Source organism: Pelophylax lessonae (assembly GCF_965119305.1).
Source record: "Pelophylax lessonae genome assembly, chromosome: 9".
Taxonomy (NCBI): Eukaryota; Metazoa; Chordata; class Amphibia; order Anura; family Ranidae; genus Pelophylax; species Pelophylax lessonae.
Window position 1 is genome coordinate 194,975,882 of NC_138776.1, and position 144,179 is coordinate 195,120,060.

Sequence of the window (144,179 nt, forward strand, 5' to 3'; positions counted from 1 at the left end):
GGAATACAGAACAAAAACAAACACATAGCGTAATACTGTATACTAATGATAATGAGATTTCCCGTGTGTATCAGAAGAGGAGAGTGTCAATGAAAGCCACCACCATCACAGACTGCTTACCAGATGGGAAAACAAATTATAGTAGAACAATCCAAGAGATGTATATTAAAAAAGAATAGCGCGCAAATGCAAAAGAAATTACTACCAAATCTGAAGAGAGTCCATAAATAAAAATGGGGGTTTGGTCCCACCATATGGCCATATCGTGCTCAAGCCCACTACTGCGTCAAAGTACCCCATTATCAGTGGGTCCTACACTATCCATGAAAAAGAGATGAATCCAGCCTTTCTAACCCTTGGAGATAATACTCCTTGCTGGGAAAAATGTGCAAATGCACTACAGGGGACTCCTCCTATATCCACTTGATGGTGGACACTGATTGAGTACAGGTGTATGTGGGGGGTGGGGAGGGCTGCTCAACCTCGATAGTCTGGTCAGACCGAATACATAATAAACAGGCAAAAAATTTGGGGGAGCATACCCATGTATTTCCAAAGCTGCTGCAGCTATGAACCAAAAGACATGTATATTAAAAAAGAATAGCGCGCAAATGCAAAAGAAATTACTACCAAATCTGAGGAGAGTCCATAAATAAAAATGGGGGTTTGGTCCCACCATATGGCCATATCGTGCTCAAGCCCACTACTGCGTCAAAGTACCCCATTATCAGTGGGTCCTACACTATCCATGAAAAAGAGATGAATCCAGCCTTTCTAACCCTTGGAGATAATACTCCTTGCTGGGAAAAATGTGCAAATGCACTACAGGGGACTCCTCCTATATCCACTTGATGGTGGACACTGATTGAGTACAGGTGTATGTGGGGGGTGGGGAGGGCTGCTCAACCTCGATAGTCTGGTCAGACCGAATACATAATAAACAGGCAAAAAATTTGGGGGAGCATACAAATGTATTTCCAAAGCTGCTGCAGCTATGAACCAAAAGACATGTATATTAAAAAAGAATAGTTCCAAAGCTGCTGCAGCTATGAACCAAAAGACATGTATATTAAAAGAATAGCTTGTCTCACAAATCAGGATGTCGCTGGATGCGGTCACTTGTCCCCTGTGAATCGGTCCTGTCCCAGTGGTATCCGTCCCAGGATCACCGTTAGAGAATTGTTGGAATACAGAACAAAAACAAACACATAGCGTAATACTGTATACTAATGATAATGAGATTTCCCGTGTGTATCAGAAGAGGAGAGTGTCAATGAAAGCCACCACCATCACAGACTGCTTACCAGATGGGAAAACAAATTATAGTAGAACAATCCAAGAGATGTATATTAAAAAAGAATAGCGCGCAAATGCAAAAGAAATTACTACCAAATCTGAAGAGAGTCCATAAATAAAAATGGGGGTTTGGTCCCACCATATGGCCATATCGTGCTCAAGCCCACTACTGCGTCAAAGTACCCCATTATCAGTGGGTCCTACACTATCCATGAAAAAGAGATGAATCCAGCCTTTCTAACCCTTGGAGATAATACTCCTTGCTGGGAAAAATGTGCAAATGCACTACAGGGGACTCCTCCTATATCCACTTGATGGTGGACACTGATTGAGTACAGGTGTATGTGGGGGGTGGGGAGGGCTGCTCAACCTCGATAGTCTGGTCAGACCGAATACATAATAAACAGGCAAAAAATTTGGGGGAGCATACCCATGTATTTCCAAAGCTGCTGCAGCTATGAACCAAAAGACATGTATATTAAAAAAGAATAGCGCGCAAATGCAAAAGAAATTACTACCAAATCTGAGGAGAGTCCATAAATAAAAATGGGGGTTTGGTCCCACCATATGGCCATATCGTGCTCAAGCCCACTACTGCGTCAAAGTACCCCATTATCAGTGGGTCCTACACTATCCATGAAAAAGAGATGAATCCAGCCTTTCTAACCCTTGGAGATAATACTCCTTGCTGGGAAAAATGTGCAAATGCACTACAGGGGACTCCTCCTATATCCACTTGATGGTGGACACTGATTGAGTACAGGTGTATGTGGGGGGTGGGGAGGGCTGCTCAACCTCGATAGTCTGGTCAGACCGAATACATAATAAACAGGCAAAAAATTTGGGGGAGCATACAAATGTATTTCCAAAGCTGCTGCAGCTATGAACCAAAAGACATGTATATTAAAAAAGAATAGTTCCAAAGCTGCTGCAGCTATGAACCAAAAGACATGTATATTAAAAGAATAGCTTGTCTCACAAATCAGGATGTCGCTGGATGCGGTCACTTGTCCCCTGTGAATCGGTCCTGTCCCAGTGGTATCCGTCCCAGGATCACCGTTAGAGAATTGTTGGAATACAGAACAAAAACAAACACATAGCGTAATACTGTATACTAATGATAATGAGATTTCCCGTGTGTATCAGAAGAGGAGAGTGTCAATGAAAGCCACCACCATCACAGACTGCTTACCAGATGGGAAAACAAATTATAGTAGAACAATCCAAGAGATGTCTCTGAGGCCAGAAACAAGCAAAGATATAGGCTGAGCCACAACCTAGATCATAATCCAATTACCAGATAATGGAGAAAAAACAGGCATATAGGAACAGTCAGATGACCCGTGACCCCTTTAGGACCGTCACTAGTAATCCCAGCTTACCAGATGTAAGCAGATGTATGCAGAAATCACAGAAACCAATATCCTCAAGTAAGATGGTCAATCCTCTGTGGATACGTTCCGTCCCTGGTGGTATATATGGCTGACCCACAAACAAGACTCCCGGATTCACATATAAACAATAGAGATGCCCATAGTGTAAAACCGTTTTATTTGAGCAAAAAAAATAAAAGTATTGCACTTACAAATAAGCATATAAAAGCGCTGAATCCAGAACTGCCGGCCGGACAGCTAGGAACAACCGCCTGAGCGTCTCAACGAGGTTACGTCAGCACGCCGCGACCGACGTACGTTTCATCAAAGAATGCGTTCTCAAGGTACGGGCGGCGCGCTGACGCCACCTCTTATATAGTAACAAGAACAAGAAGAGGAACCTCCCCGCGGGACCAGGAAGTAGAGACCCAAATCGCCATCTTGACTCTGGTAAAACCTTAATGGTAGACCACACTAGCCTGGCAAGCCGTCAAGATATAGAGATAAAGGTCTATAATTGGGGTAACTCTTGTCCATTGGACAATCAGATACAGAAAATCTGAAAAAGAGTTATAAATATTAAAATTAAATAAAACAAAATCGAATATAATTGGACATTAAGTGATGTATAAGCCAATTAGGATGCCACTAAAATTATTAGGAGCTCGTAACACTCTCAGGTCTCGCAGAGGATCACCCCCCCTACAAGAATCAAACAATGCCCAATAATAAGTCAAATTTAAAAATGCAAAACATATATGACAATAAAGTAATCTGGTTAGCATCATGCTCTAAATCTCACAGGAAGACAATATCCAATTGAATCATGTCCCTAATATCCAGATAAGCATTGCATATAGTGAACTAGTATAAGCAGGTGGAGACTAACCAATCTCCCTAAGATTATCACTTGTCGGAGGGTTAATATTAGAGCCCACCTCAAACATGGAGCCGGTGTGATTCCTAACATCAAACAAATAAATGAAGATAGTAAAAATAATAAAAATAAATATATAAAAATAAAATAAGAAATATTGAATAATAAATAATGTAATATCACGTATCCCCCACTGATATCATAAGTAAATGAACTACCCCCCTATTGTCCAGATATAATGTAAACAAGCATCCACAGACTATGAATTATTTATAAATGCGTTTACATCGGTATCGACATTCATTCCGAAAGGCGTATAGGTCTTTGCTTTGTATATCCAGGCCATTTCTAGCCTGGAGAGGCCCCTCACAAAAGGTTCACCCCGCCATTTCGGGCTGAATTTGTCAATACCCAAAAATGTAACGTTTGCAGGATTTTTGTTGTGATGGATCAAAAAATGTTTGGACACCGAATGTTTATCGTATCCATTACGTATGTTCGTTATGTGTTCATTTAAGCGTACTGACAATGGACGTTTAGTTCTTCCTATATATTGAAAACCACACGAGCACTGGAGGAGATAGACTACCCCAGTGCTCGTGCAGGAAACAAAAGGTTTTATTTTAAAGGTTTTCCCAGTACTGGTGGACGTAAAAGACTTGGTATTTTTCCGTTTGATATAATTCAATCTACATACTTGGCACCTATTGCATTTGTAGAAACCATTTAGATGGTCCAAAAAAGAGGGGCGCGCCTCAGGAGCCTCTATAACATTTGGGGCCAATACATCTCGCAAATTGGGAGTGCCCCTAAAAATGACTCTAGGCTTATCCGGCAACAGCTGATGCAAAACAGGGTCGTTACCCAGAATATGCCAATGGCGTGTGATCAACCTTTTAATATCCATGGCTTGTTTAGAATAGGTAGTTATGAAGGAGGGACTAGATGTATAGTCAGTTTGTGTAGTGACTGGACGTGTGACCAACAATTGAGATCTGTCCATCAAACTAACTTGCTCCAGGGACCCACGGAGAAAGTCAGGATCATATCCCTTAGCAACGAATCTCTCCGTGAGTACCTGGGCCTGGTTTTCAAAATCAGTCATATTTGTACAATTACGCCGGATCCGCATATACTGACCCTTCGGTATTGCTCTTAGCCACGAACTGTGGTGGCAGCTGTCCACTGGTATATATGCGTTACGGTCTGTAGTTTTAAAAAACGTAGAGGTAACGAAGGAACCCTCTATAATAGAGATAGACAGATCCAAAAAGCTGATGACCGTCTGGTTCAGCTCGTAGTTCAAAACAATTCCCCTGGAATTGTTATTTAGAGAGTCTAAAACGGAAATCAAGTCCTCCCTATTGCCATCCCATAGGAGAAGGATGTCATCGATGTATCTTGCCCACAGCAAGACTTGTGGCCTGGAGTGGGCATAGATGACATCCTCCTCCCATTAGGCCATAAAAAGATTGGCCAATGATGGGGCATACTTGGCGCCCGTAGCAACGCCAGTATCTTGCCTGTAAAATTGGCCTCCGAACCAAAAATAATTGTGTTTGGTCGCATAATTCAAAAGCTCCATTATAAATTCTATCTGTACTAGAGGTAACATTGAGTCTCGCCTCAGGAACATATGGACCGCATCTAACCCCAGATCATGTGGGATAATAGTATAAAGCGACGATATGTCGGCAGTAACCATCCACATGTTCTCAGTAGGGGTCAAGTCTGACCGTAAATTTATGATATGTCTGCTGTCTCGAACATAAGAAGGCATTTGTTGAACTAATGGTTGTAAATAATAATCAATATATTTACCCACCCGGGACGTCACAGAGTCAATACCACTGACTATGGGACATCCCGGGGGGAAGGTCTGGCTCTTATGGATCTTGGGTAAGTAATAAATTATAGGGGTACGAGGACATTTAGGTACCAAAAAGGATCTCTCCTTCTTGTTTAAAATATCCAACTGTTGACCCCTATCCAATATATTTTCAAGTTCCCGTTTGTACTTAAACTTAGGGTCCTGGGGAAGTGGAGTGTATGTTAAACGATCGTTCAATACACGATACATTTCAGTCTCGTAATCTGATCTATCCAAAATCACAATCGCTCCTCCTTTATCAGCGGGTCTAATAATCAGTTGTTTGTTATTACATAAAGAGTCCAGACCAGCTTGCAGATCTTTTCGCATATTACATTTCCGAATATTCAATTTCTCCAGGTCCCTAAGTACAACATCCCTAAACACTTTAACTGAAGGGGCCATAGAACCTGGAGGATTAAATGTAGAGGCATTGGAGAGGCCAGAGTGTTGAAAGTTGGTCGAAACTATACGGTTATCCTTAATGGGGTTGCTGGTAACGTATCTCTTGATATTAATTTTCCTTATAAATTTATGGATATCCATATAAGTTTCAAATTTATTGATGGTTTTGGGGGGGGGCATATTTCAAACCTTTGTCAAGAATTAGTTTTTCTGATTCAGTTAAGATAGTTTTGCTTAGGTTGAATATGCCCGCCCCTGTTACATTTTGGCTTTTTTTAGATTGGACTCTCCTTCCTCCTCTTGAACCTCGTTTGGTTCTGCCAGTCTCTTTTTTCCTTGATTTACCTTGGGAAAACCCCACCCAGGGTAGCTTTGATTGGAAGTCAATGTTTGACTGGTCGCTCCCAATTCTAGCTCCTTTTGTTGTTGATGGAGCCAGAAGCGGGTTGGGCCAATCTATCTGGACCCACATTGTCCCTCAATGGGAAAAATTGGTTCTTTATGGGGACATTATATTGATAACCCAATTTCCGTTGACTTGGATATGAATAGTTATCCTCCTAGTCTAAATAAGGATCAGAGCCAAAATCTTGCTCTTCCCAACCCCAATTTGGTCTGGGGAATGGTGGTCCCTGTCTTTGCCATGGAGTTTGGTTATAGTTAGAACCTGTGTGTTGATTGGGATGGGGTCTCCATTGAGGTCCCTGATTACGTGATGACTCGTAATTATTGGGGCCCGATCCCCACCTAGGTCCATTCCAGTATGGATCTCTGGGTCCCCTTACATTCCCATTCCAAGGTTGGTTATAAGGGGGGTATTGATTACCTCCTCTATCTTGGCCTTGTTGGGGTTTGCCCCGGGATGGGGCCTGTACCCTGGCTGGTGACCTATAAGAAGGGCGCCTTTGAATATTAGGGAAGGGGGCCTTGAAGTTATTGATATTTTTAGGTTTTTTATTTTTAGCCTTTTTCGACACATTAGGCATAATGGTTGGTGGGGCAGGATTAGAAACTTCCATCGCTTCTCCCCCCTCTTCCATCATTTGTTCGAACAGCTTTTTTTGCCATTCAAACACCGCACTGTTTTGGTAGTCAGATAGATCCCTATTGAATTTTTTCCTCTTTTTTTAACTTCTGCTCTTTTTCCTCCTTTTCCAAAACTCTAAGTAAGTCAGCAGAAGCAATCTTATAGTCTCCACTTTGCATAAAGGGGGAAAGCTTTGATTTAACTAGTTTAATTTCCTCATCTAATCGAGACAGCTTTGCTTTTTTTCGAGCTGTGAGGAATTTTAGGAAGGAAACACCCGCCTCGTTAAAATAACGATGCCATTCCTCCAGTTCCACCTCTCCTGTTTGAGGACAAACCTCCCACCGGAGACTCCTAGGAACCATAGAGTTTTTTATATATGTCTCAAGAAACGCAACATCCCACTGGGTGTGGATTTCCGAGACCATGAGATTTTTCAGGCGGACAAATACACCATTTAGGTCGTCATTGTCAGCCGAAAAAACCTCAAAGACCCCTTCAGTGTTTACTACCTTGGCGGCTCTATATTCAAAAATGTCCATATTAGTGGACATATTTGTAAAAGATACAGCAGCAGTTCACAAGTCAAATACAGATATAGAAAAAAGGGGGGAGAAACTGCGCTAAATATCAAAAGAAACAAGTAGCGGCAACTTAGTATGTGACAAACATCAAAAAATAGTGGATAAAGAAAGCTGCGCTTAGTGACACAAGTATAAAAATTGAGTCCAAATAAGTCCCAAATTTCAGTAATGGTAAGTAAAACAATCAAATAAGGGTCCAAACGATCAAGCGCGGATCCACAGGAGTAGAATACATGTGAAGTTACTGCTTACCAGATGCAGCAGCAAATTAAGCTTTATGTATAGATATCCAGGCCCGATGGAAGTTTATGAAGGATTCCTCCTCAGAAATTTCCGTCCCAGGATCACAAGTTGATGGATATATCAAAATAAAAAATGAAAATGCATAGCGTGATACTGTATATATGATGTATATCTCCCGTGTGTATCAGACAAGGAAAGTGCTCATAGGAACCACCACCATCACAGGCTGCTTACCAGATAAATTAATAGAGACAGCAAAGAACAATTAAAGCAATCCTGAATGAACCACCACTTATTTAATAGTGTAATTACCAGATTGGGAAGAGCAAGATTTTGGCTCTGATCCTTATTTAGACTATGAGGATAACTATTCATATCCAAGTCAACGGCAATTGGGTTATCAATATAATGTCCCCATAAAGAACCAATTTTTCCCATTGAGGGACAATGTGGGTCCAGATAGATTGGCCCAACCCGCTTCTGGCTCCGATCAACAACAAAAGGAGCTAGAATTGGGAGCGACCAGTCAAACATTGACTTCCAATCAAAGCTACCCTGGGTGGGGTGGTAAATCAAGGAAAAAAGAGACTGGCAGAACCAAACGAGGTTCAAGAGGAGGAAGGAGAGTCCAATCTAAAAAAAGCCAAAATGTAACAGGGGCGGGCATATTCAACCTAAGCAAAACTATCTTAACTGAATCAGAAAAACTAATTCTTGACAAAGGTTTGAAATATGCCCCCCCCCCCAAAACCATCAATAAATTCGAAACTTATATGGATATCCATAAATTTATAAGGAAAATTAATATCAAGAGATACGTTACCAGCAACCCCATTAAGGATAACCGTATAGTTTCGACCAACTTTCAACACTCTGGCCTCTCCAATGCCTCTACATTTAATCCTCCAGGTTCTATGGCCCCTTCAGTTAAAGTGTTTAGGGATGTTGTACTTAGGGACCTGGAGAAATTGAATATTCGGAAATGTAATATGCGAAAAGATCTGCAAGCTGGTCTGGACTCTTTATGTAATAACAAACAACTGATTATTAGACCCGCTGATAAAGGAGGAGCGATTGTGATTTTGGATAGATCAGATTACGAGACTGAAATGTATCGTATATTGAACGATCGTTTAACATACACTCCACTTCCCCAGGACCCTAAGTTTAAGTACAAACGGGAACTTGAAAATATATTGGATAGGGGTCAACAGTTGGATATTTTAAACAAGAAGGAGAGATCCTTTTTGGTACCTAAATGTCCTCGTACCCCTATAATTTATTACTTACCCAAGATCCATAAGAGCCAGACCTCCCCCCGGGACGTCCCATAGTCAGTGGTATTGACTCTGTGATGTCCCGGGTGGGTAAATATATTGATTATTATTTACAACCATTAGTTCAACAAATGCCTTCTTATGTTCGAGACAGCAGACATATCATAAATTTACTGTCAGACTTGACCCCTACTGAGAACATGTGGATGGTTACTGCCGACGTATCGTCGCTTTATACTATTATCCCACATGATCTGGGGCTAGATGCGGTCCATATGCTCCTGAGGCGAGACTCAATGTTACCTCTAGTACAGATAGAATTTATAATGGAGCTTTTGAATTATGCGACCAAACACAATTATTTTTGGTTCGGAGGCCAATTTTACAGGCAAGATACTGGCGTTGCTATGGGCGCCAAGTATGCCCCATCATTGGCCAATCTTTTTATGGCCCAATGGGAGGAGGATGTCATCTATGCCCACTCCAGGCCACAAGTCTTGCTGTGGGCAAGATACATCGATGACATCCTCCTCCTATGGGATGGCAATAGGGAGGACTTGATTTCCTTTTTAGACTCTCTAAATAACAATTCCAGGGGAATTGTTTTGAACTACGAGCTGAACCAGACGGTCATCAGCTTTTTGGATCTGTCTATCTCTATTATAGAGGGTTCCTTCGTTTTTTAAAACTACAGACCGTAACGCATATATACCAGTGGACAGCTGCCACCACAGTTCGTGGCTAAGAGCAATACCGAAGGGTCAGTATATGCGGATCCAGCGTAATTGTACAAATATGACTGATTTTGAAAACCAGGCCCAGGTACTCACGGAGAGATTCGTTGCTAAGGGATATGATCCTGACTTTCTCCGTGGGTCCCTGGAGCAAGTTAGTTTGATGGACAGATCTCAATTGTTGGTCACACGTCCAGTCACTACACAAACTGACTATACATCTAGTCCCTCCTTCATAACTACCTATTCTAAACAAGCCATGGATATTAAAAGGTTGATCACACGCCATTGGCATATTCTGGGTAACGACCCTGTTTTGCATCAGCTGTTGCCGGATAAACCTAGAGTCATTTTTAGGGGCACTCCCAATTTGCGAGATGTATTGGCCCCAAATGTTATAGAGGCTCCTGAGGCGCGCCCCTCTTTTTTGGACCATCTAAATGGTTTCTACAAATGCAATAGGTGCCAAGTATGTAGATTGAATTATATCAAACGGAAAAATACCAAGTCTTTTACGTCCACCAGTACTGGGAAAACCTTTAAAATAAAACCTTTTGTTTCCTGCACGAGCACTGGGGTAGTCTATCTCCTCCAGTGCTCGTGTGGTTTTCAATATATAGGAAGAACAAAACGTCCATTGTCAGTACGCTTAAATGAATACATAACGAACATACGTAATGGATACGATAAACATTCGGTGTCCAAACATTTTTTGATCCATCACAACAAAAATCCTGCAAACTTTACATTTTTGGGTATGGCCAAATTCAGCCCGAAATGGCGGGGTGAACCTTTTGTGAGGGGCCTCTCCAGGCTAGAAATGGCCTGGATATACAAAGCAAAGACCTATACGCCTTTCGGAATGAATGTCGATACCGATGTAAACGCATTTATAAATAATTCATAGTCTGTGGATACTTGTTTACATTATATCTGGACAATAGTGGGGTAGTTCATTTACTTATGATATCAGTGGGGGATACGTGATATTACATTATTTATTATTCAATATTTCTTATTTTATTTTTATATATTTATTTTTATTATTTTTACTATCTTCATTTATTTGTTTGATGTTAGGAATCACACCGGCTCCATGTTTGAGGTGGGCTCTAATATTAACCCTCCGACAAGTGATAATCTTAGGGAGACTGGTTAGTCTCCACCTGCTTATACTAGTTCACTATATGCAATGCTTATCTGGATATTAGGGACATGATTCAATTGGATATTGTCTTCCTGTGAGATTTAGAGCATGATGCTAACCAGATTACTTTATTGTCATATATGTTTTGCATTTTTAAATTTGACTTATTATTGGGCATTGTTTGATTCTTGTAGGGGGGGTGATCCTCTGCGAGACCTGAGAGTGTTACGAGCTCCTAATAATTTTAGTGACATCCAAATTGGCTTATACATCACTTAATGTCCAATTATATTCGATTTTGTTTTATTTAATTTTAATATTTATAACTCTTTTTCAGATTTTCTGTATCTGATTGTCCAATGGACAAGAGTTACCCCAATTATAGAGCTTTATCTCTATATCTTGACGGCTTGCCAGGCTAGTGTGGTCTACCATTAAGGTTTTACCAGAGTCAAGATGGCGATTTGGGTCTCTACTTCCTGGTCCCGCGGGGAGGTTCCTCTTCTTGTTCTTGTTACTATATAAGAGGTGGCGTCAGCGCGCCGCCCGTACCTTGAGAATGTCATTCTTTGACGAAACGTACGTCGGTCGCGGCGTGCTGACGTCACCTCGTTGAGACGCTCAGGCGGGTGTTCCTAGCTGTCCGGCCGGCAGCTCTGGATTCAGCGCTTTTATATGCTTATTTGTAAGTGCAATACTTTTATTTTTTTTGCTCAAATAAAACGGTTTTACACTATGGGCATCTCTATTGTTTATATGTGAATCCGGGAGTCTAGTTTGTGGGTCAGCCATATATACCACCAGGGACGGAACGTATCCACAGAGGATTGACCATCTTACTTGAGGATATTGGTTTCTGTGATTTCTGCATACATCTGCTTACATCTTTTAAGCTGGGATTACTAGTGACGGTCCTAAAGGGGTCACGGGTCATCTGACTGTTCCTATATGCCTGTTTTTTCTCCATTATCTGGTAATTGGATTATGATCTAGGTGGTGGCTCAGCCTATATCTTTGCTTGTTTCTGGCCTCAGAGACATCTCTTGGATTGTTCTACTATAATTTGTTTTCCCATCTGGTAAGCAGTCTGTGATGGTGGTGGCTTTCATTGACACTCTCCTCTTCTAAATACACACGGGAGATCTCATTATCATTAGTATACAGTATTACGCTATGTGCTTGTTTTTGTTCTGTATTCCAACAATTCTCTAACGGTGATCCTGGGACGGATACCACTGGGACAGGACCAATTCACAGGGGACAAGTGACCGCATCCAGCGACATCCTGATTTGTGAGACAAGCACCTGTATATACTTAATCTGGTAAGCAGGGACTTCTGTCAACGGCCCTGAGGGGTTCCTTTTACTATCTGAGTGATCTCATATGCTCTCTATACCCGTACCATCTGGTAAATACACTATTAAATAAGTGGTGGTTCATTCAGGATTGCTTTAATTGTTCTTTGCTGTCTCTATTAATTTATCTGGTAAGCAGCCTGTGATGGTGGTGGTTCCTATGAGCACTTTCCTTGTCTGATACACACGGGAGATATACATCATATATACAGTATCACGCTATGCATTTTCATTTTTTATTTTGATATATCCATCAACTTGTGATCCTGGGACGGAAATTTCTGAGGAGGAATCCTTCATAAACTTCCATCGGGCCTGGATATCTATACATAAAGCTTAATTTGCTGCTGCATCTGGTAAGCAGTAACTTCACATGTATTCTACTCCTGTGGATCCGCGCTTGATCGTTTGGACCCTTATTTGATTGTTTTACTTACCATTACTGAAATTTGGGACTTATTTGGACTCAATTTTTATACTTGTGTCACTAAGCGCAGCTTTCTTTATCCACTATTTTTTGATGTTTGTCACATACTAAGTTGCCGCTACTTGTTTCTTTTGATATTTAGCGCAGTTTCTCCCCCCTTTTTTCTATATCTGTATTTGACTTGTGAACTGCTGCTGTATCTTTTACAAATATGTCCACTAATATGGACATTTTTGAATATAGAGCCGCCAAGGTAGTAAACACTGAAGGGGTCTTTGAGGTTTTTTCGGCTGACAATGACGACCTAAATGGTGTATTTGTCCGCCTGAAAAATCTCATGGTCTCGGAAATCCACACCCAGTGGGATGTTGCGTTTCTTGAGACATATATAAAAAACTCTATGGTTCCTAGGAGTCTCCGGTGGGAGGTTTGTCCTCAAACAGGAGAGGTGGAACTGGAGGAATGGCATCGTTATTTTAACGAGGCGGGTGTTTCCTTCCTAAATTTCCTCACAGCTCGAAAAAAAGCAAAGCTGTCTCGATTAGATGAGGAAATTAAACTAGTTAAATCAAAGCTTTCCCCCTTTATGCAAAGTGGAGACTATAAGATTGCTTCTGCTGACTTACTTAGAGTTTTGGAAAAGGAGGAAAAAGAGCAGAAGTTAAAAAAAGAGGAAAAAATTCAATAGGGATCTATCTGACTACCAAAACAGTGCGGTGTTTGAATGGCAAAAAAAGCTGTTCGAACAAATGATGGAAGAGGGGGGAGAAGCGATGGAAGTTTCTAATCCTGCCCCACCAACCATTATGCCTAATGTGTCGAAAAAGGCTAAAAATAAAAAACCTAAAAATATCAATAACTTCATTCAAGGCCCCCTTCCCTAATATTCAAAGGCGCCCTTCTTATAGGTCACCAGCCAGGGTACAGGCCCCATCCCGGGGCAAACCCCAACAAGGCCAAGATAGAGGAGGTAATCAATACCCCCCTTATAACCAACCTTGGAATGGGAATGTAAGGGGACCCAGAGATCCATACTGGAATGGACCTAGGTGGAGATCGGGCGGGAGATATACATCATATATACAGTATCACACTATGTATTTTCATTTTTTATTTTGATATATCCATCAACTTGTGATCCTGGGATGGAAATTTCTGAGGAGGAATCCTTCATAAACTTCCATCGGGCCTGGATATCTATACATAAAGCTTAATTTGCTGCTGCATCTGGTAAGCAGTAACTTCACATGTATTCTACTCCTGTGGATCCGCGCTTGATAGTTTGGACCCTTATTTGATTGTTTTACTTACCATTACTGAAATTTGGGACTTATTTGGACTCAATTTTTATACTTGTGTCACTAAGCGCAGCTTTCTTTATCCACTATTTTTTGATGTTTGTCACATACTAAGTTGCCGCTACTTGTTTCTTTTGATATTTAGCGCAGTTTCTCCCCCCTTTTTTCTATACTAAATGCAATTATCTTGTCTAAAACCGTTTTTTTTAAGACATTAAAAGACAAAATAAAGTAATTTTGACTATAAAAATTGTCAGACCTTTGGTGACCAAATGCAGTTATGATGACTAAAAAAGGCTTTTTAGACTCTTGGAGACCAAAATAGAGTCATTTTGACCAAAAAATGTTTTTCAGGCCATTGGTTACGAAATGCAATTATCTTGTCTAAAACCGACGTTTTAAGACTATAAAAGACAAAAATACAGTCATTTTGCCTAAAAAAATTTCAGACCTTTGGTGACCAAATGCAGTTGTTTTGACTAAAAAAAAGGCTTTTTAGACACTTGGAGACCGAAATTTTGACCAAAATTTTTTTTCAGGCCACTGGTTTACCAAATGCAGTTATCTTGTCTAAAAATGACGTTTTAAGACTACCTACTCTAAAAGACGAAAATACAGTAATTTTGCCTAAAAAAAATTCAGACATTTGGTGACCAAATGCAGTTATTATAACTAAAAAGGCCTTTTAGACACTTGAAAAACAAAATAGAGTCATTTTGACCAAAAATTTTTTTCAGGCCATTGGAGACCTAATGCAGTTATCTTGTCTAAAACAAGCATTTTAAGACTCTAAAAGACGAAAATACAGTCATTTTGATAAAAAAATTCAGACCTTTGGTGACCAAATGCAGTTGTTTTGAGTAAAAAACTTGGAGACCAAAATAGAGTTATTTTGACCAAAAACATTTTTTCAGACCATTGGTTACCAAATGCAGTTATCTTGTCTAAATCCGACGTTTTAAGACTCCAAAAGACAAAACTACTGTCATTTTGCCTAAAAAATGTTTTCAGAAATTTGCTGACCAAATGCAGTTATTTTGACTAAAAAAAGGCATTTTAGACACTTGGAGGCAAAAATGGAGTCATTTTGACCAAAAAATTTTTTCAGGCCATTGGAGACCAAATGCAGTTATCTTGTCTAAAACAAACGTTTTAAGACTGCAAAAGACGAAAATACAGTCTTTTTGATAAAATAATTTCAGACCTTTGGTGACCAAATGCAGTTGTTTTGAGTAAAAAAAAGGCTTTTTAGGAACTTGGAGACCAAAATAGAGTGATTTTGACCAAAAACATTTTTTCAGGCCATTGGTTACGAAATGCAGTTATCTTGTCTAAATCCGATGTTTTAAGACTCCAAAAGACAAAATACAGTAATTTTGCCTAAAAAAATTTTTCAGACATTTGGTGACCAAATGCAGTTATTTTGACTAAAAAAGGCCTTTTAGACACTTGTAGACAAAAATGGAGTCATTTTGACCAAAAAAAACATTCAGACCTTTGGTGACCAAATACAGTTATCTTGACTAAAAAAGGATTTTTAGACACTTGGAGACGAAAATCGAGTCATTCTGACCCCAAAAAAATGTTTTAAGCCATTGGTTACCAAATGTAATTATCTTGTCAAAAACCGGCTTTTTAAGACTCTAAAAGACGGAAATGCAGTCATTTTGACAAAAAAAATTCAGACCATTGGTGACCAAATGCAGTTATCTTGACTAAAAAAGGCTTTTTAGACACTTGGAGACCAAAATAGAGTCATTTTGACCAAAAAATGTTTTTCAGGCCATTGGTTACAAAATGCAATTATCTTGTCTAAAACCGACATTTTAAGACTATAAAAGACAAAAATACAGTCATTTTGCCTAAAAAAATTCAGACCTTTGGTGACCAAATGCAGTTGTTTTGACTAAAAAAAGGCTTTTTAGACACTTGGAGACCAAAATAGAGTCATTTTGACCAAAAATTTTTTTCAGGCCACTGGTTTACCAAATGCAGTTATCTTGTCTAAAACCGACGTTTTAAGAATACCTTGTCTAAAAGCGGCGTTTTAAGACTCTAAAAGACGAAAATACAGTCATTTTGCCTAAAAAATATTTTCAGACATTTGGTGACCAAATGCAGTTATTTTGACTAAAAAAAAGGCCTTTTAGACACTTGAAAACCAAAATAGAGTCATTTTGATTAAAATTATTTTTCAGGCCATTGGAGACCAAATGCAGTTCTCTTGTCTAAAACAAGCGTTTTAAGACTCTAAAAGACGAAAATGCAGTCATTTTGATAAAAAAAATTCAGACCTTTGGTGACAAAATGCAGTTGTTTTGAGTGAAAAAGGCTTTTTAGAAACTTGGAGACCAAAAAAGAGTCATTTTGACCAAAAACATTTTTTCAGGCCATTGGTTACCAAATGCAGTTATCTTGTCTAAAACCGACGTTTTAAGACTCCAAAAGACAAAAATACAGTCATTTTGGCTAAAGAAGTTTTTCAGACCTTTGGTGACAAAATGCAGTTATTTTGACTAAAAAAGGCTTTTTAGACACTTGAAGACCAAAATGAAGTCATTTTGACCTAAAAAAAAACATGTTTCATTCATTGGTTACAAAATGCAATTATGTTTGTCTAAACCCGGCTTTTTTAGACTCCAAAAGACAAAAATACAGTCATTTTGCCTAAAAAAATTCAGACATTTGGTGACCAAATGCAGTTATTATAACTAAAAAAGGCCTTTTAGACACTTGAAAAACAAAATAGAGTCATTTTGACCAAAAATTTTTTTCAGGCCATTGGAGACCTAATGCAGTTATCTTGTCTAAAACAAGCGTTTTAAGACTCCAAAAGACAAAAATACTGTCATTTTGCCTAAAAAATGTTTTCAGACATTTGCTGACCAAATGCAGTTATTTTGACTAAAAAAAGGCCTTTTAGACACTTGGAGACAAAAATGGAGTCATTTTGACCAAAAAAATTTTTCAGGCCATTGGAGACCAAATGCAGTTATCTTGTCTAAAACAAACGTTTTAAGACTGCAAAAGACGAAAATACAGTCTTTTTGATAAAATAATTTCAGACCTTTGGTGACCAAATGCAGTTGTTTTGAGTAAAAAAAAAGGCTTTTTAGGAACTTGGAGACCAAAATAGAGTGATTTTGACCAAAAACATTTTTTCAGGCCATTGGTTACGAAATGCAGTTATCTTGTCTAAATCCGACGTTTTAAGACTCCAAAAGACAAAAATACAGTCATTTTGGCTAAAGAAGTTTTTCAGACCTTTGGTGACAAAATGCAGTTATTTTGACTAAAAAAGGCTTTTTAGACACTTGGAGACCAAAATAGAGTCATTTTGACCAAAAAATTTTTTCAGGCCACTGGTTTACCAAATGCAGTTATCTTGTCTAAAACCGACGTTTTAAGACTACCTTGTCTAAAAGCGGCGTTTTAAGACTCTAAAAGACGAAAATACAGTCATTTTGCCTAAAAAATATTTCAGACATTTGGTGACCAAATGCAGTTATTTTGACTAAAAAAAAGGCCTTTTAGACACTTGAAAACCAAAATAGAGTCATTTTGACCAAAATTATTTTTCAAGCCATTGGCGACCAAATGCAGTTCTCTTGCCTAAAACAAGCGTTTTAAGACTCTAAAAGACGAAAATACAGTCATTTTGATAAAAAAAATTTCAGACCTTTGGTGACAAAATGCAGTTGTTTTGAGTGAAAAAGGCTTTTTAGAAACTTGGAGACCAAAAAAGAGTCATTTTGACCAAAAACATTTTTTCAGGCCATTGGTTACCAAATGCAGTTATCTTGTCTAAAACCGACATTTTAAGACTCCAAAAGACAAAAATACAGTCATTTTGGCTAAAGAAGTTTTTCAGACCTTTGGTGACAAAATGCAGTTATTTTGACTGAAAAAGGCTTTTTAGACACTTGAAGACCAAAATGAAGTCATTTTGACCTAAAAAAAAAACATGTTTCATTCATTGGTTACAAAATGCAATTATGTTTGTCTAAACCCGGCTTTTTTAGACTCCAAAAGACAAAAATACAGTCATTTTGCCTAAAAAAATTCAGACATTTGGTGACCAAATGCAGTTATTATAACTAAAAAAGGCCTTTTAGACACTTGAAAAACAAAATAGAGTCATTTTGACCAAAAAATTTTTTCAGGCCATTGGAGACCTAATGCAGTTATCTTGTCTAAAACAAGCGTTTTAAGACTCCAAAAGACAAAAATACTGTCATTTTGCCTAAAAAATGTTTTCAGACATTTGCTGACCAAATGCAGTTATTTTGACTAAAAACAGGCCTTTTAGACACTTGGAGACAAAAATGGAGTCATTTTGACCAAAAAAATTTTTCAGGCCATTGGAGACCAAATGCAGTTATCTTGTCTAAAACAAACGTTTTAAGACTGCAAAAGACGAAAATACAGTCTTTTTGATAAAATAATTTCAGACCTTTGGTGACCAAATGCAGTTGTTTTGAGTAAAAAAAAGGCTTTTTAGGAACTTGGAGACCAAAATAGAGTGATTTTGACCAAAAACATTTTTTCAGGCCATTGGTTACGAAATGCAGTTATCTTGTCTAAATCCGACGTTTTAAGACTCCAAAAGACAAAAATACAGTCATTTTGGCTAAAGAAGTTTTTCAGACCTTTGGTGACAAAATGCAGTTATTTTGACTAAAAAAGGCTTTTTAGACACTTGGAGACCAAAATAGAGTCATTTTGACCAAAAAATTTTTTCAGGCCACTGGTTTACCAAATGCAGTTATCTTGTCTAAAACCGACGTTTTAAGACTACCTTGTCTAAAAGCGGCGTTTTAAGACTCTAAAAGACGAAAATACAGTCATTTTGCCTAAAAAATATTTTCAGACATTTGGTGACCAAATGCAGTTATTTTGACTAAAAAAAAAGGCCTTTTAGACACTTGAAAACCAAAATAGAGTCATTTTGACCAAAATTATTTTTCAGGCCATTGGCGACCAAATGCAGTTCTCTTGCCTAAAACAAGCGTTTTAGGACTCTAAAAGACGAAAATACAGTCATTTTGATAAAAAGAATTTCAGACCTTTGGTGACAAAATGCAGTTGTTTTGAGTGAAAAAGGCTTTTTAGAAACTTGGAGACCAAAAAAAGAGTCATTTTGACCAAAAACATTTTTTCAGGCCATTGGTTACCAAATGCAGTTATCTTGTCTAAAACCGACGTTTTAAGACTCCAAAAGACAAAAATACAGTCATTTTGGCTAAAGAAGTTTTTCAGACCTTTGGTGACAAAATGCAGTTATTTTGACTGAAAAAGGCTTTTTAGACACTTGAAGACCAAAATGAAGTCATTTTGACCTAAAAAAAAACATGTTTCATTCATTGGTTACAAAATGCAATTATGTTTGTCTAAACCCGGCTTTTTTAGACTCCAAAAGACAAAAATACAGTCATTTTGCCTAAAAAAATTCAGACATTTGGTGACCAAATGCAGTTATTATAACTAAAAAAGGCCTTTTAGACACTTGAAAAACAAAATAGAGTCATTTTGACCAAAAAAATTTTTCAGGCCATTGGAGACCTAATGCAGTTATCTTGTCTAAAACAAGCGTTTTAAGACTCCAAAAGACAAAAATACTGTCATTTTGCCTAAAAAATGTTTTCAGACATTTGCTGACCAAATGCAGTTATTTTGACTAAAAAAAGGCCTTTTAGACACTTGGAGACAAAAATGGAGTCATTTTGACCAAAAAAATTTTTCAGGCCATTGGAGACCAAATGCAGTTATCTTCTCTAAAACAAACGTTTTAAGACTGCAAAAGACGAAAATACAGTCTTTTTGATAAAATAATTTCAGACCTTTGGTGACCAAATGCAGTTGTTTTGAGTAAAAAAAAAGGCTTTTTAGGAACTTGGATACCAAAATAGAGTGATTTTGACCAAAAACATTTTTTCAGGCCATTGGTTACGAAATGCAGTTATCTTGTCTAAATCCGACGTTTTAAGACTCCAAAAGACAAAAATACAGTCATTTTGGCTAAAGAGGTTTTTCAGACCTTTGGTGACAAAATGCAGTTATTTTGACTAAAAAAGGCTTTTTAGACACTTGGAGACCAAAATAGAGTCATTTTGACCAAAAAATATTTTCAGGCCACTGGTTTACCAAATGCAGTTATCTTGTCTAAAACCGACGTTTTAAGACTACCTTGTCTAAAAGCGGCGTTTTAAGACTCTAAAAGACGAAAATACAGTCATTTTGCCTAAAAAATATTTTCAGACATTTGGTGACCAAATGCAGTTATTTTGACTAAAAAAAAAGGCCTTTTAGACACTTGAAAACCAAAATAGAGTCATTTTGACCAAAATTATTTTTCAGGCCATTGGCGACCAAATGCAGTTCTCTTGCCTAAAACAAGCGTTTTAAGACTCTAAAAGACGAAAATACAGTCATTTTGATAAAAAAAAATTCAGACCTTTGGTGACAAAATGCAGTTGTTTTGAGTGAAAAAGGCTTTTTAGAAACTTGGAGACCAAAAAAGAGTCATTTTGACCAAAAACATTTTTTCAGGCCATTGGTTACCAAATGCAGTTATCTTGTCTAAAACCGACGTTTTAAGACTCCAAAAGACAAAAATACAGTCATTTTGGCTAAAGAAGTTTTTCAGACCTTTGGTGACAAAATGCAGTTATTTTGACTAAAAAAGGCTTTTTAGACACTTGAAGACCAAAATGAAGTAATTTTGACCTAAAAAAAAACATGTTTCATTCATTGGTTACAAAATGCAATTATGTTTGTCTAAACCCGGCTTTTTTAGACTCCAAAAGACAAAAATACAGTCATTTTGCCTAAAAAAATTCAGACATTTGGTGACCAAATGCAGTTATTATAACTAAAAAAGGCCTTTTAGACACTTGAAAAACAAAATAGAGTCATTTTGACCAAAAATTTTTTTCAGGCCATTGGAGACCTAATGCAGTTATCTTGTCTAAAACAAGCGTTTTAAGACTCCAAAAGACAAAAATACTGTCATTTTGCCTAAAAAATGTTTTCAGACATTTGCTGACCAAATGCAGTTATTTTGACTAAAAAAAGGCCTTTTAGACACTTGGAGACAAAAATGGAGTCATTTTGACCAAAAAAATTTTTCAGGCCATTGGAGACCAAATGCAGTTATCTTCTCTAAAACAAACGTTTTAAGACTGCAAAAGACGAAAATACAGTCTTTTTGATAAAATAATTTCAGACCTTTGGTGACCAAATGCAGTTGTTTTGAGTAAAAAAAAAGGCTTTTTAGGAACTTGGAGACCAAAATAGAGTGATTTTGACCAAAAACATTTTTTCAGGCCATTGGTTACGAAATGCAGTTATCTTGTCTAAATCCGACGTTTTAAGACTCCAAAAGACAAAAATACAGTCATTTTGGCTAAAGAAGTTTTTCAGACCTTTGGTGACAAAATGCAGTTATTTTGACTAAAAAAGGCTTTTTAGACACTTGGAGACCAAAATAGAGTCATTTTGACCAAAAAATTTTTTCAGGCCACTGGTTTACCAAATGCAGTTATCTTGTCTAAAACCGACGTTTTAAGACTACCTTGTCTAAAAGCGGCGTTTTAAGACTCTAAAAGACGAAAATACAGTCATTTTGCCTAAAAAATATTTCAGACATTTGGTGACCAAATGCAGTTATTTTGACTAAAAAAAAAGGCCTTTTAGACACTTGAAAACCAAAATAGAGTCATTTTGACCAAAATTATTTTTCAAGCCATTGGCGACCAAATGCAGTTCTCTTGCCTAAAACAAGCGTTTTAAGACTCTAAAAGACGAAAATACAGTCATTTTGATAAAAAAAATTTCAGACCTTTGGTGACAAAATGCAGTTGTTTTGAGTGAAAAAGGCTTTTTAGAAACTTGGAGACCAAAAAAGAGTCATTTTGACCAAAAACATTTTTTCAGGCCATTGGTTACCAAATGCAGTTATCTTGTCTAAAACCGACATTTTAAGACTCCAAAAGACAAAAATACAGTCATTTTGGCTAAAGAAGTTTTTCAGACCTTTGGTGACAAAATGCAGTTATTTTGACTGAAAAAGGCTTTTTAGACACTTGAAGACCAAAATGAAGTCATTTTGACCTAAAAAAAAACATGTTTCATTCATTGGTTACAAAATGCAATTATGTTTGTCTAAACCCGGCTTTTTTAGACTCCAAAAGACAAAAATACAGTCATTTTGCCTAAAAAAATTCAGACATTTGGTGACCAAATGCAGTTATTATAACTAAAAAAGGCCTTTTAGACACTTGAAAAACAAAATAGAGTCATTTTGACCAAAAAATTTTTTCAGGCCATTGGAGACCTAATGCAGTTATCTTGTCTAAAACAAGCGTTTTAAGACTCCAAAAGACAAAAATACTGTCATTTTGCCTAAAAAATGTTTTCAGACATTTGCTGACCAAATGCAGTTATTTTGACTAAAAAAAGGCCTTTTAGACACTTGGAGACAAAAATGGAGTCATTTTGACCAAAAAAAATTTTCAGGCCATTGGAGACCAAATGCAGTTATCTTCTCTAAAACAAACGTTTTAAGACTGCAAAAGACGAAAATACAGTCTTTTTGATAAAATAATTTCAGACCTTTGGTGACCAAATGCAGTTGTTTTGAGTAAAAAAAAGGCTTTTTAGGAACTTGGAGACCAAAATAGAGTGATTTTGACCAAAAACATTTTTTCAGGCCATTGGTTACGAAATGCAGTTATCTTGTCTAAATCCGACGTTTTAAGACTCCAAAAGACAAAAATACAGTCATTTTGGCTAAAGAAGTTTTTCAGACCTTTGGTGACAAAATGCAGTTATTTTGACTAAAAAAGGCTTTTTAGACACTTGGAGACCAAAATAGAGTCATTTTGACCAAAAAATTTTTTCAGGCCACTGGTTTACCAAATGCAGTTATCTTGTCTAAAACCGACGTTTTAAGACTACCTTGTCTAAAAGCGGCGTTTTAAGACTCTAAAAGACGAAAATACAGTCATTTTGCCTAAAAAATATTTTCAGACATTTGGTGACCAAATGCAGTTATTTTGACTAAAAAAAAAGGCCTTTTAGACACTTGAAAACCAAAATAGAGTCATTTTGACCAAAATTATTTTTCAGGCCATTGGCGACCAAATGCAGTTCTCTTGCCTAAAACAAGCGTTTTAGGACTCTAAAAGACGAAAATACAGTCATTTTGATAAAAAGAATTTCAGACCTTTGGTGACAAAATGCAGTTGTTTTGAGTGAAAAAGGCTTTTTAGAAACTTGGAGACCAAAAAAAGAGTCATTTTGACCAAAAACATTTTTTCAGGCCATTGGTTACCAAATGCAGTTATCTTGTCTAAAACCGACGTTTTAAGACTCCAAAAGACAAAAATACAGTCATTTTGGCTAAAGAAGTTTTTCAGACCTTTGGTGACAAAATGCAGTTATTTTGACTGAAAAAGGCTTTTTAGACACTTGAAGACCAAAATGAAGTCATTTTGACCTAAAAAAAAACATGTTTCATTCATTGGTTACAAAATGCAATTATGTTTGTCTAAACCCGGCTTTTTTAGACTCCAAAAGACAAAAATACAGTCATTTTGCCTAAAAAAATTCAGACATTTGGTGACCAAATGCAGTTATTATAACTAAAAAAGGCCTTTTAGACACTTGAAAAACAAAATAGAGTCATTTTGACCAAAAAAATTTTTCAGGCCATTGGAGACCTAATGCAGTTATCTTGTCTAAAACAAGCGTTTTAAGACTCCAAAAGACAAAAATACTGTCATTTTGCCTAAAAAATGTTTTCAGACATTTGCTGACCAAATGCAGTTATTTTGACTAAAAAAAGGCCTTTTAGACACTTGGAGACAAAAATGGAGTCATTTTGACCAAAAAAATTTTTCAGGCCATTGGAGACCAAATGCAGTTATCTTCTCTAAAACAAACGTTTTAAGACTGCAAAAGACGAAAATACAGTCTTTTTGATAAAATAATTTCAGACCTTTGGTGACCAAATGCAGTTGTTTTGAGTAAAAAAAAAGGCTTTTTAGGAACTTGGATACCAAAATAGAGTGATTTTGACCAAAAACATTTTTTCAGGCCATTGGTTACGAAATGCAGTTATCTTGTCTAAATCCGACGTTTTAAGACTCCAAAAGACAAAAATACAGTCATTTTGGCTAAAGAGGTTTTTCAGACCTTTGGTGACAAAATGCAGTTATTTTGACTAAAAAAGGCTTTTTAGACACTTGGAGACCAAAATAGAGTCATTTTGACCAAAAAATATTTTCAGGCCACTGGTTTACCAAATGCAGTTATCTTGTCTAAAACCGACGTTTTAAGACTACCTTGTCTAAAAGCGGCGTTTTAAGACTCTAAAAGACGAAAATACAGTCATTTTGCCTAAAAAATATTTTCAGACATTTGGTGACCAAATGCAGTTATTTTGACTAAAAAAAAAGGCCTTTTAGACACTTGAAAACCAAAATAGAGTCATTTTGACCAAAATTATTTTTCAGGCCATTGGCGACCAAATGCAGTTCTCTTGCCTAAAACAAGCGTTTTAAGACTCTAAAAGACGAAAATACAGTCATTTTGATAAAAAAAAATTCAGACCTTTGGTGACAAAATGCAGTTGTTTTGAGTGAAAAAGGCTTTTTAGAAACTTGGAGACCAAAAAAGAGTCATTTTGACCAAAAACATTTTTTCAGGCCATTGGTTACCAAATGCAGTTATCTTGTCTAAAACCGACGTTTTAAGACTCCAAAAGACAAAAATACAGTCATTTTGGCTAAAGAAGTTTTTCAGACCTTTGGTGACAAAATGCAGTTATTTTGACTAAAAAAGGCTTTTTAGACACTTGAAGACCAAAATGAAGTAATTTTGACCTAAAAAAAAACATGTTTCATTCATTGGTTACAAAATGCAATTATGTTTGTCTAAACCCGGCTTTTTTAGACTCCAAAAGACAAAAATACAGTCATTTTGCCTAAAAAAATTCAGACATTTGGTGACCAAATGCAGTTATTATAACTAAAAAAGGCCTTTTAGACACTTGAAAAACAAAATAGAGTCATTTTGACCAAAAATTTTTTTCAGGCCATTGGAGACCTAATGCAGTTATCTTGTCTAAAACAAGCGTTTTAAGACTCCAAAAGACAAAAATACTGTCATTTTGCCTAAAAAATGTTTTCAGACATTTGCTGACCAAATGCAGTTATTTTGACTAAAAAAAGGCCTTTTAGACACTTGGAGACAAAAATGGAGTCATTTTGACCAAAAAAATTTTTCAGGCCATTGGAGACCAAATGCAGTTATCTTCTCTAAAACAAACGTTTTAAGACTGCAAAAGACGAAAATACAGTCTTTTTGATAAAATAATTTCAGACCTTTGGTGACCAAATGCAGTTGTTTTGAGTAAAAAAAAAGGCTTTTTAGGAACTTGGAGACCAAAATAGAGTGATTTTGACCAAAAACATTTTTTCAGGCCATTGGTTACGAAATGCAGTTATCTTGTCTAAATCCGACGTTTTAAGACTCCAAAAGACAAAAATACAGTCATTTTGGCTAAAGAAGTTTTTCAGACCTTTGGTGACAAAATGCAGTTATTTTGACTAAAAAAGGCTTTTTAGACACTTGGAGACCAAAATAGAGTCATTTTGACCAAAAAATTTTTTCAGGCCACTGGTTTACCAAATGCAGTTATCTTGTCTAAAACCGACGTTTTAAGACTACCTTGTCTAAAAGCGGCGTTTTAAGACTCTAAAAGACGAAAATACAGTCATTTTGCCTAAAAAATATTTCAGACATTTGGTGACCAAATGCAGTTATTTTGACTAAAAAAAAAGGCCTTTTAGACACTTGAAAACCAAAATAGAGTCATTTTGACCAAAATTATTTTTCAAGCCATTGGCGACCAAATGCAGTTCTCTTGCCTAAAACAAGCGTTTTAAGACTCTAAAAGACGAAAATACAGTCATTTTGATAAAAAAAATTTCAGACCTTTGGTGACAAAATGCAGTTGTTTTGAGTGAAAAAGGCTTTTTAGAAACTTGGAGACCAAAAAAGAGTCATTTTGACCAAAAACATTTTTTCAGGCCATTGGTTACCAAATGCAGTTATCTTGTCTAAAACCGACATTTTAAGACTCCAAAAGACAAAAATACAGTCATTTTGGCTAAAGAAGTTTTTCAGACCTTTGGTGACAAAATGCAGTTATTTTGACTGAAAAAGGCTTTTTAGACACTTGAAGACCAAAATGAAGTCATTTTGACCTAAAAAAAAACATGTTTCATTCATTGGTTACAAAATGCAATTATGTTTGTCTAAACCCGGCTTTTTTAGACTCCAAAAGACAAAAATACAGTCATTTTGCCTAAAAAAATTCAGACATTTGGTGACCAAATGCAGTTATTATAACTAAAAAAGGCCTTTTAGACACTTGAAAAACAAAATAGAGTCATTTTGACCAAAAAATTTTTTCAGGCCATTGGAGACCTAATGCAGTTATCTTGTCTAAAACAAGCGTTTTAAGACTCCAAAAGACAAAAATACTGTCATTTTGCCTAAAAAATGTTTTCAGACATTTGCTGACCAAATGCAGTTATTTTGACTAAAAAAAGGCCTTTTAGACACTTGGAGACAAAAATGGAGTCATTTTGACCAAAAAAAATTTTCAGGCCATTGGAGACCAAATGCAGTTATCTTCTCTAAAACAAACGTTTTAAGACTGCAAAAGACGAAAATACAGTCTTTTTGATAAAATAATTTCAGACCTTTGGTGACCAAATGCAGTTGTTTTGAGTAAAAAAAAAGGCTTTTTAGGAACTTGGAGACCAAAATAGAGTGATTTTGACCAAAAACATTTTTTCAGGCCATTGGTTACGAAATGCAGTTATCTTGTCTAAATCCGACGTTTTAAGACTCCAAAAGACAAAAATACAGTCATTTTGGCTAAAGAAGTTTTTCAGACCTTTGGTGACAAAATGCAGTTATTTTGACTAAAAAAGGCTTTTTAGACACTTGGAGACCAAAATAGAGTCATTTTGACCAAAAAATTTTTTCAGGCCACTGGTTTACCAAATGCAGTTATCTTGTCTAAAACCGACGTTTTAAGACTACCTTGTCTAAAAGCGGCGTTTTAAGACTCTAAAAGACGAAAATACAGTCATTTTGCCTAAAAAATATTTTCAGACATTTGGTGACCAAATGCAGTTATTTTGACTAAAAAAAAAGGCCTTTTAGACACTTGAAAACCAAAATAGAGTCATTTTGACCAAAATTATTTTTCAGGCCATTGGCGACCAAATGCAGTTCTCTTGCCTAAAACAAGCGTTTTAAGACTCTAAAAGACGAAAATACAGTCATTTTGATAAAAAAAAATTCAGACCTTTGGTGACAAAATGCAGTTGTTTTGAGTGAAAAAGGCTTTTTAGAAACTTGGAGACCAAAAAAGAGTCATTTTGACCAAAAACATTTTTTCAGGCCATTGGTTACCAAATGCAGTTATCTTGTCTAAAACTGACGTTTTAAGACTCCAAAAGACAAAAATACAGTCATTTTGGCTAAAGAAGTTTTTCAGACCTTTGGTGACAAAATGCAGTTATTTTGACTAAAAAAGGCTTTTTAGACACTTGAAGACCAAAATGAAGTAATTTTGACCTAAAAAAAAACATGTTTCATTCATTGGTTACAAAATGCAATTATGTTTGTCTAAACCCGGCTTTTTTAGACTCCAAAAGACGAAAATACAGTCATTTTGCCTAAAAAAATTCAGACATTTGGTGACCAAATGCAGTTATTATAACTAAAAAAGGCCTTTTAGACACTTGAAAAACAAAATAGAGTCATTTTGACCAAAAAAATTTTTCAGGCCATTGGAGACCTAATGCAGTTATCTTGTCTAAAACAAGCGTTTTAAGACTCCAAAAGACAAAAATACTGTCATTTTGCCTAAAAAATGTTTTCAGACATTTGCTGACCAAATGCAGTTATTTTGACTAAAAAAAAGGCCTTTTAGACACTTGGAGACAAAAATGGAGTCATTTTGACCAAAAATTTTTTTCAGGCCATTGGAGACCAAATGCAGTTATCTTGTCTAAAACAAACGTTTTAAGACTGCAAAATACGAAAATACAGTCTTTTTGATAAAATAATTTAAGACCTTTGGTGACCAAATGCAGTTGTTTTGAGTAAAAAAAAGGCTTTTTAGGAACTTGGAGACCAAAATGAAGTCATTTTGACCTAAAAACCATGTTTCATTCATTGGTTACAAAATGCAATTATGTTTGTCTAAACCCGGCTTTTTTAGACTCCAAAAGACGAAAATACAGTCATTTTGACTAAAAATATTTTTTCAGGCCATTGGACCTCGCCGCTTTTAGACAAGGTAGTTACATGTGGTAACCAATATCCTGAAATGTTTTTTTTTTTTTCAAAATGACTCTATTTTGGTTTTCAAGTGTCTAAAAGGCCTTTTTTTTTAGTCAAAATGACTGTATTTTTGTCTTTTAGAGTCTTTAAAACACTGGTTTTAGACAAGATAACTGCATTTGTTAACCAATGGCCTGAAAAAAATGTTTTTGGTCAAAATGACTCTATTTTGGTCTCCAAGTGTCTAAACAGCCTTTTCTCAGCCTTTTTCAAAATGACTCTATTTTGGTTTTCAAGTGTCTAAAAGGCCTTTTTTTTTAGTCAAAATGACTGTATTTTTGTCTTTTAGAGTCTTTTTTTTCAAAATGACTCTATTTTGGTTTTCAAGTGTCTAAAAGGCCTTTTTTTTTAGTCAAAATGACTGTATTTTTGTCTTTTAGAGTCTTTAAAACACTGGTTTTAGACAAGATAACTGCATTTGTTAAACAATGGCCTGAAAAAAATGTTTTTGGTCAAAATGACTCTATTTTGGTCTCCAAGTGTCTAAACAGCCTTTTCTTAGTCAAAATAACTGCATTTGGTCACCAAAGGTCTGAAACATTTTTTTAGTTAAAATGACTTTATTTTCGTCTTTTAGAGTCTTAAAAAGCCGCTTTTAGACAAGGTAACTGCATGTGGTAACCAATAGCCTGAAATCTATTTTGTCAAAATGACTCTATTTTTGTTTTCAAGTGTCTAAAAAGCCTTTTTTAGTCAAAATAACTGCATTTGATAACCAAAGATCTGACATTTTTTTGTCAAAATGACTGTATTTATGTCTTTTAGAGTCTTTTGACCACCTCCAGCCTGATGCTCAGTCCTTTATGGAGTCTGATGTTGGGTCTGAGGTTGAAGAGGAAGCAGAGCAAGCAAGAGGGGAGAGCAGACAGCCCACACCTGTTGTCTCCCAGGCCACTATACACACCTCTTCTTGCTGGGCCTTTTTTGAGACATCCCATGCAGACCGAACAGTTGCGATCTACAAGATTTGTCAGAAGGGTATAAAACGTGACAAAAATGTCAACCACCTGGGTACAAGCTGCCTAAACAGGCATTTGACAACCCACCACTTGGCCCATTGGCAGGAGCATTTGAAGAACCCACAAAAGGGCCAAAGATCGGTCAGTCGGCCTCCTAGTCCTCCTCGCGCTCTTCCTCATGCTCCACCTGCACATCAGTCTGTTCCTGGCCACTCGTCACCTGTTGGCAGCCTCCACTGACAGGGATGATGATATAGCAGGCAGTGTCACATCTACCTCCAGCACACCACCAGCTGTAACATCTAGACACCAAATTTCGATTCCACACATGCTGGAACGAAAAAAATGTATACTCTCCGCCACCCACATGCCCAGTGTCTAAACAGTAGTTTGGCAAAACTATTGGCTCTGCAACTGTTACCATTTAACCTGGTAGAGTCTGCTCCCTTCCGTGACTTTGCAAAAATGTGCAGTTCCACAGTGGCAGGTGCCAAGTCGCATTACTTTGCCCTTAAGGCCCTGCCATCCCTATACATGTGGAACCAACATGTGGAAGGCAATGTAGTGTCGTCCCTGGCCAAGTCAGTCAGCCGTAAGATACACCTGACGGCTGACACTTGGTCAAGCAAACATGGGCAGGGACGGTACATTTCTGTCACTGCTCATTGGGTGACACTGCTTGCCAGCAGAAGGGATTGTAGCCAGAGCTCGGTGCTGCAGCCAGTGTTGCCCCCACGTCTGCAAACAGCTGGTGGTGTCGCTGATCCGGGTAGATCGATCACTTCTACCCCCTACTGAACCTCCTCCTCATCCTCCTCCATGCCCTCCTCTGCAGAATGGTCCTTTGAATATGATGAGGTACCACGTAAGCGTTCAAAGGGCTATTCTATGTCTCAGGCCACAAGGTGTCACGCAGTGCTGCAGCTTGTGTGTCTAGGGGACAGGCAGCACACTGCACCTGAGATTCTTGGGACTCTGCAGGCACAGGCCCAGAGGTGGTTGACACCACGCCAGCTGCAGCCAGGGATGGTGGTTACCGATAATGGGTCAAACCTCCTGGCCGCCCTTCGTCAGGGAAAGTTGACCCATGTTCCATGCCTGGTGCATGTCCTGAATCTCGTGGTGCAGCGGTTTTTGAACTCGTACCCGGGAATGCAGGATTTGCTAAGGATGGCAAGAAGGGTATGCAGTCACTTCAGGCGGTCGTACAGTGCCACTGCATGTTTGGCCAAAGTGCAGTGCGAGTTTCACCTGCCAGTACACCGCCTCGTCTGTGACATGCCCACCCACTGGAACTCCACCTTGGCTATGCTGCAGCGCCTGTACACGCAGCAGAGGGCCCTCAATGAATATCTCTGCGAGTACGGCACCAGCACTGGCTCAGAGCGCCTGGGCTACTTTTCACCACGGCAGTGGCTTTTGATTAAGGATGCATGCGCTGTCCTCGCCATTTGAGGAGCCCACAAGGATGGTCAGCCGGGACAGCGCATGCATCAGTGACACCCTACCGGTACTGTTTTTGTTGGAGCACACTCTGCGTGGCATTATGGACAGGGCACTAGAGGCAGAGCAGCAGGAGGAAGAGGAGGACTTCCTTGCCTCTCAAGGCCCCCTTTATCCTGAGAATCCTGACCCCATTATGCCTAGCTCCCAGAGGCCGGAGCAGGATCCAGGGGTGGAAGAGGAGGAGAGGGACGACGATTCTTCGGGAACTTTTGCAGGCTTTGAGGAGGAGGAGGAAGACATGCGGCAATCTGCAAGGCCTAGTTTGACTCCCTCTGGACACTTTGGAGTAGTACGTGGCTGGGAGGAGGAGGAGCCCATTCAAGATAATGTCGTTTTGGGTGACCCCGAGGAGTCAGCTTCTGAGGCCTTTGCTAATTTGCGATACATGGCAAACATCATGCTTCAGAGCCTGCGAAAGGACCCCAGAATCAAGGCCATTAAACAGACTGACCACTATTGGTTGGCCACCCTACTTGACCACCGGTACAAGTCAAAAGTCTCGGAGCTTTTTCCATCCACCCAGAGAGTCCACAGGATCAAATCCCTTGAGGACAGTCTCAAGAGGATTCTGGTGAACACGTTCCCCGACTAGGGTGCAGGGGCGGGGACAACCTACCATGGACTCTACTGCTGGTCACGAGAGAGGCGTTGGAGAAGGCGTACAGTTGACGGATGCCTTTCGGTCTTTTTTAGTCCTCACCGACCAGGCCTCTCAGCTGCCACATCGCATCGACAGCGTCTGCATCACATGGTGGACGATTACGTCAGGGCACAAAGTGACACAGAGGGCTTTTCATGTGACGAAGCCAATCCACTGGCATACTGGGTCTTAAGATTAGACCACTGGCCCAGTATGCCATGGAGTTGTTGGCCTGCCCTGCTTCCAGTGTCCTATCGGAACGGGCATTCAGCGCCTCAGGAGGATTCGTCACAGACCATCGAACGAGACTCTCCACCGACTCAGTCAACTGTTTGACATTCATTAAAATGATTTAGTCGTGGATATCAAGCTTTGATGCACCTGATGCAGACCTTGTAGACTAGTCTATCGTTGCGATGTGGCTGCTGAGCCTCAGTTTAAGCCTGGACCATGGTGCCACCCTCAAACCCTCCTCTCATTCTGTTTAGGTTCACAGAACCTAATTTTAGTTATAACAAAAATAAAATGTTTGCGCACCTGTTTCACAGATTCACACCTTTATAATTTTTTGGCCTCCTTCAACACCAGCTCTTTGGGGTTACGGTGGGGAGGCTACGCTAAAAAAAATACCATGTCTGCGCACCTGTTCCACAGGTGCACACCTTTATAATTTTTGGGCCTCCTTCAACACCAGCTCTTTGGGCTTACAGTGGGGAGGCTACGCTAAACAAAAAATACCATGTTTGCGCACCTGTTCCACAGGTGCACACCTTTGTAATTTTTTGGCCTCCTTCAACACCAGCTCTTGGGGGGTTACGGTGGGGAGGCTACGCCAAAATAAAAATACCATGTTTGCGCACCTGTTCTACAGGTGCATACCTTTATAATTTTTTGGCCTCCTTCAACACCAGCTCTTTGGGCTTACGGTGGGGAGGCTACGCTAAACAAAAAATACCATGTTTGCGCACCTGTTCCACAGGTGCACACCTTTACAATTTTTTTGCCTCCTTCAACACCAGCTCTTTGGGGTTACGGTGGGGAGGCTCCGCCAACACAAAAAATACCATGTTTGCGCACCTGTTCCACAGGTGCACACCTTCATAATTTTTATGCCTTCTTCAACACCAGCTCTTTGGGCTTACAGTGGTATGGCTCCGCCAACACCCAAACAACAATTTTTGCGCACCTGTCACACAGATGCATATCATTGCAATTTTTTTTCCTTACAAAGGCAATTATTGCCTTCATGACCAGCACTTTCATAGGGTTATGGTGTCAAGGCATCGTCGGCACCACCAAAGGCCCAATTTTTAAGCATCCTTTACTTCTATTCATAGTCAAGAGACAACAGTATTCATCCAAAACATCTCTAATCTTGTTCACTCTGCACTACATTGTGGCCCCTACCCCTAACCCTAACCCTCAATGTATCCGTGCATATATGTCTGTTTCTTGTCAGAATTCAAGTTAAAATGCACTAAACACCATTTTACATTAAATAAAGTGCATCTACATACATCTTTTGACTTCTTGAAAACATTTAGTAATAATAGTGTCACAAACTGGAGTAAGGCTTGAAGACCAATAGCTATAGCAGCTTACACAGGAACCAGCTGGATAGGAACACAGGCAGGTCACACTGGCAGATGACGCCGGCTCACCCGAGGTGCGGAATCTAAGTACTAACCGGTGTTCACCAGTGCTCCTGATGGTGGAGATGGATTTTGCTGTGTGTTAGTACCAGGTCGCGGTCCTCAGGATCGTCCCACCAGGAGGTGAGCAAGCCAGGGTCCAGTAGCAGATATAGCAGGTCAGGAGAAGCATAGTCTAGGAATAGCCAAAGGTCGGTAACAAGTAGTTGCAGGTCGGGATTAGGCAAAAGCATAGTCGAGGAACAAGCCAAGTGTCGATAACGGATGGTAGCAACCTATTGCTACCTGAGTGTCTGGGAGTACCTATTGCTACCTGAGTGTCTGTGAGTACCTATTACTACCTGAGTGTCTGGGAGTACCTATTGCTACCTGAGTGTCTGGGAGTACCTATTGCTACCTGTCTGTGAGTACCTATTACTACCTGAGTATCTGTGAGTACCTATTGCTACCTGAGTGTCTGGGAGTACCTATTGCTACCTGAGTGTCTGGGAGTACCTATTGCTACCTGAGTGTCTGGAAGTACCTATTACTACCTGAGTGTCTGGGAGTACCTATTACTACCTGAGTGTCTGGGAGTACCTATTGCTACCTGAGTGTCTGGGAGTACCTATTACTACCTGAGTGTCTGGGAGTACCTATTACTACCTGAGTGTCTGGGAGTACCTATTGCTACCTGAGTGTCTGGGAGTACCTATTACTACCTGAGTGTCTGGGAGTACCTATTGCTACCTGAGTGTCTGGGAGTACCTATTGCTACCTGAGTGGCTGGGAGTACCTATTGCTACCTGAGTGTCTGTGAGTACCTATTACTACCTGAGTGCGACTGACCGGGCTGTGTGTCGGTGAGTGTTGTGCGACTGACAGTGTTGGGCAACTGAGAGTGTTGTGCGACTGACAGTGTTCGGCAACACAGTGTTGTGCGACTGACAGTGTTGTGTGACTGACAATGTTGGGCAACAGAGTGTTGTGCGACTGACAGTGTTGGGCAACAGAGTGTTGTGCGACTGACAGTGTTGGGCAACAGAGTGTTGTGCGACTGACAGTGTTGGGCAACAGAGTGTTGTGCGACTGACCGGGCTGTGCGACAGAGTGTTGTGCGACTGACCGGGCTGTGCGACTGAGTGTTGGGCATCTGAGAGTGTTGTGCGACTGACCAGGCTGTGCGACTGAGTGTAATCTGTGACAAAGACCGTGTGTGCCGAACAGTCTGTTGTTTGCCGGGCGCTCGGGTTCGGCACATTGCGGATCGGGTGGACAGATTATTGGGTGGGGCTGGGGAAGACCCAGCTGTCATGGTACACGTGGGTACCAATGACATAGGCAGAGGAAGATGGAGAGTCCTAAACGATTTCAGGGACTTAGGCGCTAAGTTGAGGTGAAGGACCTCCAAGGTAGTATTTTCCGAAATACTACCTGTACCTCGAGCCACACCAGAGAGGCAGCGGGAGATTAGGGAAGTTAACGAGTGGCTGAGGAGCTGGTGTAGTAAGGAGGGTTTTGGGTTCCTGGAGAACTGGGCCGACTTGTCAGTCGGCCACCGGCTCTTTGGTAGGGACGGATTGCACCTAAATGGGGTGGGTGCAGCCGTACTGGGTGCGAGGATGGCCACAAAGTTAGAGGGGCTTTTAAACTAGGGAATGGGGGGAGGGTACAGATGTAGAATTAGCCAGTGGAAAGCAAGATTCAGAGGGCAGAAATGGGGGCATTAGCGGTAGGGTGTTTGGAGCTCCTATACCCAGGGTGGGTATGGGGAAAAAGCACAAGAGCAGCCTAAAAACATCAAATGAGGATATTTGTAACAAGTCAAAATTACGAGGTTTGTATACCAATGCCAGAAGCCTGGCCAACAAGATGGGAGAGCTGGAGCTGCTGATGTTTGAGGAGGACTTAGATTTTGTGGGGATAACTGAGACTTGGTTTGACAGCTCTCATGACTGGATGGCGACCATTCAGGGGTATTCCCTTTATCGCAGAGATAGAGAAGGTAAAAAAGGGGGAGGGGTATGTTTGTATATTAAGAACAGTATACAGGTAAATATGAGGGATGATATTAATAATGGAGCTAAGGACGAGGCAGAATCCCTATGGGTAGAGCTTCAAAGGGAAGGCACGGTGGGGAGGGTAATATTGGGCGTATGCTATAGGCCCCCCACCAGAGGGAGGAGGGGGAGGTGGACCTCATTTTACAGATAGGATTGGCAGCAAGGATGGGAAATGTCATTATAATGGGGGACTTTAATTATCCTGATATAGACTGGGCAGAAGGAACCGCACACTCAGCCAAGGCTCGGCAGTTCCTAAATGTTTTGCAGGACAATTTCATGGGTCAGATGGTGAATGCACCGACAAGAAACAATGCGGTACTTGACCTACTGATTACTAACAATACAGACCTGCTCACGGATATAGAAATACAGGAGAACTTAGGAAACAGTGACCATAGGTCAATAAGTTTCAATATTAATTACAGTAATAGGAAGCACAAGGGTAATATTAAGACGCAGAATTTCAAAAGAGCCAATTTCCCAAAACTGCGCTCGCTGCTAGAAAATATCAATTGGGATAGAACCCTGGGAACAAAGAACATGGAGGAAAAATGGGAGTGCTTCAAGAGCATACTTAACAAGGGGATTGGCCAGTGCATTCCAAAGGGAAATAAATTTAAAAGAGCAAAGCTAAACCCTGGGTGGCTAAACTCCAACATAAAAATGCATATTAGTGCTAAAGAAAAGGCCTTCAAAAAATACAAGGCTGAGGGGTCATTGGCAGCATTTAAGCATTACAAAGAGTGTAATAAGAAATGTAAAGATGAAATCAGGGCGGCTAAAATAGAACACGAGAGACATATAGCGGAGGAGAGTAAAAAGAACCCCAAGAAGTTTTTTAATTATATAAACAGTAAGAAAGCGAGGCCAGAACACATTGGCCCCATAAAAGATGACAAAGGAAATATGGCCACTGAGGACAGAGAAAAGGCGGAAGTGTTAATTAATTTCTTCTCTTCAGTCTTCACAAAAGAATCGGGGGGCTACACAAACCTAGCTTGTAAGGCCGAACTAAACAACACACCTCAGGAAATACCGCCATGGCTAACAGAAGATAGACTTAAAACTAAACTAGAGAAACTTAACATAAATAAATCACCGGGACCGGATGGCTTGCACCCGAGGGTTCTGAAAGAGCTCAGCCAGGTGATTACCATACCATTATTCTTGATCTTTAAGGATAGTTTACAGATGGGTATGGTGCCAGCTGATTGGAAAAAAGCCAACGTGGTACCAATATTTAAAAAGGGGCCGAGATGCATCCCGGGTAACTATAGGCCGGTCAGCCTAACATCTGTAGTCTGCAAGATTTTGGAGGGGCTGTTAAGGGACCACATACAAGACTTTAGTAATAAAAACTGTATTATTAGTAGTAATCAGCATGGATTCATGAAAAATCGTTCTTGCCAAACCAATCTATTAACCTTCTACGATGAAGTGAGCTGCCACCTAGATAAAGGGAAGCCTGTGGATGTGGTGTATCTGGACTTTGCAAAGGCCTTTGACACCGTTCCCCACAAACGCTTACTGTACAAAATAAGGAAGGTAGGTATGGACCATAGGGTGAGTACCTGGATAGAGAACTGGCTCCAGGGGAGAGTCCAGAGGGTGGTGATTAATGGGGAGTACTCGGATTGGGCGGGTGTGGAAAGTGGGGTCCCCCAGGGTTCTGTACTGGGACCAATCCTGTTTAATTTATTCATAAATGATCTAGAGGAGGGGATATCTAGTACAATCTCAGTATTTGCGGATGATACTAAACTAAGCATGCCAATATCTTCTATGCAGGATGTGGAAACCTTACAAGCGGACCTGAACAAAATAACAGGGTGGGCAACTACATGGCAGATGAGGTTTAATGTTGAAAAATGTAAAGTAATGCACTTGGGGGCCAGAAACCAGAAAGCAAGCTACTCACTATGGGGGAACATCTGGGTGAGTCTAGGATGGAAAAGGACTTGGGGGTACTGGTAGACAACAGGCTTGGCAGTGGCATGCAATGCCAAGCCGCTGCAAGCAAAGCCAACAGAATACTGGGATGTATAAAAAAGGGATTCACTCCAGAAATAAAGAGATTATTCTCCCGCTCTACAAGACTCTGGTCCGGCCACATTTGGAGTATGCTGTCCAGTTCTGGGCACCGGTCCTCAGGAAGGATGTGCTGGAATTGGAAAGAGTCCAGAGAAGGGCAACAAAAATAATTAGGGGAATGGAGGACATCAGCTATGAGGAAAGACTACAAGCACTGAACTTATTCTCTCTGGAGAAGAGACGATTGAGGGGGATATGATATCAATGTACAAATACTGTACTGGCGACCCTAGCATAAGGAACAAACTATTCAGAGAGAGGAGATACAATAAGACACGTGGCCATTCACTAAAACTAGAGGAAAGGCGGTTTAACCTTAAAATGCGTAAGGGGTTCTTCACTTTAAGAGCGGTAAGGATGTGGAATTCTCTTCCACAAGCAGTCGTATCAGCTGGGAGCATTGATAGTTTCAAAAAACTATTAGATGGGCACCTTGGAGACCACAACATACAGGGGTACACAATGTACGGTTAAAAGCAAACACACACACATCATAGGTTGAACTGGATGGACTGATGTCTTTTTTCAACCTCACTAACTATGTAACTATGTAACAAAGATACGGACGGCAGCAGGAGAGACAAGTGAGATATCGGCTGTTGAAGGCACAATATTCTGCCAACCGGGAAGTGCCAAGACATGGCTTATAACAGGAAGTTCATGGGAGGAGCAAATGGTTCAAAGTTCAAGGCAATAAAGATTCACAGCAGGGTCATTCAAGGATTTGTCCAAGGAGCTGTCCAGCATTCCAGGTGGCTCAGCAAGTAGAGTCATTGGCAGACACACTGGAGGTCCCAGGTACAAGTCCCGGTCCTGCCATTGTGAAAATACACCCGTTAATAATATGCACATTTAAAGAGACAGCACCTTTTTAAAAAAAAAAACTCTAATCTTGTTCCCAGTGCACTGCATTATGTCCCCATCATACACATTGGCTGTGCAGTTGATTAGGAGCAAAAGAAAGGCGCTGTTAAGCAAAAAAGTCATTTTTGAAGGTTTGGCATGCTATAATTCTGGTTCTGGACATGCTACAGAGCTGAAACTTCACAAGTACACCTTTTAGATCCCACAGACACTAAATCCAAAGAAATCTCATTTTTTTTCCCAATAATTTTTTCAATAATTGGCTCTCTATCAAAAACGACAATTTTTAAGAACTTTTTTTCTGTGATTAATAGTCCTTGGGGCATGACCCAGAACCCTAGGCACTTTTTTGGGGAATTTATTGTGTTTTAGGGCTTCAAAATTGTGTTTTTTATTACCGAAGTTCGGGTCCCATTGATTTCAATGGGGTTCTGGAATCCGAACCGAACTTTCGGGAAATTCGGGTGTTCTGGTCGAACCGAACTTTTCAAAAGTTCGATCATCCCTACTTACCAGGCCCAACCCTGCTTAGCTTCCGAGATCAGACGAGATCAGGCGCGTTCGGGGTGATTGATATGGCCATAGGCGATTATCACTGCCACCCTCGACCCCTTTGAACTTGCCCATTGCAAGATGGCACCTCAGGAGAAACAAAAAGAAAGCCAACGAATAAAGGAAAAGCCAAAAGCCTACAGCACCTGGTATTCCCAGGCGGTCTCGCATCCAGGTACTAACCAGGCCCGACCCTGCTTAGCTTCCGAGATCAGACGAGATCGAGCGCGTTCAGGGTGATGTGGCTGTAGGCGATCACAACTGCCACCGTCGACCACTTTGAACTTGGCCATGGCAAGATGGGACCTCAAGAGAAACAAAAAGAAAGCCAACGAATAAAGGAAAAGTCAAAAGCCTACAGCACCTGGTATTCCCAGGTGGTCTCCCATCCAGGCCCGACCCTGCTTAGCTTTTGAGATCAGACGAGATTGGGTGTGTTCAGGGTGATTTGGCCGTAGGCAATCATGACTGCCACCCTCGACCCCTTTGAACTTCGCCATGGCAAGATGGCACTTCAGGAGAAACAAAAAGAAAGCCAATGAATAAAGGAAAAGCCAACAGCCTACAGGACCTGGTATTCCCAGGCGGTCTCCCATCCAGGTACTAACCAGGCCCGACCCTGCTTAGCTTCCAAGATCAGACGAGATCGGGCGCGTTCAGGGTGATGTGGTCATAGGGGGTCACAACTGCCACCCTCGACCCATTTGAACTTGGCCATGGCAAGATGGCACCGCAAGAGAAATAAAAATAAATCCAACGAATAAAGGAAAAGCCAAAAGCATACAGCACCTGGTATTCCCAGGCGGTCTCCCATGCAGGTACTAACCAGGCCCGACCCTGCTTATTTTCCAAGATCAGATGAGATCGGGTGCGTTCAGGGTGATGTGGCCGTAGGTGATCACCACTGCCACCCTCGACCCCTTTGAACTTGGCAATGGCAAGATGGCACCTCAGGAGAAACAAAAGAAAGCCAACGAATAAAGGAAAAGCCATAATCCTACAGCACCTGGTATTCCCAGGCAGTCTCCCTTTCAGGTACTAACCAGGACCAACCCTGCTTAGCTTCTGAGATCAGATGAGATTGGGCATGTTCAGGGTGATGTGGCCATAGGCGATCAGCACTGCCACCCTCGACTCCTTTGAACTTGGCCATGGCAAGATGGCACCTCAGGAGAAACAATAAGAAAGCCAACGAATAAAGGTAAATCCAAAAGCCTACAGCACCTGGTATTCCAAGGCGGTCTCCCGTCCAGGTACTAACCAGGCCCAACCCTGCTTACCTTCCAAAATCAGACGGGATCGGGCAGGTTTAGGGTTACGTGGCTGTAGGCATTCACCACTGCCACCCTCGACCCCTTTGAACTAGGCCTTGGAAGATGGCACCTCAGGAGAAACAAAAAGAAAGCCAACGAATAAAGGAAAAGCCAAAAGCCTACAGCACCTGGTATTCCCAGGCGATCTCCCATCCAGGTACTAACCAGGCCCCACCCTGCTTAGCTTCCAAGATCAGACGAGATCAGCGCGCTCAGGGTGATGTGGCCGCAGGCGATCACACCTGCCACCCTCGACCCCTTTGAACTTGGCCATGGCAAGATGGCACCTCAGGAGAAACAAAAAGAAAGCCAACGAATAAAGGAAAAGCCAAAATCCTACAGCACCTGGTATTCCCAGGCGGTCTCCCATCCAGGTACTAACCAGGCCCGACCCTGCTTAGCTTCCGAGATCAGACAAGATCCGGCGTGTTCAGGGTGATGTGGCCATAGGCGATCACCACTGCCACCCTCGACTCCTTTGAACTTGGCCATGGCAAGATGGCAACTCGGGAGAAAGAAAAAGAAAGCCAACGAATAAAGGAAAAGCCAACAGCCTACAGCACCTGGTATTTGTAAGGGAAAATTACTGTTAGACCATAAGCTGATTCAAAGAAGAATTCATTTATTTCTCGTATACGAGGAGTCAGGTTATATCGACATACTTTCTGTGAGCTTCTATAACCTGTCTCCTCGTATACGAGAAATAAATTAATTCTTCTTTGAATCAGCCTGTGGTCTAACGGTAATTTACCCTTACATCTGGTGCCTTGACTCGGATATCCAACATCCTGTGAAAAGGCTAGATACCGGTGACCGATACTGTACAGGGGAATTTCCGGTACAAGCGGAATTCCTATCTTAAAGTCCTCCGTCTGAATTGGCGTAACCAGAGGCCGGTTAACTGGCTGGCCGTAGTAACAGGTGAAGGGTTTTCCACGAATCAGTAAGAAAGAGACCCAATCTGGTTCAAGGTGAGAACATTTTATTTATATATGCATATATATCAATAACACTAAGAATGTTAGTTGTGTAAATGGTTAAAAGGTTTATTTGTTTGTCTATGTATATTATTTGTTTCACTTGTCCTATTCTTGTTGAGAGGAAGTGAGTTGTCACGCACTCCTCGTTCCAAACATCTGTGGCCATCTTGGATGGGCAGATAGGTGACCGATCTGCGTTTTGGTAAGACGTACTCAGGGCGTCCTGAGTAGACAGTTGAGCACGGCAGATCAATTTCTCTATCTCCTTGTTGAGAGGAAGTGAGTTGTCAGGCACTCCTCATTCCGAACATCTGTGGCCATCTTGGATGGGCAGATAGGTGACCGATCTGCGTTTTGGTAAGACGTACTCAGGGCGTCCTGATTAGACAGTCGAGCACTGCAGATCGATTTCTCTATCTCCTCCTGTTGTCTATGTATCAGAGTGTGTTCTTGTCAGTCTTACTTTGTTTCTGTATATTAAAAAAGAATAGCGCGCAAATGCAAAAGAAATAACTACCAAATCTGAAGACAATCCATAAATAAAAATGGGGGTTTGGTCCCACCATATGGCCATATCGTGCTCAAGCCCACTACTGCGTCAAAGTACCCCATTATCAGTGGGTCCTACACTATCCATGAAAAAGAGATGAATCCAGCCTTTCTAACCCTTGGAGATAATACTCCTTGCTGGGAAGGATGTGCAAATGCACTACAGGGGACTCCTCCTATATCCACTTGATGGTGGACACTGATTGAGTACAGGTGTGTGTGGGGGGTGGGGAGGGTTGCTCAACCTCGATAGTCTGGTCAGACCGAATACATAATAAACAGGCAAAAAATTTGGGGGAGCATACCCATGTATTTCTAAAGCTGCTGCAGCTATGAACCAAAAGACATGTATATTAAAAAAGAATAGCGCGCAAATGCAAAAGAAATAACTACCAAATCTGAAGACAATCCATAAATAAAAATGGGGGTTTGGTCCCACCATATGGCCATATCGTGCTCAAGCCCACTACTGCGTCAAAGTACCCCATTATCAGTGGGTCCTACACTATCCATGAAAAAGAGATGAATCCAGCCTTTCTAACCCTTGGAGATAATACTCCTTGCTGGGAAGGATGTGCACATCCTTCCAGGAAGGAGTATTATCTCCAAGGGTTAGAAAGGCTGGATTCATCTCTTTTTCATGGATAGTGTAGGACCCACTGATAATGGGGTACTTTGACGCAGTAGTGGGCTTGAGCACGATATGGCCATATGGTGGGACCAAACCCCCATTTTTATTTATGGATTGTCTTCAGATTTGGTAGTTATTTCTTTTGCATTTGCGCGCTATTCTTTTTTAATATACATGTCTTTTGGTTCATAGCTGCAGCAGCTTTAGAAATACATGGGTATGCTCCCCCAAATTTTTTGCCTGTTTATTATGTATTCGGTCTGACCAGACTATCGAGGTTGAGCAACCCTCCCCACCCCCCACACACACCTGTACTCAATCAGTGTCCACCATCAAGTGGATATAGGAGGAGTCCCCTGTAGTGCATTTGCACATCCTTCCCAGCAAGGAGTATTATCTCCAAGGGTTAGAAAGGCTGGATTCATCTCTTTTTCATGGATAGTGTAGGACCCACTGATAATGGGGTACTTTGACGCAGTAGTGGGCTTGAGCACGATATGGCCATATGGTGGGACCAAACCCCCATTTTTATTTATGGATTGTCTTCAGATTTGGTAGTTATTTCTTTTGCATTTGCGCGCTATTCTTTTTTAATATACATGTCTTTTGGTTCATAGCTGCAGCAGCTTTAGAAATACATGGGTATGCTCCCCCAAATTTTTTGCCTGTTTATTATGTATTCGGTCTGACCAGACTATCGAGGTTGAGCAACCCTCCCCACCCCCCACACACACCTGTACTCAATCAGTGTCCATCATCAAGTGGATATAGGAGGAGTCCCCTGTAGTGCATTTGCACATCCTTCCCAGCAAGGAGTATTATCTCCAAGGGTTAGAAAGGCTGGATTCATCTCTTTTTCATGGATAGTGTAGGACCCACTGATAATGGGGTACTTTGACGCAGTAGTGGGCTTGAGCACGATATGGCCATATGGTGGGACCAAACCCCCATTTTTATTTATGGATTGTCTTCAGATTTGGTAGTTATTTCTTTTGCATTTGCGCGCTATTCTTTTTTAATATACATGTCTTTTGGTTCATAGCTGCAGCAGCTTTAGAAATACATGGGTATGCTCCCCCAAATTTTTTGCCTGTTTACTTTGTTTCTGTGTCTGGTTTGATGCACGGATATGGTCTATAGTATAGCCGGGCCCGCAGATAAAGGAAATTTGTAGGACTTTTAAGTCCAAAGCAGCCTTGTAACTCTGTAAAGAAGTCCCGTGCAGACAACATAAATATCTGTGACATCAAACAACTGCATATCGGTCTGTCTTAAGTGTCTCTGTCTTAGCTTGATACAGGGATGTGGTCTCTAACCGCCAGGCCGCAGATAAAGGAAATTTGTAGGACTTTTTAAGTCCAAAGCAGCCTTGTAAATCTGTAAAGAAGTCCTGTGCAGACAACATAAATATCCCTGAATCAAAATATACAAATAGAAAACTGTATGCCTGTATTTTTAGCAGGTCTCAAGACCGGTGTATTCTACAGCAACGTACAGCTGTACTAAGTTCGTGAGTGCCTGTGAGATAACAAAGTACTGTGCATAAGTGTTAGGAATACCAATGCTTTTTAGTAGAACATAGAACTGGAAGATTGAAGGAGTACAGTAAGTTTTCCAGAGAATCTGTGGCTGTCTGCGAGGTAACAAAAGTATTGTGTATAATTTGCGTGCACGCTAAAAAGAGGTAAAAATTGTGTAAGAATGGGCCAAAGTTGTGTGAAAATAGGTCAGAGATGTGTGAACCAAGAAGAAATGAATGAAGACACTAGATATATGTTTGAATTAGACAGAAAGAATGTAAAGTATCTTGGGAAATGGTTGAAATGTTATGATTTTGATGCATCGTTAGATAAAAATTCATGTGTCAATTTGTTCAGGGAGAATTAAAAGTGAAGCCGGTACCAAGATTAAGAAACAAAAGAAACTAGGACTACCTCAGGCCAAAAAATGGCTTGAAGAGTCTAATAGGAAAATAAATTCCCAAAATCATAAAAAGACGATGTTCATAGATAAAGAACAAGATAATAATTCTGTTGCACCTCTATCAGCCCAACTAGTAGTGCCTCCTCTCCCACCAGCATATCAAATTTACCCTGAGGTTCCAAGGGAGCCTATGCCGCCCCTAAGAACAACCTTGTCTATTAAAAGGACCAGACAGGGTACTCCTTATAGCGCTGCTGTCACAGGTTCCCTTTACAGATTAAATCGTAGGTCTCTTAAACCCTATTAGAGAACTCCTATCCCCACAGAAACAACACGGGAAAATAGAGGAATATCCCATGATTCAAGTTCCCAACCCCAGGGCAGGACAGAATGTAGGTACTGATCAACAGCCTGATATTTTACCTGATACCCTCATGGTCTACAGACCATGGACACCTGAAGATGTAAAGAAAGCCACAGAGGGCATCCCACATCCTAAGTTAAATATAAGAAAATGTAGGGATGGGGTAAGGGGAATGATTGCCAGTTATAATCTAAATGGCAGGGAAATAGAACAGGTTGTAAGACAGATACTAGGACCAGATTGGCACCATGTGGCAGGGGATTGGATGGCTTTAGACAATAATGGTATAGTGCTACCTTATAATAATGCCCAATTAGGGGTAAACACAAATGCCCTGATAATAAGAATTATGCAAAGGGCTGACTGGGCAGCCATTAATCAATGTATTTAGGGTGAGGATGAAACAGTTGACAACTTCATAATAAGAATGAGGGAAGTGTTCAATAATAACTCTGGAATTGAGGTTCCAGCAAATCTAGTTAATGATACTCCGTATAAACAACAATTAAAAAATGTGATTTTAAAGGGACTCCAAGCCCCCATTTCTGGTTTCGTGACCAAGCACATGATAACTCACAGAACTTGTAGGCTCCATGAGTTCATTGAATATGCACGCCACGCTGAGCGTCATTTTCAATTAAAAAAGAACAATAAGAAAGGAAAAGTTTTTTTTGTAGAAGAAGATACTGATGCATATGTCATTGAAAAAGGTACCGGGAAGGTAAGAAGGCCCCAACGGAGACCTCGTATCAAGGATTACGAGGGTAGGAAGGAAAGAGGGGAATGTTTTTTGTGTGGTAAAATGGGCCACATGGCAAGAGAGTGTAAGTCAAGGAGAGATGAAGAGAGAGAGGAGAAAGCATGACTAATGGGAAAGGAGAAGAATGAAATAGAATGTGTTAAGATTGAAATCGATTCAGGAGAACTTGACATGTTGGACATATGCAATGTGGAAATGTATTTACAAAATGAGATAAAACCAGAAATAACCCTCACTGTACAAGGGAAACAAATTAACTTTTTGTGTGACACTGGGGCATGTAAAACTTTGATTCACCCTCAGTGTCATGCCTCCAGCATAAGGAAATAATTAATGCTATTGGAACTTGTAATACCAATATGGTCCACAAGATGCCACTGTGACATAGACTGTTGTACAGTACTTTATGGTACTTCCTGTACTCTATTGCTGGATATTAGTTCCACCCCTCTCTGAGGAGAATCTCCATTTAGATTTACCTCAGGAAGGAGCAGACAGCATATGAGGTTGCTGTGGGAAGATTCCTGAACCCCTCTTTGAAGCATCGCTGGTATGCCTATGAACTGTCAGTTATACACTCAATGTATATATTGTTTATGTTTGTATACTGATTATATGCCTTTATATGTTTATTTACAGTTTCACCTCATATTCACAATCCTATTCGCATATCCATTCTGACTTGTAACCTGTTCATGTGACCACTATTCTATCTCTGGAATAAAGCCTTAAGTTACAAAAGGACTGGTTATTGCAGGATTAAAGGTTTAGCTGTATGTTGAGCTGCACACGCCTGGGGCAAACGTGTAGTGAGAACAGAACAGTGAAACAGCGGCTATCCAGCAAGTGGGATTTAGGACAGCGACTATACAGAGGCCTGCTACCCTGCCAGCGCAGTCATCTGCATATGCAATACAGCAGTCTCTACACTGTCAAGCATTCCTGCAAGCAATATGTCACATAGCCAAACATCCTCACTCAAGACAAGGTCCCGAGTTTCCAGCTCCTCTAGATCTTCCTCCGCAAGCAATGCACTCGCCATAGCACGTGCAAAAGCTGAAGCCGCCAAGGCGCGAGCAGCCTTTGCTGAGCAAGAAATGCAGATTAAACAGGAGAAAGTAAGGATAAAAAAAGAGACAGAGGAAGCTCTCCTAAAAGCAAAGACAGAGGAAGCTCTCCTAAAAGCAAAGGCAGAGGAAGCCCTCCTAAAAACGCAGAAAGAGGTAGAGGAGGCCCCCCTAGAAGTAGCCCTAGAGAAACTCACCATAGAGAAGGAAGTAGCAGCAGCCATAGCTGAAGCAGACGCCTTAGAATTAGCTGTATACCCGAGAAGTGAACGCAGCAGACGCAGCAATATTCTCGATCCAGCAGCTGAAACTTCAAATTCTCTACCACAAACTTCAGATTACATCAATCAACACTTTAAAACAAGCAGTGTCAAAGATGACGTCAAAGAGACAAGCCAAAGTCACCACACGGTACCGCCTCAAGTCTGTGACAAGCCTCAAGCCTGCAAACAGGAGAAATCCGCACAAAGTGACATCTCCTACGACAGACTCCCCATAAGTGAGATAATAGAATCACCTTCTAATTGCCCTCCAGAACCAACGCCCAAGCCAGAACGGTACATCAGAGGACAGCTCGGTGCCAGCAAAAGGTATGACTACACGCAGCCATCTTACCATGACAACACACAGCAGGCTAACCAAGCCACCATAGACTTTGCAAGGTTCTTTGCACGACGCGAGTAAGTCACCAAAGGACTTGAAAAGTGTAATGACCGCCCTGAAAACTACAGTGCCTGGCGGTCATCCTTTCAAAACACTATCAGAGACTTAGGGCTATCTTGCAGCGAAGAGATAGATCTCCTGATCAAATGGCTTGGAAATAAGTCTGCCGAACATGCCAGGTGAATCAGGACAATAAATATAAACTACCCAGACACTGGTCTTAGAACAATCTGGGATAGACTTGATGAGTCTTATGGTTCAGCAGAAGAAGTAGAAAATGCATTATTCAAAAGACTTGATAACTTTCCCAGAATACCTAGCAAAGCCTACCATAAACTTAGAGAGTTAAGTGACTTGCTAATGGAACTTCAAATAGCTAAATCTGAGGGAGACTTACAAGTACTTGCATTCCTTGACACAGCCAGAGGTGTCAACCCCATTGTGCAAAAGTTACCCTATAACTTGCAAGAGCAGTGGATTACACACGGATCCCGATATAAAAGACAGCATGATGTTCCATTCCCTCCCTTTTCTGTTTTTGTGGACTTTGTGTGCCAGCAAGCTAAAACAAGAAATGATCCAAGTTTTGATTTTACGCTGTTGTGTGCTGCTCCTGTGGGACTTAACCCTCGCAAACCTCCAGTAGCAGTACACAAAACTAACGTGTCTCCTAAAGGTTCCTTTCACAGGTCCGCCAACTTCTCTAACTCAGAGACAAAGGTCAACGATCCTGGTAAGCAGTGTCCCTTGCATCGGAAGCCACATCCACTCCTAAAATGCAGAGCCTTCAGAGAGAAAACCCTGCAGGACCGCAAAGCCTTCCTCAAGGAGAACCACATCTGCTACAGGTGCTGCTCTTCAACATCTCATCTCGCCAAGGACTGTAAGGTCAGTTTGAAATGCACAGAATGTGACAGCTCAGATCACAACACAGGGTTACATCCTGGGCCAGCTCCATGGACTTTACAACACACCCTCAGCACTAGTGAGCACGGTGGGGAGGAGGAGCATTCCACCACAACTACACCAGAGGTCACTTCACAATGTACAGAGATCTGCAAAGGAGCCATAGGTGGTAGGTCCTGCTCCAAAATCTGCCTAGTCAGAGTATACCCAGCAGGCCAAAAAGACAAAGCTATTAAGCTTTATGTAATCCTGGATGACCAAAGTAACAAGTCATTAGCCAGCTCAACTTTCTTTGACATGTTCGGCATTAAAGGCCCCAGCATTTCCTACTCCTTAAAAACTTGTGCAGGAATAGTGGAGACGGCTGGTAGGAGAGCATCTGGCTACCAAATCGAGTCCATCGACGGGCGATCTCGCTTGTCTTTGCCAACTCTTATCAAATGCAATCAGATCCCTGATCATAGATCTGAAATTCCTACACCAGATGTAGCGGCTCATCACCCACACTTGAAACGCATAGCACATCTGATACCAGAACTTGATCCTCAGGCTCAGATTATCCTACTCCTTGGGAGAGATATCTTACAAGCCCACAAATCAAGAGCTCAAATTAATGGTCCCAATAACGCTCCTTATGCTCAGAAGTTAGACCTAGGATGGGTCATCATAGGAGATGTCTGTCTAGGAAGCGTGCACAAACCTAACTCCGTTAGCAGCATGCTCACAAATACCCTAGAGAATGGGCGTCCCTCTCTTTTCCAGCCATGCCACAACCATTTCCTTGTTAAGGAATCAGCCTACGCCACCCATTCATCTTGTACCTTCACAAGCCCCACTAGTGACAACTTTGCCTGTGACAGTGACCAAGACCATTTAGGGTGCACAGTCTTTCAGAGAACTAAAGATGACAATCGTGTGGCAATGTCTATTGAAGACAAACTCTTCTTAGAAATAATGGAGCAAGGTCTAGTCAAAGACAGCACAAACAGCTGGGTTGCACCTCTCCCCTTAAGACCACAGAGACAACGCTTACCCAATAACAAAGAACAAACGTTACAATGTTTTGCTTCCCTTAAACGTAATTTACAAAGAAAGCCAGAGATGAAGGAACATTTATTTTCTTTCATGGGGAAGATCTTTGATAAAGGTCATGCCGAGGTGGCTCCCACCCCTAAAGACTCTGAAGAGTGTTGGTATCTCCCTATATTCGGAGTGTACCATCCCAAAAAGCCAGGTCAAATCAGAGTAGTGTTTGACTCTAGTGCCAAATACAAGGGTATCTCCTTAAACGATGTCCTCTTGTCAGGCCCAGACCTTAACAACAAACTCCTGGGAGTGCTCTTACGCTTCCGCAAAGATTCTATTGCCTTCATAGCTGACATCCAGCAGATGTTCCATTGTTTCTTGGTCAGAGAGGAAGACAGGAACTTCCTAAGGTTCCTTTGGTTCCAAGACAATGATCCTTCAAAAGATATCTCAGAGTATCGCATGAGGGTACACATCTTTGACAATAGCCCTTCACCTGCAGTCGCTATCTACGGACTCAGACATTCCGCCCAAGAAGGTGAACTTGAGTTTGGCTCAGATGCAAGACAATTCGTAGAGAAAGACTTTTATGTGGATGACTGTTTAAAATCCTTACCGTCCAGTGAGTCTGCAATCCGTCTTCTTAAAAGAGCACAGGAAATGCTCACTTGTTCCAATCTCAGGCTTCACAAGATTGCTTCCAACAGCAAAGAGGTAATGGAAGCTTTCCCCACTCAAGACCATTCCAGTGATCTAAAGGACTTAGATCTGGGTACAGAATCTTTACCTGTACTGCGCAGTCTAGGTCTACTTTGGGACTTGAAATCTGATTCCTTTACCTTCCAAGTAAATGGAGAAGAAAGACCCTTCACTCGCAGAGGTGTCTTGTCTACAATCAATAGCCTGTACGATCCATTAGGATTTGCGGCACCAGTTACAATTCAAGGTAAAGCCTTACTTAGAGACTTGATTAGTGAAACATCTGACTGGGATGCCCCACTACCCCACGATTAGAGGAACTCTTGGGTAGAGTGGAGGGACTCTCTATCAGTCTTATCTGATCTCCATGTTTCACGCCCATATGCTCCTGTACCTTCTACAGAGATACAGAGTCAAAACCTTTGCATATTCTGTGATGCTTCTGTCAAGGCAATTGCTGCTGTGGCCTACTTAAGGACTGTTGACACTACAGCACAATGCCACGTAGGATTCATCATGGGCAAAGCAAAGCTTGCTCCACACCCCGAGCATACTATACCTAGGCTAGAACTTTGTGCTGCAGTACTAGCTGTTGAACTAGCAGAACTAATAACTTCAGAGATGGACATTGACCTTAAAGATGTTCAGCTCTACACAGACAGCAAGGTAGTTCTAGGCTACATCTACAATGAGACCAGACGTTTCTACGTTTATGTCAACAACAGAGGATTGAGGATTAGGAGATCCACCATTCCAACACAATGGCACTATGTACCTACTGACTACAACCCTGAAGACCATGCTACAAGAGTTGTTGCTGCATGTAACCTGAAAGACACAACATGGTTTACTGGACCTGCATTCTTGTACGCTGCAGAACAAACCTTTCCTAAAAGTGACACGATTGAACTAATAGATCCAGACTCAGATACTGACATCCGTCCTGAGATCTCAACATTTCATACTGCAACTTCAGGTTGCCTGCTTAAATCTGACAGATTTACCAGATTCTCAAAATGGAAGACACTTGTTCGAGCTATTTCTTGTCTTATCCATATAGCTCGCTCCTTTAAAGGTGACTCAAACAGCTGTGACCGCAAGGGATGGCACCATTGCCAAAGGATCAGTTCGGTATTAGAGCTACAGCAGTCTCAGGATCTTATCATCCGCACTGTACAGCATGAAGCATATGCTAAGGAGATTGACTGTATCTTGAACGGGAAACCTATCCCTAGAGACAGTGCCCTGAGAAACCTTGACCCGTTCCTTGATCAAAATGGACTACTTAGGGTAGGTGGTCATCTAAGGCAAGCCAACCTAGAGTCAGACGAGAGAAACCCTCTAATAGTTCCTGGTCACCACCACATCGCTTACTTGATTGTATCACATCATCACTCCCATGTAAAGTGGAAATCAAGATCCAGAGAATCAAGGAGACAAAGTTGTTCCTCAGACCAGTTTCTGAACCGATCTTGCTGTTATCATCTGAGGAAAAAATAGTGGTATCTGATGATACCAGGCGGGGAGTGTCATGCCTCCAGCATAAGGAAATAATTAATGCTATTGGAACTTGTAATACCAATATGGTCCGCAAGATGCCACTGTGACATAGACTGTTGTACAGTACTTTATGGTACTTCCTGTACTCTAGTGCTGGTATTAGTTCCACCCCTCTCTGAGAGAATGTCCATTTTAGAACAGCTCATGGACACAGCCGGACAGTATCTGAGGTTGCTGTGGGAAGATTCCTGAACCCCTCTCGGAAGCATCACTGGTATGCCTATGAACTGTTGGTTATATACTCAATGCATATACTGTGTTTGTATACTGATTATATGCCTTTATATGTTTATTTACAGTTTCACCTCTCATATTCACAATCCTATTCGCATATCCATCCGACTTGTAACCTGTTCATGTGACCACTATTCTATCTCTGGAATAAAGCCTTAAGTTACAAAAGGACTGGTTATTGCAGGATTAAAGGTTTAGCTGTATGTTGAGCTGCACACGCCTGGGGCATACGTGTAGTGAGAACAGAACACTCAGGATTTACCTGAAGGAATCAAAAGAAAAGGAACAATTTTTGTAAAATCAGCGAGTGGTGTAATATGTGAAGAAGATGTGTCTGAAAAACTTCTTGTAGAGGACCCACAAACAAAAAGAAAAACAGAGTGTAAAATTGTGATATCTGAAAAGTGTCCAATTAACCTATTAGGCAGGGACTTGCTGCATGCACTAGACATTTCAGTGATACCAGCAGAGGGTGCCTTGAGAGCCCACCGAGCCTGCGGAACATATGTGATGAAGGCTGACAGTGAAACTTATTACTGGTACAGCTTGGACTTAAGTTCCACAGGTCCAGGAAGCATGCAGCAACCCCTTCTCAAAATAGCAGAAGAAAAGGTTAAAGGGAAAAGCTATGAAGTTCAACATAATTTACACTGCAATATGTATTTTAAACATTCCATAGGAACTGATGGGAAACAGCGTGGCCACCTGTCTCCTTCCTGATGAGATATTCAAGTTACATAGGGGAAGAATTGTACCCCGTGTATGTTAGATTGCTCTGAGTTAGGGGAACTTTTGACCGACTGGGTACATATAACACCTGAACAACAGAAAATAAAGGGAATCCAGTCTTTCAACCTTAATTGGGTCACACAATGTACTCCAGGAGTGCACCTTTCAGGAGGGTACTACGACAAGGAATGACTATTCCTCTTGACCCAAGAGGAAGAGGATGCATTGAAAGACATCCCCGACTATCTTTGGTCAAAAGGAAAGAGTGATGTTGGACTGATCAAAATGGCAAGTGAAGTACAAATCACCCCTAAAAGTACTATGAGACCCTATAAAAAACAATACCCCCTAAAGAAAGATGCAGAAGCTGGGGTGGATCCTGTAATTAAATAATTGTTGGATAGAGGTATAACCATTGTTCCCTGTTAAGAAACCGCAGGGAGGGTGGAGGCTCTTTCAGGACCTCCAGGCAGTAAATAAGGCTGTGGTGCCACGGGCCCCAGTTGTGCCTGACCCCCATGTCCTCCTGAATGATCTTCAGCCTGAAAACAAAGTATTCTCTGTTATTGATATAAGTAACGTGTTCTTTTCAATAGCTTTGCATAAAGATAGTCAGTTCTGGTTTGCATTTAAAAAACAGTTTACACATACGCGATTACCGCAAGGGTATTGTGAAAGTCCTACAATTTTCTCACAAGAAATGTCCATCAACTTGTCCAGGTTTACACCTCCCTGTGACAGCCAAACACTTCTGTATGTGGATGACATATTGGTGGCATCTCCTACAGAATTAAGCTGCCAAAGAGATACGCTGGCCCTGTTGTCCTTTCTTGCTGAGCAGGGACACAAGGTCAGTAAAGATAAGTTGCAGCTTTGGAAGACACAGGCGAAGTACTTAGGATATACTATATCACAGGAAGGTACGCATCTGGATGACGGCCGTAAGACGGCTATACTTCAGGTTCCTAGACCACGCACTAAGAAGGAAATTATGTCTTTTCTTGGAATGGCTAATTTTTGCAGGTCTTGGATAGCAAACTATGCAACAGAAATAGCTCCCTTAGCTGAACTGATTCATAGCACTCCAATGTCAGCTAGAGACAAAATACAATGGACTTCAGAGGCAGAGGAAGCCTTTACTGAGATTAAACAATTGATTGTGGGGTCAGCGGTTCTTGGATTTCCCAACTACAAAAAGACTTTCTATCAAACAGTAGATTGTAAGGATGGGTATATGACCTCTGTCCTCACTCAGGTATATGGTGACAAGCACAAACCAATTGCATTTTACTCTACCAGGTTGGATCCAGTGGCACATAGTTTACCCCACTGTGTCCAAGCTGTTGTAGCAGCCTCAATGGCCATTAATTCTTCAGCCACGATAGTTCTCTTTCACCCCCTCGTCTTGAGGGTTCCACATGCCATTTCAGTAGTTTTGCTGCAGGACAAAATTTCCTATTTGTCTCCAGCAAGGCATCTGTCATGCATGACCACTCTTTTAGGGCAACCCCATATTACCATTGAAAGATGTACTACATTGAACCCTTCCACACTTATGCCTACACCTGTTGAAGGAGAACCACTCGATTGTATAGCCCAAATTGATGAAAGAATACTTCCAAGAAAAGATCTCACAGATGTACCACTTGATAATGCTGATATTACGTATTTTGTTGATGGATCCAGCAAAAAGAATGATATAGGTACAAACAAAACGGGCTATGCCGTGGTAACACATAACCAGATTGTTGAAACAGATAAATTACCCAATTCATATTCAGCTCAACAAGCAGAGATCATAGCGTTAACCAGGGCATGTGACCTGGGTAAAGGGAAAAAGGTGAATATATATACAGATAGTCAGTATGCGTTCTCCACTATACATGTATTCGCACAAAAATGGAAAAATAGGGGCATGGTCACATCAACAGGCAAACCTATCCAACATAGGGACCTCATCTTAGCCTTATTAGACAGTGTACAGAAGCCAGCTCAAGTAGCTATATGTAAGTGTGCAGCCCATAAGAAAGGGACAGATCCTATCACACAAGGGAATGCCTTAGCAGACAAGGCAGCGAAAGAGGCAGCTGGAGGTAAACAGGAAACACACTCCTATCTTGCTAAACCAGTAGAAATACAGAAAACAATAGATGAGTCCTGGTTGACAGAAATGCAGAGAACAGCACCTGAAAGCGAAAAACAAAAATGGTTATCAAAAGGAGCGACACAGGCAAAAGGTATCTACACAAGTACTGAAGGCAAACCTATCTTGCCTTCCTCCTTGTTTAGATATGCAGCCTTATTGAGTCATGGGCAAAGCCATGTCTCAAAAGGGGGGATGGTACAGATGGTTAACAAAGTGTTCACAACGTATGATTTCACTAATTACTCAAAACATTTTTGTTTGACATGTTCAACCTGCAATAGGTATCATGTACAAGGGGCACTTCGACCTCTACGAGGTCGGTTCCCTAAGCCTCCTTAGCCCTTTCACACGATATGTATGGATTTTATTGAACTGAACAAATGCGAAAATAAGAAATTTTGCCTAATAATAGTTGATTTACACACGAAATGGGTTGAAAGCTTTCCCCTGACACACCCTGATAGGCAGTCAGTGGCCAAGGTAATCATAAAGGAAAAAGGTCCCAGGTTTGGGATCCCTTCCATCATTTACAGTGATAATGGTTCTCATTTTGTGAATCAGACAATACAGCAAATCGGCAAATGGTACAGTATTGACTTAAAAAACCATTGTGTCTATCACCCACAGTCTGCAGGTACCGTAGAGAGACATAATGGTATTTTAAAAGGTAAATTGAGAAAATTAATGGAAGTGACTGGTAAAAACTGGATACAGTGTCTGCCAATAGCCTTGCTAAGCATGAGAGTAACTCCCACAGCGAGGGGGTTGACACCTTATGAGATATTGTACGGGAGACCATACTATATCCCACAACTTAGGCCATTTGTTAGGGAAGATGAGGAAATGGACTGTGAACTAGCAAACTATATGAGAAAACTGTTAACATCTAAGGAAATATTGTCTCCAAACTCTCTTACAGGTCAAGAAACTCTGGCAGAGCAGGGTATCCTTGTGCAACCAGGGGATTGGGTGTGGATCAAAGTAATCAAGAGAAAACAGTGGTCAGATCCAAGGTGGGAAGGGCCTTATCAGGTACTATTGTCTACACCCACAGCTGTAAAAGTAGCAGAAAGAGTACCTTACATAGTTACATAGTACATAGTTACATAGTAGGTGAGGTTGAATAAAGACAATAGTCCATCCAGTTCAACCTGTGTAGGTGTGTGTGGCTGTAATCATCTCACATACCCCTGAATGTTCTGATCCTTGAGATGTACGTCTAATAGTCTTTTGAAAGCCACCATACTACCCGCAGAAACCACTTCTTGTGGTAGAGAATTCCACAGTCTTGTAGCCCTAACAGTAAAGAACCCCCCACGTTTCCTGAGGTTAAAACGCTTCTAATCTAATCGCATTGTGTGCCCCCCGAGTCCTCATGCAATCCCTTCGACTGAACAGCTTTTTTTCTAATCTAAGATCCCCATTGAGATATTTAAAAATTGCAATCATGTCCCCCCTCAGGCGTCTCTTCTCCAGGGAGAATAAATCAAGCGATTGGAGACGCTCTTCATAATCAAGGTCCTCCAATCCCCTAATTAGTTTAGTTGCCCTTCTCTGTACTCTCTCCAGCTCCAACACATCTCTTCTGAGGACTGGCGACCAGAACTGGACAGAATACTCCAGATGAGGTCGGACCAGAGTTTTCTAAAGTGGAAGGATTATAGTCTTATCTCTGGAAAACATCCCTTTCTTTATGCATGCTAATATTCTGCTAGCCTTGGTAGCCGCCGCTTGACATTGCATGCTGTTGCCTAGTCTATCATCAACCAAGACTCCCAGATCCTTCTCCATTTTTGATTCCCCCAAGGGTTCCCCTCCTAACGTGTATTGTGCTTTTATGTTTCTAGTCCCCAAGTGCAAAACCTTACACTTCTCCACGTTAAACCTCATTTGCCAAGTCGTTGCCCACTCCGTTATTTTGTCCAGGTCATTCTGTAGGATATCTGCTTCTTGCTGTGCAGTTATTGCCCTGCCTAATTTTGTGTCATCAGCAAAAACTGATATCGAACTACTGATCCCGTCCTCAATGCTGTTTATGAATAAGTTGAACAAGGTTGGTCCTAGGACTGAGCCTTGGGGGACCCCCCTTACTACCTCAGACCAGTCTGAGTATGCGCTGTTTATTACCACCCTTTGGACACGCCCTTTTAGCCAGTTCCGTATCCAAGAGCAAACCCTTCTGTCGATACCTGCAGACCTTATTTTATAAATTAAGCGCTTGTGGGGAACTGTATCAAACGCCTTAGCGAAATCTAGGTACACCACATCCACTGGTTTGCCCCTATCTAGCTCACAGCTCACCTCCTCGTAGAATGTTAAGAGATTGGTTTGACAAGAACGCCCATTTGTAAACCCGTGCTGGTTACTACTGATGATGCTGTTGTCCTTAGCAAACTCTACGATATAGTCCCTTATCATCCCCTCCAGAAGTTTACATACTACTGATGTCAGACTGAACGGCCTATAATTTCCCGGTATATGCCTCTGACCCTTTTTGAATATCAGAATCACGTTTGCTTTCCTCCACTCCCCTGGTACATCTCCTGTCCTAATACTGTCCGCAAAGATCAGGAACAGTGGTCTTGGATACATCTATCACATTGCAAGAAAGCAAAGTATCTAGGGCCAGAAGAGGGAGCGCCCACAGAGCCTTGATTGTAAGTCCGGCTACAAAGGGGGGTGACTCCAATAGGGACCACTCGTCTCAAACCCAGTGAAGAAAATGGAACAAGATAGGCTCATAGGGGCGATAAAACAGCTTAGGGAAAGACAGCTATTGGAACCTGGGTATTTTACTAAGACATGGATAGGTAGGATCTTATTAGGTGGAATCTTAGTCGGAGGGATTATAGCACTGATATTGATACTCTTGGACATCAACTCCCCTCAGTGGGTCAACAGGGTAAAGTCAGGAATGACAAAAAGAGAGATAAGAAGAGGGGACAAAGATGGAGTATATACTATGACGGTCAATGAGGGGGTTACCACAATGATGCGAATTGATATCTGTAGCATTAACTACTGCCCCAGTAATTGGAATTTAAGGTATAATAGTAAAAAATATGAGAGATATCTGTGCGGAGACCCCACCTGTTCATCCTGGAGTAATGCATGGTGGACAACAGATAAGTTAGAATATTGTAACAAAGGTGCTGTAGTCCCTGAGAGTAAAAAGGATTTGGTATCCAGACTGTCAATAAGTCACTTTATTTACCCGGGCTATAACCATAACTTTTTGACTGTAACCTTAAAAAATCCTCAAAGCACTGACTCTGGAGATTATGGTTTAGGAATAGCTGTCCCATGGAACTACGGATCAGACATTTTGATGAGAATAAGAATCCAAGTCACACCTAATACTCCTCCAACACCATTCCCAGTAAACCCTGACTTAAATCTTCCTGATACTAAATCTGAATACCTATTTAAAACAGATTTTACCTACAAAGAACAACTAAGTATTAAAACAGGATATGGAGATAAGAATGAATGGATAGAATGGGTTAGATGGACTACTAAAAGTAATGAGCAGGAAAATTGTATTTCATGTGCCAACTCAGGACCCTACTTAGCAACAGTTCCCTTTCTGGCTGACAAAACAGATTTGACGTGCATAATGATGATGTTTAACCACTTTTCGACCGGCGCACGACGATCTACGTCCGCACTCAGACCCGGCCAGGCAAACTGACGTAGGGCTACGTCAGCACTTACTGCCGGCCCTGTGCACGCTCCAGCGCGCCCCCGCCGCCGCCGATGGCTCGATTGGGTTCAGAACCGATCAGTCATCAGGTCCAGGCCAATCATTTTTGGTCTGGACCTGTTGATCGGTCCTGCCCAATCAAATGGCACTCTAAGCCTGTGAAATGTAAACACAGGCTTGGAGGAGATGTGCCCTCCCCTCACAACGGTCTTTTTGGATCCAGCGTGAGAGGAGAGCACATCTAACTGTGATTATTGCACCAAGCACACCCACACACAGGTAGATAGGCACATTTCACCCCCGATCGCCCCCCCCGATTAACCTCTACAGTCCCTGACACAACACACACTGTATACAGCATATAGCATTTTCCTATATACCTGTATACGTGTGATTTGTGGTCAGGTGTAGCGCTTGCGACCCCCCCTTTTCCACTTAAATTACCCCCCACCCCCCCCTAATAAAGATTTAACCCACTGATCCCCCCTGACCCCCCCCCCCTGATCACCGCCGTTAACCCCTACACCCTCTGTCACATCAGCACTAATACAAACGTAATATACGGTATTTTTGTATTAGTGTCATTGTGATCAGAATTAGCGCAGGCGACTAAGTTTCTGTCCCAAGAAGGTTTAGGGTCCCCGCCACCCGCCCAATAAAGATTTAACCCCCTGACCCCCCCCTGATCACCCCTACACCCCCTGCCATAACACACACCGTATACAGTATATAGCATTTTGCTATATACCCGTATAAGTGTGATTTGTGGTCAGGTCTAGCGCTTGCGGCCCCCCCTTTTCCACTTGAATTACCCGCCACCCCTCCCAAATAAAGATTTAACCACTTGATCCCCCCTGATCCCCCCTGATCACCGCTAGTTAACCCCTACACCCTCTGTCACATCAGCACTAATACAAACGTAATATACAGTGTTTTTGTATTTTTGTATTAGTGTGATTGTGATCAAAATTAGCGCAGGCGACTAAGTTTCTGTCCCAAGGAGGTTTAGGGTCCCCGCCACCCACCCAATAAAGATTTAACCCCCTGACCCCCCCCCCTGATCACCCCTATACCCCCTGCCACAACACACACTGTATACAGTATATAGCATTTTCTATATACCCGTATAAGTGTGACTTGTGACCAGGTTTAGCGATTGCCACCGTTTCTTTTATCCGTAGGATACCCGCCAGCCCCTTCCAATAAAGATTTAACCCCCTGATCCCCCCCCTGATCACATCCAGTTAACCCCTACACCCTCTGTCACATTAGCACTAATACACACATAATATACTGTTTTTACTGTATTTTGTATTAGTGTCATTGTGACTTGAGGTTGCGCTAGCTAGCTAGTTTCTTTCCCAAAGGAGGTTTAGGGTCCCCGCCACCCCCCCCCCCAGATCCCCAGCGCATAGTTTAGAAATAACCCCTTGATTACCACACACACACACGCACGCACATACACTTCCATTACTAGTATAGTGTTTGAACAGATCAATATCTGATCTGATCAGAACTATACTAGCGCCCCCATAGTTTAGGGTTCCCAAAACGCGGTGTTTGCACGATCAGCACTGATTCCGGCCAGCACCTGTGTTTAACCCTTTCACCCAGGCAAGTGTAGTAATCAATAGATTACTGTCACTTGCAAAAAAACACAACACACAAAACCGCTGTGTTAGCAGAGTCAGGCCTGATCCCTGCTAGCATTAGCAGTTTTTTTGGTAGCGCTTGAAATAGTCTTCGACAACCAGGTGCTTTTATTACCTGTGAGTCGCATCACTGTACAGGTAAATTTAGTTACCAAAATGTCCAAACGTTCGTACAGTGATGAAGCTATTCATAGTATAATGACCATGTCAGGTGAGAGCGATGGGGAAGCCTCACCGGCAGAATCAGGGTCAGTATACGAACCAGATGACGGCAGCGGCTCCCTGACATATAGCTCCGACGACAGATGGGTCCCTGTTAGACCCAGGCATACCCGACCCCATTCTGGATTTGTTGAGATGCAGTAATCGCAGGGTGCTCGTATGGAGCAGAGTGTGGTTACTAGTGCCGCTCATCCTTCTGGCGACCTGGCAAGCGCCAGCGGCCTAGTACACCCTGGACCTAGTACAACCAGCACTGCAGTAACACCTGGTGACGTGGCGAGTCCCCTAAGTGCAGTTGAAGCTGGTGCGGTGGCTAGCACGAGTAGTGGCCCGCAGCCACCGCGTATTCGAAGACAGGCCCGTAGAGCCCATAGTGCCCTCCCTGATGCGCTGGCATTTCCTAATTGGCAACCCACTGATTCTACAGCGCCAGTACTTCCCCCATTCACCGCCCAACCTGGAATCCACGTGGAGACAGCTGGTTTTACGCCCCTGAACTTTTTTGAGCTGTTCTTCACGGAAGATCTTTTCAGATCTATTGTGGATCAATCAAATTTATATGCACAACAATTCATCGCCGCCCACCCAAATTCGCACCTTGCCAGACCATTCGGCTGGAAACCTATAACGGTTTCCGAATTTAAAATCTTTCTGGGCCTTTCCCTCCACATGGGCATAACTAAACAGAGTGAAGTGCGGCTATATTGGTCCACTAGCCCACTTCACCATATGCGCATGTACTCTGCCTCCATGTCCAGGGCGAGATATGAGCAAATTCTGAGATTTATGCATTTCAGCGACAATGAAATCTGTCGTCCTCGGGGAGACCCTGCATATAATCGGCTCCACAAAATTCGGCCCCTCATAGACCACTTCAATCAGCGGTTTGCAGCCTTGTTTACCCCTGAACAAGTTGTCTGCGTTGACGAGTCCCTGATTAAATTTACTGGCCGCCTTGCTATGAAACAGTACCTCCCCAGCAAGCGTGCCAAGTACGGGGTCAAGCTGTATAAATTGTGTGACAGGGCCACAGGCTATACAGTTAGTTTCTGGGTCTATGAGGGAAAAGATAGCTGTGTGGAGCCACCCAACTGCCCAGACTACATAGGGAGCAGCGGTAAGATTGTTTGGGACTTGGTGTCACCCTTATCCGGAAAGGGGTACCATTTGTACGTGGACAACTTTTCACAAGCGTGCCACTATTTAGTCACCTGTTCGAATTACAAATTGGCACATGTGGCACCATGCGACCTAATCGCCGGGGCTTCCCCCAACGGCTTGTAGATTCCCGTCTTAGTCGGGGGCGAGAGCCTGCTTGAAAACGGACAAATTGCTTGCGGTGAAGTGGAAGGATACACGGGATGTTTATGTTCTGTCCTCCCTTCACGCAGACATGACAGTCCAAATCCCTACGGCAACTGGCGTTATGGAGAAACCCCTCTGTGTCCACGAATATAACCTTAATATGGGAGGGGTGGACCTTAACGACCAGCTTTTGGCGCCGTATTTAGTTGCCCGTAAAGCCAGACGCTGGTACAAAAAAGTGTCTGTTTATTTATTCCAATTGGCGATGCTGAACGCCTTTGTCCTATACAGGGCGTCAGGACGAACTGGATCTTTCCGGGAATTCCAGGAAGAGATCATCCTTGCCTACTTGTACCCAGGAGGCAAGCCTGCCCAACTTCCCCTTCCAGATGCAGTGAGCCGGCTGCATGAGAGGCATTTTTCACATTTCCTCCCGAGTACCCCTACCCAAAGATGGCCCCAAAGAAGATGTCGTGTCTGTAGCAGGCGCGGATTTATGCGTGACACCCGCTATTATTGTCCCAAATGTCCTGACCAACCTGGTCTCTGCATCGGGGAATGTTTTGAGCGCTACCATACACTAGTGGAGTATTAGTGTAGGGTACAGCACGACACAGTGTAGGGCACACAAACACAGGGTCTCGAAAGATGTTGGATGTCCATCGACATTTTGAGAGACCCAAGCTGGAAGAGAAGATCGCAGAAGATCGCAGTCCCAAATCAAGAAACAGTTAGAAAAATAAAAGGATCCAAAAACTGTTGTTGTGTCAGTAATTTTATATGTCCTTCTACTCCTTCCTACTGTACTTTTTTCAATGTCCTTTGTTTGTTTTTTCATTCTTTTGTGACCTGTTTCTCTTGCAGGTACTCGTCGGCTACCACGCATTGATTTTATATATTCTGACACAAACAGCGTTTGCGCTCAGCATATATGGATACCTTTGCTGATAGCAGCTGTGGTGATTTTCTGATTTCAGCACTGCAGTTAAAATCCTATTTTGGTATACGTGGATAGTGTCGTGTATACCCATCATTAAATTCAGTGGGTGGTTGTTTGGGCGGTTAATGATGAAGATCCAAAAACTGTTGTTGTCAGTCATTTTATATGTCCTTCTACTCTTCCTACTGTACTTTTTTTAATGTACTTTGTTTGTTTTTTCATTCTTTTTTGACCTGTTTCTCTTGCAGGTACTCGTCGGCTACCACGCATTGATTTTATATATTCTGACACAAACAGTGTTTGCACTCAGCATATATGGATACCTTTGCTGATATCAGCTGTGGTGATTTTCTGATTTCAGCACTGCAGTTAAAATCCTATTTTGGTATACGTGGATAGTGTTGTGTATACCCATCATTAAATTCAGTGGGTGGTTGTTTGGGCGGTTAATGATGAGTAATACTACGCATTATTCCTGTGCTGATTTCTGATAGGTTCTCTTTTTTTCCGTTCAGCCCACAGGCTGCATGAAAAAAAAAAACTATATGCCAAACAAGGACCAGCAATGTACTGGTACGTTGCTGGACTTTGAGTGGTTATACCAGGATGATGCCTGCAGATTTAGGCATCATCTTGGTATCGTTCTTTACAGCCAGCGGTCGGCTTACATGTAAAAGCAATCCTAGCAGGTAATTGGCCGCTAGACTGCTTTTACATGCAGTGGGAGGGGCCTCCCCCCCCACCGCCACCTTCAGCAGCCTTCCGTGGTTTTTCTCGGGCTCTCCTGTCCCACCGGTTAACCCGAGAGTGCAGCCGGTGGTCCAATTATCTAGCCATAGAGCTAATTGGAGATGAGAATGGCTCCAATCATCTCTATGGCCTAAGATGCCGGAGGCTACGAGCATTTTATGACTTCTGTTTCGCCAGAAATAAACAGGGCCATTGGGAAATTGGGAAATTGGGAAAGTATTTTATCACACCAATTTTGGTGTGGTCAGATGCGTTAAGGTCAGAGGAGAGATCTAGAGTCTAAAAGACCCCAATTTTCTGTCACCACAGATTGCTATCATAGGGGATATTTAAATTCACTGTGATAACAATAAAAATGATTTAAAAAAAAAATAAAGGAAAGGTGTCAAAATAACATAAAAAAGCAAAAAGAAAAAAAAATAAATAAAATTGAGCCCCCCCCCCTTTCCCCCCGTGCTTGCGCGCAATGGCGCACGCAAGCGTTGGTCTAGTGTCATATGTAAACCGCAATTGCAGCATGCATGTGAGGTATCGCCGCGATCGCTAGATCGAGTGCAGTAATTCTTGCAGTAGACCTCCTCTGTAAGTCTAAAGTGGTAACCTGTAGAGACTTTTAAAGGTTTTTAAAAATGTACGTATGTTTTTGCCGCTGCGCAGGCATGTGCAATTTTTAAAGAATGTCATGTTAGGTGTCTATGAACTCGGCATAAGATCATCTTTTAAATGTTACCAAAAAAAATGGAAAATCTGTGCGCAAATACCATGTGACAAAAAAATTTGCAACATCCACCATTTTATTCTATAGGGCCTCTGCTTTAAAGAAATATATAATGTTTGGGGGTTCAAAGTAATTCTCTAGTAAAAAAAAAATATTTTTTCATGTAAATAAAAAGGCACAGAAAAGGCTTGGTTTTCAAGTGGTTAGAAGAGTGGGTGATGTGTCGCTAAGATTGAGCATAAAATGCCGGTACAGTTCAAACACCCCCCAAATGACCCCTTTTTGAAAAGTAGACACCCAAAGCTTTTTTCTGAGAGGCATGGTGAGTCCATGGAGTATTTTATATTTTGCCACAAGTTTCGGGAAATTTTTTTTTTTTTCTTTTTTTACACAAAGTTGTCAGTAAATGATATATTGCTCACACAGGTCATGGGTATATATGAAATGACACCCCAAAATACATTCTGCTGCTTCTCCTGAGTACAATGATACCCCATGTGTGAGACTTTTTGCCAGTCTAGCCGCGTACAGGACCCGGAAAACCAATGCGCACCTTTTGGCTTTCTAAGGGCGTAAATTGTTGATCTCACTCCTTACTACCTATCACACTTTTGAAGTCCATAAAAAGCCAAGATGGCACAAAACCCCCCCAAATGACCCCATTTTGCAAAGTAGACACTCCAATCTATTTGCTGAGAGGCATGGTGAGTATTTTGCAGCTCTCATTTTTTTGGAAAATGAAGAAAAAACAGGAAAATGCATTTTTTTTCCTCTTTTTTTAATTTCCAAAACTTTGTGACAAAAAGTGAGATCTGCAAAACACTCAACATGCCTTTCTGCACATAGCTCAGGGTGTCTACTTTCCGAAAAGGGGTCATTTGGGGGGGGTTGTGCTGTCTTGGCATTTCATGGCCTCCAAAACTGTGATAGGTAGTCAGGAGTGAAATCAACAATTTACGCCCTTGGAAAGCCTGAAGGCGATGATTGGTTTTCGGGGTCCTGTACTCGGCTAGACTGCAAAAAAGTCTCACACATGGGGTATCCCTGTACTCAGGAGAAGCCGCAGAATGTATTTTGGGGTGTCAGTTCACATATACCCATGGCATGTGTGAGCAATATATCATTTACTGACAACTTTGTGTAAAAAAAAAAAAAAATATATATATATATATATATATATATATATATATATATTTCCCGGAACTTGTGGCAAAATATAAAATATTCCATGGACTCACCATGCCTCTCAGCAAATAGCTTGGGGTGTCTACTTTCCAAAATGGGGTCATTTGGGGGCTTTTGTGCTATCTTGGAATTTTAGGGCCTCCGAAACTGTGATAGGTAGTCAGGAGTGAAATCAACAATTTACGCCCTTTGAAAGCCTGAAAAGGGGGACTGGTTTTCGGGGACCTGTACTCAGCTAGACTGCAAAAAAGTCTAACACATGGGGTATCCCTGTACTCAGGAGAAGCAGTAGAATGTATTTTAGGGTGTCATTTCACATATACCCATGGCATGTGTGAGCAATATATCATTTACTGACAACTTTATGTAAAAAAAACAAAAAAAAAATAATAATATATTTCCCGGAACTTGTGGCAAAATATAAAATATTCCATGGACTCACCATGCCTCTCAGCAAATAGCTTGGGGTGTCTACTTTCCAAAATGGGGTCATTTGGGGGGGTTTTGTGCTATCTTGGAATTTTAGGGCCTCCGAAACTGTGATAGGTAGTCAGGAGTGAAATCAACAATTTACGCCCTTGGAAAGCCTGAAAGCGGGGACTGGTTTTAGGGGACCTGTACTCAGCTAGACTGCAAAAAAGTGTCACAAATGGGGTATCCCTGTACTCAGGAGAAGCAGCAGAATGTATTTTGGGGTGTCATTTCACATATACCCATGGCATGTGTGAGCAATATTTCATTTACTGACAACTTTGTGAAAAAAAAAAAAAAAATATATATATATATATATATATATATATATATATTTCCCGGAACTTGTGACAAAATATAAAATATTCCATGGACTCACCATGCCTCTCAGCAAATAGCTTGGGGTATCTACTTTCCAAAATGGGGTCATTTGGGGGGGGGTTGTGCTATCTTGGAATTTTAGGGCCTCCGAAACTGTGACAGGTAGTGCAGAGGTGACATGCACAATTTACGCCATTAGAAAACCTGAGAGTGTTGATTGGTTTTCGCGGTCCTGTACACAGCTAGGCTCCCAAAAAATCTCACACATGGGGCATCCCCATACTCAGGAGAAGTGGCAGAATGTATTTTGGGGTGTCATTCCACATATACCCATGTCATGTGTGAGAATTTTATCTTTTAGTGACAACTTTGTGTAAAAAAATAAATAAAAAAAAAATAGTAATTTTCCCAAAACTTGTGGTAAAATATAAAATATACCATGGACTCACCATGCCTCTCAGAAAACAGCTTGGGGTGTCTACTTTGCAAAATGGGGTCATTTGGGGGGGGATTTGTGGTATCTTGACATTTCAGGGCCTCCTAAACCGTTAGAGGTAGTGAGAAAAAGCAATGGAAAATGTACGCCCTTTGAAATTCTGATGGTGGTGATTTGTTTTCGGGGTCCTGTACACAGCTAGGCTCCCAAAAAGTCTCACATATGTGGTATCCCTGTACTCAGGAGAAGCAGCAGAATATATTTTGGGGTGTAATTACACATATACCCATGGCATGTGTGAGCAATATATCATTTCAATGACAACTTTGTGTAAAAAAAAAAAAAATTTTTTAGTCATTTTTCAAACACCTGTGACAAAAAAAATGAAATATTCAATGAGCTCAACATGCCTCTCAGAACATTCCTTAGGATGTCTACTTTCCAAAAAGTGGTAGTTTGGTGGGGTTTTGTACTGCCCTGCCATTTTAGCACTTCATGAAATGAGATAGGCAGTCAGAAATTAAAGCTGCGTAAATTTCAGTATTTACACCATAGTTTGTAGACGCTATAACTTTTGCGCAAACCAATAAAAGTTCGCTCATTGATTTTTTTTTTGTCAAAGACATGTAGCTAAATATATCTTGGCCAAAAAAAATACATCAATTGAGTATATTGGATATTTTTTAAAAGACAAAGTTGAAAATGTCATTTTTTTGCAAAATTTTCGCTCTTTTTTTTATTAATATCGCAAAAAATAAAAAGCGCAGAGGTGATCAAATACCACCAAAAGAAAGCTCTGTTTGTGGGAAAAAAGGACGTAAATTTCGTTTGGGTACCACATTGCATGACCGCACAATTGTCAGTTAAAGTCACGCAGTGCCGAGTCGTAAAATACCCCCTGGTCAGGAAGGGGTAAAATCTTCCGGGGCTTAAGTGGTTAAAGAGAATGTAACAGATGACCAGTGAGTTATACCCGGCAACTAAAATGTGGAGTGTGCCCCCATTAATTAGAGTAGTTCCGGGAAATTTTACTTGTTTCATCAGTACTGATGAGACAGGACAACAAGTATGGGAGCTACCCTCATCTTACTGCCCCCAAAATGTACCAATCACAAATTTGCCTTACCAACAGACATGGTTTAAGGATCAGGAGAAGCAATTAGCTGATATATGGTGGTTATGCGGGGATATGAAGCTTAGGCCTAAACTCCCTTCCAGGTGGAAAGGAAGCTGTGCTTTAACACACTTGCTTCTTCCTTTCTATATGATACCTGTAGGTGCTGAAGTAAAAATACCTCAGTTGGAGAAGCACCACTTTCGCATGAAAAGAGAAACACCTTGAGGATCGTTTGACAACCGAGTCTATGTTGATTCCATCGGAGTGCCACAAGGAGCCCCTGATGAGTTCAAAGCACAGAACCAAGTATTAGCCGGACTCACCTCCATCTTCCTATGGGTACAGCCCAACAAGAATGTTGACTGGATAAATTACATCTACTATAACCAGTAAATGTTTGTGAACTATACCCGAGACGCTCTTAAAGGACTAGCCAGCCAACTGGATGCAACTTTGTTGGTAGCCTGGCAGAATCGTATTGCTCTCGATATGCTGCTGGCGGAAAAAGGAGGTGTGTGTAAGATGTTTGGAACTTTTTGTTGCACCTTCATTCCTAACAATACAGCTCCTGATGGTAGCATAATGAGGGCTCTGCAAGGATTGCAGATGCTATCTGAGGAACTAGCAGAAAATTCTGGGGTGGAAAACCCCTTAACTGGACTCTTTGAGACTTGGTTCGGTAGGTGGGGTGAACTGGTGAAAAATGCATTGATTTCAATAATAATGGCCGCCACAGTGCTAACTGTGTGTGGTTGCTGTTGCATTCCCTGTGTTCAAGGACTCCTCCAACGTTTCATTGACACCTCTTTGACAAAGACTATGTACTTACAAGGGAACTCAAACGAACTATACTCTGGATTTGGTTCAGAGTCAGATGACGACGAATTCAAGGACACTGCCCCCATCTCTCATGTATGAACTATATGATGGATCTTGGTAAAATCTGGGAAGCCAGGATGCTGATGAGCCGGTCATAAATGATTATAATTAGGGGGGAGATGATAAAGAAATTTGGAATGTTTCATAAATATTATATGTGTTATATGTGTTATAATCATGTAATGCTATTTTAGAACTGCATATTCAGCAGATTCTGCTAATAATTTAAACCGTGGCTACAGCATTTCCTGCCATATGGTTTTTGTTAAGACTTACTATATGAAGTTTCACACTTACAAAGACTTACTATATGAAGTTACTCTGTATATCCTGTCCAGATGTTTAGAAATAATAGACTGCTATACAACCCCCTTCCTTAGGATATATTAAAGGCTGTCAATCATTGTCCAAAGAAAGGAGGGGGATTTTAACTCTGTCTGAAGCATATATAAGGAGGACTGCAGACACTATGCAAACCAGACAGGTTATAGAAGCTCACAGAAAGTATGTCGATATAACCTTACTCCTCGTATACGAGAAATAAATGAATTCTTCTTTGAATCAGCTTGTGGTCTAACGGTAATTTTCCCTTACAGCATTCCCAGGCGGTCTCCCATCCAGGTACTAACCAGGCCGGACCCTGCTTAGCTTCCGAGATCAAAAGAGATTGGGCGCTTTCAGGGTGATGTGGCCGTAGGCGATCACCACTGCCACCCTCGACCCCTTTGAACTTGGCCATGGCAAGATAGCACCTCAGGAGAAACAAAAAGAAAACCAACGAATAAAGGAAAAGTCAAAAGCCTACAGCACCTGGTATTCCCAGGCGGTCTCCCATCCATGTACTAACCAGGCCTGACCCTGCTTAGCTTTTGAGATCAGGTGAGATCGGGTGCGATCAGGGTGATGTTGCCGTAGGCGATCACCACTGCCACCCTTGACCCCTTTGAACATGACCATGGCAAGATGGCAAGATGGCACCTCAGGAGAAACAAAAAGAAAGCCAAAAAATAAAGGAAAAGCCAAAAGCCTACAGCACCTGGTATTCCCAGGCGGTCTCCCATCCAGGTACTAACCAGGCCGACCCTGCTTAGCTTCCGAGATCAGACAAGATCGAGCGCGTTCAGGGTGACGTGGCCGTAGGCGATCACCACTGCCACCCTCGACCCCTTTGAACTTGGCCATGGCAAGATGGCACCTCAGGAGAAACAAAAAGAAAGCCAACGAATAAAGGAAAAGCCATCAGCCTACAGCACATGGTATTCCCAGGCGGTTTCCCATCCAAGTAGTAACCAGGCCCGACCCTGCTTAACTTCGGAGATCAGACGAGATCGGGCGCGTTTAGGGTGATGTGGCTGTAGGCAATCACCACTGCCACCCTCGACCCCTTTGAACTTGGCCATGGCAAGATGGCACCTCAAGAGAAATAAAAAGAAAGCCAACGAATAAAGGAAAAGCCTACAGCACCTGGTATTCTCAGGCGGTCTGCCATCCAGATACTAACCAGGCCGGACCCTGCTTAGCTTCCGAGAACAGACATGTTCAGGGTGATCACCACTGCCATCCTCGACCCCTTTGAACTTGGCCATGCCAAGATGGTACCTCAGGAGAAACAAAAAGAGAGCCAACGAATAAAGGAAAATCCAAAAGCCTACAGCACCTGGTATTCCAAGGCGGTCTCCCATCCAGGTACTAGCGAGGCCCGACCTTGCTTAGCTTCCGAGATAAGACGAGATCAGGCGCGTTCAGGGTGATGTGGCTGTAGGCAATCACCACTGCAACCCTCGACCCCTTTGAACTTGGCCATGGCAAGATGGCACCTCAGGAGAAACAAAAAGAAAGCCAACGAATAAAGGAAAAGCCAAAAGCCTACAACACCTGGTATTCCCAGGCGGTCTCCAATCCAGATACTAACCAGACCCGACCCTGCTTAGCTTCTGAGATCAAAAGAGATTGGGCGCGTTCAGGGTGATGTGGCCGTAGGCGATCACCACTGCCACCCTCGACCCCTTTGATCTTGGCCGTGGCAAGATGGAAACCTCAGGAGAAACAAAAAGAAAGTCTACGAATAAAGGAAAAGCCAAAACCTACAGCGCCTGTTATTCCCTGGCAGTCTCCCATCCAGGTACTAACCAGGCCTGACCCTGTTTAGCTTCCGAGATCAGATGAGATCGGGCGCGTTCAGGGTAGTCTTAAAAACCCGGTTTTAGACAAGATAATTGCATTTCGTAACCAATGCCTGAAAAAATTTTTTTGGTCAAAATGACTCTACTTTGGTCTCCAATTGTCTAAAAAACCTTTTTTAGTCAAAATAACTGCATTTGGTCACCAAAGGTCTGAAAAAATGTTTTTGTCAAAATTACTATATTTTCGTCTTTTAGAGTTTAAAAGGCGGGCTTTGGACAAGATAATTGCATTTGGTAACCAATGGCCTGAAACATTTTTTGGGGTCAGAATGACTCAATTTTTGTCTCCAAGTTTCTAAAAAGCCTTTTTTAGTCAAAATAACTGCATTTGGTCACCAAAGGTCTGAAAAAATGTTTTAGTCAAAATGACTCTATTTTCGATTTTTAGAGTCTTAAAACGCCGGTTTTAGAAAAGATAACTGCATTTGGTAAACCAATGGCCTGAAAAACATTTTTTGGTCAAAATGACTCTATTTTGGTGTCTAAGTGTCTAAAAAGCCTGTTTTAGTCAAAATAACTGCATTTGGTCACCAAAGGTCTGAAAAAATGTTTTAGTCAAAATGACTGTATTTTCGTCTTTTAGAGTCTTAAAACGCCGGTTTTAGAAAAGATAACTGAATTTGGTCACCAATTGCCTGAAAAAAAGTTTTTTGGTCAAAATGACTCTATTTTGGTCTCCAAGTGTCTAAAAAGCCTTTGTTAGTCAAGATAACTGCATTTGGTCACCAAACGTCTGAAAATTGTTTTTTAGTCAAAATGACTGTATTTTCGTCTTTTAGAGTCTTAAAAAGCCGGTTTTAGACAAGAAAAAGCTTTTGGCTTTTCCTTTATTCGTTGACTTTCTTTTTGTTTCTCCTGAGGTTTCCATCTTGCCACGGCCAAGATCAAAGGGGTCGAGGGTGGCAGTGGTGATCGCCTACGGCCACATCACCTTGAACGCGCCCAATCTCGTCTAATCTCGGAAGCTAAGCAGGGTCGGGCCTCATTAGTACCTGGATGGGAGACCGCCTGGGAATACCAGGTGCTGTAGTCTTTTGGCTTTTCCTTTATTCGTTAGCTTTCTGTTTTTTTTCTCCTGAGGTGCCATCTTGCCATGGCCAAGTTCAAAGGGGTCGAGGGTGGCAGTGGTGAACGCCTACGGCCACATCACCCTGCATGCACCCGATCTTGTCTGATCTTGGAAGCTAAGCAGGATCGGGCCTGGTTAGTACCTGGGTGGGAGACCGCCTTTATAGCGGAGGAGTAGTTTAATCTACATTGGCTACACTGGTAGATAGGGAAACAAGTAATAATCCAACTAGGCAGGTACAGCTTGCAACAATCCAGGTAGCGTTATACAATCCTACCCTCCTAAGAACTAGACGACACATAGGCTGGGAGTCAACTCAGAATGCCTTTTTTATTGAAAACACAAGAGATCTACACTCTGCCAAAACCCCCTCCCACCCTCTTCGAGTCATTCCACACAAACACACATTACATAATATGCTTACAAGGCAGACAGGAACAATAGGACAATGGAATGCAGGTATTCACAATAACAAACCCCACCCCACTAGCAGGGGTCTATGAAACACTGCTGCCATATTCTAGCAATCTGCAATATATCTTTATATATTTCCTCAGGGACACTGTTCAGTAATGTTATGGTCATTCTTTCAACACAAGCCACACTCTCAGTGTCCATTCCGCTACAGCCTGGGAATACCAGGTGCTGTAGGCTTTTGGCTTTTCCTTTATTCGTTGGCTTTCTTTTTGTTTATCCTGAGGTGCCATCTTGCCATGGCCAAGTTCAAAGGGGTCGAGGGTGGCAGTGGTGATCGCCTACGGCCACATCACCTTAAACGCGCCCGATCTCGTCTGATCTCGGAAGCTAAGCAGGGTCGTACCTGGATAGGAGACTGCCTTTGAATACCAGGTGCTGTAGGCTTTTGGCTTTTCCTTTATTTGTTGGCTTTCTTTTTGTTTCTCCTGAGGTGCCTTCTTGCCATCTTGCCATCTTGCCATCTTGCCATGGCCATGTTCAAAGGGATCGAGGGTGGCAGTGGTAATCGCCTATGGCAACATCACCCTGAACGCACCTAATCTCATCTGATCTCGAAGGCTAAGCAGGGTTGGGTCTGGTTAGTACCTGGATGGGAGACCGCCTGGGAATACCAGGCGCTGTAGGTTTTGGCTTTTCCTTTATTTGTTGACTTTCTTTTTGTTTCTCCTGAGGTTTCCATCTTGCCACGGCCAAGATCAAAGGGGTCGAGGGTGGCAGTGGTGATCGCCTACGGCCACATCACCCTGAACGCGCCAGATCTTGTCTGATCTCGGAAGCTAAGCAGCGTCGGGCCTGGTTAGTTCCTGGATGGGAGACCACCTGGGAATACAAGGCGCTGTAGGCTTTTGGCTTTTCCTTTATTCATTGGCTTTCTTTTTGTTTCTTTCCATGGCCATGGCCAAGGCCAAGTTCCAAGAAGTCGAGGGGGGCTGTGGTGATCGCTTATGGCCACATCACCCTGAACGCGTCCAAACTCGTCTGATCTAGGAAGCTAAGCAGGGTCGGGCCTGGTGGTTAGTACCTGGATGGGACAACGCCTGGGAATACCAGGTGCTGTAGGCTTTTGGCTTTTCCTTTATTTGTTGGCTTTCTTTTTGTTTCTCCTGAGGTGCCATCTTGCCATGGCCAATTTCAAAGGGGTCGAAGGTGGCAGTGGTGGTCACCTTCAGCCACATCACCCTGAATGTGCACGATCTAGTCTGATCTCGAAGCTAAGCAGGCTCAGGCCTGGTTCGTACCTGGATGGGAGACCCCCTGGGAATACCAGGTGCTATAGGCTTTTGGCTTTTCCTTTATTTGTTGGCTTTCTTTTTGTTTCTCCTGAGGTGCCATCTTGCCATGGCCAAGTTCAAAGGGGTTGAGGGTGGCAGTGGCGATCGCCTACTGCCACATCACCCTGAATGCGCCCGATCCCGTGTGATTTTGGAAGCTAAGCAGGGTCGGGCCTGGATAGTACCTGGATAGGAGACCGCCTGGGAATACCAGGTGCTGTAGGCTTTTGGCTTTTCCTTTATTCGTTGGCTTTCTTTTTGTTTCTCCTGAGGTGCCATCTTGCCATGGCCAAGTTCAAAGGGGTCGAGGGTGGCATTGATGAGCGCCAACGGCCACATCGCCCTGAACGTGCCCGATCTCATCTGATTTTGGAAGCTAAGCAGGATCGGGCCTGGTTAGTACCTGGATAGGAGAGCGCCTGGGAATACCAGGTGCTGTAGGATTTTGTTTTTTCCTTTATTCGTTGGCTTTATTTTTGTTTCTCCTGAGGTGCCATCTTGCCATTGCCAAGTTCAAAGGGGTCGAGGGTGGCAGTGGTGATTGCCTACGGCCACATCACCCTGATCGCGCCCGATCTCGTCTGGTCTCGGAAGCTAAGCAGGGTTGGGCCTGGTTAGTACCTGGATCCGAGACCGCCTGGGAATACCAGGTACTGTAGGCTTTTGGCTTTTCCTTTATTCGTTGGCTTTCTTTTTGTTTCTCCTGAGGTGCCATCTTGCCATGGCCAAGTTCAAAGGGGTCGAGGGGGGTCGAGGGGGGTCAAGAGTGGTCGCCTATGGCCACATCACCCGGAACGGGCCCGATCTTGGAAGCTAAGCAGGGTCAGGCCTGGTTAGTACCTGGATGGGAGACCACCTGGGAATACCAGGTGCTGTAGGCTTTTGCTTTGCCTTTATTCGTTGGCTTTCTTGTTGTTTCTCCTCACGTGCAATCTTGCCATGGTCAAGTTCAAAGGGGTCGAGGGTGGCAGTGGTGATTGCCTGAGGGTGGCAGTGGTGATTGCCTGAGGGTGGCAGTGGTGATTGCCTGAGGGTGGCAGTGGTGATTGCCTATGGCCACATCACCCTGGAAGCACCCAATCTCGTCTGATCTTGGAAGCTAAGCAGTGTCAGGCCTGGTTAGTACCTGGATGGGAGACCATCTGGGAATACCAGGTGCTGTAGGCTTTTGGCTTTTCCTTTATTCGTTGTTTTTCTTTTTTTTTCTCCTGAGGTGCCATCTTGCCATGGCCAAGTTCAAAGGGGTCGAGGGTGGCAGTGGTTATCGCCTATGGCCACATGACCCTGAACGTGTCTGATCTCGGAAGCTGGAGGTACATTAGGCATTCACAATATACAGAAGTAAGTGTCAGCCTGTATAGGCCCCAAAAAATTAGCTCACATGGGTTTACCTGACAGCTAAGTATGTAGTATTTGGTGGCGGAAGGTACAATAGGCATTCACAGGATACTGATACAATCAAGGGGGGAATCCTGTGCTAAATGATGATACAGATAAAAACCATATATAGCAGCTAGAACACTGGACCTATAGAAATCCAAACAATAATGCGTATCAAATAGTGCAGCGCTAAAAAATAACTCTGATAGGTAAATCACAAAAAACATTGGTGCAGTGCAATCAAACAAGACCAACATATAAAAGTCCATAAAGGTCATGTATCCCAAATTATGGATCTGATGTGGAGAGAAAAAAGAAGTCCAAAACAGAGGGTGAGGTCCCAAGATGTGGTGAGCAGAGAGAAGACACCCGTGATGAATGGATGAAGGTGGCTGCTTACCAAAGAGAATGGGCCCCCAACTTAATGGACAGGCCACTCAGGCTTGAGACAAGAACACTCAGGATAAACTCTTTCCTCCACATAGATAGACCAGGATCATGTTCATTTGGGATTCATGACCTTTATGGACTTTTATATGTTGGTCTTGTTTGATTGCACTGCACCAATGTTTTTTGTGATTTACCTATCATAGTTATTTTTTAGCGCTGCACTATTTGATACGCATTCACAGGATACTGAAGTAAGTGTCAGCCTGTATAGGCCCCAAAAATTAGCTCACATGGGTTTAACTGACAGCAAAGAACGTAGTGTATTTGATGGCTGGAAGTAAATTAGGCATTCACAGTAGACAGAAGTGTCGGCCTGTATAGGCCCCAAAAATTAGCTCACATGGGTTTAACTGACAGCAAAAAAGATAGTGTATTTGATGGCTGGAGGTACATTAGGCATTCACAGGATACAGAAGTAAGTATCAGCCTGTATAGGCCTCAAAAATTAGCTCACATGGGTTTAACTGACACCAAAGAACGTAGTGTATTTGATGGCTGGAGGTACATCAGGCATTCACAGTATACAGAAGTAAGTGTCGGCCTGTTTAGGCCCCAAAAATTAGCTCACATGGATTTAACTGACAGCAAAGAACATAGTATTGGATGGCTAGAGGTACATCAGGCATTCGCAAAGTATACAGAAGTAAGTGGCCTGTATAGAACCCAAAAATTAGCTCACATGTGTTTAACTGACAGCAAAGTACGTAGTATTTGATGGCTGAAGGTACATTAGGCATTCACACAGTATACAGAAGTAAGTGTCGGCCTCTATAGGCCCCAAAAATTAGCTCACTTGGGTTTACCTGACTGCTAAGAACGTAGTATTCTGTGGCTAAAGGGACATTAGGCATTCACAGGATACAGAAGTAAGTGTCGGCCATAAAAGGCCCCAGAAATTAGCCCACATGGGTATACCTGACACTTAACTTCAGCCACAGAATACTTCATTCTTAGCTGTCAGTTAAACCCATGTGGGCTAATTTCTGGGGCCTATACAGGCCGACACTTACTTCTGTACCCTGTGAATGCCTAATGTACCTTCAGCCACCAAATACTACGTTCTTAGCTGTCAGGCTAATTTATGGGGACTTTTATGGCCAACACTTTTTTCTGTATCCTGTGAATGCCTAATGTGGCTTCAGCCACAGAATACTAAATACATTCATTTTGACAAAAAAATTCAGACCGTTGGAGACCAAATGCAGTTATCTTGTCTAAAACCGGCTTTTTAAGGCTCTAAAAGACAAAAATATATTTTGACTAAATTTTTTTTAAGACCTTTGGTGACCAAATGCAGTTATTTATACTAAAAAAGGCTTTTTAGACACTTGGAGACCAAAATAGAGTCATTTTGACCAAAAAATGTTTTTCAGGCCATTGGAGCCAAATGTCTAAAATTTTGTCTAAAACCGGCTTTTTAACCACTTTACCACTAGAGGATTTTGCTGTCTTACGTCTGGGCCACTTTTTGCGATTCGGCACTGTGCGACTTTAACGGACAATTGCGCGGTCGTGCGACGCTGTACCCAAACAAAATTTACATCCTTTTTTCCCACAAACAGAGCTTTCTTTTGGTGGTATTTGATCACCTGTGCGATTTTTACTTTTTGCGCTATAAACAAAAAAAGAGCGTTTATTTTGAAAAAATAACAATATTTTTCACATTTTTTTATATGAAATTCCCCCCAAAAAAATGTAAAAATCAATTTTTTTTTAATTTTTGGCCAATTTGTTTTATGCTACTTATGTTTGGTAAAAAATCACAATAAGCGTATTTTGATTGGTTTGCGCAAAAGTTATTGCGTTTACTAACAAAGGGAAAGATTTCTGTCATTTTTGGTGTTTTTTTAACGTGTAATGGCGGCGATCTGTGATTTTTTTGCGGGACTGCGACATTGCGGCGGACGGAACGGACCCTTTACTGACATTTTCGACACTTTGGGGGTACCAGTGACATTACTGCAGTAATCAGTGCTATATATATGCACTGTTACTGTAAAAATGACACTGGCAGGGAAGGGGTTAATGCCTGGTGCTTACTAACGTGTGGGGGGGAGGTGACTGTGTGACACAAGGACAGATCGAGGGTTCAACTATGCTGAACCCTGCAATCTGACCCTGCCTGTCACTTCAGAGATCCGCCCGCTTGTGTTTACACAGGCGGGCGGATCTCCACACTCGATTCCCCGACGATCGGGTAAGAGCAGCGGCGATCGCTGCTGCTCCTCCCCTGGCCCGACTCCCACTGTGACTGAATACAGCGGGAGCGAGCCACCGAGTAAGGGGAGTATCTGGGGATGTAGGTCTACGTTGTCAGACGATAACGAACCACTTTGCCGCAGTAGGCTCAACGTGAGCAGACGGCAAGTGGTTAAGGCTCTAAAAGACAAAAATATAGTCATTTGGACTAAAAAAAATTTCAGACCTTTGGTGACCAAATGCAGTTATTTTGACTAAAAAAAAGGCTTTTTAGACACTTGGAGACCAAAATAGAGTCATTTTGACCAAAACATTTTTTCACGCCATTGGAGCCCAAATGGCCGGTTTTAGACAAATCTTGTCTAAAACCGGCTTTTTAAGGCTCTAAAAGACAAAAATGCAGCCATTTTGACTAATTTTTTTATCAGACCTTTGGTGACCAAATGCAGTTATTTTGACTAAAAAAGCTTTTTAGACACTTGGAGACCAAAATAGAGCCATTTTGACCAAAAAAATGTTTTCAGGCCATTGGAGCCAAATGTCTAAAATCTTGTCTAAAACCGGCTTTTTAACCACTTGCCGACTGCCTAACGCTGATCTACGTCGGCAGTCAGCTACTCACAGGCAAAGCGACGTAGGTCTACGTCGCTAGCTTGTGAGGGTCTAGGGAGCGAGCGCGCGCCGCCGGAGGTGCGCTCCCGCGCGGTCACGCACCCCCCCCGCGCGTGTTACCAGCGGACCCGATGTCCGCCGGTCACTCTGCGATCGTCCGGGGAGAGGGAGAAAGTCAGGCGGCTTGTGTAAACAAGCTGCCTGTCATTCTCCCAGGTGTATGAAGGATGATCATACGGTTCTACTATGTAGAACCGTTGATCACTGTTCATACATCTGAAGCCACAGCCAATCACAGTAGAAAGCACGCCCCTAGGGACACACACAGCCCTTCCCTCTCAAATAAAGTTAACCCCTTCACTACCAGTGTATTTTTACAGTAACAGTGCATATGTATAGCACTGATTACTGTAGTAATGTCACTGGTAACCCCAAAAGTGTCAAAAATGTCAGTCAAGGGTCCGATCTGTACCGCAAAAAAAATCACAGATCGCCGCCATTACGCGTTAAAAAAAAAACAACAAAAATGACAGTTAGTAAACGCGATAACTTTTGCGCAAACCGATCAAAATACGCTTTTTGCGATTTTTTTTACCAAACATAGGTAGCATAAAACAAATTGGCTGAAAATGTTAAAAAATTTTGATTTTTACATTTTTTTGGGGGGGAATTTCATATAAAAAAATGTGAAAAATATTGCTATTTTTGCAAAATTTACGCTCTTTTTTTGTTTATAGCGCATGATCAAAAAATCGCACAGGTGATCAAATACCACCAAAAGAAAGCTCTGTTTGTGGGAAAAAAAGGACGCCAAATTCATTTAGATACAGCGTCGCACGACCGCGCAATTGTCCGTTAAAGTCACGCAGTGCCGAATCGCAAAATACCCCCTGGTCAGGAAGGGGGTAAAATCTTCCGGGGCTTAAGTGGTTAAGGCTCTAAAAGACAAAAATATAGTCATTTGGACTAAAAAAATGTTTCAGACCTTTGGTGACCAAATGCAGTTATTTTGACTAAAAAAGGCTTTATAGACATTTGGAGACCAAAATAGAGTCATTTTGACCAATAAAAAATTTTCAGGCCATTGGAGCCAAATGTCTAATATTTTTGTCTAAAACTGGCTTTTTAAGGCTCCAAAAGACAAAAATATAGTCTTTTGGACGAATTTTTTTTATCAGACCTTTGGTGACCAAATGCAGTTATTTTGACTACAAAAGGCTTTTTAGACACTTGGAGACCAAAATAGAGTCATTTTGACAAAAAAAAATTCACGCCATAGGAGCCCAAATGGACGGTTTTAGACAAATATTGTCTAAAACCGGCTTTTTAAGGCTCTAAAAGACAAAAATATAGTAATTTGGACTAAAAAAATTTTCAGACCTTTGCTGACCAAATGCAGTTATTTTGACTACAAAAGGCTTTTTAGACACTTGGAGACCAAAATAGAGTCATTTTGACAAAAAAAATTTCACGCCATAGGAGCCCAAATGGACGGTTTTAGACAAATCTTGTCTAAAACCGGCTTTTTAAGGCTCTAAAAGACAAAAATATAGTAATTTGGACTAAAAAAATTTTCAGACCTTTGCTGACCAAATGCAGTTATTTTGACTTAAAAAGGCTTTTTAGACACTTGGAGACCAAAATAGACTCATTTTGACCAAAATTGTTTTTCAGGCCATTGGAGCCCAAATGGCCAATTTTAGACAAATCTTGTCTAAAACCGGCTTTTTAAGGCTCTAAAAGACTAAAATACATTCATTTTGACTTAATTTTTTTTCAGACCTTTGGTGACCAAATGCAGTTATTTTGACCAAAAAAGGCTTTTTAGACACTTGGAGTCCAAAATAGAGTCATTTTGACCAAAAAAAATTTTCACGCCATTGGAGCCCAAATGGCCGGTTTTAGACAAATCTTGTTTAAAACCGGCTTTTTAAGGCTCTAAAAGACAAAAATACAGTCATTTTGACAAATTTTTTTATCAGACCTTTGGTGACCAAATGCAGTTATTTTGATTAAAAAAGACTTTTTATACACTTGGAGACCAAAATAGAGTCATTTTGACCAAAAAATGTTTTCAGGCCATTGGAGCCAAATGTCTAAAATCTTGTCTAAAACCGGCTTTTTAAAGCTCTAAAAGACAAAAATATAGTCATTTGGACTAAAAAAATTTTCAGACCTTTGGTGACCAAATGCAGTTATTTTAACTAAAAAAAATTTCACGCCATTGGAGCCCAAATGGCCGGTTTTAGACAAATCTTTTCTTAAACCGGCTTTTTAAGGCTCTAAAAGACAAAAATACATTCATTTTGACTTAATTTTTTTCATCAGACCTTTGGTGACCAAATGCAGTTATTTTGACTTAGAAAGGCTTTTTAGACACTTGGAGACCAAAATAGAGTAATTTTGACCAAAAAAATGTTTTCAGGCCATTGGAGCCAAATGTCTAAAATCTTGTCTAATACTGGTTTTTTAAGGCTCTAAAAGACAAAAATATAGTCATTTGGACTAAAAAAAAATTCAGACCTTTGGTGACCAAATGCAGTTATTTTGACTAAAAAAGGCTTTATAGACACTTGGAGACCAAAATACAGTCATTTTTACCAAAAAAAATTTTCAGGCCATTGGAGCCCAAATAAAGTTATTTTGTCTAAAACCGGCTTTTTAAGGCTCTAAAAGACAAAAATACAGTAATTCTGACTACATTTTTTTTCAGACCTTTGGTGACCAAATAAAGTTATTTTGACTAAAAAAGGTTTTTTAGACACTTGGAGACCAAAATAGTGTCATTTTGATCAAAAATTCTTTTAGGCCATTGGAGCCCAAATGGCCAGTTTTAGACAAATCTTGTCTAAACCCAGCTTTTTAAGGCTCTAAAAGACAAAAATACAGTCATTTTGAAAAAAAAAAAAAATTCAGACCTTTGGTGACCAAATGCCGTTATTTTGACTAAAAAAGGATTTTCAAACACTTGGAGACCAAAATATTCATTTTGACCAAAAAAAATGTCAGGCCATTGGAGAGCAAAATGCAGTTATATTGTCTGAAACCGGCTTTTTAAGACTCTAAAAGACAAAAATACAGTCATTTTGACTAGAGTTGAGCGGACAATTGGATGTCCGTGTTCGGCGGGTTCGGCCGAACTTGAAAAAAAAATCCGGGTCCGTGTCCCGGACTTTTTCCGAACTTTACCCGGACACCAAACCCCATTGAAGTCAATGGGGACCCGAACTTTCAGGCACTAAAAGGGCTCTAAAACACCAATGGAAAGGGCTAGAGTGCTGCAAATGGCAGCAAAATGTAGTTAAGAGCATGGCAAGTGCTCTGCAAACAAATGTGGATAGGGAAATAACTTAAAAACAACAAAAAAACGAAAAATAAAACGATTTTCCTCATTTGTGAAAGAAGAGGCCCATATGGAGTAGGAGGGAGGTTGAGGTGGCGGTGGATGTGGCGGTGTAGGTGGAAGCGGCGGTGGAGGGGGACGAGGTAGCCAACACTGCTTTTTTCAGTCATTTTAAATTAGGGTTTATCCCAAAAGAATGAGAAAGATCAAAAATATAACAATGGCTGGGTAAGGTCGGTATCCATCTCTTTTCTGCACAAGGTACGGAAAAATCCTGTGGGATCCATGCCTGGTTCATTTTAATGAACGTGAGCTTGTCCACATTGTCTCTGGACAGGCGGCTGCGCTTGTCTGTGATAACGCCCCCAGCCGTGCTAAATACACGTTCAGATAATACACTGGCTGCAGGGCACGCCAGCACCTCCAAAGCGTAAAGGGCAAGCTCAGGCCATGTGCCCAATTTGGAGACCCAGAAGTTGAAGAGGGCAGACCCGTCATTAACTACATGTAGGCGTGTGCACACATACTGCTCCACCATGTTGGTGAAATGCTGCCTCCAGCTAAGACATTCCATATGAGCTGCTGGTGCTGCTGTTTGTTGTGGCGTGCTGACAAAGCTTATCCACATTTCGGCCATGCTAACCCTGCCTTCTGAGGTGCTGGCGGTGCCCTGGTTGCGTTGGCGACCTCTTCCTCCTCCTCCTCCTCTGCCTTGGCCTTGTGCTTCCACTGTGGCCCCGCTGTCAGGTGGGAATGCCAGCAGCATCACGTCTACCAGCGTGCGCTTGTACTCGCGCATCTTGCGATCATGCTCCAGTGAGTGAATTGAGGATGGTACGTTGTCCTTGTAACGGGGATCCAGCAGCGTGGCCACCCAGTAATCAGCACAAGTTAGAATGTGGGCAACTCGGCGGTCATTGTGGAAACACTGCAGCATGTAATCGCTCATGTGTGCCAGGCTGCCCAGAGGCAGTGAAAGGCTGTCCTCTGTGTGAGGTGTATCGTCTGTGTCCTCTGTATCCCCGCAGCCACGCACCAGTGATGGCCATGAGCTGGCCTGGGTGCCACCCTGCTGTGAACATGGTTCCATCTCCTCCTCCATCTCCTCCTCCTCATCCTCCTCATCCTCCAGAACTGTGCCCCTGCTGGACAATTGTGTCCCTGGCATTTGTGGGTGCAGGAACCCACCCTCGGAGCCACTTGTGAATGACTGCCCTGAAAGCCTTGGAAATTATCCCTCTTCCTCCTCCTCCTCCTCCTGTGCCACATCCTCTTCCATTATCGCCCAAATCGTTTTTCAAGGAGGCAAAGAAGTGGGATAGTTAAGCTGACAACGGCGTCATTGGCACTGGCCATGTTGGTGGAGTACTCAAAACAGCGCAACAAGGCACACAGGTCTCGCATGGAGGCCCAGTTATTGGTGGTGAAGTGGTGCTGTTCCGCAGAGCGACTCACACGTGCGTGCTGCAGCTGAAACTCCACTATGGCCTGCTGCTGCTCGCACAGTCTTTCCAGCATGTGCAAGGTGGAGTTCCATCTTGTGGGCACGTCACATATGAGGCGGTGAGCGGGAAGGCCGAAGTTACTCTGCAGCGCTGACAGGCGAGCAGCAGCAGTGTGAGAACGCTGAAAGTGCGCACAAATGGCCCTCACTTTCTGCAGCAGCTCTGACATATCGGGGTAATTTTTAAGGAACCTCTGCACAACCAAATTCAGCACATGCGCCAGGCAAGGGATGTGCGTCAAACTGGCTAGGCCCAGAGCTGCTATGAGATTTCACCCGTTATCGCACACCACCAGGCCGGGCTTGAGGCTCGCTGGCAGAAACCACTCATCGGTCTGCTGTTCCATGCTCCTCCACAACTCCTGCGCGGTGTGTGGTTTTTCCCCCAAACAGGCAAGTGTTAAAACTGCCTGCTGTCATTTACCCCTGGCTGTGCTGAAGTTTGTGGTGAAGGGGTTACGCTGAACGGATGAGGAGGCGGTAGAGGATGAGGAAGCGGAGTAGGAGGAGTTAGGAACAGGAGGCAAACTGAAGCGCCCTGCAATCCTCGGTGGTGGAAGGACATGCGCCAAATTGCTATCCGCCTCAGGCCCATCCGCCACTGCAGTTACCCAGTGTGCCGTTGGGACAGTGTCAGGGAGATATAACGCCCCTGACCGTGCTTACTGGTCCACATATTGGTAGTTAGGAGGACCTTGCCACAGATGGCATTGCGCAGTGCACACCTGATTTTTTCCCCCACTTGGTTGTGCAGGGAAGGGATGGCTTGCCTGAAAAAGTAGTGGCGGCTGGGCACGACATACTGTGGGACAGCCACCGACATAAGGCTTTTAAAACTGTGCATCTCCACCAGACGGAATGACAGCATTTCAAAGGCCAAGAATTTTGAAATGCTGGCATTCAGGGCCAGGGATCGCGGGTGGGTAGGGGGGAACTTCCTCTTCCTCTGAAGTGTTTGGGAGATTGAAAGCTGAACGCTTCCAAGGGACATTGTGGAGATGGTTGGTGACCCAGGTGGTGGTGTTGCTGACAGATCGTCTGTTTGTGGGGTGGCAGGTGCCGGTATCACTACAGAGGTGGATGAAGAGGCCGAGACTGCAGCAGAAGAGGAAGCAGGAGGAGCCAGAGAAATTTCTTGGTTTTGAAGGTGTCTACTCCACTGCAGCTCGTGCTTTGCACTTAGATGCCTGATCATGCAGGTTGTGCTCAGGTTGAGAAGGTTTATGCCTCGCTTCAGGCTCTGATTGCACAGGGTGCAAACCACTCGTTTCCTGTCATCAGCACATTTTCTGAAGAACTTCCACGCTAGAGAACTCCTTTGAGCTGGCTTTGGTGCGCTCGGTCCCTTGCTGCGTTGGGCAGTAGCAGGCGTAGTGTCTAGGGCACGGGCGCTCCGCTTCTGCACCCTGCTCCCTCTTCTGCTGTGCTGGTGGCTCTGTGCGACCACCGCCTCTTCCTCCAAACTACTCAGGTCACCTGCATGACCTTCATTCCATGTGGGGTCGAGGACCTCATCGTCCTCCACATCATCTTCCACCCAGTCTTCACCCCTGCCCTCCTTGTCGGTCTCCACAATTCTGAGTGCCACAGCAGATGGCACCTGCGTTTCGTCATCATCGGAGATGTGCTGCGACGGTCCTTCCATGTACTCATCTTTAGAAATAAGTGGTTGGGCATCACTGCACTCAATCTCTTCCACTTCTGGGGCAGGGCTAGGTGGATGGCCCTGGGAAACCCTGCTGACAGAGTCATCAAAACGAAGAAGAGACTGCTGCATGACTTGGGGCTCAGACTGCTTGCCTGATTTGCAAGGGGGTGAGGTGAAAGACGGTTGGACATCGGCTGCAGGTGCCAACTCTGACCTTTCTGCAGTAGACTGGGTGGGAGATAATGTGAAGGAACTGGAGGCACTGTCAGCAGCAAACCAATCTACTATTGCCTCTACTTTTTCTGGCCTCAACACTTGTAGAGGCGCATGATGCCCTACCAAATACTGCTGCAGGTTCTGTCGCCTACTCACACTTGAGGAAGGTGTTTCACTTGTGCATGTAGCTGGCACTGATCGACCACGTCCTCTCCTTGCAACAGGAGCTCTATCAGCAGCACCACGACCCAGGCCACGGCCCCTATTTGACGGTCTCCTCATATTTCTGTAATTTATGATCTTGCCCTAGAAAGGTGTTTATTGAATAGCGGAACAAAACAACAACAGTATCGCACGGGTGTATCTCACAGTCAAATATGCAAACTATGCCGCGATTTAATTTTTTTTTTACCCCAAAAGGGTGTTTATTAAATAGCGGAATAGAAAAACAGTATACAAATATGCAAAGTATGCCGCAATTTAATTTTTTTCACCCCAAAAGGGTGTACATTGAATAGCGGAATAGAAAAAACGATATAAAACGGTGTATTTCACATGTACAAACACAGACTAGGCCCCGATTACAATTTTTTGTACCCTAAAGGGAGGATGAGGAAGAGGAGTAGGAGGAGTTCGGAACAGGAGGAAAACTGAAGCACCCTACAATCCTTGGCGGTGGAAGGAGATGCGCCAAACAAATTTAAAAGGTGTATCTCACATGTACCAATACAGACTATGCTGTAATTTAAATTTTACACTCCAAAAGGGTGTATATTGAATAACGGAATAGAAAAAAAAATTATAAAACGGTGTATCTCACACGTACAAACACAGACTAGGCCCCGATTATAATTTTTTGTACCCTAAAGGGAGGATGAGGATGAGGATGAGGAAGAGGAGTAGGAGGAGTTCGGAACAGGAGGCAAACTGAAGTGCCCTGCAATCCTTGGCGGTGGAAGGAGGTGCGCCACACAAATTTAAAAGGTGTATCTCACACGTACCGATACAGACTATGCCGTAATTTAATTTTTTTCACCCCAAAAGGGTGTATATTGGATAGCGGAATAGAAAATATGTAGAAAAGGAGCAAGTGAAGATAAAACCGGGGGACTAAAACCTGCTCAACCGGCGCTTGCATAAAAGGTTAAAATACAATGTGAAACCACATAAACATAAGCTGCTGCTATAACATAAAATCGTATAAATAAAGGTGCATATAAAATTTGCAATGTTCAAATAAAGCAGACTAAAACGCACTAGCAGTGCTTGAATATAGTGCAATCCAATATGCTAGGAGATAAAGTCAATACAGCTCATGCATAGTGCCCGAAGGGTGTCCACTGATGACAGTCCTAAGCACACAAAAGTCCTTTGCCTTTCACCACACCGAACCCTCCACCACACCAGGGTGCTCACCCTTAAAGAAATGCACTCACCAGAACTCTGGTAAAAACGAGCCCAACACATAAGCCGATCACCAGCTGCAAGTAGATCGTCCGATCCCCACTGTACAGGACCCAACTGACTCCAGACAAGGCACCTGATGGATCTCAGTCCGATCGGTATGTATGGCAAACCAGGAGTACGTTCCCAAAATTCAATGGTGGTACATGTGGAAATAATAGGTCTCATAGAACAGTACCGTTTGGCTAAAAACCTCTTTATTTCCCCAGCAAAGACAATCCCCTGTAGCAATTGCACTTAAATGTCATAATAAGATACAAACATAAAACAGTTGCAATGAGGCATAACCTGCATCCTGCAGCCGGTCCCTGTACTAGTAGTTCGCCGCTGGTACCAAGCTAGAGCGAGCCTCCGGGTTCGGCGTCTGACGTTGGTCGTACCTCGAGACCGTGTGACCACGCGCTCATGCTCAATACCCCAAAATTTTAGATCAGAGGGGTCTTGATTATGATGTTCCTTAAAGTGTAGAGAGACGTTATGGTCCTTAAAACCCTTCCGAATGTTTGCAATATGTTCAGAAATTCTTATTGCAATCGTTCTCTTTGTTCTTCCGATATAAATAAGCCCACACGGGCATTCCATGCCATACACCACATGATGTGGCATGAGATAAGGTCTTTAATATCAAAAACTTCACCATTAGCGGAAGAGCAAAAAGACGAAAAGCCACGTAGATGCGTTCGCACTTGTCTGCATGTCTTGCACCGACGACAGGCATAAAACCCAGTTCTATTATCCCAAAACATTGTGGGTTGGGTAGGGGGGTCTAGAACCTTGCACACTAATTGATCACCGAAAGTAGGAGCTTTCTTATACACAAAGGTGGGTTTGGATGGAATAGTATTACCCAAAATCCTATCCAAACTCAGTACACCCCAATGTTTCCTGATAATATCCTCCACCTCTCTATATTGGGAGTTGTACTGTGTTAGGAAACTCCACTCCTGTTTATTATCCACTGGTCTCACGGTTTCTGCTAGGCATTCCTGCTAGGAAATGCCCAAGACATCTGAGATGTTTTTATCCAGTACCCGACTATCATATCCTTTCTCCAGGAAACATTGTCGGAGAACTTGGGATTGGGTCAGAAAATCCATGTCAGAGGAGCAATTTCTCCTGACTCGCAGAAATTGCCCCTTGGGATGTTCTGCAACCAGCGGTGGTGATGACCGCTGTGAATGGGAAGATACCCATTGCGGTCAGTGGGTTTAAAGTATACCCGAGTTTCCAATGCTCCATTGTTCAACATCACCTCTACATCCAAATAATGGATCGACTCATGGCTCCAACTGAACTCCAATTTGATATTATTTGTATTGGAGTTGAGTGAATCCGCAAATTCTCTCAAGCTGTTCTCAGAGCACTCCCATATAAAGAATAAGTCATCAATATACCTTCTGTATAATTTTAACTCATTCTTACCACGGGCATAGATGAACCGATCCTCCCATTCGCCCATGAAAAGATTGGTGAGGCTGGGAGCAAACTTGGCTCCCATAGCCACGCCACGTTTTTGATTATAAAAATCGCCGTTAAACCAAAAATAGTTATGCGCTAAACAAAACTCAAGTGCGCACTTCAAAAATCTTTTCTCGGGGTCAGGGAGGTCGGTTCTACTGCAAAAGGCCCAATTAAGGGCTAGTAAGGCGTCCTCGTGTTGGATAACGGTGTACAACGAGGACACATCAGCAGTCACCAAAAATACTTCCTTATCTGGGGATATCTGGACCTCTTTTAGAACGCGCAGGAAATCCTTTGTGTCTTTTAAGTACGACCTAAGATTCACTACGCTCACCTGTAAAAAGAAGTCCAGGTATTCACCCAGTCTGGCGGTCACTGAATTTATCCCATTAACAATGGGTCTCACGGGGGGGTTCTGTACATCTTTGTGAATTTTCGGGAGAGTATATATCGTGGGGATTCTATTGTAACTCGGCATCAGGTACCTCTGTTCTTTGTCAGAGAGAACACGATGGTAATAGCCGTACCTTACAAGAGTACGTTCCCAAAATTCAATGGTGGTACATGTGGAAATAATAGGTCTCATAGAACAGTACCGTTTGGCTAAAAACCTCTTTATTTCCCCAGCAAAGACAATCCCCTGTAGCAATTGCACTTACATGTCATAATAAGATACAAGCATAAAACAGTTGCAATGAGGCATAACCTGCGTCCTGCAGCCGGTCCCTGTACTAGTAGTTTGCCACTGGTACCAAGCTAGAGCGAGCCTCTGGGTTCGGCGTCTGACGTTGGTCGTACCTCGTGACCGCGTGACCACGCACTGACGCGTTTCATCAGCAAGTGACTTCAACAGAGGGCGTGGCCACGCGGGTACAGTCACTGCTATTTGACAGCGCCAGAGGGGGCGGTGGCACCAATCAGCCGTATGACGCGGAACGCTCCGCTCTAGTCGTCACTTCCGCCCACTCTGTGAGTCATACCATATATTGCTGACTTCCGCCCATACTTGGCGTCACCGCCGTCTCCGATCAGGTTTACTTGCCGCTTCCGGTGTCCGAGGACACATATACAGCGAGCGTTCAAACAGTCGGATCATAGGCAGATCATACAGCCTTTACATGTGAAGAAAAAACATTTATAGGCGGCTCGATATTAATCATTGAATATCACCTTTAAATAAACACATAATGCATTTAAAATGACACACTCTAAAATATACATTATAAAAGAGATGCATCCCTAATATAGAGTCACACTAAAATACTAAAATACTAAAATACAGAACATTTCCCAGCAGGAATGCCTAGCAGAAACCGTGAGACCAGTGGATAATAAACAGGAGTGGAGTTTCCTAACATAGTACAACTCCCAATACAGAGAGGTGGAGGATATTATCAGGAAACATTGGGGTGTACTGAGTTTGGATAGGATTTTGGGTAATACTATTCCATCCAAACCCACCTTTGTGTATAAGAAAGCTCCTACTTTCGGTGATCAATTAGTGTGCAAGGTTCTAGATCCCCCTACCCAACCCACAATGTTTTGGGATAATAGAACTGGGTTTTATGCCTGTCGTCGGTGCAAGACATGCAGACAAGTGCGAACGCATCTACGTGGCTTTTCGTCTTTTTGCTCTTCTGCTAATGGTGAAGTTTTTGATATTAAAGACCTTATCACATGCCACACCACCCATGTGGTGTATGGCATGGAATGCCCGTGTGGGCTTATTTATATCGGAAGAACAAAGAGAACGATTGCAATAAGAATTTCTGAACATATTGCAAACATTCGGAAGGGTTTAAAGGACCATAACGTCTCTCTACACTTTAAGGAACATCATAATCAAGACCCCTCTGATCTAAAATTTTGGGGTATTGAGCATGTTAACCCTGTTTGGAGGGGCTCCAATAGGGTGAGAGAACTGTCCAAGCGTGAAACGCATTGGATTTTTTTGACAGATTCTCTGTATCTTAAGGGGTTAAACGTTGACCTTGACATCAACTGTTTCATCAGTGATTATTGATGTTTCCTTTTATTTGGTTTTTCTTCTCTTGTTCTGTATTTTAGTATTTTAGTATTTTAGTATCTTAGTGTGACTATATATGCATCTCTTTAATAATGTATATTTTAGAGTGTGTCATTTTAAATGCATTATGTGTTTATTTAAAGGTGGTATTCAATGATTAATATCGAGCCGCCTATAAATGTTTTTTCTTCACATGTTAAGGCTGTATGATCTGCTTATGATCCGACTGTTTGAACACTCGCTGTATATGTGTCCTCGGACACCGGAAGCGGCAAGTAAAATTGATCGGAGACGGCGGTGATGCCAAGTATGGGCGTAAGTCAGCAATACATGGTATGACTCGCAGAGTGGGCGGAAGTGACGACTAGAGCGGAGCGTTCCACATCATACGGCTGATTGGTGCCACCGCCCCCTCTGGCGCTGTCAAATAGCAGTGACCGTACCCGCGTGGCCACGCCCTCTGTTGAAGTCACTTGCTGACAAAACGCTTCAGGCCGTGGTCACGCGGTCACGAGGTACGACCAACGTCAGACGCCGAACCCGTACCAGCGGCGAACTACTAGTACGGGGACCGGCTGCAGGACGCAGGTTATGCCTCATTGCAACTGTTTTATGCTTGTATCTTATTATGACATGTAAGTGCAATTGCTACAGGGGATTGTCTTTGCTGGGGAAATAAAGAGGTTTTTAGCCAAACTGTACTGTTCTATGAGACCTATTATTTCCACATGTACCACCATTGAATTTTGGGAACGTTCTGGTGAGTGCATTTCTTTAAGGGTGAGCACCCTGGTGTGGTGGAGGGTCCGGGGTGGTGAAAGACAAAGGACTTTTGTGTGCTTAGGACTGTCGTCAGTGGACACCCTTCGGGCATTGACTGTATTGACTTTATCTCCTAGCATATTGGATTGCACTATATTCAAGCGCTGCTAGTGCGGAATAGAAAATATGATATAAAAAGGTGTATCTTACACGTAAAGACCCAGACTAGGCCCCAATTACAATTTTTTGTACCCTAAAGTCAGGATGAGGAGTAGGAGGAGTTCGGAACAGGAGGCAAACTGAAGCACCCTGCAATCCTCGGCAGGGGAAGATGCGCCCCCAAAATTTGGAAGGTGTATCTCACATGTACCGATACAGACTATGCCGCAATTTAATTCTTTTTACCCCAAAGGGTGTAGATTGAATAGCGGAATAGAAAATATGATATAAAAAGGTGTATCTCACACGTACAAACCCAGACTAGGCCCCGATTACAATTTTTTGTACCCTAAAGGCAGGATGAGGAGTAGGAGGAGTTCGGAACAGGAGGCAAACTGAAGCACCCTGCAATCCTCGGCGGTGGAAGATGCTCCCCAAAAATATGGAAGGTGTATCTCACACGTACCGATACAGACAATGCCGCAATTTAATTCTTTTTACCCCAAAGGGTGTAGATTGAATAGTGGAATAGAAAATATGATATAAAAAAGTGTATCTCACACGTACAAACCCAGACTAGGCCCCGATTACAATTTTTTGTACCCTAAAGGCAGGATAAGGAGTAGGAGGAGTTCAGAACAGGAGGCAAACTGAAGCACCCTGCAATCCTCGGCGGTGGAAGATGCGCCCCAAAAATTTGGAAGGTGTATCTCACACGTACCGATACAGGCTATGCCGCAATTTAATTATTTTTACCCCAAAGGGTGTAGATTGAATAGCGGAATAGAAAATATGATATAAAAAAGTGTATCTCACACGTACAGACCCAGACTAGGCCCCGATTACAATTTTTTGTACCCTAAAGGCAGGATGAGGAGTAGGAGGAGTTCAGAACAGGAGCCAAACTGAAGCACCCTGCAATACTCGGCGGTGGAAGATGCGCCCCAAAAATTTGGAAGGTGTATCTCACACGTACCGATACAGACTATGCCGCAATTTAATTATTTTTACCCCAAAGGGAGTAGATTGAATAGCGGAATAGAAAATATGATATAAAATTGGTGATTTTTCAATAGCACATGTGAGCACAGCAGTGTCTTATGTTTTATGTCACGGACAGCTCAGCAGCAGGCTATGAAGGGAAAAAAAATTCCCCTTTAACTTTGTAATTTTTAAATAGCAGATTAGAACAGCAATCTGTAGTAAAATATAGCTGAACGCTGCACACAACAGACTGATAAAAATATATTTTTTTCTCCCTCCTCCTCCTCAGTGGGCTCAAGTGAGGGCAAAAAGATCGTTCACTGCACCACCCCCCACACAGCAAAATTGATGTAGATCGCTAACGGACGATTGTTCTGTCCCTGCCTACACTCCAACCTGTCCCTGCATTCTTTTCAGGAACAATTTTTCACTGTCTGTCCTTAATCAGCAGCAGCCAGCACGTATGATGTGTGCTCTCTCCCTACACTACAGCAGAATGACGCACCGCGCTGTGTCTCTCAAACTTATAAAGACATGGGTCACATGCTTCAGATGGCCAATCACATTAGTAGGCATGGCTGGGATAGCTTAAGGCACACCAGTTAAACGCTTGTTGATTGGCTGTTGAAAGCCCGCCATTAAAAGCGCGCCATTACATAAAAAACAGGAAATAAAATGACCGAATACGGATTTTAAACCCGAACATACAGTAAAGTTTTCGGGTCCTTGTCCGGGTAGCAAAAATCCAATTATCTGGTACGGACCCGAACAATACAGTCCGTGTTCACTCAACACTAATTTTGACTAAAAAAATTTTCAGACCTTTGGTGACCAAATGCAGTTATTTTGACTAAAAAGGATTTTTAGACACTTGGAGACCAAAATAGAGTCATTTTGACCAAAAAAAATTTTCAGGCCATTGGAGCCAAATGGCCAGGTTAAGACAAATCTTGTCTAAAACCGGCTTTTTAAGGCTCTAAAAGACAAAAATACAGTCAATTTGACTAAAAAAAATTTTCAGGCCTTTGGTGACCAAATGCCGTTATTTTGACTAAAAAAGGATTTTTAGACACTTGGAGACCAAAATAGTAATTTTGACCAAAAGAAATTTCAGGTCAATGGAGAGCAAAATGCAGTTATCTTGTCTGAAACCGGCTTTTTAAGACTCTAAAAGACAAAAATACAGTCATTTTGACTAAAAACATTTTTCAGACCTTTGGTGACCAAATGCAGTTATTTTGAATAAAAAAGGCTTTTTAGACACTTGGAGACCAAAATAGAGTCATTTTGACCAAAAAAAATGTTTTTCAGGCCATTGCAGCCAAATGGCTGGTTTTAGACAAATCTTGTCTAAAACTGGCTTTTTAAGGCTCTAAAAGACAAAAATATAGTAATTTTGACTAAATTTTTTTCAGACCTTTGGTGACCAAATGCAGTTATTTTGATTAAAAAAGGCTTTTCTCTTACGTCCTCCGACAGTCGCCGCCTCTTCATATTCGTCACATATGGGGTATTAGACTTTGCTCCGAAGGAGTAGCTAGGCAACAGAATATGTTAACAATAAAGCTTTAACATATCCCACCCTCAAGGGGTGGTCCCCTCAGTCAATACCCTCCTACTTCCTGCAACCATATCTCAGTTTTAATGTCTAGCTTGTCAGGAGTGGCTGGCTCTCTCTGTGCTGGGACTTTTTGTCCCAGACTCTTTCTTCTTTTTGATATTTTGTTTGAGTTTTCTCTCTACCTTTACTTAGCTGTTATTTTTGTCAGCATTAGTTAGTTCTTCGGACGAAGAGGATCATGCGGACTGGGTCTCGGGCTGATCCCCCTGGTCGCAGGTCGTGGGTCAGTGGCTTCCCAGTCTGCCATCGAGCGTTCAGCCAGGTAACGCTCCTGGCACGGTGAACGACCCATCCCTGTTCGGTGCAGGGATGATTGGTGAGGTGGCTACCTCACCGGACGCTGTGCGGTTTCTGAACCGCCATTGTGTGCGTCTTGAGTAGCGACTCTCCCTGCCTCATGTGCAGCGGCTTGTTCGCCTGTGCGGGTTCCCCACGCCATGTGAGGTAAGTGTATCTATGTGGGGACCTGTCTGTCTGGGGGGGTCTCAGTCTGGGACTGTGTAACCTGCCTTTAATCACACTGCTTGTCTCCCTATCTCTCGGCTGCATGCTGTGGGCTGCAGGGGGGGGGGGGAGCTGTATGACACTGAGTATGTCAGGCTGGGCAGTGTGAGGAGCTGTGTGCTGTGGGGCATGTTTTTAATGGCATGTTGGGGCATATACAGCGATCGCTGCGGCGATCTAACATGTATCCATATTATGGGATGATATTGTGTGTGATTTTATGCACTGTGGAGCGGCGATTTCGGCGCCAAACGGCGCCATTTTACCGGCGCCCGCTCCGGCCGCATGGTTTACATGCACGGCGGCCATTTTCTTGTAGCCTCCATAGGCTTACATAGAGCGCCCTGGCAGCATCACTTCCTCTCTCCTGGAAGCACCGATCGAGGCAGCAGCAGCAGCGGAGTCTCCTCAGGTTTTATCCTTCTATTCCTGTGTTCCATTGCCTGTATTCAGTCTGTATATTCCCTGTGGGGGTCTCATTGTGCCTGAGTGTGGTGCGGTGGGCTGCGCTTGCCGCGCTTGCTGTAAGGGGGCAGTTAACCCTTGGTTGTCTGGCATACAGGGGCAATGGATTCTCAGGAGGGCAAATTTCCCACAGTCTTGGTGGAAAGCCAGGGGACCGCTGTTTCCCCCCCAGGGGGGGATTTGGCCACTATTGTGGCTGGCCTTGCTGCACAGGTGCAAATGCTGGTGGCTGCTCAATCTACTAAACGGCCCAGAGTTGCTCTGTCCTCTGATTCTGAGGGTGAAGGTGATGGGGCTGTTCTAGCGGGGACCCCCCTATCGGGGTCCCGCTCCTCTCTGGATCTAGTGGGGTCTGAGGTAGAGGCTGAAGTTGAGGGGGTTGATAATTCTCCCCCTGGCTCGCCTGAAGAGCTTGCAATCATGGATGAGTTGATTGCTTCCATTAAGCAGACGCTACGTTTGCAGGACGAGGTGTGTCCCCCAGCTGCCTTGGCGGCTTATGGGACGCAGAGAAAACGCAGGACGCCGCAGGTCTTTCCCTGCAATGCTGATTTTCAGCGCGCTGTTAAGGACCAATGGCGCGATTTGCGCAAGCCTTTTGCGGTACCAAGTAAATTTAAGCTGCGTTATCCTTTCTCGCCTGCCACTGATGAACGGTGGTGTGTGCCTCCGCCAGTAGATCATGCTATTGCGGTTTTGAACAAAGCCACTGCGATCCCGGCAGAGGGATCCCCTATTTTCCGTGATGCCACGGATAGGAGACTGGAGTCTCTTGCCCGTCATACTTATTCTGTTACGGGTTCTATGCTTAAGGCTCTGTTTGCTTCTCTCATGGCGGCCCAGGCGATCGCAAGTTGGACGCAGATGCTTAGGCGCGTCCTAGTGGCCGATTCGGCCTCAGCGGCGACCCTGGATATGGTGGATCAGATCCACCAGGGTGTCATGTATCTGTGTGATGCGGACCTGGACCTGATTCCGTTGGCCGCGCGTGTGCACAGCGTGGCGGTGTTGTCTCGCCGCCTGGTTTGGTTGAAATGTTGGTCGGTGGACCAATCTTCACGTAAAACCTTAGCCAATCTGCCTTATGATGGGTCTCGCCTTTTTGGGGAGTCCCTGGATGTGTTGATTAAGGGGATTACTGGGGGTAAGAGCACTCTCTTGCCCCATTTCCCCAAGGCTAAGGGGGCTTCTGGGAAGAAGCATGCTAATTTTCGGCCCCCTCAGGGGTCCTTTCGTGCCTTTCGGCCGCACTACAAGGGCAAACCGTTCAAGGGCCAGGGCTCTCAGAAGAAGCCCTGGTCTGGAAAACAGAAGTCCGGCCAATCCGGACCTGCGGCCCATAACAGTTCGGCCTGAAGGGGCGCCCTCACCCAGTTTTGGGGTGGGGGGACGCTTGCTCGGTTTTCTTCAGCCCTGGTTGGCCCGTGTGCGGGACAGATGGGTTCTGGAAATCGTTCGATCTGGTTACAAGATCGAGTTTCTCTCTCGGCCAGAGAGCAGATTTTTTCCCTCAAATCTACAACTGTCTCCAGAGCGCCTGCGGGATCTGCGCCTGGCGGTGCGGGACCTGAGGGCTCAGGGAGTGGTGGTTCCGGTGCCTCATCGGGACAGATTTCGGGGGTTTTATTCCAATCTGTTCACTGTGCCCAGAAAGGAGGGCAAGGTTCGTCCAATTCTGGACTTGAAAGCTCTGAACCGCTCTGTGCGGGTTCGCAAGTTCCGCATGGAATCCCTGCGCTCGGTGGTGGCTGCCCTGGTTCCGGGGGAATTCATGGCCTCCATCGATTTGAAGGATGCGTATCTTCACATCCCCATATTCGAGGGTCATCAGAGATACCTTCGATTTGCCATTGCGGAGGATCACTACCAGTTCGTGGCGTTGCCCTTTGGGCTCGCCTCGGCTCCGCGGGTCTTCACCAAGGTGCTTGCACCGGTTCTGGCATTATTGAGAGCCCAGGGCATTTCTGTCCTGGGGTATCTGGACGACATTCTGATTCGGTCTGCGACCAGTCAGGGTCTGGAGAAGGACCTGTCTGTCACGATGCAAACTCTGCAGGAGTTCGGTTGGACGATAAATGTTCCAAAGTCGACTCTGAGTCCGTCGGTTCGTCTTCCCTATCTGGGAAGGATACTGGACTCGGTGCAGGCGAAGGTCTTCCTGCCGGAAGACAAACTCAGGTCTCTTCAGGAGGAAGTCAGGTCCCTCAGGGACGTTCCGAACTCGTCTCTGCGGACGTGTATGAGATGTCTGGGATTGATGGTCTCGGCTTTCGAGGCGATTCCTTTCGCGCAGTTTCACACGCGGGGTCTCCAAGCGGAGATCTTGTCCAAGTGGGACGGGCGACCTCAATCTCTGGATCTTCAGATCTCGTTGAGTCATCGCACCAGGGAAAACCTCCTGTGGTGGCTCCAGTCCCCGTTGGTGTCCGGGGGCAAGTCGTTTCGTCCGATCTCGTGGACGGTAATCACCACGGATGCCAGCCTGTCGGGCTGGGGTGGTGTTCTGGGCGTTCTATCCGCCCAGGGGACCTGGTCGGAGGGGGAGTCTTCCCTCCCGATCAACATTCTGGAATTGCGTGCGATAAGGCTCTGTCTTCATCGCTGGACGGACCGGCTGCAGGGCTGCCCGGTTCGGGTGCAGACGGACAATGCCACGGCGGTGGCCTACATCAACCACCAAGGGGGCACCAGGAGTGCCCGAGCGGCTCGAGAAGTGGCCGACATTCTGTCTTGGGCCGAGACTCATGTCCCGGCGATAACGGCGGTTCACATTCCGGGAGTGGAGAACTGGCAGGCGGACTATCTGAGTCGCCAGACCCTGGATCAGGGGGAATGGTCTCTCCACCCGGCTGTCTTCCAGATGTTGTGCGCGAAGTGGGGTCTTCCAGATGTGGACCTGTTCGCGTCTCGCCTCAACTACAAGGTGAAGAGGTTCGTGGCAAGGACGCGCGACCCTCGGGCGGACGCGTCGGACGCGTTAGTGGCCCCGTGGCATCAGTACAGGCTGATGTACGCGTTTCCACCGATTCAGTTGCTGTCCCGGTTCCTTCGCAGGTTACACTCGGAACGCAGCACGGTGATTCTTGTGGCACCGGACTGGCCTCGCCGGTCCTGGTACGCAGACCTCGTGAATCTGGCGGTCGACGCCCCCTGGCGTCTGCCTCTTCGGGACGATCTACTGTCTCAAGGACCGATTTACCATCCTGCTTTACAGTCGCTGGCTTTGACGGCCTGGCTGTTGAGACCGAGGTCCTGAAGGAGAAGGGTCTCTCTCCAGAGGTTGTTCATACCTTGATCAACGCGAGGAAGTCTTCCTCGGGAAAGGTTTATTACCGTACTTGGAAGGCCTATTTTGCCTGGTGTGAGTCCAGGGGGTTTTCACCCCGCACGTACTCGGTTTCCCGTGTGCTGTCTTTCCTTCAGACGGGTGTCGATCAGCGTTTGGCGCTGGCTACGATAAAGGGTCAGGTGTCTGCGCTGGCCGTTCTGTTTCAACGTCCCGTAGCTTCCAACTCCTTGGTTGGCACTTTTATTCAGGGTGTGCGGCATCTGGTTCCTCCTAGGAGGGACCCCTTGCCCCCTTGGGACTTGAATCTAGTCCTGTCTGTGTTACAACGTGCTCCTTTTGAACAGCTCAGGGAGATCTCGTTGTCTATGTTGTCCAAAAAGGTCGCCTTTTTGGTGGCGATCACTTCGGCTCGCAGAGTGTCGGAACTGGCGGCTTTGTCCTGCAAGTCTCCGTACCTGGTTGTTCATTTGGATAAGGTGGTCTTGCGACCTAATCCTTCTTTTCTGCCGAAACGAGTTTCGGAATTCCATCTTAACGAGGATATTGTTTTGCCTTCGTTGTGCACGAAGCCTAAACATCCTAAGGAGGTGAGATTGCATTCTCTGGATGTTGTTCGAGCGATTAGGGTTTACCTTAAATCGACTGAGTCTTTTCGAAAGACGGACTCCTTGTTTGTTCTTCCAGAGGGTCCTCGGAAGGGCATGGCGGCTTCCGCCTCTACCATTGCCAAATGGATCAGGCAGACCATTGAACAGGCTTATGCCTTGCAGGGGAAGGTTCCCCCTGTGCCTGTGAAGGCGCACTCTACTAGATCTCTGAGTACGTCTTGGGCCTGTCGTCATGGGGCTTCTGTAGCCCAGGTGTGTAAGGCGGCGACTTGGTCGACCGTGCACACTTTCACAAAATTCTACAAAGTAGATGTTCAGGCATCGGCGGATGCTTCCTTTGGCCGCAAGGTTCTTAGTGCGGCTGTTCCCTAGGGTCCCTTGTTGGGGACTCCTGGCTGTTGGGATAAGTTTTGTATCCCCTGGTTTTTTGTCTTTTCCTGGGTTGTTGCTCCTGTTGAGCACTTATTTTTGCTGTTGCCCAGCTAGTTTCCTTCCTTTGGTAAGGTTCCTTTCTTTGATGTGGAGACTGCGTTGCCTTTCGGCGCGGATGCGTTTCCCACCCCTCATGTTTGCACTGCTTTGGGACGTCCCCATATGTGACGAATATGAAGAGGCGGCGACTGTCGGAGGACGTAAGAGAAAACGGAATTTTTGTAAAATCTTACCTGTAAAATTCCTTTCTCTGAGTCCTCCGACAGTCGCCGCCCCCGCCCCTCTTTTGGGGTTTGAATGTATACTCTACTGCTATTCCACTAAAACTGAGATATGGTTGCAGGAAGTAGGAGGGTATTGACTGAGGGGACCACCCCTTGAGGGTGGGATATGTTAAAGCTTTATTGTTAACATATTCTGTTGCCTAGCTACTCCTTCGGAGCAAAGTCTAATACCCCATATGTGACGAATATGAAGAGGCGGCGACTGTCGGAGGACTCAGAGAAAGGAATTTTACAGGTAAGATTTTACAAAAATTCCGTTTTTAGACACTTGGAGGCAAAAATAGAGTCATTTTGACCAAAAATGTTTTTCAGGCCATTGGAGCCCAAATGGCCCGGTTTTAGACAAGTATTGTCTAAAACTGGCTTTTTAAGGCTCTAAAAGACAAAAATACAGTCATTTTGACTAAATTTTTCTTTCAGACCTTTGGTGACCAAATGCTGTTATTTCGACTAAAAAAAGGCTTTTTAGACACTTGGAGACCAAAATAGAGTCATTTTGACCAAAATAATTTTCAGGCCATTGGAGCCCAAATGCAGTTATCTTGTCTAAAACCGGCGTTTTAAGGCTCTAAAAGACAAAAATATAGTCATTTTGACTACATTTTTTTTCAGACCTTTGGTGACCAAATGCAGTTATTTTGACTAAAAAAGGATTTTAAGACACTTGGAGACCAAAATAGAGTGATTTTGACCAAAAAAAATGTCAGGCCATTGGAGAGCAAAATTCAGCTATCTTGACTAAAACCGGCTTTTTAAGACTCAAAATACAAAAATACAGTCATTTTGACTAAAATATTTTTCATTCACAGGATACAGAAGTAAGTGTGGGCCATAAAAGGCCCCAAAATTAGCCCACATGGGTTTACCTGACAGCTAAGAACGTAGTATTGGTGGCTGATGGTATATTAGGCATTCACAGGGTACAGAAGAAAGTGTCGGCCTGTATAGGCCCCAAAAATGAGCCCACATGGGTTTAATTGACAGCTAAGAACGTAGTATTCTGTGGCTGAAGGTACATTAGGCATTCACAGGGTACAAAAGTAAGTGTCAGCCATAAATGGAACCAAAAATTAGCCCACATGGGTTTACCTGACAGCTAAGAACGTAGTATTTGGTGGCTGAATGTATATTAGGCATTCACAGGGTACAGAAGTAAGTGTCAGCCTGTATAGGCCCCAAAAATTAGCCCACATGGGTTTAATTGACAGCTAAGAACGTAGTATTCTGTGGCTGAAGGTACATTAGGCATTCACAGGATACAGAAGTAAGTGTCGACCGTAAAAGGCCCCAAAAATTAGCCCACATGCGTTTACCTTACAGCTAAGAACGTTGTATTCTGTGACTGAAGGTACATTAGGCATTCACAGGATAAAGAAGTAAGTGTCGGCCATAAAAGGCCCAAAAAATAGCCCACATCAGTTTACCTGACAACTAAGAACATAGTATTTTCTTGGCTGGAGGTACATTAGGCATTCACACAGTATACAGAAGTAAGTGTCGGCCTGTATAGGCCCCAAAAATTAGCTCACATGGGTTTAACTGACAGCAAAGAACGTAGTATTTAATGGCTGGAGGTACATTAGGCATTCACATGATACAGAAGTAAGTGTCAGCCTGTATAGGCCCCAAAAATTAGCTCACATGGGTTTAACTGACAGCAAAGAACGTAGTGTATTTGATGGCTGGAGGTACATTAGGCATTCACACAGTATACAAAAGTAAGTGTCGGCCTGTATAGGCCCCAAAAATTAGCTCACATGGGTGTAACTGACAGCAAAGAACATAGTATTTGATGGCTAGAGGTACATTAGGCATTCACACAGTATACAGAAGTAAGTGTCAGCATGTATAGGCCCCAAAAATTAGCTCACATGGGTTTACCTGACAGTTAAGAATGTAGTATTTGGTGGCTGAAGGTACATTAGGCATTCACAGGATACAGAAGAAAGTGTCGGCCTGTATAGTCCCCAAAAATTAGCCCACATGGGTTTTACTGACAGCTAAGAACGTAGTATTCTGTGGCTGAAGGTACATTAGGCATTCACACAGTATACAGAAGTCAGTTAAACCCATGTGAGCTAATTTTTGGGGCCTAAACGTTCTTAGCTGTCAGTTAAACCCATGTGGGGTTTTTGGGACCTATACAGGCCGACACTTACTTCTGTACCCTGTGAATGCCTAATGTACCTTCAGCCACCAAATACTACGTTCTTAGCTGTCAGGCTAATTTTTGGGGACTTTTATGGCCGACACTTACTTCTGTATCATGTGAAGGCCTAATGTACCTTCAGCCACAGAATACTAAATACATTAATTTTGACAAAAGACTCTAAAAGACAAAAATACAGTCATTTTGACTAAACAAATTAGTCAGGCCTTTGGTGACCAAATGCAGTTATTTTGACTAAAAAAGGCTTTTTAGACACTTGGAGACCAAAACAGTCATTTTGACCAAAAAAATGTTTTAAGGCCATTGGAGTCTACATGTCTAAAATCTTGTCTAAAACCGGCTTTTTAAGGCACTAAAAGACAAAAATTCAGTCATTTTGACAAAAAAAATTTCAGACCTTTGGTGACCAAATGCAGTTATTTTGACTAAAAAAGGCTTTTTATACACTTGGAGACCAAAATAGAGTCATTTTGACTAAAAAAGAGGCTTTTTAGACACTTGAAAACCAAAATAGAGTCATTTTGACCAAAAATTTTTTTCAGGCTATTGGTTACCACATGCAGTTATCTTGTCTAAAAGCGGCTTTTTAAAACTCTAAAAGACGAAAATACAGTCATTTTGACTAAAAAAAAATTCAGACCTTTGGTGACCAAATGCAGTTATTTTGACTTAAAAAAGGCTTTTTAGACACTTGGAGACCAAAATAGTGTAATGTTGACCAAAAATTTTTTTTCAGGCCATTGGTTTACCAAATGCAGTTATCTTGTCTAAAACCGGCGTTTTAAGATTCTTAACCACTTGCCGACTGCCGTCAGTAGATTTACTGCGGCAGTCAGCCCCTCACAGGCAAAGTGATGTATATTTACGTCACTAGCCTGTGAGGCTTTCGGGAGCTCCCCGGCGATCGGCGGGGGAGAGGGAGAAAGGCAGGCAGCTTGTGTAAACAAGCTGCCTGTCATTCTCCCCTGTGTAGAAACACTGATCATACGGTTCTACTATGTAGGACGGTTGATCAGTGTAACTACAGCTCAACAGACAGCCAATCACAGTTAGAATCACGCCCCTAGGGACACACACAGCCCCTCCCTCTCAAATAATGTTAACCCCTTCACTGACAGTGTATTTTTACAGTAACAGTGCATATATATATATAGCACTGATTACTGTAGAAATGTCACTGGTAACCCCAAAAGTGTCAAAAATGTCAGTCAAGGGTCCGATCTGTCCGCCCCAATGTCGCAGTACCGCAAAAAAAATCGCAGATCGCCGCCATTACGCGTTAAAAAAAAACAACAAAAATGACAAAAATCTTTCCCTTTGTTAGTAAACGCAATAACTTTTGCGCAAACCAATCAAAATACGCTTTTTGCGATTTTTTTTACCAAACATATGTAGCATAAAACAAATTGGCCGAAAATGTTAAAAAATTTTGATTTTTACTTTTTTTTGGGGGGAATTTCATATTAAAAAATGTGAAAAATATTGTTATTTTTGCAAAATTTTCTCTCTGTTTTTGTTTATAGCGCGTGATCAAAAAATCGCACAGGTGATCAAATACCACCAAAAGAAAGCTCTGTTTGTGGGGAAAAAAAGGACGTCAAATTCATTTAGGTACAGCGTTGCACGGCCGCGCAATTGTCCGTTAAAGTCACGCAGTGCCGAATCGCAAAATACCCCCTGGTCTTTTAGCAGCCAAATCCTCCGGGGCTTAAGTGGTTAAAAACAAAAATACAGTCATTTTGGCTAAAAAAATGTTCAGACCTTTGGTGACCAAATGCAGTTATTTTGACTAAAAAAGGCTTTTTGATAATTGGAGACCAAAACAGAGTAATTTTGACCAAAATAATTTTTTTCAGGCCATTGGTTACGAAATGCAATTATCTTGTCTAAAACAAGCGTTTTAACCACTTCCCGACCGGCGCACGACGATCTACGTCGGCGCTCAGCCCCGGCCAGGCAAATTGACGTAGGCCTACGTCAGCACTTTTTGCCGGCCCTGTGCGCGCTCCCGCGCCCCGCCGCCGCCGCCGATGACTCGATTGGGTTCAGAACCGATCAGTCATCAGGTCCAGGCCAATCATTTTTGGTCTGGACCTGTTGATCGGTCCTACCCAATCAAATGTCACTCTAAGCCTGTGAAATGTAAACACAGGCTTAGAGGAGATGTGCCCTCCCCTCCCAACGGTCTTTTTGGATCCAGCGTGAAAGGAGAGCACATCTTACTGTGAGTATTGCACCAAGCACACCCACACACAGTTAGATAGGCACATTTCACCCCCGATCGCCCCCCCAATTAACCCCTACAGCACCAGACACAACACACACTATATACAGCATATAGCAGTTACCTATATACCTGTATAAGTGTGATTTGTGAACAGGTGTAGCACTTGCGACCCCCCCTTTTCCACTCAAATTACCCCCCACCCCCCCCTAATAAAGATTTAACCCACTGATCGCCGCTGACCCCCCCCCTGATCACCGCCGTTAACCCCTACACCCTCTGTCACATCAGCACTAATACAAACGCAATATACAGTATTTTTGTATTTTTGTATTAGTGTCATTGTGATCAGAATTAGCGCAGGCGACTAAGTTTCTGTCCCAAGAAGGTTTAGGGTCCCCGCCACCCGCCCAATAAAGATTTAAGCCCCTGACCCCCCCCTGATCACCCCTACACCCCCTGCCATAACACACACCGTATACAGTATATAGCATTTTGCTATATACCCGTATAAGTGTGATTTGTGGTCAGGTCTAGCGCTTGCGACCCCCCCTTTTCCACTTGAATTACCCGCCACCCCCCCTAATAAAGATTTAAGCCCCTGATCCCACCTGATCCCCCCCTGATCACCGCTAGTTAACCCCTACACCCTCTGTCACATCAGCACTAATACAAACGTAATATACTGTGTTTTTGTATTTTTGTATTAGTGTGATTGTGATCAGAATTAGCGCAGGCGACTAAGTTTGTGTCCCAAGGAGGTTTAGGGTCCCCCCCACCCGCCCAATAAAGATTTAATCCCCTGATCCCCCCTGATCACCCCTACACCCCCTGCCACAACACACTGTATACAGTATATAGTATTTTCTATATACCCGTATAAGTGTGACTTGTGACCAGGTTTAGCGCTTGCCACCGTTTCTTTTATCCGTAGGATACCCGCCAGCCCCTTCCAATAAAGATTTAAACCCCTGATCCCCCCTGATCACATCCCGTTAACCCCTACACCCTCTGTCACATTAGCACTAATACACACATAATATACTGTTTTTACTGTATTTTGTATTAGTGTCATTGTGACTTGAGGTTGCTCTAGCTAGCTAGTTTCTTTCCCAAAGGAGGTTTAGGGTCCCCGCCACCCCCCCAGATCCCCGGCGCATAGTTTAGAAATAACCCCTTGATTGCCACACACACACACGCACGCACGCACATACACTTCCATTTCTAGTATAGTGTTTGAACAGATCAATATCTGATCTGATCAGAGCTATACTAGCGCCCCCATAGTTTAGGGTTCCCAAAACGCGGTGTTTGCACGATCAGTACTGATTCCTGCCAGCACCTGCGTTTAACCCTTTCACCCAGGCAAGTGTAGTAATCAATAGATTACTGTCACTTGCAAAAAAACACAAGACACAAAACCGCTGTGTTAGCAGAGTCAGGCCTGATCCCTGCTAGCATTAGCAGTTTTTTTGGTAGCGCTTGAAATAGTCTTCGACAACCAGGTGCTTTTATTACCTGTGAGTCGCATCACTGTACGGGTAAATTTAGTTACCAAAATGTCTAAACGTTCGTACAGTGATGAAGCTATTTACAGTATAACGACCATGCCAGGTGAGAGCGATGGGGAAGCCTCACCGGCAGAATCAGGGTCAGTATACGAACCAGATGACGGCAGTGGCTCCCTGACAGATAGCTCCGACGACAGATGGGTCCCTGTTAGACCCAGGCGTACCCGACCCCATTCTGAAGTTGTTGAGATGCAGGAATCGCAGGGTGCTCGTATGGAGCAGAGTGTGGTTACTAGTGCCGCTCATTTTTCTGGCGACCTGGCAAGCGCCAGCGGCCTAGTACACCCTGGACCTAGTACAACCAGCACTGCAGTATCACCTGGTGACGTGGCGAGTCCCCTAAGTGCAGTTGAAGCTGGTGCGGTGGCTAGCACGAGTAGTGGCCCGCAGCCACCGCGTATTCGAAGACAGGCCCGTAGAGCCCATAGTGCCCTCCCTGATGCGCTGGCATTTCCTAATTGGCAACCCACTGATTCTACAGCGCCAGTACTTCCCCCATTCACCGCCCAACCTGGAATCCACGTGGAGACAGCTGGTTTTACGCCCCTGAACTTTTTTGAGCTGTTCTTCACGGAAGATCTTTTCAGATCTATTGTGGATCAATCAAATTTATATGCTCAACAATTTATCGCCGCCAACCCAAATTCGCACCTTGCCAGACGATTCGGCTGGAATCCTATAACGGTTTCTGAATTTAAGATCTTTCTGGGCCTTTCCCTCAACATGGGCATAACTAAACAGAGTGAAGTGCGGCTATATTGGTCCACTAGCCCACTTCACCATATGCGCATGTACTCTGCCTCCATGTCCAGGGCGAGATATGAGCAAATTCTGCGATTTATGCATTTCAGCGACAATGAAATCTGTCGTCCTCGGGGAGACCCTGCATACGATCGGCTCCACAAAATTCGGCCCCTCATAGACCACTTCAATCAGCGGTTTGCAGCCTTGTTTACCCCTGAACAAGTTGTCTGCGTTGACGAGTCCCTGATTAAATTTACTGGCCGCCTTGCTATGAAACAGTACCTCCCCAGCAAGCGTGCCAAGTACGGGGTCAAACTGTACAAGCTCTGTGACAGGGCCACAGGCTATACAGTTAGTTTACGGGTCTATGAGGGAAAAGATAGCTGTGTGGAGCCCCCCAACTGCCCAGACTACATAGGGAGCAGCGGTAAGATTGTTTGGGACTTGGTGTCACCCTTATCCGGAAAGGGGTACCATTTGTACGTGGACAACTTTTACACAAGCGTGCCACTATTTAGTCACCTGCTCGAATTACAAATTGGCGCATGTGGCACCGTGCGACCTAATCGCCGGGGCTTCCCCCAACGGCTTGTAGATTCCCGTCTTAGTCGGGGGGCGAGAGCCTGCTTGAAAACGGACAAATTGCTTGCGGTGAAGTGGAAGGATACACGGGATGTTTATGTTCTGTCCTCCCTTCACCCAGACACGACAGTCCAAATCCCTACGGCAACTGGCTTTATGGAGAAACCCCTCTGTGTCCACGAATATAACCTTAATATGGGAGGGGTGGACCTTAACGACCAGCTTTTGGCGCCGTATTTAGTTGCCCGTAAAGCCAGACGCTGGTACAAAAAAGTGTCTGTTTATTTATTTCAATTGGCGATGCTGAACGCCTTTGTCCTATACAGGGCGTCAGGACGAACTGGATCTTTCCGGGAATTCCAGGAAGAGATCATCCTTGCCTACCTGTACCCAGGAGGCATGCCTGCCCAACTTCCCCTTCCAGATGCAGTGAGCCGGCTGCATGAGAGGCATTTTTCACATGTCCTCCCGAGTACCCCTACCCAAAGATGGCCCCAAAGAAGATGTCGTGTCTGTAGCAGGCGCGGATTTAGGCGCGACACCCGCTATTATTGTCCCAAATGTCCTGACCAACCTGGTCTCTGCATCGGGGAATGTTTCGAGCGCTACCATACACTAGTGGAGTATTAGCGTAGGGTACAGCACGACACAGTGTAGGGCACACAAACACAGGGTCTCGAAGGATGTTGGATGTCCATCGACATTTTGAGAGACCCAAGCTGGAAGAGAAGATCGCAGAAGATCGCAGTCCCTCCCAAATCAAGAAACAGTTAGAAAGAAAAATAAAAGGATCCAAAAACTGTTGTTGTGTCAGTAATTTTATGTCCTTCTACTCTTCCTACTGTACTTTTTTTTTATTGTCCTTTGTTTGTTTTTTCATTCTTTTGTGACCTGTTTCTCTTGCAGGTACTCGTCCGCTACCACGCATTGATTTTATATATTCTGACACAAACAGTGTTTGCGCTCAGCATATATGGATACCTTTGCTGATAGCAGCTGTGGTGATTTTCTGATTTCAGCACTGCAGTTAAAATCCTATTTTGGTATACGTGGATAGTGTCGTGTATACCCATCATTAAATTCAGTGGGTGGTTGTTTGGGCGGTTAATGATGAGTAATACTACGCATTATTCCTGTGCTGATTTCTGATAGGTTCTCTTTTTTTTCGTTCAGCCCACAGGCTGCATGAAAAAAAAAAAACCTATATGCCAAACAAGGACCAGCAATGTACTGGTGCATTGCTGGACGTTGAGTGGTTATACCAGGATGATGCCTGCAGATTTAGGCATCATCTTGGTATCGTTTTTTACAGCCAGCGGTCGGCTTACATGTAAAAGCAATCCTAGCAGGTAATTGGCCGCTAGACTGCTTTTACATGCAGTGGGAGGGGCCTCCCCCCCCCACCGCCGCCTTCCGCAGCCTTCCGTGGTTTTTCTCGGGCTCTCCTGTCCCACCGGTTAACCCGAGAGTGCAGCCGGTGGTTCAGTTATCTAACCATAGAGCTAATTGGAGATGAGAATGGCTCCAATCATCTCTATGGCCTAAGATGCCGGAGGCTACGAGCATTTTATGACTTCTGTTTCGCCAGAAATAAACAGGGCCATTGGGAAATTGGGAAAGTATTTTATCACACCCATTTTGGTGTAGTCAGATGCGTTAAGGTCAGAGGAGAGATCTAGAGTCTAAAAGACCCCAATTTTTTTAAAAAAGAGTACCTGTCACCACAGATTGCTATCATAGGGGATATTTAAATTCACTATGATAACAATAAAAATGATTTAAAAAAAAATTAAAGGAAAGGTGTCAAAATAACATAAAAAAGCAAAAGAAAAAAGAAAAAAAAAATTGAGCCCCCCCCCCTTTCCCCCGGTGCTTGCGCGCAATGGCGCACGCAAGCGGTGGTCTAGTGTCATATGTAAACCGCAATTGCAGCATGCATGTGAGGTATCGCCGCGATCGCCAGATCGAGTGCAGTAATTCTTGCAGTAGACCTCCTCTGTAAGTCTAAAGTGGTAACCTGTAGAGACTTTTAAAGTTTTTTAAAAATGTACTTATGTTTTTGCCGCTGCGCAGGCATGCGCAATTTTTAAAGCATGTCATGTTAGGTGTCTATGAACTCGGCATAAGATCATCTTTTAAATTTTATCAAAAAAATTGGAATTATATAGTGTATTTGTGCAATAAATTAAAAAAAATGTATTTTTTTCGCAAAAATTGCGTTTGGAAAATCTGTGCGCAAATACCGTGTGACAAAAAAATTTGCAACATCCACCATTTTATTCTATAGGGCCTCTGCTTTAAAAAAATATATAATGTTTGGGGGTTCAAAGTAATTTTCTAGTAAAAAAAAATATTTTTTCATGTAAACAAAAAGGCACAGAAAAGGCTTGGTTTTCAAGTGGTTAGAAGAGTGGGTGATGTGTGGCTAAGATTGAGCATAAAATGCTGGGACTGTTCAAACACCCCCCAAATGACCCCTTTTTGAAAAGTAGACACCCAAAGCTTTTTTCTGAGAGGCATGGTGAGTCTATGGAGTATTTTATATTTTGCCACAAGTTTCGGGAAAATTATTATTATTTTTTTATTTTTTGTTTTTTTACAGAAAGTTGTCACTAAATGATATATTGCTCCTGCATGCCATGGGAATATGTGAAATGACACCCCAAAATACATTCTTTTGCTTCTCCTGAGTACAGGGATACCACATGTGTGAGACTTTTTGGGAGCCTAGCTGTGTACGCAACCCCGACAACCAGTCCACATCTTCAGGTTTTCTAATGGTGTAAATTGCTGATTTTACCCCTGACTACCTGTCACAGTTTCAGAGGCCCTGAAATTTCAAGATAGCACAAACCCCCCCCCCCAAATGACCCCATTTTGCAAAGTAGACACTCCAAGCTACTGGCTGAGAAGCATGGTGAGTCCATGGAATAGTTTATATTTTGCCACAAGTTCCGGGAAATATATATATATATATATATTTTTTTTTTTTCAAACACCTGTGACAAAAAAATGAAATATTCAATGAGCTCAACATGCCTCTCAGAACATTCCTTAGGATGTCTACTTTCCAAAAAGTGGTAGTTTGGGGGGGTTTTGTACTGCCCCGCCATTTTAGCACTTCATGAAATGAGATAGGCAGTCAGAAATTAAAGCTGCGTAAATTTCAGTATTTACACCATAGTTTGTAGACGCTCTAACTTTTGCGCAAACCAATAAAAATACGCTCATTGAATTTTTTTTTGTCAAAGACATGTAGTTAAATATATTTTGGCCAAAAAAAATACATAAATTGAGTATATTGGATATTTTTTAAAAGACAAAGTTGAAAATGTCATTTTTTTGCAAAATTTTCGGTCTTTTTTTATTAATATCGCAAAAAAATAAAAAGCGCAGAGGTGATCAAATACCACCAAAAGAAAGTTCTGTTTGTGGGAAAAAAAGGACGTAAATTTCGTTTGGGTACCACATTGCATGACCGCGCAATTGTCAGTTAAAGTCACGCAGTGCCGAGTCGTAAAATACCCCCTGGTCAGGAAGGGGGTAAAATCTTCCGGGGCTTAAGTGGTTAAGACTCTAAAAGACAAAAATACAGTAATTTTGACTAAAAAAATGTTTCAGACCTTTGGTGACCAAATGCAGTTATTTTGACTAAAAAAGGGTTTTAAACACTTGGAGACCAAAATAGAGTCATTTTGACCCAAAAAAATGTTTCAGGCCATTGGTTACGAAATGCAGTTATCTTGTATAAAACAAGCGTTTTAAGACTCTAAAAGACAAAAAATACAGTCATTTTGACTAAAAAAAATTTCAGACCTTTGGTGACCAAATGCAGTTATTTTGACTACAAAAGGCTTTTTAGACACTTGGAGACCAAAATTGAGTCATTCTGACCCAGAAAAATGTTTAAGGCCATTGGTTACTAAATGCAATTATCTTGTCCAAAACCTGCTTTCTAAAACTCTAAAAGACGAAAATACAGTCATTTTGACAAAAAAAATGTTCAGGCCATTGGTTACGAAATGCAATTATCTTGTCTAAAACCGGCTTTTTAAGACTCTAAAAGACGAAAATACATTTTGACTAAAAAAAATGTTCAGACCTTTGGTGACCAAATGCAGTTATTTTGAGTAACAAAGGCTTTTTAGACACCTGGAGACCAAAATAGAGTCATTTTGACCATAAACATTTTTTCAGGCCATTGGTTTACCAGATGCAGTTATCTTGTCTAAAACCGGCTTTTTAAGACTCTAAAAGAAAAAATACAGTCATTTTGACTAAAACATTTTTTCAGACCTTTGGTGATCAAATGCAGTTATTTCAGACCTTTGGTGACCAAATGCAGTTATTTTGATTAAAAAAGGCTTTTTAGACAATTGGAGCAAAAATAGAGTCATTTTGACCAAAATTTTTTTAGGCCATTGGAGCCCAAATGGCCCGTTTTAGACAAATCTTGTCTAAACCCAGCTTTTTAAGGCTCTAAAAGACAAAAATACAGTAGAGATGTCCCAAACTGTTCGCCGGCGGACAGTTCCTGGCGAACATCGCTTGTTCGCGTCCGCATCTGCGGGCGAACATATGCGATGTTTGGTCCGCCCCCTATACTTCATCATTGAGGCAAACTTTGACCCTGTACCTCACAGTCAGCAGACACATTCCAGCCAATCAGCATACCCTCCCTCCCACACCCTCCCACCTCCTATAAAAATGCAAGGGCAGCATCCATCTTAGATCATTCTGAAGCAGTGTGTTAGTGAGAGCAGGGAGAGTGTTGCTGCTGCTGCTGCTGCTGCTGCTGCTGTTAATAGGGACAGTTGTTAGTCAGTGTTCTTGGTCTTGTTAGTCAGTGTTCTCAGTCCACTCCTGCTGTGTAAGGACAGCATCCTGACAGCACCCCAAAAAGCCCTTTTTAGGGCTGGTATTTGAGTAATTTTTTTTGAGATATATATATATATATATCATATTATGTGCAGTTGCCTGCCCGCCGTGTGTGAGAGGCCACAGACCCATCACAGACTGTACGGTGTGCACACCACACTCATTTCGGGTGGCACAGGCACAGTACCTTGCAGTTTAAAAAATATTTTTTTTCCTCTGTCATAATTGCAGTGAGTGTCAGTTCCACAGAGTGTACTGTGCCCACTGCAGTGCCCACCACTGATATATATACGGTGGCACAGCAGCTTGTTGCAAATTGAAAAAAAAACATATTTTTTATAATTGCAGTTGCCTGGCCTGCCAGTGACTGTCAGGTCCACAGAGTGTACTGTGCCCACTGCAGTGCCCACCACTGATATATACGGTGGCACAGCAGCTTGCAAATTAAAAATATATATATTTTTTTATAATTTCAGTTGCCTGGCCTGCCAGTGACTGTCAGTTCCACAGAGTGTACTGTGCCCACTTCAGCGCCCACCACTCATATATACGGTGGCACAGCAGCTTGCAAATTAAAAATATATATATTTTTTTATAATTGCAGTTGCCTGGCCTGCCAGTGACTGTCAGGTCCACAGAGTGTATATGAAGATAAAACTATGCCCTACCAAATGAAGAGAAGGGAACGGAAAAAAGAGGAGGTACCAATGTAGAACAATGGAGCACCAGAAATCTGCAGCTAATTTTGTAGTGTCCCCACATACAACAAGATAAAATAAAGAGTAAAAATCAGCGCAGATATTCTAAAACCGGCCATTTGGCTCCAATGGCCTGAAAAAAATGTTTTTGGTCAAAATGACTCTATTTTGGTCTCCAAGTGTCTACAAAGCCTTTTTTAGTCAAGATAACTGCATTTGGTCACCAAAGGTCTGAAATTTTTTTTAGCCAAAATGACTGTATTTTTGTCTTTTAGAGTCTTAAAACGCCGGTTTTAGACAAGATAACTGCATATGGTAAACCAATGGCCTTAAAAAAAGTTTTTGGTCAAAATTACACTATTTTGGTCTCCAAGTGTCTAAAAGGCCTTTTTTTAGTAAAAATAACTGCTTTTGGTCACCAAAGGTCTGAATTGTTTTTTTTAGACAAAATGACTGTATTTTCGTCTTTTAGAGTCTTAAAAAGCCGGTTTTAGACAAGATATTTGTATTTCATAACCAAGGGACTGAAACATTTTTTGGGGTCAAAATGACTCTATTTTGGTCTCCAAGTGTCTAACAAGCTTTTTTTAGTCAAAATAACTGCATTTGGTCACCAAAGGTCTGAAAACAATTTTTAGTCAATATGACTGTATTATTGTCTTTTAGAGTCTTAAAACGCCGGTTTTAGACAAGATAGCTGCTTTTGGTGAACCAATGGCCTGAAAAAAGTTTTTTTTGGTCAAAATGACTCTATGTTGGTCTCCAAATGTCTAAAAAGCCTTTTTTAGTCAAGATAATTGCATTTGGTCACCAAAGGTCTGAACATTTTTTTTAGACAAAATGACTGTATTTTCGTCTTTTAGAGTCTTTAAAAGCCACTTTTTTTTTAACCAAACAAACGTTTATTGAGTTAAGCACCGCATGTAAATATACAATAACATTATCATTAGACATTTGCACAAGTACAACATCACATAGCCAAATACTTCAAACTTCACACTGGGCAAAGAGTAAAAGAGAAAAGATTTAGACAATAAAATAACGAGGTGCGTGACTTGTTGTAAGCAGAACAGGACTACAAGCCCCAGGCTAAAATATAGTAGAGGCCACGGGCGCAGGCCCAGCAAACAGCCGCTGCATCAGGGCAGAGGCATAGGGTACCCACCCGTCCCTAAGTCTCGCAGGTGTCAGGGGCCTCCAGCCACCTATCCCAGATTTTGTTGTACCTCTTGGGGCAGCCCCTATTAGCATACATGACTTTCTTGAAGGGGAGAGTGGCGCCTACCACTGCCTTCCAAGCCGAAAGGGTAGGGGAAGCAGGCTGCATCCATTTCAGGGCTATCACTTTTCTGGCAGTGAACAGGGTCTCCCGGAGAAATTGAACCGTGTGTTTGTCTGCGTCAGTCTTAGGAAATATCCCAAGGAGACACAGCTTGGGGTCCAGAGTAGTCGGGCATCCCATGCGGTCATGCAGGACCAAATCATGTGTCCCAAGGTGCCCGGGGAGTGAGAACACCTAGGGCATGCCGAGGAGCGGGAGGAGTCAAAGCGAGCCAGTCTCACGGGAGTAAGATACGATCTGTGGACAATGTAGATTTGAGTGAGCCGGTCCGACAATTTGGGAAAGACCAAGGTACAGGCCTCCAAGGCCTTATCCCACTCCTCGTCCTCCAGCTCCCCAACATCGCCCACCCAGGATCCCCGCACCCCATATGCCAGATCAGTCACCTGTTTAGTGCCCAACATTTCATACAGTAACGAGATGAGTTTGCGGTGTTCCTGGCCCCTAATCACATCAAGTACGTCAACTGACGGTAAGTCAGGGACCGCATGGGCGAATTGTCCTCTCAGGGCGTGGGACAACTGCAAATAGTAAAAGTGCATGGAGGCCGGGAGTTGGAATTCCTCCCGGAGCAGGCGAAAGGACTTAATAGACCCAGCAGAAACAACATGAGATAACAAGTATATATCTTTACGGATCCACACCCCAGGGTCAGGGATATGGAGGAGCTCCGGCAGCTGACGGTTGAACCATAGGGGGGTCATGGAATGCAAATTCGCATCCCCGGTTCTAGATAATGCCAGATTCCAGACCCGCCTGTGATGGAACAAGAGACTGCCCCGAGGAGCCGCAGATGTAGACCCAGCAACACCTCTAAGGAGATCACAGAACAGGTGAGGGAGCCACGACTCCGCACCTCTGCAGACCAACGCCATATACCTGCCCGAATCCTGTTTGTCCAGATGAAAGAAATGTGATAATTGGGCAGCTAGGTAATATCTTGCCAACTCCGGAACCGCCATACCTCCAGACTTGGTGGGTTTCTGAGTGTGCTTCCAGGACAGCTTATGCCTGGAGGAGCCCCAAATAAATGACTGCAACAAGCTCTCTAGAGTGATAAAGTATTTATACGGAATATAAATTGGAGAGCGCCACAGCAGGTATAGGATTTTAGGAAGCAGGATCATCTTTACCAGGCCCACCCTGCCCATTACACCCAATGGTAGGCAAGCCCAAACTTGCGTTTTGTTCTTGACCAAGTCAAAGAGGGGTTCAATATTTAAAGGGATAAAGTCAGTAAGGGATCTAGTCACCCGGACGCCGAGATGTTTGAATTCCAACACTCGCAACAAGGCGAGCGACGCTTGGTCAGCCTCTGGGGGGAAACTGTCTAAAGGAAGGATGAGGGATTTGTCCCAATTGACCGTCAGACCAGAAAACCTCCAAAACCGTTGTATGACCTCCAGGGCACACCGCAACGAGGGCCCTGAGTCCGCCAGGTATAGGATCATGTCGTCTGCGTACAGTCCGACACGGTCCTCAAGGTCACCACGACGGAGACCATTAATGTCTGGGTCCGCCCGGAGGGCCATCGCAAGAGGCTCGACCGCCAGGGCATACAACAGTGGGGAGATGGGGCAGCCCTGACGCGTGCCTCGAGAGAGAGGAAAGGACCTAGAAGTCCAGCCATTGGCTACCACCCGGGCCCGAGGTTGACTGTATAATACTGTGAGCCATTTAATGAACTTTGGGCCAAACCCAAATCTGCGTAGACACTGCCACAGGTACGACCACTCAACAGAGTCGAAGGCCTTGGCAGCATCTAAGGTCACAACCACCCTGGTACCGACATAGTCATGGGGGGCCTGCACGTTCATAAACAAGCGCCTGGTGTTGAAGGCCGTATTCTTAGCCGGCATGAATCCCGTCTGGTCGGGGTGTACCAAAGAGAGGATCACCGCATTGAGTCTGAGGGCAAGCACCTTAGCCAGGATTTTAACATCACACTGTAATAGTGAGATGGGCCTGTAGGATTCCGGATACCGGGGATCCTTACCAGGCTTGGGAAGCAAAATGATCAGTGCCTCACACATCAAGTCAGGAAGAGAGCCCGACTCAAATGCCACCTCAAACACCGTGAGCAGACGGGAGGTCAATGACTCTGAATACTGCGAGTAAAACTCGACGGGAAGGCCATCAGATCCAGGCGCTTTAGCCCTAGCAAAGCAGGAAATGGCAGAAGCTATTTCATCCCGAGAAATCGGGGCCTCGAGCGCCGCGACCTGTTCAGGGGTCAGTTTAGGAAACTCCAGGGCATCCAGCAAACCGGTCAGATCCAACGGATCATAATTCACCTTAGAGGAATAAACCTCGCTAAAGTACGAAGCAAACAGCTCCGCCACAGCCGCGGGATCCGAGGAGTCTCCCAGCACCGAAGGGTGAAGTGTAATCACCACAGGCGGTCTATCGTCCATATGTGCCAAATAGGCCAACAATTTGCCCGATCGCTCCCCATGCTCAAAAATACGCTGCCGACTGAAAAATAGTTTGTGATTAGCACGTTCCTGGAACATATGGTCCAGGGCCCTAGACCTTAGTTTAAGTTGGGAAAGCGCATCCGGCGTCGGAGAGCTGGCATACTCAGCCTCTAAGTCAGCCAATTGTTGTTCAGCCGTAAATAGGTCGGTCCGCGACGCCCTCCGATGTCGAGCTATGCGCGACACCAAAAGTAAACGTGCATGGCCCTTGAAGGCCTCCCACACAGTCAGCACGGAAGCAGTGTCAGAGTTGGAGCTGAAGAAAAAGTCCCATTCTTTCGTCAAAGAGTCAATGTCCGGAATAGTCTTGAGCCAAAAAGGATTTAAGCGCCAATGTCTCTGAGGAGGGGCAGTAAGCGGGGACAAAGTAACCATGTATGGGGCGTGATCCGAGAGCAGTCTCAGGCCAAAACGGGCACCTAGAAGCCTGGGCAGGAGGGCCTGGGAGATCCATATACCATCAATCCTAGACATGGTGGAGTGGGATGTGGAGAAGCACGAGTAGGCCCGTGCATCAGGATGTAGACATCTCCATGAGTCAAGGAGATGACAACTGGTTAGCATTCTATGGAAGCGCGTGGGTCTATCTGGGTAAGGTGGGGAGCCTGGTGCACCCACCCTATCCAGAAACGGATTGGAGACCGTATTAAAGTCCCCCATCCAAACTGCTGGAACTGAGGGATATCTCGCCAGGAACGCCATACCCTCAGTCAGGAGGGTAGCACTAAAAGGGGGAGGAAAGTACCAAGCTAAGAAAAGTATATCATGCCCCCCTATGGCTCCAGCAACAAAGACATATCTACCCAAGGGGTCTGTCACCACCTCCCGCACCGCCAAAGCCACAGACTGAGAGACCAGCAACGACACACCCCTCGAATGAGAGGAGTGCGACGCATGGAAAGACCAGCCGACCCATGGTCTGCGGAGGGCCCCGAGCAGGTTGCCCTCAGCATGCGTCTCGACCAGCGCAATTACATCCGCCCTCTGTTCCTTGAGATAAGACAGGATAACGGTGCGCTTGACCTTGTCACGGATGCCTCGCACGTTCCACGTAAGAAAGGTCAGCCCCGCCATATCATCAGGGAGGAGAGAACATGTCGCGCCACAGGATGGCGATAGAACCCCGGGACAAGCTTAGACCGCACCCGCCGCCCATGGCCTGAAACCCAGGAGCCTAGACAAACAGTGTGAAAATATAGGGCAGTGCAAATACATGACAGTACACAATATACATAGCAAAACTCAATAAACATAAACCCCCACCCCCCACCCAGCCCAACACACACCCCAACTTGTGTGAGCATCAATCCCAGAACCAAACAGTCCACAGGCAGCAGTGACCAGCCGCCCCGGGTAGTTCCACCAAAAGGCGAAGCCCCCCAGAACCAGCCAGAGCACCGCACACCCTCGAGGGCGAACAATCTCCGAAGAGGGGTCCCATTTCTGGGACACAACAGTGAGCACAAGTCATGGTATCGAAGGTTCATAGTACCCATGGTGGGCATAGAGGCCTCCCGGCCGGAAGGCAAAAATAAGAAAGAGTCCATATCGGCAACGCAGATATAAAAAAGAAAAAGTCCAGGGGGGGGGGGGAGAGAAAAAAAAGAAAAAGGGGTTCGTTCGACCAGGGGGAGCCAAGAGGCAGGCAAAGGTATCTGGGCATCCCTAGTAGGAGTACAGTCCATAGATACTGGATTGACAGGGGAACAATAGGAGCACCAGCACGAACTTCCAAGGCATGGAGGACAGGTAAGGGGGGGGAACAGTGGGGAAACCACCAGGGCAGTTCAGGCTGAAGACCATACAGTCATCCAATGCACACAGGGGCAGGGAAGGGGCGGCAGACTCACCACTCGCGGCAGATGATCCAGCCAGGCTATCGCAGCGTCAGGGTCCTCGAAAAAATGCACTCTATCCTCTCCAACCACTCGTAGCCTGGCTGGGTATAGCATTGCATACTTGAGGTTGCGGGTCCTAAGGCGCCTCTTGACTTCCCCAAACTGGCTGCGCTGCTTCTGAACTTCCGCTGAGAAGTCCGGGAACGCCATGATGTTATGGTTGTCCAGCGGGATATTCCCACGCTCCCTGGAAAGCCGGAGCACCGCATCCCTATCCCAAAAGTTCATAAAGCGGGCAATAAAGACCCAGGGTGGTGCACCTGGGGGCGGCTTCTTCGCTGGCATGTGATGTGCCCTTTCCACAACAAAGGCCTGCAAGAACGCCTCCCTGCCGTACGATTTGACCAGGAGGTCTTCCAGGAACGTAGCAGGGGATGACCCCTCCGCAGCCTCCGGCAAGCCAATAAAACAAACGTTATTACACCTGGCTCTGTTCTCCAGGTCGTCCTGTTTATGTAGCAGATACTGTATGTCCCTGGCAGCCTGCTCTGCAGCGTTCTGTATGGGGGGTAAATCATCCTCCACTCTGGATAGCCGTCCCTCCGCCTCAGACATCCTGCCCCGCAATTTCTGAAAGTCCTGTCTGAGCAAGGATATGTCTACCTTTATCTCTTCTATTTTGGTGGTCAGAGATGCCTTGCAGTCCGTGATGGCCGCCAGGATGATCGCCTGTGTAGCCTGTGTAGCTGCAGCGGGAGCCGGCTGGGACGGTCCGCCATTTTGGGCCACCCCGCTCCCCTCTTGGTGCCGAAACTTCTCCAGCTTAGCCGTCGCTTCGGATGGCCGTTTCGGCGGAGACATGACCAGGGCTGGATGGCGGTGTATACCGGTGTCCAGGGGTGAAGGTATCGCTCGAGTTTGGAGCCGCAGGATGACTTAAACGGAGATCCGCTGGGAGAGCCTCGCTAGAACCCGTCCGCTCACATGGGTCTTCAGGCCATGCCCCTCCTTTAAAAGCCACTTTTAGACAAGATAACCAATAGACTGAAAATATTTTTTTTGGTCAAAATGATTCTATTTTGGTTTTCAAGTGTCTAAAAAGACTTTTTTAGTCAAAATAACTGCATTTGATAACCAAAGATCTGAAAAAAACATTTAGTCAAAATGACTTTTGTCTTTTAGAGTCTTAAAACGCCGGTTTTAGACAAGATAACTTGCATTTGGTCACCAAAGGTCTGAAAAACTTTTTTAGCCAAAATTACTGTATTTTTGTCTTTTAGAGTCTTAAAACGCCGGTTTTAGACAAGTTGAACTTGGCCATGGCACGATGGCCCCTCAGGAGAAACAAAAAGAAAGCCAACAAATAAAGGAAAAGCCAAAAGCCTACAGCACCTGGTATTCCCAGGCGGTCTTCCATCCAGGTACTAACCAGGCCCGACCCTGCTTAGCTTCCGAGATCAGACGCGCTCCGGGTTGATGTGGCTGTAGGCGATCACCACTGCCACCCTCGACCCCTTTGAACTTGGCTATGGCAAGATGGCACCTCAGGAGAAACAAAAAGAAAGCCAACGAATAAAGAAAAAGCCAAAAGCCTACAGCACCTGGTATTCCCAGGCGGTCTTCCATCCAGGTACTAACCAGGCCTGACCCTGCTTAGCTTCCAAGATCAGAAGAGATCAGGCGCGTTCAGAGTGATGTTGCCGTAGGCGATCATACCTGCCACCCTCGACCCCTTTGAACTTGGCTATGGCAAGATGGCACCTCAGGAGAAACAAAAAGAAAGCAAACGAATAAAGAAAAAGCCAAAAGCCTACAGAACATGGTATTCCCAGGCGGTCTCCCATCCAGGTACTAACCAGGCCCGACCCTGCTTATCTTCCGAGGTCAGATGAGATTGGGCGCGTTCAGGGTGATGTGGCCATAGGCGATCATTACTGCCACCCTCGACCCCTTTGAACTTGGCCATGGCAAGATGGCACCTAAGGAGAAACACAAAGAAAGCCAACGAATAAAGGAAAAGCCAAAAGCCTTCCACACCTGGCATTCCCAGGCGGTCTCCCATCCAGGTACTAACCAGGCCCAACCCTGCTTAGCTTCTGAGATCAGAAGAGATCGGGGGCATTCAGGGTGATGTGGTCGTAAGCGATCACAACTGCCACCCTCGACCCCTTTGAACTTGGCCATGGCAAGATGGCCCCTCAGGAGAAACAAAAAGAAAGCCAACGAATAAAGGAAAAGCCAAAAGCCTACACCGCCTGGTATTCCCAGGCGGTCTCCCATCCAGGTACTAACCAGGCCAGACCCTGCTTAGCTTCCGAGATCTGACGAGATCGGGCACGTTCAGTGTGATGTGGCCGTAGGTGATCACCACTGCCGCCCTCGACCCCTTTGAATTTGGCAATTGCAAGATGGCACCTCAGGAGAAACAAAAAGAAAGCCAATGAATAAAGGAAAAGCCAAAATCCTAAAGCACCTGGTATTCCCAGGCGCTCTCCCATCCACGTACTAACCAGGCCCTACCCTGCTTAGCTTCCAAAATCAGATGAGATCGGGCACGCTCAGGGTGATGTGGCTGTTGGCGATCATCCCTGCCACGCTTGACCCCTTTGAACTTGGCCATGGCAAGATGGCACCTCAAGAGAAACAAAAAGAAAGCCAACGAATAAAGGAAAAGCCAAAAGCCTACGGCACCTGGTATTCCCAGGCGGTCTCCCATCCATGTACTAACCAGGCCCGACCCTTCTTAGCTTCCGAGATCAGACGAGATTGGGCACGTTCATAGTGATGTGGCCGTAGGCAATCACCACTGTCACCCTCGGCCCCTTTGAACTTGGCCATGGCAAGATGGGACCTCAGGAGAAACAAAAAGAAAGCCAACGAATAAAGGAAAAGCCAAAAGCCTACAGCACCTGGTGTAACGGATCCTATAGTCTCTATGAGAGAGATCCGTGCAGCTTCTCCCGAAATCCCAGTGACAATACCATCAAGAAGTGAAAATAGCTCCCCATTCCCCCACACATGAGTCCAGACTTCATGATGGGATAAAACAAAACTGTTTATTAAAAAGACACACACTCAATTTATACACACATGAGCACATCCCCCTCCTCATCAAATTACTACACACAGGTCAGGGGTTGAATGACAACACCAATGTGAGTTCATTAGCATTTCTAAGGAATAACGACCACAAACAGCATTCTTAATAGATGACAATGGCTCAATCAACCTGAGCCAATTAACTTGCAGTCGGCCATCCTCAAGCTCATGAAAGACAGAGGGTTGAACTGATGACATTAGTATCTGTACACATCTTAGCATGGCTTTGATTATTTAGTAGTTACAGACTTTATGGCAACTGGCCACAGGTCTCACAGAGCAACTTGGAGAGACATTGTTGAAAACTAATCCTCTCCCTTACAGGCAAAACTCAGATTTTGTCACATAGCTCCCCCTTAGTTCCATGGGACGGCATACCCGCCTAGACCCTAACGGGTCGGCTTGGGGATGTCCGAGTAGTAGAGTCTATTTCTCTAGTTCTGTCTGCCGGGATAACCCATCAGCATTGGCATTCTGCTTCCCTGGCCGATATTGTATGGTGAAGTTGTAGGGCTGCAGTGCCAAGCTCCATCTCAACAGTCTGGGGTTATCTCCGGCTACTCAGTTGGGCCAAATAAGTGGGTTATGTTCTGTCATTACTGTAAAGGAATGTCCATACAAATACGGCTGCAGTTTCTTGAGCGCAAAAAACTAGGGCCAAACACTTTTCAACGGTGGCATAACTGACCTCCCTGGGTAGAAGTTTTCTGCTCAGATATGCCACCAGAGGCTCCATGCCATCCTCCCCAACCTGGCTTAAACAGCTCCCAGTCCAAACATTGAGTCATCTGGGTATCTGGAGAGGGTGAGGCATTCATAGCTCGTTCCTGCTGTCTGGTAGTGACTGGGAGTGCTCCTTCCGAAGTCGGGGTTATAAATTGTGAGGTTAAACACCCCAAGTCATTCCCCAACAAGACCTCAGCTGGTAAATCTGGCATGATGCCCACTTCCACTGACTTAGCCCCGGTGCCCCAATCAATATGCACCCTGGCGGCGGGTAGCTTGTGGATGGCTCCCCCTGCCACCCTTACAGCCACAGCACGCCCAGTGTGCTGTGAGGGTTTAACCCTGTGTGGTTGTACCAGGGTTATGGTGGCTCCAGTGTCTCTCAGTCCCCTGGCTTCTTGTCCATTTAGTCTCACCATCTGTCTGTGGTGAGCCCTGTTGTCCTCAGCTGCTTGCACTGGGTTAGCCTCGTGAAGGGTACCCAATTGCTCCTCAGTGGGTTCAAACCTGGGTACAACTGGGGAAACCTCTGCGGGATAGTGGGGGACCATTGTCTGTGCTGAAGGGGGTGACCCTGGTCGGAGCCATGCAGCTTGGTTCCTGCTCTGGGTACAGTCTCGTTGATAGTGCCCAAACTGCTTGCACCTGTGGCACTGTACCCCACTGTGGGACCGGTATCTGGGTGTCTGCCTGTGGGTGTGGTAGTAGTGAACTGCTGCTTGCGCTGGGGAAGGTGGCCCTGTTCTAATCCATGAAGTGTGGTTCCGTTTCTGAGTGCAGTCTCTCTGATAGTGCCCAAATTTCTTGCACAAACGGCACTGCACTCCATTGTGCCTATGGTATCGATTTGCCGGGGCATTAGGGATTTGTCCTGATTGTTGTGGTGCTGGTGCTTGAGGATAGTACTGGGGACATAATCCTGATGATCCTCTGTGAAGGTCGACCCTCCTGCTCTCATAGAATTCATCCGCCAGCCTGGCTGCCTCCTCCACTGTCTGAGGTTTCTGTCTTTGACCCAGTTTCTGACATCTGCTGGAGTGTAGTCGAAGAATTGTTCCAGCAATAGCAACTGTATGGCATCCGCTAATGTAGTCGCCTGGCATCCCTGCATCCAATTGCTGGCAGAGCGGTGCATGCGGAATGCCCACTCTGTGTATGACTCTTTGCCCTGTCTCCTGAGGGCCCGGAATTTTCCTCTGTGTGCCTCTGGTGTAACAGCATAACGAGCCAACAAAATTTCTTTTACTTTGTCATAATTCTGAATGTCCTCATCAGGCACTGCTCTAAAGGCTTCTGCTGCTCTGCCTGATAACTTGCTGCTCAATATCGCAGCCCAGTTAGCTTTTTCCAGGTCCTCTAATACACACTGTCTCTCAAAGTCTTGCAAATAATTATCAATATCCATCTCACCCTCTGTGAAGCTTTTAAATGCAGCATAGTTGATCTTACGCGGCCGTCCTATTGTATATCCAGGTAGCGACAACATATCCCCTTGTGGTGATCTGGCTCTGGCCTCCCGAGCTTCCCGGATACTCTGTGCTTCCGTAGCTTGTGCCATGATTTGCACCACAATTTCTTGTGAGGGGTTAGGTCCCAACATACTTAGTCTACATCTTACATCCCTTTGGAACTCTGTTTCCTCTGTGTTTGCCATTTGCAGGTTGCTGGTTCGGTCGCTCTCCAGTAGTTCGGCTATTATCATGGCTTTTGGCTTGTTGCTCGCCCCTAAGCCTCGAGCTTCCAGCAGTTCCTTAAGCGTTGTTCGTTTCAGCCGTTCATATATATGCGCCATTTACCACCTCTTTCAGTTGAGGATATCCATTCGGGAGAAAAATCCCACCGCTTGCCACCAGTGTAACGGATCCTATAGTCTCTATGAGAGAGATCCGTGCAGCTTCTCCCGAAATCCCAGTGACAATACCATCAAGAAGTGAAAATAGCTCCCCATTCCCCCACACATGAGTCCAGACTTCATGATGGGATAAAACAAAACTGTTTATTAAAAAGACACACACTCAATTTATACACACATGAGCACATCCCCCTCCTCATCAAATTACTACACACAGGTCAGGGGTTGAATGACAACACCAATGTGAGTTCATTAGCATTTCTAAGGAATAACGACCACAAACAGCATTCTTAATAGATGACAATGGCTCAATCAACCTGAGCCAATTAACTTGCAGTCGGCCATCCTCAAGCTCATGAAAGACAGAGGGTTGAACTGATGACATTAGTATCTGTACACATCTTAGCATGGCTTTGATTATTTAGTAGTTACAGACTTTATGGCAACTGGCCACAGGTCTCACAGAGCAACTTGGAGAGACATTGTTGAAAACTAATCCTCTCCCTTACAGGCAAAACTCAGATTTTGTCACATAGCTCCCCCTTAGTTCCATGGGACGGCATACCCGCCTAGACCCTAACGGGTCGGCTTGGGGATGTCCGAGTAGTAGAGTCTATTTCTCTAGTTCTGTCTGCCGGGATAACCCATCAGCATTGGCATTCTGCTTCCCTGGCCGATATTGTATGGTGAAGTTGTAGGGCTGCAGTGCCAAGCTCCATCTCAACAGTCTGGGGTTATCTCCGGCTACTCAGTTGGGCCAAATAAGTGGGTTATGTTCTGTCATTACTGTAAAGGAATGTCCATACAAATACGGCTGCAGTTTCTTGAGCGCAAAAAACTAGGGCCAAACACTTTTCAACGGTGGCATAACTGACCTCCCTGGGTAGAAGTTTTCTGCTCAGATATGCCACCAGAGGCTCCATGCCATTGTCACGGAACCATGAACCAGACGTACAACAACAGATAGTGAAAATAAGACAGCTTTATTGAAAAACAAGCTATAAAGCAAAAGTCCAAACGGATGGCGAAACCGATGCAGAGTCTTTGCGAAGCCAGGGGTCAGGAACCAGCAGGGTAGTCAGACGAAGCCAGGATCAGGAACCAACAGGGTAGTCAGACGAAGCCAGGATCAGGAACCAACAGGGTAGTCAGACGAAGCCAGGAACAGGAACCAGAAGTAGCAGCAGTCTTAGTAGCATGTGAACACAGGGGGACCAAGCAGGGAACTGAAGCCACAGACCTCCTATATATATGAGCTAGGCACCCAGCTCCTCCCAGTGGGAAGGAGGAGCCTCAGGGTGGGAGGCTACAAGAAACCCAGAAACCAAGATGGCCGCCAGCACATGTCAAACGAAGGAGAACAGCAAGAAGGTAAGACCATGACAGTACCTCCCCCTCAAGGGCCCCTCCTCCGCGGAGTAAAGAACGGTTTCTGAGGGAAGCGTGCGTGGAAGGCTCGGAGCAAGGCAGGAGCATGGACATCTGCGGAGGGAACCCAGGAACGCTCCTCTGGACCATAACCACGCCAATGAACCAAAAACTGCACCCGACCGCGGACCAGGCGTGAGTCCAGGATATTGCTCACCTCATACTCCTCACGATTGCCCACTCGGACCGGACGAGGCCGAGGAACCGAGGAAGTGAAACGATTACACACCAGAGGCTTCAACAGGGAGACATGAAACACGTTGGAGATCCGCATGCCAGGAGGAAGCGCAAGGGCATAGGCTACCGGGTTTACCCTGCGAAGCACTCGGAAGGGACCAACAAAGCGAGGCGCCAGCTAGGGAGTGGGCACTCGAAGGTTGAGGTTGCGGGTGGACAACCATACACGGTCTCCGGCCTGGTAGGAAGGAGCAGGCGCTCGTCTGCGATCAGCCTGGAGTCTCTGGCGCTGCGCAGAGACCTCAAGGGACTTCTGGATCTGTACCCAAGAAGCACGTAGGACGGAAAGGTGATCCTCCACAGCCGGAATATCCTGGGGAGAGAATACCTCCGGTAACACGGCAGGTTGGAATCCATAGTTGGCCATGAAGGGAGACGTCCCAGAGGAAGAGTTCACCGCCGTGTTCCTGGCAAACTCAGCCCAAGGCAGGAGGTCAACCCAATTGTCTTGGTGATCGGAGACATAGCAACGAAGGAATTGCTCCAAGGCCTGATTGGATCGTTCTGCGGCCCCATTGGACTGAGGGTGGTAGGCCGAGGAGAAGGAGAGATGAATCCCCAACTGGGAGCAAAAGGCGCGCCAGAACCTGGACACAAACTGACTCCCCCGATCCGACACAATCTCCTTGGGCAAACCGTGCAACCGGAAGACCTCCCTGGCAAAAATCGTGGCCAACTCCTGTGCAGAGGGTAACTTCTTGAGAGGAACACAGTGACACATTTTGGAAAACCGATCCACAATCATGAGAATGACCGTATGGCCTCGGGATGCAGGGAGGTCCACAATGAAATCCATCCCGAGGTGTGACCATGGGCGCTCCCCGGTGGCTAAGGGTTGCAGAAGGCCCAACGGAAGGTGCCGAGGGGACTTACTCTGGGCACAAACGGAGCATGCCGCTACATATGCGGCGATGTCGGAACGTAGGGAAGGCCACCAGAACAGACGTGAAACAGCCCAGGACAGCTGATTCTTTCCAGGATGCCCCGCGGTCTTGGAGTTATGGTAGGTTCGCAACAACCGAGTGCGCAACTCCTCAGGCACAAAACATCTGCCGTTGGGTCTCCCAGAGGGAGCACCAGATTGAGCCGCCAAAATCTGCTCACCCAGGGGAGAGGTCAGGCTGGTGCGAATGGCAGCCAGGATCTGATTCGGAGGTATGACCGAAGTCGGAATCGACTCCTCCCTGGACAGGTCGGAGTACTGCCGTGATAAGGCATCAGCCCTGATGTTCTTGGAACCGGGTAGGTAGGAGACCACGTAATTAAAACGTGACAAGAACAGAGCCCATCTGGCCTGACGTGGTGTCAATCTCTTGGCCTCAGAGAGGTAGGTCAGATTCTTGTGGTCCGTCAGGATGAGGACCGGAACCACCGAACCCTCGAGCAAGTGCCTCCATTCTTTAAGAGCCTGCACGATGGCCAATAACTCCCTGTCACCAATCTGGTAGTTGCACTCCGCGGAAGACAGTTTCCGGGAGTAAAACCCACAAGGAAGCAGAGGACCCTCTGGTGTTCTACGCTGAGACAGAAGGGCGCCTACTCCCGTCTCAGACGCGTCCACCTCGAGGACAAAGGGCAACCCAGGGTTGGGATGCGACAGAATCGGAGCCGACACAAAGGCGGACTTTAGAGCCTCAAAAGCTCGGATGGCCTCGGGCGGCCAGACCTGGGAATTACTGCCCTTCCTGGTCAGATCCGTGAGAGGCTTGGCTAGCATGGAAAAGTCCCTGATGAACTTCCGATAATAATTGGCGAAGCCCAAAAAGCGCTGCAGGGAGCGAAGACCACTGGGCTGGGGCCACTGTAAGACAGCCGAAACCTCCTCAGGATCCATGGAGAACCCCTCAGCGGAAATGATGTAACCTAAGAAGGTTACCTGGGATCGGTGAAATTCGCATTTCTCAAGCTTACCGAACAGCTTGTTCTCTCGTAACTGTTGCAACACTCGTTTGACATCCAGAATGTGGGTCTCCATGGACTCAGAATATACCAAGATGTCATCCAGGTAGACCACCACACACTGCTGCAACAGGTCACGGAAAACATCATTGATGAATTCCTGAAAGACTGCGGGCGCATTGCACAGCCCAAAGGGCATAACCAAGGATTCATAATGACCGGTCCTGGTGTTAAACGCGGTCTTCCACTCATCGCCCGCCTTGATCCTTACGAGGTTATATGCCGCCCTCAGGTCGAGTTTGGTAAAGACCGTGGCCCCTTTAAGGCGATCGAACAGCTCGGAAATCAAGGGTATCGGGTAAGCGTTCTTGATCGTGATGCGATTGAGACCCCTGTAATCGATGCAAGGCCTCAACTCACCGCCCTTCTTTTTCACAAAGAAAAATCCAGCCCCTGCCGGGGACGAGGATTTGCGAATGTGTCCACGTGAAAGCGCCTCCCTCACGTACTCCTCCATGGCCTCATTCTCCGCTACCGACAGTGGATAGACTTTGCCACGAGGAGGAACGGTACCAGACTGTAACTCGATGGCACAATCGTATGGGCGGTGCGGAGGTAGGGCAACCGCGCGCACCTTATCGAATACATCCCGGTACTCCTCGTATTCAGGGGGCAACAGAGAGTCAGAGGAAGTACACAGCAACTTGACAGGCCCATGGATGCAACTAGTCCCACACTGCGGTGACCACGAGAGGATCTCGGCCGATCTCCAATCGAAAATCGGATTATGCTTCTGGAGCCAGGGGTACCCCAAGACCACCGAGTAGTGTGGAGACGAAATAACCTGGAAGCAGACCGACTCTCTGTGGACGGCACCAATGGCTAACCCCACTGGAAGGGTCTCATGAGTCACGTGTGGCGGCAGAAGGGGTCTGCCGTCTATCGCCTCAAGAGCCAGAGGAGAACCTCGAGCCTGCAGAGGAATGGAATTGGCGGCAGCGAACACACTATCAATGAACAAACCACCAGCACCAGAGTCCACCAACGCCTGGGTCGTCACCGAGCCCCCGACCCAGGAAAGGACAACAGTGATCAGTGGTTTGTCAACACGGGAAACCGGGGACGAGGAGACTCCACCCAAGATCTGCCCCCGACAGGATCTCAGGTGCGAGCGTTTCCCTGGACGGTTCGGACATGCCAACCGAAAATGCCCACCGAGACCACAGTACATGCATCGGCCCTCGCGTCTCCGGAGTACCCTCTCCCCCTCGGACAGGCGAGCAAACCCCAGCTGCATGGGTTCACCCCCAGACAAGTCATCCCCAGGAGGCGTGGGAGGAGAGGGAGGCACGGGTGGGACAACAAAGGTAGGCGCCAATCTGTTAGGAGGCCTCCGCAGACTCTCCTTAAAGGAAGGTCTCTCCCTGAGTCTGGTGTCAATCAAAATCAGGAAAGAAATAAGAGACTCGAGCTCCACTGGTAGGTCCTTAGCTGCAACCTCATCCTTCAAGGCATCCGAGAGACCATGAGAGAAAGCAGCGACCAGAGCCTCATTATTCCAGCCCACCTCTGCTGCCAGGGTACGAAACTCAATGGCGTACTCAGCTACGGATCGTGAACCCTGTCTGATGGACATAAGGAGCTTCGCAGCAGAGGCAGCACGAGCCGGCACATTGAATACCTTCCGAAGAGAAGCAACAAAACCGGAAAACTCGGCAACCACCGGATTGTTGTTCTCCCATAAAGGGCTGGCCCAGGCCAAGGCCTTGTCCGAGAGCAGCGAGATTAAGAAGCCCACCTTTGATCTCTCAGTAGGAAAGGCATGTGGCAGCAACTCGAAATAAATGCCCACCTGGTTAAGGAAACCTCGGCACTGAGTTGGCTCTCCCCCAAAGCGCTGTGGAAGGGGGGCAGAACCGGACATACCCCGAAACACCGCGGGCGCAACAACAGGTGTCAGGGTAGACTCTGGCGCAACAACCGGAGCGGCAGTAGGAGCGGACCCAGGAGCGACAACCGACCCATCGGCAACGGGAGCGAAATGAACCGTGCGTTCAAGCAGGGTTTGCAACGCCACGGCGAACTGACCCAACAGGTGATCCTGCTGATCAAGTCTGGCAACCAGCGTGGGTAGTGAGGATGGCCCTGTACCGTCAGAATTCGTGGCCTGTGGTACCGTGCGTTCAAGCAGGGTTTGCAACGCCACGGCGAACCGACCCAACAGGTGATCCTGCTGATCAAGTCTGGCAACCAGCGTGGGTAGCGAGGATGGCCCTGTACCGTCAGAATTCATGGCTTGGTCCTAATGTCACGGAACCATGAACCAGACGTACAACAACAGATAGTGAAAATAAGACAGCTTTATTGAAAAACAAGCTATAAAGCAAAAGTCCAAACGGATGGCGAAACCGATGCAGAGTCTTTGCGAAGCCAGGGGTCAGGAACCAGCAGGGTAGTCAGACGAAGCCAGGATCAGGAACCAACAGGGTAGTCAGACGAAGCCAGGATCAGGAACCAACAGGGTAGTCAGACGAAGCCAGGAACAGGAACCAGAAGTAGCAGCAGTCTTAGTAGCATGTGAACACAGGGGGACCAAGCAGGGAACTGAAGCCACAGACCTCCTATATATATGAGCTAGGCACCCAGCTCCTCCCAGTGGGAAGGAGGAGCCGCAGGGTGGGAGGCTACAAGAAACCCAGAAACCAAGATGGCCGCCAGCACATGTCAAACGAAGGAGAACAGCAAGAAGGTAAGACCATGACAGCCATCCTCCCCAACCTGGCTTAAACAGCTCCCAGTCCAAACATTGAGTCATCTGGGTATCTGGAGAGGGTGAGGCATTCATAGCTCGTTCCTGCTGTCTGGTAGTGACTGGGAGTGCTCCTTCCGAAGTCGGGGTTATAAATTGTGAGGTTAAACACCCCAAGTCATTCCCCAACAAGACCTCAGCTGGTAAATCTGGCATGATGCCCACTTCCACTGACTTAGCCCCGGTGCCCCAATCAATATGCACCCTGGCGGCGGGTAGCTTGTGGATGGCTCCCCCTGCCACCCTTACAGCCACAGCACGCCCAGTGTGCTGTGAGGGTTTAACCCTGTGTGGTTGTACCAGGGTTATGGTGGCTCCAGTGTCTCTCAGTCCCCTGGCTTCTTGTCCATTTAGTCTCACCATCTGTCTGTGGTGAGCCCTGTTGTCCTCAGCTGCTTGCACTGGGTTAGCCTCGTGAAGGGTACCCAATTGCTCCTCAGTGGGTTCAAATTACTACACACAGGTCAGGGGTTGAATGACAACACCAATGTGAGTTCATTAGCATTTCTAAGGAATAACGACCACAAACAGCATTCTTAATAGATGACAATGGCTCAATCAACCTGAGCCAATTAACTTGCAGTCGGCCATCCTCAAGCTCATGAAAGACAGAGGGTTGAACTGATGACATTAGTATCTGTACACATCTTAGCATGGCTTTGATTATTTAGTAGTTACAGACTTTATGGCAACTGGCCACAGGTCTCACAGAGCAACTTGGAGAGACATTGTTGAAAACTAATCCTCTCCCTTACAGGCAAAACTCAGATTTTGTCACACCTGGTATTCCCAGACAGTCTGCCGTCCAGGTACTAACCAGGCCCGACCCTGCTTATCTTCCAAGAACAGGAGAGATTGGGCAGTTTCAGGGTGATGTGGACATATGCGTTCACCACTGCCACCCTCAACCCCTTTGAACTTGGCCATGGCAAGATGGCACCTCAGGAGAAACAAAAAGAAAGCCAACGAATAAAGGAAAAGCCAAAAGCCTACAGCACCTGGTAGTCCCAGGCGGTCTCCCATCAAGGTACTAACCAGGCCCGACCCTGCTTAGCTTCCGAGATCAGACGAGATCGGGCGCGTTCAGGATGATGTGGCCATTGGCGATCACCACTGCCACCCTCGACCCCTTTGAACTTGGCCATGGCAAGTTGGCACCTCAAGAGAAACAAAAAGAAGGCCAACGAATAAAGGAAAAGCCAAAAGCCTACAGAACCTGGTATTCTCAGGCGGTCTCCCATCCAGGTACTAACCAGATACGACGCTTCTTAGCTTCCGAGATCAGACTAGATCGGGAATGTTCAGGGTGATATGGCTGTAGTCGATCACCACTACCACCCTCGACCCCTTTGAACTTGGCCATAGCAAGATGGCACCTCAGGAGAAACAAAAAGAAAGCCATCGAATAAAGGAAAAGCCAAAAGCCTACAGCTCCTGATATTCCCAGGATGTCTCCAATCCAGGTACTAACTAGGCGCGACCCTGCTTGGCTTCCAAGATCAGACGAGATTGGGCGCGTTCGGGGTGATATGGCCATGGCGATCACAACTGCCACCCTTGACTCCTTTGAACTTGGCCATGCCAAGATGGCACCTCAGGAGAAACAAAAGAAAGCCAATGAATAAAGAAAAAGCCAAGAGCCTGGTATTCCCAGGCGGTCTCCCATCCAGGTACTAACCAGGCCCAACCCTGCTTAGCTTCTGAGATCAGACGAGATCGGGCGCGTTCAGGGTGATGTGGCCATAGGCAATTACCACTTCCACCCTCGACCCCTTTCAACTTGGCCATGGCAAGATGGCACATCAGGAGAAACAAAAAGAAAGCCAACAAATAAAGGAAAAGCCAAAAGCCTACAGCACCCGGTATTCCCAGGTGGCCTCCCATCCAGGTACTAACCAGGCCTGACCTTGCTTAGCTTCCGAGATCAGACGAGTTTGGGCACGTTCAGAGTGATGTGGCCGTAGGCGATCACCACAGCCACCCTCGACCCCTTTGAACTTGGCCATGGCAAGATGGCACATCAGGAGAAACAAAAAGAAAGCCAACGAATAAAGGAAATGCCAAAAGCCAACAGCACCTGTTATTCCCAGGCAGTCTCCCATCTAGGTACTAACCAGGCCCGACCCTGCTTAGCTTCCAAGATCAGACACGTTCAGGGTGATGTGGCCGTAGGCAATCACCACTGCCTCCCTCTACTCCTTTGAACTTGGCCATGGCAAGATGGAACATCAGGAGAAACAAAAAGAAAGCCAACGAATAAAGGAAAAGCCAAAAGCCTACAGCACCTGGTATCCCCAGGCATTCTCCCATCCAGGTACTAACCACCAGGCCCGACCCTGCTTAGTTTCGGAGATCAGACGAGATTTTTTAGGCACACAAATGTGGGCGATTCAAAGATCTATGCAAAAATTATATAATTTATTAAAGTGACAAACATATAAGTATAAACAATAAAAACATTACAGGCAATATAAAACCAGCAAGAGTACAACCATAACCATGTGGATGACAGGAACCTGTGCCCAATATATTTCAGAAAATCACTTTCCTTCTTCAGGGGTGGTTCATATTTGGAAGTGTTCTGACAACAAAAACAACAATATAATTATGGCTTTGTACACTGTAGAGGCATTCATTATACATGGTATGTAGTATAAATACAGAAACAGCATTATACAAATCCATACATTATTACATATTTGTTTTAGAATAATAGCTTGTATGTCTGTCTATGTTGAAAGAAAAACACTTACATGGTTAATCCTGCAGTAAATGTAAAGCCTGTAGGGTAGTTAAAAACAAGCTGGTTCACCGCAGTTGTGGATCCACTTCATAATTTTGTGTGTCCCATAGGTCGGATATGACCAATATATTGGGTTTTGCCGTGGTATGATATTTATATAGGCCCCCCTGTCTCCAAGTCAATGTGGCCACTTGAAGTCCCAGAAAAGGCCGAACGCCAAAAAACTGGCAATGTGGACCAACTAAGGAAAAAATAATAAATGGGGGATATGTTAATTGGTTATAGAGTTAATTAAAAACTCCAAGATGATTGCCTAACACTTGGATCACCTGAAAAGGGTCCAGTGTATCCCATATAAATGTGAGGATAATGATGGTTACCTGTACGGCAGCAGACAGAAAGAATACCACATATGGGGATCGACCAGCGTAGTCCAAAAGGTGTAAGGACTGAGTGAAATATATGTGGTCTTAAACAGTACCTTAAATTGCATGGAACCATCGTCAGCTGGCATTCAACATGTGGAGCTTCCTGGACCGTGGACGCCAGGACCGCCCCATCAGAAAGAGTGCGCATGACAAACGTCATAGTGCTGATGGAAGCGGAAGTGGCGTCTGCGCTCCACCGGCACGGGTCACGGAACCGGAAGCAGATAACTGCATCCTGTTTCCGATTGGCCGGACCACCCTATGTCCGCAGAGAACTGCGATAGGCGGGGCCAGCCAGAGACAGCGAGCGCCAATAGGCAATCCGTCTCCCCGTGCCGGGGTGGTCACAGAGGAGGAGAAAAGGGGCACACATATTCAATATTAATCAGTTAGTAAATGTACCGCTGGAATCGATAGATCAAATGAATCCCAGTATGGATCAATTTGCCTAGTGAATCCCTAAAGGTAATAGTAATGGGCAAAGCAGATGCTCACTGAATTATGGGAATTAGTAAGTGTTTTAGATGGAATCTAAATAAAGACTGATTATAGTGGATATTCACATGCAGTGAGGTACAGCCTGAAATTAACTAAACATTAGACATATCTGTATGCAAAACACAATACATGTGGCAGATGTAACAGACATTTGATATTGAAAAGATAATATACATGGATAAAGGAGTTATAGTGATAACACAAGATGTCGCACAATAAATCTATTTCTCCATCCCTCCCGAGGTGAATCCCTCTAAGACTGGTTTAAATGACATAACCCTATTGAGACCGGGGGGCTCAGTTGCTCTTAAAGAATGTATCCACCTCAGCTTGAGTTGGAGGAGACTCTTGTTCCAGTCTCCTCCCCTGGAGCTGGGGTGGATACGATCCAAAATCAGGAATTTAATTTTGGGGAATTTGCCCCCATGAACCAAACCAATGTGTCGCCCAAGAGGGAGCTCAGGGTCTGGCTTACGCATACTGATGATGTGACGGTATGCGCGTCGCCAGAACTCCTGTTTTGTTTTTCCTATGTAAAAGCATCCGCATGTACATAGGAGTAGATAAACAACACCGATCGTGCGACAGTTCGCAAAATGTCGTGCCTTAAAAATTTGGCCATTGGGTAGACTGGGAAATTTTTGTGTCAGCATGTAACCACAATAGTGGCAAGAGCCACAAATATAGATACCTTTATATTTGCAACACATCGTATCGCTGTTGTTAAATTCACTCCGGACAAGTTTGTCACGGAGTGCCGGAGCTCTTTTATATGTGAAACCTGGCACATTAGAAAGGTATTGTCCTAAAATAGGATCGGAAGTCAGTAGGTGCCAGTGTTTGGTCACTATTTTTTTAATTTTGTTGTGTTGGTACATGTAGGGAGTAATTATCCTGATGTCATTGCTGTCATTTTTGTTGTTGCGTTTGGAAGAATTAAGAAGTTCCCGTCTGTCACTAGAGAGGGCCCTTTTATACGCCTTCTTAAGTGACATCTTAGAGTACCCTCTTCGTGTCAATCTTTTGCGCAAGTCATTTGCAGCGAGTTGAAAGGATTGTAAATCGCTGCAGTTGCGCCTTAACCGTAAGTACTGGCTTATTGGAATCAATCGGATTAGTGGCTCAGGGTGGAAACTTGAGCCATGGAGGATGGTATTCCCCGCAGTGGGCTTACGGTAGAGTCCACTATGTAGGGTACCATCCTCTCCTCTGGAAATCTCAACATCCAAGAACGTCACATGGTTGGAATCTGAGTTCATTGTAAAGAGCAGGTTGAAGTCGTTCCTATTCATTCTCTCCAGGCATGTATATAATAGTTCAAGGGGACCCTCCCAGATGAGGAACACGTCATCTATATAACGGGTCCACAAGGAGATGTGGTCCGTGTATAGAGACATGGTCTCATCACCTAGGAAGGATTCCTCCCACTCCCCCAGGTACAAATTGGTGTAGGATGGGGCACAGCATGTGCCCATCGCTACGCCTTGCACCTGGAGGTAGTGGGAGCCATTGAACATAAAGATGTTATGCGTGAGAATAAACTGTAGGAGACTAACTATAAATTCGCTATATGCATTATTAGGTGCTTTTTGTGAGATAATATGTCGGATTGCAGCTATACCTTTATCATGGGGTATGGAGCTGTATAGAGCTTCTACGTCGATGGTAACAAGTACAGCCGTGGAGGAAATGGGAACACCCTCAACCTTGCTCAAAAAATGGATTGTATCCTTTGTAAAGGATGGTAAATCCTGTATGAAGGGTTGTAAATAGCTGTCAACCAACCGGCTGGCACTCTCTGAAATGGACCCTCTCCCTGATATGATGGGTCTGCCAGGGGGGTTGGTAGGGTTTTTGTGGACTTTAGGGAGTCCGTAGAATGTTGGTATTTTAGGGAATTTTGTTCGGATGAAGTCCCAAGTTTGTTTAGGGATAACATTATTTAAATAAGCTTGGTCTGTTAAGAGATAAAATTCCTGATAGAATTTAGCCACAATAGCAGGAGTGATGCGTCTATACCAGTTGGTGTTGTTGAGGATCTGGGTGCACATCTGGATATACTGTGTGTCATCCATTATGACAATATTGCCCCCCTTATCGGCCGGCTTGATAACTATTTTTTTGTTATCAGAGAGTTTGTTTATAGTCTCCCGATGTTGGGGGGAAATGCTGGCATAGGGGGTGGAATCGATTCTCATCTTTTCAATTTCACTAGAGACAGTCTTCAAAAATGCGTTAATATTTTGGTTTTGAATGGGGGGATATATGTCAGATTTCTTTTTTAATGTTGTAATGCTTGTATATTCCTTTGTTTTGTCTGATGTTAGTGAGTCAATGTCGACACGATTAATTAAATTTTCGTTTTCCTCTAGAAGAGAAATTAAGACATCCGGGGCAGGATCTTTTGTTGTACCCTTAGTATTTTCTTTGTGGAACATAAGTTTCAGGTTCAATTTTATGACCTCAAATTTGTTTGTATTGGACGTGGGACAAAAGCTGAGACCCATTTTAAAAGTTTCTGTCTCTGCTTCAGTGAGGGTATAATTGGACAGATTAATAATGGAAAAGTCCTGCACCGAGGGTGGGTTGTGATCTATAATGGTAGTGTTGGGTTTGGGGATGGGGACAGAGTGTTTAATGTGGGTGTGAGTTGGAGTGCTCGCTGATGGATTATGTCTAAAAAAGTGGGATCCTGTAAATCAATGTTAGTTAGCGTGTTAGTTGGGGGAGGGGGGATGGTTGAATCGTGAGATTGCTGTGATAACGGAAGTGAAAGTGCCTCTCGTGATTGGGTGTGTGCAGGAAATAGGGAAAGGTTATATTTCTTAGTGGGGGGTACATTTGACTTCTTAGTTTTTTGTTGGAGGGCCGAATCGTCCTGATATGGACGTTTCGTGCGATCGTTTAATTTGTCCGTTTTGCCATTGGATATGTCTTTTTGTGTAGATGTAAGAGGGTTATCTTTTTTAAACATATTCATGTTTTTATTTTGTGCCCATGAATATGCTTTACCCTGTTGGGAAATATTCCTGCTTCTATTGAGAATTTTTTGTTTTTTGATTAGGATGTTTTTGTTAAAAACATCCAAATGATCTTTTAATTTTTTCTCACGCTCAACAAAAGTTTTGTGAGTTTTAAATTTTTGTATTTTTTCGCAGGTTAAAGCAATATCAGTGTCTAATTTTTTGGCTCTTAAGGAGTACTCCTCAATGAGGAGCCTCATTAAAGATCCTGAGCAGGCTTGTAGGGTGTCCTCCCATTTGGCTTTGAAGGTGGGTGTTAAATCCTCAAGTAGGGGGAACACCTGTATTCTCAAGCCGAATGGGCTGATACCCTCCAGGATGTGATCCTGGAACGATTTGCAATGCCAGAAAAATGTTGATTTTTTCTCCAGCAACTTAGATAGCTGAAACAACAGAGAGGCCAGTTCGGTTTCAATGAACTCTTTGTGTTCATATTCAGCCAAATAATTGGACATCAAGGTGTTCCAGTCATCCCCAATAAAGCCAGACATTATGAAGAGACTGTGTTTGTGAACAAAAATACTAAATGTCTAAGCCACACAGAAAAAATATAGTATTGAGCAACAGTGTACAATATATAGTATATATAGTGTAAATTACTAATATGATCATTTGGTTTTCTTAAAGGAAAAACTTGCCACGAGATTCGGGGAAAAGGTATTTTCTACCTGGTTTAACAAGTAACTAATGTTTAGTTAATTTCAGGCTGTACCTCACTGCATGTGAATATCCACTATAATCAGTCTTTATTTAGATTCCATCTAAATCACTTACTAATTCCCATAATTCAGTGAGCATCTGCTTTGCCCATTACTATTACCTTTAGGGATTCACTAGGCAAATTAATCCATACTGGGATTCATTTGATCTATCGATTCCAGCGGTACATTTACTAACTGATTAATATTGAATATGTATGCCCCTTTTCTCCTCCTCTGTGACCACCTCGGCAAGGGGAGACGGATCGCCTATTGGCGCTCGCTGTCTCTGGCTGGCCCCGCCTATCGCAGTTCTCTGCGGACATAGGGTGGTCCGGCCAATCGGAAACAGGATGCAGTTATCTGCTTCCGGTTCCGTGACCCGTGCCGGTGGAGCGCGGACGCCACTTCTGCTTCCATCAGCACTATGACGTTTGTCATGCGCACTCTTTCTGATGGGGCGGTCCTGGCATCCACGGTCCAGGAAGCCCCACATGTTGAACACCAGCTGACGATGGTTCCATGCAATTTAAGGTACTATTTAAGACCACATATATTTCACTCAGTCCTTACACCATTTGGACTACGCTGGTCGATCCCCATATGTGGTATTCTTTCTGTCTGCTGCCGTACAGGTAACCATCATTATCCTCACATTTATATGGGATACACTGGACCCTTTTCAGGTGATCCAAGTGTTAGGCAATCATCTTGGAGTTTTTAATTAACTCTATAACCAATTAACATATCCCCCATTTATTATTTTTTCCTTAGTTGGTCCACATTGCCAGTTTTTTGGCGTTCGGCCTTTTCTGGGACTTCAAGTGGCCACATTGACTTGGAGACAGGGGGGCCTATATAAATTTCATACCACGGCAAAACCCAATATATTGGTCATATCCAACCTATGGGACACACAAAATTATGAAGTGGATCCACAACTGCGGTGAACCAGCTTGTTTTTAACTACCCTACAGGCTTTACATTTACTGCAGGATTAACCATGTTTTTCTTTCAACATAGACACACATACAAGCTATTATTCTAAAACAAATATGTAATAATGTATGGATTTGTATAATGCTGTTTCTGTATTTATACTACATACCATGTATAATGAATGCCTCTACAGTGTACAAAGGTATAATTATATTGTTGTTTTTGTTGTCAGAACACTTCCAAATATGAACCGCCCCTGAAGAAGGAAAGTGATTTTCCAAAATATATTGGGCACAGGTTCCTGTCATCCACATGGTTATGGTTGTACTCTTGCTGGTTTTATATTGCCTGTAATGTTTTTATCGTTTATACTTATATGTTTGTCACTTTAATAAATGATATAATTTTTGCATAGATCTTTGAATCGCCCACATTTGTGTGCCTAAAAAATCCCAAAATCAGGGGAATTTCCTTTGTACTTGAACCCAGGGATGTGGCACATTTTCTAGGATCACCTGTCACGAGCAAACCCGTTACTTGTTAAACCATGTAGAAAATACCTTTTCCCCGAAGCTCGTGGCAAGTTTTTCCTTTAAGAAAACCAAATAATCATATTAGTAATTTACACTATATATACTATATATTGTACACTGTTGCTCAATACTATATTTTTTCTGTGTGGCTTAGACATTTAGTATTTTTGTTCACAAACACAGTCTCTTCATAATGTCTGGCTTTATTGGGGATGACTGGAACACCTTGATGTCCAATTATTTGGCTGAATATGAACACAAAGAGTTCATTGAAACCGAACTGGCCTCTCTGTTGTTTCAGCTATCTAAGTTGCTGGAGAAAAAATCGACATTTTTCTGGCATTGTAAATCGTTCCAGGATCACATCCTGGAGGGTATCAGCCCATTCGGCTTGAGAATACAGGTGTTCCCCCTACTTGAGGATTTAACACCCACCTTCAAAGCCAAATGGGAGGACACCCTACAAGCCTGCTCAGGATCTTTAATGAGGCTCCTCATTGAGGAGTACTCCTTAAGAGCCAAAAAATTAGACACTGATATTGCTTTAAGCTGCGAAAAAATACAAAAATTTAAAACTCACAAAACTTTTGTTGAGCGTGAGAAAAAATTAAAAGATCATTTGGATGTTTTTAACAAAAACATCCTAATCAAAAAACAAAAAATTCTCAATAGAAGCAGGAATATTTCCCAACAGGGTAAAGCATATTCATGGGCACAAAATAAAAACATGAATATGTTTAAAAAAGATAACCCTCTTACATCTACACAAAAAGACATATCCAATGGCAAAACGGACAAATTAAACGATCGCACGAAACGTCCATATCAGGACGATTCGGCCCTCCAACAAAAAACTAAGAAGTCAAATGTACCCCCCCACTAAGAAATATAACCTTTCCCTATTCCCTGCACACACCCAATCACGAGAGGCACTTTCACTTCCGTTATCACAGCAATCTCACGATTCAACCATCCCCCCTCCCCCAACTAACACGCTAACTAACATTGATTTACAGGATCCCACTTTTTTAGACATAATCCATCAGCGAGCACTCCAACTCACACCCACATTAAACACTCTGTCCCCATCCCCAAACCCAACACTACCATTATAGATCACAACCCACCCTCGGTGCAGGACTTTTCCATTATTAATCTGTCCAATTATAGCCTCACTGAAGCAGAGACAGAAACTTTTAAAATGGGTCTCAGCTTTTGTCCCACGTCCAATACAAACAAATTTGAGGTCATAAAAGACCTGCATTTATTTGCACGAAAATTGAACCTGAAACTTATGTTCCACAAAGAAAATACTAAGGGTACAACAAAAGATCCTGCCCCGGATGTCTTAATTTCCCTTCTAGAGGAAAACGAAAATTTAATTGATCGTGTTGACATTGACTCACTACTAGCAGGCGTAACATCAGACAAAACAAAGGAAAATACAAGCATTACAACATTAAAAAAGAAATCTGACATATATCCCCCCATTCAAAACCAAAATATTAACGCATTTTTGAAGACTGTCTCTAGTGAAATTGAAAAGATGAGAATCGATTCCACCCCCTATGCCAACATTTCCCCCCAACATCGGGAGGCTATAAACAAACTCTCTGATAACAAAAAAATAGTTATCAAGCCGGCCGATAAGGGGGGCAATATTGTCATAATGGATGACACACAGTATATCCAGATGTGCACCCAGATCCTCAACAACACCAACTGGTATAGACGCATCACTCCTGCTATTGTGGCTAAATTCTATCAGGAATTTTATCTCTTAACAGACCAAGCTTATTTAAATAATGTTATCCCTAAACAAACTTGGGACTTCATCCGAACAAAATTCCCTAAAATACCAACATTCTACGGACTCCCTAAAGTCCACAAAAACCCTACCAACCCCCCTGGCAGACCCATCATATCAGGGAGAGGGTCCATTTCAGAGAGTGCCAGCCGGTTGGTTGACAGCTATTTACAACCCTTCGTACAGGATTTACCATCCTTTACAAAGGATACAATCCATTTTTTGAGCAAGGTTGAGGGCGTTCCCATTTCCTCCACGGCTGTACTTGTTACCATCGACGTAGAAGCTCTATACAGCTCCATACCCCATGATAAAGGTATAGCTGCAATCCGGCATATTATCTCACAAAAAGCACCTAATAACGCATATAGCGAATTTAGAGTTAGTCTCCTACAGTTAATTCTCACACATAACATCTTTATGTTCAATGGCTCCCACTACCTCCAGGTGCAAGGCGTAGCGATGGGCACATGCTGTGCCCCATCCTACGCCAATTTGTACCTGGGGGACTGGGAGGAATCCTTCCTAGGTGATAAGACCATGTCTCTATACACGGACCACATCTCCTTGTGGACCCGTTATATAGATGACGTGTTCCTCATCTGGGAGGGTCCCCTTGAACTATTATATACATGCCTGGAGAGAATGAATAGGAACGACTTCAACCTGCTCTTTACAATGAACTCAGATTCCAACCATGTGACGTTCTTGGATGTTGAGATTTCCAGAAGAGAGGAAATGGACTCTACCGTAAGCCCACTGCGGGGAATACCACCCTCCATGGCTCAGGTTTCCACCCTGAGCCTCTAATCCGATCGATTCCAATAAGCCAGTACTTACGGTTAAGGCGCAACTGCAGCGATTTACAATCCTTTCAACTCGCTGCAAATGACTTGTGTGAAAGATTGACACGAAGAGGGTACTCTACGATGTCACTTAAGAAGGCGTATAAAAGGGCCCTCTCTAGTGACAGACGGGAACTTCTTAATTCTTCCAAACGCAACAACAAAAATGACAGCAATGACATCAGGATAATCACTCCCTACATGTACCAACACAACAAAATTAAAAAAATAGTGACCAAACACTGGCACCTACTGACTTCCGATCCTATTTTAGGACAATACCTTTCTAATGTGCCAGGTTTCACATATAAAAGAGCTCCGGCACTCCGTGACAAACTTGTCCGGAGTGAATTTAACAACAGCGATACGATGTGTTGCAAATATAAAGGTATCTATATTTGTGGCTCTTGCCACTATTGTGGTTACATGCTGACACAAAAATTTCCCAGTCTACCCATTGGCCAAATTTTTAAGGCACGTCATTTTGCGAACTGTCGCACGATCGATGTTGTTTATCTACTCCTATGTACATGTGGATGCTTTTACATAGGAAAAACAAAACAGGAGTTCTGGCGACGCGCATACCGTCACATCATCAGTATGCGTAAGCCAGACCCTGAGCTCCCTCTTGGGCGACACGTTGGTTTGGTTCATGGGGGCAAATTCCCCAAAATTAAATTCCTGATTTTGGATCGTATCCACCCCAGCTCCAGGGGAGGAGAGTCTCCTCCAACTCAAGCTGAGGTGGATACATTCTTTAAGAGCAACTGAGCCCCCCGTTCTCAATGGGGTTATGTCATTTAAACCATTCTTAGAGGGATTCACCTCGGGAGGGATGGAGAAATAGATTTATTGTGCGACATCTTGTGTTATCACTATAACTCCTTTATCCATGTATATTATCTTTTCAATATCAAATGTCTGTTACATCTGCCACATGTATTGTATTTTGCATACAGATATGTCTAATGTTTAGTTAATTTCAGGCTGTACCTCACTGCATGTGAATATCCACTATAATCAGTCTTTATTTAGATTCCATCTAAATCACTTACTAATTCCCATAATTCAGTGAGCATCTGCTTTGCCCATTACTATTACCTTTAGGGATTCACTAGGCAAATTAATCCATACTGGGATTCATTTGATCTATCGATTCCAGCGGTACATTTACTAACTGATTAATATTGAATATGTATGCCCCTTTTCTCCTCCTCTGTGACCACCCCGGCACGGGGAGATCGATCGCTTGCTGTCTCTGGCTGGCCCCGCCTATCGCAGTTCTCTGCGGACATAGGGTGGTCCGGCCAATCGGAAACAGGATGCAGTTATCTGCTTCCGGTTCCGTGACCCGTGCCGGTGGAGCGCGGACGCCACTTCCGCTTCCATCAGCGCTATGACGTTTGTCATGCGCACTCTTTCTGATGGGGCGGTCCTGGCGTCCACGGTCCAGGAAGCCCCACATGTTGAACGCAAGCTGACAATGGTTCCATGCAATTTAAGGTACTATTTAAGACCACATATATTTCACTCAGTCCTTACACCTTTTGGACTACGCTGGTCGATCCCCATATGTGGTATTCTTTCTGTCTGCTGCCGTACAGGTAACCATCATTATCCTCACATTTATATGGGATACACTGGACCCTTTTCAGGTGATCCAAGTGTTAGGCAATCATCTTGGAGTTTTTAATTAACTCTATAACCAATTAACATATCCCCCATTTATTATTTTTTCCTTAGTTGGTCCACATTGCCAGTTTTTTGGCGTTCGGCCTTTTCTGGGACTTCAGGTGGCCACATTGACTTGGAGACAGGGGGGCCTATATAAATTTCATACCACGGCAAAACCCAATATATTGGTCATATCCGACCTATGGGACACACAAAATTATGAAGTGGATCCACAACTGCGGTGAACCAGCTTGTTTTTAACTACCCTACAGGCTTTACATTTACTGCAGGATTAACCATGTAAGTGTTTTTCTTTTAACATAGACAGACATACAAGCTATTATTCTAAAACAAATATGTAATAATGTATGGATTTGTATAATGCTGTTTCTGTATTTATACTACATACCATGTATAATGAATGCCTCTATAGTGTACAAAGGCATAATTATATTGTTGTTTTTGTTGTCAGAACACTTCCAAATATGAACCGCCCCTGAAGAAGGAAAGTGATTTTCCAAAATATATTGGGCACAGGTTCCTGTCATCCACATGGTTATGGTTGTACTCTTGCTGGTTTTATATTGCCTGTAATGTTTTTATCGTTTATACTTATATGTTTGTCACTTTAATAAATTATATACTTTTTGCATAGATCTTTGAATCGCCCACATTTGTGTGCCTAAAAAATCCCAAAATCAGGGGAATTTCCTTTGTACTTGAACCCAGGGATGTGGCACATTTTCTAGGATCACCTGTCACGAGCAAACCCGTTACTAATGAATAAAGGAAAAGCCAAAAGCCTACAGCGCCTGGTATTTCCTGGCGGTCTCCCATCCAGGAACTAACCAGGTCCGACCCTGCTTAGCTTCCAAGATCAGACAAGATCGGGCACATTCAGTGTGATGTGGCCGTAGGTAAATACCACTGCCACCCTCGACCCCTTTGATCTTGTCCGTGGCAAGATGAAAACCTAAGGAGAAACAAAAAGAAAGACATCGAATAAAGGAAAAGCCAAAAGCCTACAGCGCCTGTTATTCCCAGGCAGTCTCCCATCCAGGTACTAACCAGGCCCGACCCTGTTTAGCTTCCGAGATCGGATTAAAAAGCCAGTTTTAGACAAGATAATTGCATTTCGTAACCAATGGCCTGAATTTTTTTTTCTAAAAGCCTTTTTTAGTCAAAATAACTGCATTTGGTCACCAAAGGTCTGAAAATTTTTTTGTCAAAATTACTGTATTTTCGTCTTTTAGAGTTTAAAAGGCGGGCTTTGGACAAGATATATGGTAACCAATGGCCTGAAACATTTGGTAACCAATGGCCTGAAACATTTTTTGGGGTCAGAATGACTCAATTTTTGTCTCCAAGTGTCTAAAAAGCCTTTTTTAGTAAAAATAACTGCATTTGGTCACCAAAGGTCTGAAAAAATGTTTAGTCACCCTCAGAAGTGTACACAGTCGCGCAGCGGACGTCCTTTTGGGGAGCTCCGGCACCTCGGCTCGCAAATCCGCCAACATCGGCGAGATTTCACCGTCTACAACAAAAGTAAACGGATATCTAGGCTCCCCACCTGCCCCTGAACCGATCGGTGCCAGTATTGTGGTGAATATCGCCGTTTCGACACCCGCCAACACCGCGGTCTACCAGCGAGGCCGGAGCCGCGGCCTCTAGTAACTTCCGGGAGCCGGCGAGCGCTGATGAGGCCGGGTGAGTCCGCCACAGCCGCAAGTCACTGCTCCACCTTGATCCCTCATCCGGATCTTACCTTCAGGGACCTCTCCATATCGTTCTCCATCGCCGGTCACCACCCAAAGTTATTTGCGGCCTACTCGCTGTACCGGCCGACACATCAGGCACAAGGTAGGCACTCCTGGGCCACTGTGACAATATCCTACTGCCCTGCCTCCACCTTAAACTTCCCTTTACTGCCCACCGCCCGCAGGGTGAAGACAGCTATCCCTAAGGCATACCTGGACCTCTCCTCCACTCCTGGCGGCCATCTTTGCACCACTAGACACCGGGATTTGAGCCAACTGCGGCCCACTTAATCTCCCCCTGGGATTGCGGTCCATGGGTGGTAGGCCCAACATAATCACTGCCAGAA